Genomic DNA, 144,179 nt, shown 5'->3' on the forward strand with positions numbered 1-144,179 from the left:
TCCTATAGCCAGATTTTTACTCCTCAGTACCCTGAGGAATGAAATGGATACTTGTCATTTTTGCCCATTATGGAGAGAAAGTTCTCAAATTGCATTGCAAATAAATAATAATACTGAATGCTGATACAAAACTTCTCCAGGTGCTCTCCAAGCCTTAATGAATTAAACCTCACAAACATCCTGTCACCTTGGAAATGCACTGGTAATTACTGGAAAGTTGAGGGTCATTTGGATGAAAGATAAACCATGGCGTACAATTTCAAAATGGTCAGAGGAGGGGAAATATTCAGCTTTGGGATCTAAGAGATTGAATGGTAACCGTCTGGGAGAACTGGGTGCTTCTCTGAGGATACCATTCTCTCCAGAAAATGGATCTGTCCTTCTGTCTAGAACAACATTCTCTTGAAACCACGAGGTAGTTGTCCTCAAACTTCAGTGAACGAATAAACCTCCTGGAAAACGTTGTATACATCCAGATTCTGGAGCTCCACCTCTAGAGATGCTATTTGGAGAGTCGAGGTCTGAGCCCAGGATGTTGCACTTTTTTTTTTTTTTGAAACCGACACCCAGGTAAGTCTAATACAAATGACCCTGAGATGTTCCTGAAACTAAGCAAATGTGATTGTCACTTGGAAATTTTGAGTCGGTATCTCTGGTCTTCCGCCTTTGTGAAAAAGAGCCAGAGCCTTCATCCTCTGGTAGGTCTGAGGTTGATCAAAATGTTCCCTCCGTTCACCTAAGCAAGCGATCTGTTGGAAGAGCTTCCCAGTACTTTGGAAAAGGTCTGCCATCAGTAGCAATATCAGTGTAGATGGAACGAGATTAGGTGACTGTTTGTCTTCGGTTCACCAAGAGTGAAGTTTTAGACTGCAGACCTGATCAGAGGTCAGCTGGTCGGGTGGTGATTGCCATAGGCCTGGTGTGTTCTGAGATGTGTCCCCGATCCATTCTCGGAGCTGATAGTCTGGCTGATGACACAGAAGATGCACGTCTGAAAAAGACAAAAGGGGCATTTAAAAAAATGGAGATGCACGAGAGTGTATGTCCCATGAAATCTGGAGACATGGGTCTGAAGCACTCTTTCTGCCCCTTCCTTAGCAGAGACTCATGTAGGAAGCAAAGTAAAACAAAACAGCCAATCAAATCTGAGTCACTTTTCATGGCACTCCTGTGAATGCTTATTTATGGGCTAGACCCAGACTAAATGTGTCAAGTATATTTGGATATGAAAACACCCAAAGTGATGCTAAGTGCAATGTATCATTAAATGTGTGTGTATGTGTGTATCTGTGTGCATGTGTGTACATGTGTGTTTATGTGTATGTGTGTGTATTGTGTGTATATGTATGTGTGTATTGTATGTGTATATACATGCGTACGTGTGTATTGTATGTGTGTATGTGCGTATATGTCTGCATGTGTGCACTGTATGTGTGTATATGCGTTTGTGTGTATGTGCATGTGTATATGTCTATATGTGTATATATGTGTGTATGTGTGTGTATATGTGTGTATATGTCTGCATGTGTGTACTGTATGTGTGTATATGTATTTGTGTGTATGTGCATGTGTATATGTCTACATGTGTGTGTGTGTGTGTGTGTGTATTGTGTGTATGTGTGTATTGTATGTATGTGTGTGTCTGTGTATATGTGTGTATCTATGTGTGTCCTGGGAATGAGGCTTCAAGTGCTCTTTCTGTGTATGATACATAAATAAACTTTACTTGACTCATGTTTGATCTAAGGTTTTTTTCTGCAAATTGGAATTGGATTATGTAATCTGCTTGTTTTGCCAGTTTTGGTAGCATTATTAGTCTTAAAATGATACCAGTGAGCATAAAAATAGACTAGTGAATATGTGTATATATATATATATATATACATTCTCTCTCACAGAAATTATGAGATTTACATTGTTCTATTTATTCTTCTGTGTGCATTTATTGATATTCTTTACTTCAACATTCAAAAAGTATCTTCTGTGTGGCTTGTAGCAGGGTAATCATCCCCTAATTTAAAAAAAAAAATCCATGTTGGTTTGGTAAATTACAATAAACTCTCTTTTGCAGAATAAAATTATTAGGTCAACTATTTTGAAATTACAGGCTTTTTACTTTTAGTAATTTCTTGACATGTTCCCATGTATTCCGTCAATAAGCTGTAGAATCTTTTTAAACAGCAATCTCAAGTGTTATCTCTCAGGTCCTCCATATTTCTTTCGCAATCTGTATTAGTTTTTAAAAACTCCTCAAGAAAGTTAGGCTTGAATTACGTCACAGGTAAAGGAATCTCTAGCTCTTGTAGCAGAGAAACCTCCGTGGACAAGGAAGCACCCCCAGCACCACCACCTGGTGGGTCTTCCCGTCTCACACTTCCCCAGTCCTCCTCCTCCCACTCTGGACCCGTGTACCTGGCCTTGGCTGAACATGTCCTGACCGTTTCCCAAGCACGCCAGGCTGTGCCTTCGCCCATCTACGCCATGGTTCCCACCACTCCCTTCACCCACAATCGCTTTCTCCTTTCTCACTCCACGTGGCTGCTTGCCATTCAGATTAAGTGCAAGACTCCTGAGCTCGCCGAAGCATTTCTTGAAACTGTCCTGGTCTCTCTTCTTGTCATCCCCTCAGTGATAAACTCCTTCAAGGGAATGAATCCATCTCACTCATCTTTGTACCACCAGCACCAAGAACTGTCTGGTGTTTGATAGATGAGGGACATACACCTGACGGATGCAGGAACGAATGAGTCACAGGTGAGGTACAGGTGAGGAAGCCAAAGCCATGCGTATGGCTTTGGTCTCCTACAGACTGAAAGGTCTAGCACCATGAAACCCAAGCACCTCATGATATTTCTATGAAGAGTGGCTGTGTACTAAGTTACCAAGCTCTACCTTCAGATACACCGTGAACTGGATTAACTGAATTTTACAGTAGACCCATATTAACGGTGGGTGAATTAAGGTGAGAAGACGAGAATATCCAATTCCTACTCACCTTTGTCACACACAGTGACACATAGTGTTTCCTTGAGTTTTTCTAGATTTTGGATTTCTGTACTTTTGAGTCTTGCACATTGTAAATGGTTAATGGATATTTGTCATAGGACAAATGAATGAGTGGGTGGATGGATGGATGCATGATGAGGGCTCTGATGTTGTCATCATGCGTCCCTGGAGGAAATCAATTCTATTTTCCAAACATGGGCACTTGTATCATAGTAACAACATTGGAATTAAGTTTAGATTCCTCCATTATTTGTATCTTTCCTAGGACCCACTGACTGCATCTTCAGGCTTCTTAATAGACGGGTTGTTTATATAAGGCCTTCTTCTATTGGCTCACCCCGGATGTATCTTCATGTTTACAATCTGCATTCCCCCTGGGAATAAAGCAGTGGTGGAACCTACCTTTTTTTCTTTTTACTTTGAATGTTCTTAGAGGCAGAAAGCAGAGATGTGAGTTTAATAGCACATTATTTATTCCTGCCTCTCAGGGGGAGGAAGATGGTGACGTGCTTGTGAATGTAGTATAATGTGGATTAGGGTATGAGAAGCTTTTTATCATGGATAGTCTTGTTACAGATGTTGCCAGCACCTGTTGAGGATGAGCTGCCTTCAAGAAACGTCTCCCCAGCTCACCCGTTTGGGGTTTCTCTTTGCATTACTATTCTAAACTCTTGTCTCCCAAGAGCTTCTCCTTCAGAGCTAAGCTTTGCTCTTTGTTGAAACTTGGCAAACAAAACCTCAGCTTGGGAACACTTTCTTCCCTCTGTCTCCCCATCTCCTCCACCCCCTGTTTATTAATGTCTTCCCAGAACTGCCCAACTGCATTTAATTGGGTACACGTTTTGCAAAACAAAACAAAAAAAATACATAGCAATGAAATCTTGATCCCCCTCCTTTATTTTAAGCTTTTTCTAATTAAAGAAATGTTTTGATTACTCCCCCCCACCAACCCCTCAAAAGGAAAAGAAAGTTTAAAATTAGTGGTGACATCCAAATATTCTGGAATAAATTCTTATTTTTGAGTTCAGAGTTGAAAGATGGTCAGATCTTACCCTGGTATCATGCAAAAGCCTTCTGTAAGTCTTTTTTTTTTTTTTCTTTTTTTCCAGATTGAAGTTGTTAAGCAGCTTCCAAGAATGCTCAGGCCCTGCAACCACTGGATCCCTCCTTGGTCTTTTTTTTTTTTTTTTTTAAATTTTTATTCCAGTATAGTTGATTACAATGTTGTGTTAGTTTCTGCTGTACAGCAAAGTGAATCAGTTATACATATACATATATCCACTCTTTTTTAGATTATTTTCCCATATAGGTCATTACAGAGTATTGAGTAGAGTTCCCTGTGCTATAGCGTAGGTCCGTATAAGTTATCTATTTTATATATAGTAGTGTGTATATATCAGTCCCAGTCTCCCAATTTATCCCTCCCCCCGGCCTTCCCCACGGTAACCATAGGTTTTTCTACATCTGTGACTCTTTCTCTGTTTTGTAAATATGTTCATTTGTACGATTATTTTTAGATTCCACATATGAACGATATCATATGAAAGAAGAACAAACAAAACCCGAAGTCAGTAGAAGGAGGCAAGAATAAGTGCGGCCGCCTCCTTGGTCGTATGATGCTTGCCGTCTCTCATTCTCCTCCTCACCCTCTAGCGCTTTGGACCACAGATTGTGATGCTTAAGGAAATGGGCTCCTTTGGGAAAGTTCCCAAACTTCTATGCCTCAGTCTTCTCATCGATGAATGGGGGGTACAATACTTCCCTGCCTCCGAGTGTTGTTATAAAGATGAAGTGGGTGAAAACAAGCCAAGACCTCAGCACAGTGCCTGGGGGCACAGTAAACAAACCCTAAATGCTGCTTGGTGTGTCCTTATGACTGAGAACTCTCTTCTCCCCTTTTCAACCTGTCCCCTGATTCTTGGTGTTCCCCAGAGTCTTATCTGTAGCCACTTTTCTGTTCGCTATTTTATTTTATTTTATATCATTTTATATTTTTGGCCGGGCCGCCCAGCTTGCGGGATCTTAGTTCCCTGACCAGGGATTGAACCCAGGCCCTCAGCAGTGAAAGTGCAAAGTCTTAACCACTGGACCACCAGGGAATTCCCCTCTGTCCACTATTTTAAAATATCACTGGGATGATGTGAACTATTATGATACGTGTTAACATGCATTGTGCCCACCCTATGTAGATGGCGCTATACTTCGTGTCATCAAATTCATAGACCCTCCTGTAGGCTCTGTGTTGGGCAACTCACCTCCCTGAGCCACAATTTCCTTCTCTGTAACATGGGGATAATATTAGTACCTACCCGAGAAAGGATTTTTGCATGAATTTGATGACCTAATACCAAAAAGTCCTTATCTGATGGGTACTAGGATTATCCCCCAGTTGTATAAGAAGCAATGACGCACAGGAAGGTAAAGTCACTTCCCACGGTCACAGAATGGGACAACAAGGGCATGCGAATCCAGCCAGGCTGACTCCAGGCTCACGTTGGCAGCGAGGAATAACTTGGATAGCGTCTAGTTCCCAGAGGCAGGAAAAAACTCAAGAAGTGGTAAATAGATGAGCTTCTGAAACCAGCCCCATGATGTCCTCAAATGCTAATAAAAACATCTTCCTGGCCCTAATTGATGAGTGCCCAGGCAGCATCTAGAAATGTCTGCTTTGTCCACATGGGCAGGAAGTCAAACTGGGCAGCCCTTGACAGACAGCAAGACTGTTCCATCATTTTCTAACCCAGCAACATGAGAAGAAAAAGCAAATAGGCTAGATATTCTTCAGGCATGTATCTCTCCTTTGGGCATTGGGTTCACACTGACTTCAAAGGAAGCAACTGCTGAACCGGAGTGAAGGGAAACCGGACCCAGAAGAATTGGGCTAGAAGAGCATAAATAATGACAAGGAGCAGAGTCTGGGAAATTGGCTTGAATAATCTGTTGTGCGTTTCAGCAATATACGTGATTAAGTTTTCCCTATAAAGTGAGATTTTCTTTTATCTCACAAGTGTCTCCTTAAACAATGTTTTTAATTAGGACCCTTGTTTTCTTTTATTTATTAGGGAAGCTTCACACTTAGCCTGAAATTTGAATGTTCTTAGAAATAAACAGTTTCCATAAAAGTAAAATTTCTTCATAAGATCATTATTATTACGTTGTATGGGAAATAGAATAGCCCCTCTGGGAATTGCATGCTGTCAAGAGTCTATTTCAGTAACACGTGATGCTCTCCAGTCAGATCGGCCCTGTCTCCATTTGCTGCTACTTCCCAGGAAACCAGAGGAGACCATCAAATCCTGCTGATGATTAAAATCAAAGGCATTTTCTTGCATGCACAGATAAATTATCTTTTTAAAAATGGAGCCCTTTTTGAACATTAGAATCCCCTGGTGCTTGTTGGTTGAACCCGGTGGTGAAAATTGGCCATCATGGCAGAGGGAGAGAGATCACTGCCAAACAAAAACGCTCCCACTCTTTAAAATGGGATTTCAGCTTTTCTTTTTCTTTTTGCTTTCGTTTGAGGATTTGGAAGAATGAGGAGAGAATCTGTCAAGATGAGATTCCACCGCACAGAATTTCAAATCTCGGTGGTGCTGGGTAGAATTTCTTTGTTCACAGTCGTCCAAAAAAGTCCCTGACTCTCTGCAAAGGCCATCCTGGGCCTCGGGCTGACCCCCTCCCCACCTCCCTCAATGACTCATGTGTAATATAACATCCGAGTGTGAATGTAAGCATTTTCACATGAAAAGGATTGATTTTTGCCACTGACATGGGATTCTAATGATTGGAAACAATATATTGATCTTTTTTTTTTCTTAATTAAAGCCATCTTCCCACTCATAATGGAAGGTCTTGCCCTTTGTGAAATTTATATCCATAGTCCTTGGGTGATGTCTGCAATTACAAGTCCCAATGGCTAGCACCACATTTGGGAAGGAGGGAGGACTAATAGGAGGGAAATTATTTTCACTCCCTTCTCCATAACGGGCTTTTAGTGTTGGTCAAAGGTGGCTGATGGAAAGCTGGATGGATGTTGAGTGTCTCGGCCCCAAGGCACAGCCCTAGAGGGACAAATTCCCCAGGGCATCAGGGCTGTTCCTAATTCATGTGCTCAGAATTCCTTTTATCCTTGTCCTGCTCCTTGAGGCATCTGCAAGATGCCAATAAAGACACTCCATTTTGAGAAAATGGTTTAAATTTAGTCCCGTTTGGTCACAGCGCCCTTTCTCATCACAGATATCATTCAAGCGTTGTCACTGGGATCTGGTACCCAGGTCGTGAAGACCAGAGTCTAGCTCCGCCCAGAATGGCTCAAAACAAACCCTGAAATAAGGAACTGGAGTAGATTAACTTGGGGCCGTATTACCCTCCACTGCTCTCAGCTCCCGCCTCCCTCCCTCTCACCTCATACACGCATGGTGGTCACAGCTGTTGGAGACCTCCCAGGACATCAGAGGGGATCTGAGTTAAGTCCTCTGTTTTGTACCTGAGTACACCGGGGCCAGGGTGTTTAAGTCACGTGCCCAGGCTTGTTTCCACAGAGTCCGGCCAATGGGAGTTCTCTTATGCTTAGTCCAGGGCCCTCTTTCTGATATCACATTCCTTCAAGCCCCAAATACCACAGAAGCTTTTCCCCAAGTTCTCTTGGTGACTTACACTGTGGTCCACGGTGGTCTTTCATGTGGCTCCTCGTGTTGGCCACTGCTCCTTCCCTCATCCCTGGCTCAGCCCCCCTCCCCCTCCCTGCCCTCCCCCCAACTGCAGGTTCACCCTACCCCCACCACTTCCTCAACATCCTGGCTGGTCTTTCTCCCCTCCTCCATGGGCCCCCTCGCTCCTTTCTCTTTCCTTCTACATTTCTCTACACCTAGCTGTAGATAACGTAGATGGAAAGGGCATACGAGACCCGGGTGCTAACCCTGGCTGCCACATTCTAACTTTATTACCGTTTGAGTATGAGATTTCTCACCAGCAAGGGAGAAATCATATCCACTTGTCTCTTGGGTTGTTGTGAAGATCAGCTCAAATAATATTTATGAAAATATATGTAAACTAAGAAACTAAGAAATACCCCCAAACATAGCCTGGCCAACGAATGTGAGAACCTAAGGCAAGCATGATAGATAATAGTTGTGAGTGGATTAGGATTTATCCCTCTTGACTGACCTGTTTGCCCAGGCAGCATCTTCTGAAGGCAAAGTGACTGCTCAGTGGGTGACCCTAATGGGGTGATGGCAGGCACCAGTGCAGGACTTGAGGAGATCATTTTCCATGCAATAATTCCAAGGTCTAGAAAGTTCCATCTTGAGCACTTTTCTTCCACCATGCTTAAGACAGGCATTGCCCTAAGAGAAACAAAAAAGGAGAAAGCCATTACCTTGAAGATTCACATTCTAGTAGAGGGGAGTGCTTTCCTAAAGTAAAAATGTGACCACTGCAAAGGACAGACGTAGACCATAGTCAGCCATGAGACCCACCAGGTGTGGGACCAGATACCCTCTTCATCTCCAGGCTTAGCAATTACAGGTGACTGAAAATATCATCACTCTAACTGATGTGTTGCCTCGAATACAGATCCCTCACTAGCCTCGAATGTGGCCAGCATATGGAGAGGCTCTTACAATATCAGAAAATACGTCTGAGAGTTAAATCACTTGTCAGGTTTTTATTCTTTGGTGCAGCTGGGTTTGCTATTTTATTTCTTTACTTCGTTAGATAATGAGAAATGGGTTGAGAAAGCAATGAGTCTTTTGGCTCAGAAACCAAGATAAGGGTAAGGGATTAAAAGGTATAAACTACTATGTTTAAGATAAATAAGCTTCAAGGAGATACTGTACAATACAAGGAATATAGACATATTTTATAGTAACTATAAATAAAGTATAAGTTTAAAATATTGTGCATCATTGTGTTGTACACCTATAACATAAAATATTGTACATCAACCATACCTCAATAAAGAATTTTTTTAAAAAATTAAAACAAAAAAACAAGGATGGTTCATGTTGCTGAAGCCCTCTTGTGTAAAGCAAGCTCCAAGTCTCTGTATGAAGGAAGGGGGAGAGAAAGCAGTACGCCAGGTAGCAGGCTGCCTTTCTGGCAACCTCAGGCCAACTCTGGAGGCTTCCTGGAAATGAGCTTTGCTGTTCCTCCCTCAGGGGGCATCAGGCAGATAGTGGAGTCATTGGGGGTCTTTGAAGATTCGATTTATTTGTGGGAGTGGCAAGCACGCCCTCAAGGACCCCTGGAGAGGCAGAAGGTCAAGTTGCCTCCTGGCGCATAGGCTGTGAGTGCTGTGGGCCACCGTTCATACCCTCCCCTGTACCTTCACTCCATGTTCACTGTACAAATCCCCTACCAAACCCCATTCCAGTTCCTCTTTGCAACATGCCACAACTCCACAGTTTCTTCCTCTTTACTATTCCTGTGTCTTTGTGTGTCTTGCTGACTGAGACATGTATTTTTCTGCTGACAAAAATGTTTGCCTAATTTTACTTATTCGATAATTTCTTTTTCTACTAACAAAGCATAAGAAACGAAGGATTGCAGACAGCACCCTTTTCAAGGCCAAGTTTCTCTTCATGTTACTTAACCCAATAGGATTTCCCTACTTTGGGAAATTTTTCTTCAGATCCGTACTGAGACAGGCTGGGACCTGGGACCCTTTACTGCAGTGCTGCAATGCTTGCACCTGGACAAATGTCTCCTTGAGCAACAAAATACAAAGAAACTATAAGGGACTAAAAATAACTGCGTGCATGTGCAGTGGGGCAAATTCTGGACAGAAAGATACAAAAAGACCAAAAAACCCAACTGCCACTTCTGAAGAGCCCGGAGCAAAAACAGGGTGTCGGGAGCAAAAGCAGGGTACAGTACATGCCCCCTGCACTCAGCACCACCAAAGCGCTGGGCAAACCACCTAAGCCCTGGGCAAACCACCTAAGCCCCCCCCTCTGTCCTGACCCCTGGACGAACTCCTACCCTCATCCCATATAAGGAACCAGCTCGCCCCCCACTCGGGGAGTGAGCAAGGGAAATTGTTACTTGTTCTGGCTCCCCGCTGTTGCAGCAGGGGCCCCAATAAAGCCTTGCCTGAATTTCTTGTCTGGCCTCTAGTCAATTTCTATTGGTAGGGAAGGCCAAGAACCTTGGTCTGCATCAATATCACCCACCCCTTCTGCATTTACTGCACCGCACACGTCTTGACGCATTTCTTACCTCCTTCTGAGAAAGCTCCCTTCTCTGCTGTCACCGTGTTCCTTCCCCATCTCAGCAGTTGCCCCAGCATGTATGTCCAGTTCACGTTCTGACCCAGTGCTGTACTGTGTGTGGCTTAACTCGCATGATCTAGCTGCTCTCCTGAAATGCTAAGAGATCGTCTCTGGACCTTCAGACACAGTGCAGTTTGAGGAATCTGCTCACAATGGCCAACAGGTGAAATGTGTGTTTCCTATGTTCCCTAAGGGCTGCAGGTAATCTTGGGAGCAGGGGTTGCCCAGGTAAAATGGTGACCACTGCCAACTTGGCAGGGACTAAAAATGGGGGAGAAATTGTTATCCCTCCATCTTCCCTGACCATGTAGAAGATTCACCAAAGCCATTGTAAGTGAGACCCATGACCAAGAGACCAGCAATTGTTTTAAATGCAATTTTGTACCAAGAGTTACACTACTTTAAAATGTAGTGAATTTGGATTAGCTTTAAAAGGAGAATCTCCAGATTATTCTGGGTTTCAAACTGATAGGCAAATCCCCACAAGTGGAAACTTGAAGTTCCCTTGAACCATTGCCAGATGTGACACAAGCTAGAGAGTGGTGATGACCTCATGGAAAGCCGAGACAAACGTTTCTTACAAACGTTAGAAAGACAACTCACATTGCCACTCTCTTTCGACACACTGTGATGCCTTATGTAGCCCCGGGGTCCCACTGATCTAGACGTGGTTTTCCATATACCCAAATTTCGCTGCAATCATGATAGACAAAAGTGGGAAAACCGGACACTCACCCCAGAATTGAGAGTAACATTTTTACTTGATCACCATTATGAAAATTGTAGATAACGAGAAATTTGGATTTGGATCCTATATCCACACGAAAAAATGTGTCCATGCAAAGAAGGAATTGCATATAGTTTTTCTACGTGTTAAAACTGAAGTGTGATTTGAGGACCACAGGAGTCCAGGGGTGGGAGAAGTTTGTTAACCATGGGAGGGGAGACTGATTCTGTACCTTCTGATGCTGGTGACCTCCACAGAAAGTTAGTCACTTCTGGAGAGCAATAAAGGCCATCTGTTAGTGTCTACTGTATTCCTGTTAAAGGCTGGTGGGGACGAAGTGAACTTTTGATGTTTAATTCAAGCCCCTAGCAGCGCATAGTCTCTGCTTATCTGCAAATGGTATATGCTAGTGATTTAAAAGAGCTGCACAGGTGAGTGACTTCACACATAGGAGTGACAGATGTCCCAGGTTAAAGGAAAGCAGCTTGGAGCAAAGCACTTTGGAAGGAGTCCTTTTGATAAGGTTTTCAAATTACTGAGGTCACCTCTTGGTTAAATTCTGACTCTCTTCCTTATAGAAATCTGAGTTTTGAATTGAAGTAGTGCTCCCAGGAGTCAGGCTTTGATAACCTGTGATTGTGGGAAAAAAAACTTGTTTCTGTGTGAATGAGCTAGAAGAGGTGAACAAAAAGCCGTCGTTTATGGAGGGAGGTGGCTCTATTCTGGGGGAGTGTTTTCTGAGGCTTTCAGAACAAGTGGCAACACATCACGTAATTTCTGCCAGGGGACTTTTTCCTCAGGCAGAACCTAGTTTGAGGAGGAGATTTCAGAGAATAATACACTGACATCTCAAAGAACTGGATTCTAAACCTTGCATTAGATATTAGGATCTCAGTTTCCTAATCTGAAAAGGGACAAACTTGGACTAGATCATTCCAGTGAAAATGGGCATATTTTTCTCTCAGTGATGAGAGTGAAGGAGACATGATTTGGAACTTCCGAGATCTTTCTAAACTCACAAATCCGCAGCGCTGCCATCAAAAACATGCTAAGTAGCAAAGAGCCATTTGCTTCGAAATAATGAAGGAGGATAGCTGCTGTGCCATTTTTTTGGCTAAGAGACAAGTCTTGAAAGGGAATGATATTTATGAAAAGGAACAACATAATGGGATCTCAGGTTTTATTTCTGCATTGAATATGTTTGTATTATAGCCATTAAAATTAGGTTTCTCCCCAAAGGTGGTTTCCTACAGAAGGCATCTACTCTGAGTGGTGGATAGCATTGAATAACAATGAAGTGATGACATTTTGGCAGTGGTTTCTCTTCAGCTTCTGGTAGGCTAATCTTCAAGTGAGAGCCTCTCCCATCTGCTGTGCTGAGTAGCAGGAACACAGACAAGAAATTAGGAAAAACCTCCCGTTAAGCAAAACTATTCTGGGCTCACCTACTCTCTACATCACTAGAGAAAGTGCCGACAGGTTCTCAGAAAGAGGCAGAATGACTGCATCTTCCCATGCCTATGCCATCTCAATAGGTATCTCTTCTGCAAAAACATTCCGAGTATCTTAGAAAGCAATGGACTTGGAAATTCTATTTGCTCATTCTTCATTTCGGTGTAATCAGCGCATCCAGATAGGTAAAAATGACACATGTCTGGAGAACTGCATTGCTAACACAACCAGCGCAGCCCAGGCTACTTACTGGTGCTCACAGCTTAGAAGTAGGTGCATTCCTGCCCAGCAGAGCTGTAATCTAAACTGATAAGACAGAACACTGGAGATATGTAAGAAAATCGTCTTCAAGGTCCTTCTAGAAAGCTTCCACGTAAGCCGGGATTAATGAATTAAATGGGAAATGAATTAGCAATATGGTTCTTTGCTCTTGCCTTTGAGCTGGTACCACAGTCGTATTCCAGGCTCACCTCTACTAATTTTGCAATTCTTTTCTGCACTCAGAATTTCTGTTTTCCAAATTTTTGACCATTTATATGAGTGCCTAGTCTTTACTTCCAGGCTGGACTACAAATGTCTTGAGGAAAATTGCTCTCTTCCCCTCCTCTCAATCCTTCAAGCTCGGAGACGGTGCTCTCATGCACACTCAATACACAGTTAATGACTACTCGTCAGCAAAGCCTGCCGTATCCTATTATCTCTCTGTAGCTCAGTGACTCCGAGATGTCAGTCACCTGACTAGGGCCATTCTAATTGAGGTTTCCATTGATCTTCAGTGAAATGAGAAAAATGAAGGCAATGTAGATAGCTTTTCATAAAGCTAAATTTATTCTATTTAGAGGACTAGCATATTCTAAAATGATGCCTTGTTCCTACCTTGGTATTGATATGTCCTTTCTTTTATCAAAATAATTGGGATGGTAGACAGTAACTACCTGTTTGTTATTTCATATTCTTTGTCGACAAAATAAAAATCTCAACAACCCTATGCTTTACTCCCATGTCCCTTATCCCTTCTTAAATGTTATTAGTCCAAGAAACGCAAAAGCCTGGGAAGCCTGCTTTAGAGGGCAGGACTCCTGATTTTTGTTTCTTTGTTTAAAACCATGTATGTATCATATGTAGCTTGGGTTGATTTTTCCAGTAATGGTCCCTCTTGCTGCTGCCAAATTCGTTTTTTCTTAACATTGCCTGCGTTCAATGAGTAGAAATTCACTGATATCTACACCTCTGGGTAGACCCTTCTGACAATGGGTCGGGCTGGGCTATGTGATTTGCTTGCACCAGTGGGACAGCAGCAAAGCTGACACAGACATTGGAAAAGTGTTTGCACATTGGGCTTGACCTTTAGCTACCCTTGAAGCCCTGCCTCTGCCAGGCTAAGGTGCCCAGGCTAGCCTCATGGATGATGAGAGGCACGTGGCCCAGTGCCCCATATTATCCCAGTCAACACCCAGCCAACCGCCAGCCGTGTGAGTGAGGCCATAGGGACGAGCCAGCCTCACTGTCAAGTGAGTACAGTCACGTGACAGAGCCCAGCAGAGACCATCGGGGCAAGGCAAGAATGGCTCAGCAGAATAATGAGCTAATTAAGGGATCTTTGTTTAAGCCACTCTGTTTTGGGGCAGTTTGTTACACGGCAATAGATAACTGACACAGGGACTCAGTGCCAAGTCTTCAAAACATTGTGAAGAATATCTGAGATTATCTTGGATGTATAGGATATGACAAAATCCTTTGGCTAAAAGTGAATTTGGACTCAGAGATCTCTCTGCTCTTCAAGAAGTGCATGTCTCTCTCTCTCTCTCTCTCTCTCTAAGATCTTCTCCAGAGCAGGAGCCCAGTACAATGCCTGGTTTTTAGGATCAACATCTTTTGAACAAATCCAACGCCTAGGATCAGGGCCAGCCTAGTGGTAGGAATGACCCACAGCCTGTGATTTGGAGGTTGTAGGAAGGGCTGCCTCTCTGGTCACATCTCCTTGAAGAACACTTGAAATTTCAGCCTCAGCAATTTGTTCTCTGGGCTGAAACTGTGCTCCCCATGAGGCCTTTAAAAAATTGCAAACATTCCTGGCTTGGTTAGCATACTTCCCCTTCCCAGGAATGCAGTTATCAGATAACTCGGTCACCAAGGGGTCAAAGTCGGGGTGAGAGTAAACAGCAAAAGGGAGAAGCAATGCTGAAAGAGGTGACAAGGCCCCAGTGACCAACAGAGTGCTGAGTCGGCTCTGCTTCCTGGGGAGAGCCCCAGCCAAGAGTGGAATGGCTCCACCAAGGAGAGGAGCAATGGAATCTGCCTGGCTTTGGACTGTTGCCCTGGGAGTGAGTTGGTTGGATGTGAGGACAGATTCATCACCTCTCAGTATTAGCATTTCCCTCGGAAGGCCTTCTCTGCTTCTTTGTACTCTGAGGCAATATTTTTCAATACCTTTGTGGAGTGCACAGCAGCCCTACTCTTGGTTACACTTTCCATCATCACAGCCCGCATGTCTCTCTCTACTTTTCTTAGACTCTTTGGATATCAAATGGTTTTGCCAACATGCAGAGCTCCAGTGGCTAAGGGGGACAGGCCGGTGGGATGCATGGCTGGCTGCTGCCAGATTTCTTCTTTCTGAGCATTATCCGAGTTTAATGAGTTGAAACTCACAAGTATAATTAGCATGAGGCTTAAGATACTACTCTCTGTACATAATTGAATTTAATTTACAGCTTGAACAATTGCATTTACATGTTCAACCAAATGTTTGTCTTTGTTGGTAAAAGTCTCCATCCGTATTTACCTAGGAAACCTTAGCAAGGCCAAGGAGGATTTGTAAAGAGCTAGGGTATTAGGGCTTCTCTTTGCTTAAATTGGAAAGTGTGTTTGTAAAATGCAATCCTTGGAAATTACCTGAAAGACTTTAGGCTTTCTGATGTGAGACACTTATCAGCTTTCTAAATGTATAGCCTTAAGCCTTAAAAGAATGCTACTCTGTTGCTTAATACAGCAACTTGGAAGTCTCCTGGGGTGAAAAGTACTTAGCATAATTAAACTGCTGACTATTCTTGAAGAGGGAAGGTGGGTTTTGCTTTAAGATTACAAGTGGCATTTCCAAGCACTTTGAGTGGAGGCCATCTTGATAGTCTAGGGTATCTTGCAGTCTGCCATCCTTGAATTGCTGGCATAGCAAACTAAAAGTGCTTGTAAGAGTCAGTGTAATTCCATACACATGTTCCCCAGGGTACCCCCAGACATAGATGAAATCATCTCTCCCCTCCCTCCTCCCGTCCCTTCTTTAGTAACCGAAAGCAGAGCGTGAACAAGACAAGTGTTTGCAAAACTGAGTTCTTCTTTCCCAGGCATTTGGAGCGAAGACTCTAAAGACCTATGATCTCATCCTCAAGCCCCCCAGGCAAACATGGAGGATCTGCAAGGCTTGGCCCAGCGCAACTGCTGTCTTTGGACTTCAGCCGAGACTTCTGTACTGTTGGGCTTTCTTTGTGTCACTGTTTCTCACAGTAGAGGAATGTACAGATAGATCCTCTTTCCAGAAAAATAATCCGTAGATTCCAGTGTTGAATTATAATGTTATTTAAATAGTAAAGTACCTAGGCTTCGAAAAAACCTGCAAACAAAATAGAAGCAAACCTATAAAACCAGTGACATTCAGATGAACAACTTTAATTCAAAGAGATGCCTGATCTTGTTTTGCAGGAACTGCATCACCTTTATATCAGTAGGAAGCACAGCTGCCATGTTCTGCTCACACAGCCCTAAGCTCTCAGGAGAGCACATGATGACACAGTCCTTGCCTCACCTTACTGTGTCAAAATCAAAGTGAATTTTTTTTTTTTAAAGTAATACAATTTTTATTTATTTATTTATTTATTTATTTATGGCTGTGTTGGGTCTTCGTTTCTGTGCGAGGGCTTTTCCCTCTAGTTGCGGCAAGTGGGGGCCACTCTTCATCGCGGTGCGCGGGCCTTTCATTACTGCGGCCTCTCTTGTTGCGGAGCACAGGCTCCAGATGCGCAGGCTCAGTAATTGTGGCTCACGGGCCTAGTTGCTCAGCGGCATATGGGATCTTCCCAGACCAGGGCTCGAACCCGTGTCCCCTGCATTGGCAGGCAGATTCTCAACCACTGCGCCACCAGGGAAGCCCCAAAGTGAATTTTTAATTTGGTAGCACTCGGAGCCATTGGTCTTCCATGAACTGAATGTCCATTTATGTCTGAAGTCTGCCTCTGTTCTTTCTGCACTAACCCATGACAATGAATGTCATAATGCTTTAGCAGAGAATGAGAACAGGGGGAGGGAGAAGCTGTTGGTTGCCCAGGCCAGCAGACCACTCCCCAGGAAGGTAGCCCTGACTGAGTGAACACGCTGCGGGCTCCAGGGTCCGGGGGCTCCTTGGCATCTTCAGAAGGGTGAGGGGTTTGGAGGGAGTGATGCCGGACATACCCCCTCTTGGTCAGGGCAGCTGTCATAAGCACACATCTGAAAACAGCCTATTGTCTCGGCAGAGGCCCGTCTATTCCCCGTGACAGCAGAAGGCAGATGACACTATCAGGAATAGCTTCTCTTTGCTGCAGCTGAAAGCTGGTTTACCCCTGAAGACCCTTACAGTAAGTCCCCTACATATGAGTGAGTTCTGTTCCGTAAGTCCAATTTGTTCGTAAGTCCAACAAAGTTAGCCTAGGTACCCAACTAACACAATCGGCTATATCGTACTGTAGTGTAATAGGTTTATAATACTTTTCACACAAATAATACATAACAAACAAACACAAAACATAAAGAAAACTTTTTAATCATACAGTATAGTACCTTGAAAAGTACAGTAGTACAGTACAACAGCTGGCATACAGGGGCTGGCATCGAGTAAACAGGCAAGAAATAAAGATACTGTATACTGTACTCTGTACAGTACTATACAGTAAAGTACACAAAAGCACAACTACTTGTAGAGGATGCACACACGTGACAATGTACACCAGATACGTGAACTAACTTACGTGATTAGACATGCGAACGCACGTTCATACGTTTGAAAGTTCACAACTTGAAGGTTCGTATGTAGGGGACTTACTGTATTGCCTGTGCTCCCCATAAAAAGATGGTGCCCACTGACCCGTGGTCACTCCATGGACCACAGTCTTGGAAGATGGAGTCCTCATCTTTCTGGAAGCCCAATGCCACTTCCGACACTGCGCTGGTCCTCTCTCCTGCAGCTTGGAAGTACTGCCCCATCTATGCCAACACTCATTTGCTCTTTCTGTTGCTGACACTTACTCGCTCCCTGGGCTGACCTCTCAGTCACACACTTGGGAATCTGGTTCTTGGTCCCCATCAACACCTCTAATCCAGTCAGCATGTCTTATTGTTTCATTTGTACTGCTGGTTCGGCAACCAAACCTTGAAGCTCTCAGACTCCCTCAGCGTCAATGGCCTTTTATCACCCCCTCACTTTAGCCCCCTGCTCAGGTGTCTGCTGTGTGTGCTTTGCCATCACGCAGAACTCTTCTGCCTCTGAAAGCTTAATTTTCCATGTCTTCCTCTCTGGCCATAAACGTCTACCTTAACTCTCACTACTCCTGATCTTTGACCTCATGCATGCAACTCTGATTGCTTTAATTTATTCCATTCTACCACTTTATCATAACTTTCCAACCTTCCAGCCTAGACTACTTGGACCATTGCTTCAAGCACTTGTTTGCCAAAATTCTCAGTTTCTTTGGTCTATTATTCTTCTGTGACACATGCTCCATAAAACTCCAACTCCAAGTTAGCTTAACTGTTTGACTTCTATGTTTCCTTATATCAAAAACCTCTCAGGCTGGTGATGCTGATTTATAACCTCAGTTAGACTCAAAGCTGCCCAGTAATCTTTATATATCTTTCTTATTCCCCACAGTGCTTATTTCAAACCTCATCTCTTCTCAAATCTTCTACCTCTCTGCATGCCTTCTCATACTTTTAGCAGGGAGCTATATTCCTATTTCACTAAAGTAAATGGAATAATTTTCTAGAACCCCCCACTATTTTCTGCTACCCTACCTAAAACTTAGCTGCATGGGCATCCCATTCTTTACTTTTTGTTTCCTAATTTAATAGAAGAGAAGAATTCACCCAGCTCCTCTTCACTCCCACCATGCTAATCTTAGCCTAGGGCTGATTTCTCCACCACTGCTCTGGATCAGATCTCTTGTTGCCTCTCAAGAGATGTTGTTGTTCTTCAGTTACCCCTTTGTCTTCTACAGCTTCGGCCCCTTCCTTTCTTTCTTTCTTTTTTTTTTTTAACATCTTTATTGGAGTATAATTGCTTTACAATGTTGTGTTAGTTTCTGCTGTATAACAAAGTGAATCAGCTATATGTATACATATATCACCATATCCCCTCCCTCTTGCGTCTCCCTCCCGCCCTCCCTATCTCACCCCTCTAGGTGGTCACAAAACACCAAGCTGATCTCCCTGTGCTATGCAGCTGCTTCCCACTAGCTAGCTATTTTACATTTGGTAGTGTATATATGTCAATGCTACTCTCTCACTTCGTCCCAGCTCACCATTCCCCCTCCCCATGTCCTCAAGTCCATTCTCTACGTCTGCGTCTTTACTCCTGTCCTTCAGCTCCTTCCTTTCTATTGGCCTCCTTCCATTACCATTCAGATACATTCAAGTTTATCCTATATTCAAATAAAAAAATAAACTTCCACTCAATCTCATGTCCCTTTTTACGTATCACCCTATCTTTCTCCTCCTCTTCACAATTAGATCCATTGAAAGAGTTGCCCACTCACCTTGTCTTCACTTTATCTCCCTTTTACTTCTTACCTCATGTCCTTCTGGCTTCTACACCCATCCTTGTACCAAAACACTCCTTGCACCTGTCTTTCTGTCCCTAAATCCAATGCAGGCTTCATTCCTTATCTTACCATCCTCTTTGCAGCACTGGAGACCACTCTCACCTATTCAACACTCAACCTTAGCTTCTGTGGCTCTGCCCTCTCCTGCTTTTCTTCCTATCCTTCTGGCTGGTGTTTCTCAGTCTAATCTTCACATCTGTCTCTTTAGCTTTGGAGGTTCTTGAGATTCTCTCTTGGGCCCTCTTCTTTTCTTACTTTAATATGTTGTACTAGGCAGTCTCAGTAACAACCATGGTTTCAAGTTGCTGAAGAGCTTTGGAAGCAGCAAAGATGGTCTTGAATCCCAGCCAAGGGAATGCCATTCAGAGGTGAGTAATTTCAGCTCTGAGAATATTTTCAGACTCTGGGCCCAGACTGAGGGTTATACTTGGAGTGACCCACTCAGAGGCACTCTCTTAAAGGCAAGAGAAACTAGTGAGACTTTTGGTGATTGTGAAAGGCTGAAATGACATATTAGAAATGTAGGAGATCTAAAACTGTGGTCTGTTTTTCTCATAGGACATTTATTTAGTTCTGGGATAGCATGCAGTGTGGTGAGTTACAACTTCTTAGACATTTCTGCAATTGATAGTTGGGGATCTATGTCCCCTACCCTTGAATCTGGGCAAGCTAAGTGACTGCTTTGACAAATAAAATACTGCAAAAGTGATGCTGTAACAAATCCTAAGTCCAGTCTTTAAGAGATTTGCAGCTTCCATTCCCTGCCTCTTAGAACCCAGACTCTATGCTGTGAGACTATCCAAACAGCTCCATGGAGAGGCCCATGTGGAGAGGAATGTCAGCCAATAGCTCCAGCTAAGCTACCAGCTGACAGATATCACCAACTTACCAGATGTGAGTAAGCCATCATGGAACCAGAATGATTAAAGACACAAACCAGTAGATTCACAAAACTCAGAGGGCCATAAGTAGAATAAATACAGAGAAACCACCCCTAGGTACATCACAGTCAAATTTCTGTTAAACAAAAACAGAGGAAAAAATCTTTAGAGTGGCCTGAGGAAAAAACACATTACATTTAAATGAGGGACAATAAAATTGATGGTTGACATTTCAACAAGAATCATGGAAGCCAGAAGACAATAGAATAACATCTGTAAAATGCTAAAGTAAAAGAAAAAAAAAAGCTAAAGTTCTATGAGAAAATGGCAGCAAAATGGAGATCAAAATTGAACACAAAAACAAAGGCATTTTCAGACAAGCAAAAGTTGAGAAAAATTTTCTCCAGACAACTAGAACTGTCAGAAACATTGAAGAAACTTCTTCAAGCTGAAGGAAAATGATTCCAAAAGGAAGCACAAAACTGGAGGAAGAGTAAAGAACAATAATAATATCTGTGAGTTAACGACACATAGATGTAAATTATACTCCATAAATAATGGGTCAGTAAATGGAGATAAAATACCAAATGCTTGCATTGTTTGGGAAGTAATAAAAATGCTAATTTAAGGTAGGCTATTGTAAGTTAAGGCTGCAGATTATACAATGATGTACAACTAAATAATTAAGAAAGGAGAGAACATTAGAAATATATTTGATTAATCTGAAAAAAATGAAAGAAGGGAGCAATAAAGGAATGAAACACCAGAAGGAACAAATTGTGGAGAAGTAGAATTGAGTCACCCCCCAGAAAACTCACACTTAAATCAAGTCATTTAATGAAGCCAGTGAACACTTACAGAGCAATTGTGAAAACTGATAGTCATCTGAATTCACTGGGTGGGGAACAGTAAATGCAACTGGCACTCACTCCTGCTGCACTTTATTAAGTTGCATGCACAGCACCCTGCTATGTCCATTTGGATCTCCCAGACTGGAACTGGCTGCCTGAAATTAGACTTTCCCTAGCATCATATGAAAATCTCATTGTGGAGCTCTTGTCCTATAAATATTTGTCCCCCAGTCTGTGTGCTCTCTCTCTCTTCTCCTCAGTCTTCAAAGATCACTTTTGCTGTTGGGTCTGATCCCTTACCCAGGACTCCCCTTTGCTTTACATATGCCTGCTTGAGTACGAGACTTTTAAATTCCTGTGACTGCTATCTTGTGTATGGTAACTACTGACATTCAACACCTTAAAAAAGGGAGGGAGCGGAATGCCCAGCTGGCAGAGTGGCTTCATAACACAAATGAAAATAAGTAAATAAACAAATAAATCAACAGGATGATAAACTTAAATCCAATTATATCCATAATTACATAAAAGCCAAGCAAAGATTGTCAGACAGGATAGGAAAAGCAACTACAAACTCTTCATAATACTTAGGACATAAGATTGAAAAAAAAAAAAAGATGGAAAAAAGATACACCATACAGACACCAACCAAAAGAAAATTAATGTACCTATGTTAATATCATATAAAGAAGGCATAAGACAAGATATTTTGTTAGAGGTGATGATTAAAAAGTCAATTCAAGAGAAAAAGGTATAACAATTCAACTTGGCCCAGTAACAAAATTCAAAACATATAAAGTAACTATTGACAGGATTTTTTTAAAGAAATAGAGACATTCTCAATCTAGTTTAAAAAATAGCCAATGAGGAGACAACGCAGGGTTTTCACAGTTACACTTCTCACAGGGTTGTACGGTTTCTGCCTCCCTTGAGCTAGGCTTGCATTTCTGAGGGTGGGCAGTCCAGAATCTTCCCCCCATCCCAACCTAAAGGAGAAAATCATGCTGATTGCTTCCTCCTTGGCTGTCAAGGTGCCTCTGGGCAATTTTCCATTTTGTGCCCTGAGACTTGATTCATACACACAGGGATGACCCCCTTTGGGATTTCCTCACCAATTTAGCCATTACCATCCATTAATGCCTCCATTTAAATGAGTTTATCAAATTAGTTTTGTCTCCTAATGGGCTGGAATTCCAAGTTGGTCAGCTTTTGCAGAAGAACAGTAGGAACTTAAAAGGATGACACAAGATGATGTTTCTCAGACCAAGGGAGAGACCCATAGCACAGGTGTCCAATGGTTTTCCAGTGACTGTGTGTAAGACAACACTCAGCCGCCGAGTATGGAAGCTGGTCTCTTTAAGTCTCTTTCAATCCTTTTCATTAATCAAAGAGAATTTCTCTTTTTAGTTCTGGAGAGTCCTTGGCGTTTCTGTCACCCTCATGAATCTTCCACTGAGGCCAAGAAAGTTGTCTTAGGGTCTGGGCAGTATTATCAATATTCCTTCATTTTTTATACTCGTTAACTGTTGTCACCATGGATTAGTGGTCAGTGGTACTAGTTTTTCATTAATTCATTTAGCCAAAGTAGGATAGCCACTTTGTGCCAGGCATGTCATTCTAAGGAATTTGAATTTTCTCCTTGAAGGGGTTGAGGAACCACAGTGAGATTTTAAACAGAGGAATCGTTTGACCAGCTGTCCTCTTCGAAAAATGACACTAGCTGCTTCTCTCTGAACTTTTCATTTAAAAAGAAAAAACAACAAATCTATCAAAGTGCTCTGAAATTGGTGAGAACCAAAAAAAACCCAAAAACTCTCTTTTCTCACCCTTCTGCTACCATCCAGTAAAGCACAGCTGGCCATCCTCTACTTTCTGCTCTTAAAGAGTGCGCCAAGAAAGATGGTCCAGACAATGAAAAGTCATAGTTGCTTGCCTGCACCTTCAGGCACCTGATTACTCTCTATCTGCAGCCTTTGGGAAGCCGACTCAGCTTCTCCATCTCCTTGGAGGCTGACGTAATCCTCTGAGGTCTACCTCCTCTCGTTTTGTAAGTGAGGAAACAGACCGCCCCAAGGTGGTAGAGTCCAGGCTCAAGCAGATATATTCTCATTTTGGTTGCTCCTTCCAAAACACCACAGGGCCACTGAAGAGAAACGAACTATTGTCCACCTGGGACTGAGCGTTATGGCTTCTTTCCACAGTGTTGCATGACCAGGATCTCATCCCCTTTGGAGACGTCACCTACTGGCTTCCCTTAATGACTGCACTTTATCTTTCCACTCCTCATCCACGTTAAAGAATAACTTTCTTTTCACTTTTACCCTTCAAGTGAGTCTTGACAGTGATTTTTCCTACCCCTTTCCAGTAGGGTTCAGTGGTAATGTCAAAACCTGGCTGTAATAGACCTACTTTGGTTAGGCAGTGCTTTTCTCTCAGCATCTTTAGACTTCATGACAGACCTGGCATTGTAGGGTGGATGCTCTTTGCTAATATGTTTTCCCCTTTCATTTCCGCTCCTCTGAGAAACAGATTATCACTAAACTAAATGCCGTGAGCAAAACTTAATTCATTCCGCGAATTCACATCTTTAAAACAAGCAATGATGGGAGAGCTATTTAAAATGAAATAAGAGCTGAATCTTACACAGTGAAGAAGAAGAAGAAGAAGAGGAAGAGGAAGAGGAAGAGGAAGAAGAAGAGGAAGAGGAAGAGGAAGGAGAAGGAGGAGGAGAAGAAGAAGAAGAAGAGGAAGGAGAAATGGGCTGACATTCCTCTCTCAGTGTGAAGGGATGAAGATGGATTTGATTATCTCACCTGGCTGGTGTTATTTCATTTATTCTTGCTCCCTATCGTTTTCTTTTTTTTAAATAGCTAATATGATACCATAAGGTCTGATGTTATCATCTTGATTTCTCCCTTTAGGAAAGTTGAAGAGCCCCAGGTTAAAAAGTCAAAATCACAGTTCAAAATGTTCATATGAGGCTTTAGTCACTGTGCTCAGTCATGTACGAATGCCAGCAGTAACTGGAGACTCAGGACTGAACAGCTTACACTTTTTTTGAATAAAGTAAATGGGTTCCTAGTGTGATCTGGATGTGAAAAGAAGACGTGGTTATTGAACGTATTGGTGCAACATCGCGGAATGTAATCTCAGATCCATCCTCCTGTCCAGGCCAGCCGTGTTCACACAAAAGTGGGGTGTTTGGGCCCACGGCAGTTTCTTTTACTGATTAAAATATACACATGCACTGACACAAAGCAGTAGTTTCTGCTTCTTCCCCTTTATTCTAAGATGATGGCTAGCATCAGTTTAATATTTGCGGTTTTCTCCTCTCCTCTGACCTGGCTGGGAGCAGGGGAAGGAACTTTCCATAATTCTTTCTCTTAATTACCAAACACCTGAAAATTCTCCTGTGATAAAGACCCAGACAGCAGCCTTGAGCATGAACTATATTAAGGGAAAACTTGAAGGAGAAAGGAGTGAATAATATAATGCAAAGAGGAACCAATCCAGGGAACTAGAAATTATTATTCCAAACGCTGGGAGCAGAACAGTAAGGTGATGCAGGAAAATGAAGGCAGGTGGCATGTGCCTTGTGGCTGCCTGGCAGGCAAGGAGAGCGGGGAAAGAGAACGTGGTCAGTGTGGAGGAGCGCAGACCTCTGCGGGGAGGAGGCCCCGAGTGCTTGGTCCAGCTCTTGGTCACTTCCGCTGTGTAGGAGACTCTTGGCTGCTGCTTTTGTTCAGGAGCTATAAGCCAGAGAAAAACTAAGGAGCAGAAAGTGAAGATGTATCAGCCTCTGATGGGAGCAGGGAGGCAGTGATGGGCATCTCACCCTGATCCTGGCTCCAGAGATCTAAGAACAGCCACGAAACAGGATGGTGTTCTTGAGGGCTAAACCCCGTGCCGCCTGGCTGAGACACATGTCAAAAGGCTGGCCAATGACAACGTATGATTAGTAGTTGCAAACAGGATACCCACCCCCCACCCCCCCAATCCCAGCTGTCCCAGGGCTCTCCACACCATCAGGAAGATTCAGAGGGAGGCAGATGATCTCTCCTCTCTTTGGAAACATTGGAAGAAAATCTAAGAAATTACTTCCCATCTGATCCTTACCACTGAATGCCCCACTGATGAGGATAAGCGAGGGACAAATACATTAGCCCCCTTGTAAAATGGCTTTTGGAGAAGTCAGATCGGATCCACTGAGCCCGATGATCATTACAACCTGTAATCAGTGAAACCACACTTCACAGTTAATGGGACACTTGCTTATCCTCATCCAGCTCAGGGGAGCCGTGTGTGGACATGGTGTGGAAGGAAGAAAAACATTCTAGGCTGCAAAAATGCTCCGTCTCATTCCGTGCAGGCTCGAGGTCAGTTGGATTTTATTTCTCGGGCGTTGTTCATACTGGTGGTCCTACTAGCTGCGGTGAGCCAACTGAGCTGGTTTGTGGAGTGTGGGCTGCAGCTTTTGGCTTCCAGCTCAAGTCAGAGCCCTGGGATCTGGCCACTGCTGAGAGCAGGTCTCCCTGAGGCTTTGTTACCAAGGTGAACACAGGTAAGCACCATGAACCAATAAAATGCAGATGAGGGCAGTGGTCATGATCCGATTACCCTCCAGAGTCAATTTACAGCAAATTCAATGCTACTAAATCCCAATGCTGAACATCTAAGGAACCCCATGGGCTCTGTCCAGAAGGAAGATAGGATGATTTAGTAACCTGCTGGAGGCCAGAAAGGAATTTGTCTTTATGAGAATAGGCTACACAGTTTAAGGTCTCTCAACATGGGCTTCTTAAGGACATAGCATTATTTCTCTCTGAATCTTTTCTAAATTACAAAAATTTTCAACTAGAACAAAAGGAACTTTTCCTGTTTTTCAGTAGAATTCCCTTGCCTTTGATTTCTAAACGTTGGCATCTGGGATAAAAATCAGAGCATCCCCAGTACAACGGGCAGCAGAGCAGGCTTACCACCCTGTGGGCGAGCAGGAATGGATGCCCACTTCCTGCTCTGGCTGAGTCGCCTTGAGAAAGTGCACCTCAATAAACACTTTGGATAATAGCAGGTCCTACCTCTGAGGGTGCCTCTCAGGGAAAAGGCCCCCACCAGTGTCCGCAGTGGCCATCAGTGCCCTTTGACAGCTCTAATCATTAGGAAACTTTTTTTTTTGTTAAGCCCTCATCAGCTTTACTATGCCTCCCACCTCTTCACAAAGGAAACATGAATTTTAAAATGTCTTTGCCCTGGAGCAAAAAGCACTTGGATATAAATACCGTATTTGCCAAATTCAGATAAAAGGTTGATGTGTATTCTTGAGTGGCAGTAGGAGCCAGTGTGTCCCATATAGGCAAACTCAAATGAACACAGCTGGAGTCAACTTCAGCATTCTATTAAGGGGAACCACATGAAATTGCTAACTTTGTAGGTAGCAGATGAACAATTGGCATCTTTGTACGGTTCAGCCTATAACATGATGGCTAAGAATGCAGACTTTAGGGGCTTCCCTGGTGGCGCAGTGGTTAAGAATCCGCCTGCCAATGCAGGGGACACGGGTACGAGCCCTGGTCCGGGAAGATCCCACATGCCGTGGAGCAACTAAGCCTGTGAGCCACAACTACTGAGCCCAAGTGCCGCAACTACTGAAGCCCATGCGCCTAGAGCCCGTGCTCCGCAACAAGAGAAGCCACCGCAGTGAGAAGCCTGCGCACCGCAAGGAAGAGTAGTGCCCGCTCGCCGCAACAAGAGAAAGCCTGCAGTGCAACAACGAAGACCCAACACAGCCAGAAATAAATAAATTAATTTATTAAAAAAAAAAAAAAGGAATGCGGACTTTGGAGGGCGTCATTGTAAATTTTTGACATTATTTCCAAATAAAGGTAAACATGCAGTCACACAGACACACTGACAATATTTACAAACTACTATTAATTCATAGTAAGTTATTAATTCTTAACATTGTATTTATTATAATATTTAGAGCCTTGTTTTGGCATATCTTCATTTTTAATTTTTTTAATTTTTAAAAAATTAAAAAAAATTTTTTTTAATGTTTATTTTTTGGGTTTTTTTTTTTTGGGCCATGCCACACGGCTTTTGGGATTTTAGTTCCCTGACCAGGGATCGAACCCAGGCCCTTGGCAGTGAGAATGTGGAGTCCTAACCACAGGACCGCCAGGGAATTCCCTTCAGTTTTTAATATACTTGAACCTCATAAAAACATACAATTGGCTTGATTTCCTTAATCTCTGAGAGGCTGCAGAGAAGGTAACAGCTAAAAGCCATTAACCCCTGTATATTTCTCATGTGAAAATACAAAAGGAGAATATTGCTCAAAGGATAAAGCTAGCAGAGTCCTCCCTTGTTAGAGCCCTTGAGTTCTACCCACAGGTCCCCTGTATCTCCAGCTCAATGATATGCTCAAATGTTTGGGAGGGGGGTTGGTGGTGGCACCATGGAATAGTGTATATCACTGCCCATGCCAAGAAATGCAACCCTGAGCTCATTGCCAATGCTTGTTAAATGCCCTATTGAGAGAAATAACATTTAGGAAAAAAAAATAATTGAAGATTACAATACTCCACATCCTCAGATGCTCTGAAATCTCACCGTGGATTAATACAGTTCAGTAAAGAACTGCTTATTTACAGTATTTTAATGACTATATTCCCAAACTGCTTCACAGAATTGCCTGTATAATGGGTCAATATGATAGACAGTGCACTGTTGCAAAGTCACTGTTGAATCTATTATAATAATATTGTTCTGATTTCAAATGGTGTTCGCTTTATGTATAGAGGAATTCCTATTTGGTCTTGAAACCAAGACCAGTACATTTTGTAAATGACTAGATTACCATTTTCAGGATGGCAATTAGAAATCTTAGAACCAAATTCATGGTCCTTTAAGTAAGCGTCAGTTTTTCTTAATCTTATTCCAAGTGCACTTTATGTATCTGCCATTATTTTGTTTTCTCTTAATTTTAAAAATCAGCCTTATTGAGCTATGATTTAAATGCAATGAAATTCACCAATTTTAAGTGTAAAATTCAATGAATTTTGACAAACGTTGTAGAGTCCTGTAACTACCACCACCCTGGTGGTATATAGAGCAATCCCATCACCCAAATAAAGTTCCCCAGTGCTCATTTTCTATCAATCTCCGTTTCCCATCTCCAGGTTTTGGAAGCTACGGATCTGCCACTATAGTTCTGCCTTTGCTAGAATTTCATATAAATAGAATCATACAGTCTTTTATCTGGTCTTTTGCATTTAGCATAGTCCTTTTGAGATTTATCTGTGTTGTTGCGTTTATCAGCAGATCATTCCTTTCTATTGCTAAATAGTAATTTCATTGTGTGAATATACGGATACGCTAAGATACAGATTGATTCCAATTTGGAGCTATTATAAATAAAGCAGTGACGAACTTTAGAAGTATTTGTGTGAACATATATTTTTCATTATTTTGGGTAAGTATGTAGGAATGGAATTATTGGATCATATGTTAAGTCCATGTTTAACTGTATAAGAAACTGCCAAGGTGGTTCCCAAATTGGTTGTACCATTTTGCATTTCACCAGCAATATATGAGCATTCCAGTGTTTGCATATCCTTAGCAACACATGGCATTGTCAGTCTTTTTCATTTTATATATTCTAGTGCATATGTAGTGGTATATTATTGTGGTTTTACTTTGCATTTTCCAATGGTTATTGATGCTAAGCATATCTTTATGTTATTTGTCACTCATATATATATATATATCTTCTTTTGGGAAGTGTGTGGTCAAAACTTTTGTCCCTCCTACCTTTTTAAAATTGAGTTGTTTGTCTTATTATTGAGTTGTAAGAGCTCTTTATATGCTCTGCATATATTCTGGATACAGATCTTCCTTGACTTACCATGGGGTTATGTCCCAATAAACCCATTGTTAAGTTGAAAACATTGTAAGTCGAACCAATATAAGTTTGGGGCCATCTGTGTATTTGTGCAAATATTTTCCTCCAGTCTGTTTCTTGCTTTTCATTTTCTTAACAATGCTTTTCAAAAGCAAAAGTTTCGAATTTTGATAGTCTAATTTATAAAATTTTTATTTTACAGTTCTTGATTTTCATGCCCTAAGAAATCTTTGCCTAAACCAAGGTTAAAAATATTGTCTTATATTTTCTTCTGGAAGTTTTGGTTTTTGACTTTACTTTTACATCTATGATCTATTTCCAGTAAATTTTGGTAAGTGGTGTGAGGTAAGGGTCCAAGTTCACTTTTTGCACATCAACATTCAATTTTTCCAGCATCATTTATTGAAAGGAATAGCAGTTCTTCATTATCTATGCACCTTGAAAAAATCCCAGTAGACCATATGTGCATGTATTTATTTCTGGGCTCCGTGCTGTTTCATTGATTTAGATGTATATGTGATTGCTGCAGCTTTGTAGTAAGTCTTGAAATTAGGTGATATGTGTCTTCCAATTTTGTTATTTTTTTTCTCCAAATTATTTTAGGTATTCCTTTACATTTCCATGTACATTTCAGAACCAGCTCATGGGTTTGTGCAAAAAAAATAAAATACTGATGGGCTTTTGATTGAAATTACGTTGAATCCATATGGCAGACATGAAACTGTGCCTTATAGACCTTCTGCTACACGGAGGTTAATTGATCCAGGGCCCCAGGTGCTTCCCTTTGAAATCCACTGCTTCCTTTGGGGCAATGTCACACCTGCCATGGGCTGCTCCCCAGTCAAGGACTGAGTGCTATGGGGACACAAAAGTGACTCATTTCTGGGGACATAGAACTCCTCTTCTGGCCGATTTAAGCTCAAGGAATCCTTGCCATCTTTGTTGAGGCTGCCTTAGACTGCATGACACCCTACCCTCCCTCTTTCCCTCACTGGGGCTCACACTTGGCTCATACTCTGTCCGCTCTCCCAGCCTTTTCTGGCTCTCTCCCTGATCGTTTTCTCACAGGCATCTTCCTTCATAAAATTCTTGCATGTTTTTCCATAACCTTGCCTTTATGTCTGCTTCTCAGAGGGTCTGGATTAACACAAATAGTACCCAGCGTGGTTTGGGCGAGCGGGCAGCAAGATGGGGCAAAGAGTGAGTTTACCTATGTCTTGGCAGGCAGAGAGCCCATGTATGGTCCCTGGCACAAGATGCAGTCCAACTGCTAAATAGTTCACTGGCAGTGACCCTTGCAATTGTCCCTGTGGATGCAAAGCTGTGGTGGGTGTGACGGTACTGCATTTGGAAATACGAAGAGAGCAGTGTCTGCAATGCGGGCCGCCCCACATTTCACACCTAGGAAAACTGCTCCAGCCCATGAAATGGGTGACAAAGAAGGCTGCCAGCTTTGAAGAGCACCCAGAGCGGGTAAGAACACTGCATCAGGCCCAGGCCACAATGCCCTCCGCCCAGCCATTGGGCTCATCCACTCAAGCGGATCCCCTGCTTTACGAAGTGTCAGTGGGCAAAAGGTGTCGCAGTGTAGAGCTTCTGCTAAGCTCCAGTAGGAGGGTCACAACACAGGCCAGCGTGACTCTGGAGCCAAGCCAGGCCATCCTTAGCAGAGAAGGAAACAGAACCTAGTACGTCACTGGCCCTGTGAGAGCTAGAATGCTGAACTATGAAGCACCAAGTGACCATGGATCCAGAACGTCCCATTATGAGCTGGGTTCTCTCAGACCACCCAAGTCCTAAAGTCAACGGGCCCAGAAAGTCCACCACAAGACGGGAGTGGGGCATCCAAGACCAAGTCCAAACAGGACCAGAGAGCACATGTCAGTTGCATGAGCAGGTAACCCCAAACCCCTGTCACCCACTGGGGTTGTACCAGTGTACCTACTCCATACCTAAGGAGGAGGAAAGATTCAAGGTTTGTTTGCAGATACGTTGGCTCCGTATGCGGGTACAAGTCAACAATGGGCAGGGGCTGCATTACGGCCACTTTCATGGGTGACCAAAAAGCAGGAGAAAGGGAAAATTTCCCCAGTGGGCAGCGCATTGAACCTGACGTTGCCTGATGTGAGAATACAGACTACTGGGCAGTGGCCAGGAGGGAAAAGGACGGGAAGACTGGGGCAAGGATTTCTGGGATAGAGACATGTGGAGGAGGGACAATAAACCAAGTCAGCACAGAGTGTGCAGATGTTCGCATCACACTTTAATGCCCACCACAGAGCATCCACAGAAGGGGCCCCGAATAACTAAGCAGACAAAATGACTTGACCAGCTGACATTCGTCAGCTTCATCATCAGCCAGCCAGAGCTCACAGGATAGGCCCAGGAACAGAATGGCTATGGTGGCAGAGACAGGCTACAGACAAGTCCAGCAGCGTGAACTTCCTCTTCCCAAGGCCGATCTCACTACTGCTGGCTTTGAATGTCCAACTTGTCTGCAACAGACCCCAGAGCTGAGCCCCAGCGTGGCACTGAGGAACCAACAGGTCCTATAGTTTCCATATTGGGGGGCCCAGAGGTTCGTCATCGTAATAGATACCTGCTCTAGGGATGGATTTTCCCAGGAGCCTCAGCTGTTTAAGAAGCTCTTGAAGGTTCATGAATTTATTTACAAAACAAAAATAGACTCACAGACATAGAAAACAAACTTGTGGTTACTAAAGGGGAAAGTGGTGGGGGGAGGGATAAATTAGAGTTTGGGGTTAGCAGATACACACTACTATGTATAAAATAAGTAAAGAGCAAGGACCTACTATATAGCACAGCGAACTATATTATTATCTTGTAATAACCTATAATGGAAAAGAATCTGAAAAAGTTTTATATGTATATATATATAATACTATACATTTATATATATATATATATAAAAATAACTGAATCACTTTGCTGTACACCTGAAACTAACACAACATTGTAAATCAACTATACGTCAATAAATATATATATATATATAAACATAAATGATTAAAAAAAGAGTTGATAAGAAATGTTGGTTGTGTGGCAGTAAAGAGAGATGATAGGATTCAAGTTTAAATAAATACCTAAAAGGTCAACAGTATATTAAGATAAAGGCTAACTTTCTTTTAAGGATCCTCAGGCCCACCTTTCTACATTTTAATAGCCAATAGTTTTCCCTGATTATCCTCTGAGTCAGTGAATCCTTTGATAAAATTGCAAACAGTGTTTCAGGGTTCCACAGTCACAAAGAAAGCAGGGCAACTATCTAGTGGCAATGCGCCCAGAAAGGGTGTTCCTTTTGGCAGAAGGAACCGGAGCAATTTCCAAAGTAGTATTTATTCTTTTTAAAATTATGCACACAATCAAGGTCTGGGTGAACTGACTTCTCTCATCCATGAGCTAATGTGTAGGTAGGCTTATAATTTGGAGCCCTCACTCAGAAAATCCTGAAACGAAGTTTCTTTCAGAAGTGTTGACTCATCGCCTCGGCATTTTCTCAATATATCCATTTAAAACACCAATTACTAATTCTAAATTGCCTTCTAAATTCTGCAGGTGATTTTCAGATGAAATGTGGCTTGACTAAGTCTGGTGAGTGTCGTTTAGAATTTGGTTTTGCACTGAAAATAGCTTTGATTTTTGCTTTTGATAAAAAATAATTGAAAACTACTAGAAAAGGTCCAACCAACTGAATATTTCCTGGATCTACCACTGTGATTCCAGCACAATCTACACGAGTCCATGAGGTTTACATTCAAAGATGGCATTCATCCATGCACACTTTTCACATCTGTAGAAAGCAACTCCTTGGCACAGGATAGTTTATGGAAAAACCATTGCTTTTAACCATCTATGTGCAATTCCCAGGAAACATGCATGAGATGTCAAACATTAATATTACTCAGTGTCAAACATTAATTTGTACTACTCAGTGTCAAACATGAATTTCAATTTAAAACTAATGATTTCAAACCTTCAACAAAAGCAGATACCTCTCACGGAGAGCCATGAATATGATGGATTTTTAAGTGATTTTTTTATGTTGGCTGCATGCAGAAAGCATCCATTCTGAAGCAGAGTTTGTAAGTTGAGAAAAAGGAGAACAAAGGTAAAAGATAAGAATCTGGTTTCTCACCTCATCAGTTGTGTGTGACCACAGTTTGGAAACTGGGGATAAACACAGTGAAAGGGAGGGCAGGGCACAGGAAAGGATATTGGCAGAAGGAAGGCCTTCTTTTTTGTGAAGTTTGCTTCTAAAAGAGCATCAGTCTCCTTGGGTTGGCCAATGGGATGCTTATTCTTCAATAACTATAACATGAAGTTGCTTAAAAACAAAAGTATTTACAGCCCCTAAAGTACTGAACACAGCTATTCACTCTGCATGTACATTTGTTTACAGCCCTCAGTGTTGAAGCTATAAAAGAACATAGGACCTCAAATTGTTACTGAACATAAGTTGGTGGGCCCGACACACAGTGAGGCCAAAACATACTGAAACGTCCAAGTCTGGAACAGAGAAAGCTTTATTGCAAGGCCATGCAAGAAGAACGGCTGGTTCATAACCCTCAAAACCCCGAACTCCCCGAAAGTTTTCAGCAAAGCATTTTTAAAGGCCAGGTGAGGGAGGGGCGCTGTTGGTTGTTGCAGACTTCTTGGTGTCGGAATCCTTCGTTCTTGCAGCTGTATGCGTAGGTCAGGTCATGATGTTCCTGTAAACCTCCAACGAGACCAATGTTATTCTCTGTTCTGCAACATTTTATCTCTATATGAATGGAAAAGTATCATACCCTTAAAGGTCAGGGCCTTGAGAATGGGCTATCCTGTACATTTCAGGCTATAGGCAACATTCCTAGCTGGAAGCAAAAGCAATAGAGTACAAAGGTTAAAGTAAAAGAAACAGATCTAATATGGAGTTAGATTTGTTCTTCCCTATGACAAAATCTCATGGAAAAATCAATCTCATATAGTATTAGGGAAAGAAGGCAGTGGATGGAAATGACCAAGTTACAGACTCTCGAGGGATTCTTCCATTTGGAAGTTATGAAAGAGGAACTTAAGTTTCAACTTTGGGGTAAGGCTTATGAATTTTAATGTCTATTCCTAATCCTAGGTTCTATGAAGTCATAAAAATGCGACATATGGCCAAATTTTTGTCATACTCTTTGCTGCCACATCCCTTTATGCCACCCTCACATTTTCACGGGGGAAAAAAAGGTTTTATCAAAGACTTACGTGGCTTTATTTTCTTCATGAACATTTAGTACATGCAAATTATTTGACATTGACTAGTTTGGAGTTCTTCAGCCAGGACTGTATTTTCCAAACCTGAAGAATTGAATCGAGACACGTGTTTCACATGGTGGTATCAACAGGAGAGCATATTTGAAATGTCAACATACGGCTAAGAAAAGGCTCTACTCTCTTCCTCTGTCCTAAATCCCTCCTTTTATTGCTCTTCTTATCTTCTCCTCCTTCTATCCCTATTTCCATACTCCTCCTCCAGTTTCTTCTGATTCCCAATCAAACACACGCACACACACCCCACCCCACCCCACATTTTTATCTCTTTTCTTTCCTTTCGAATTTTGCTTATTTCTCTACTCTTCCTCCCTTTTATTTCTTCTCCTTCTGTTCATCTTTTTAAGACTGAGGTATTAAAACGGGGCTCTGAGGACTCATTAAGGATGGAAAGTATAGATCAGCTTTTGTTGTCCTCCAGATTGGAGGACATTTCTAATGCTCCCCTTGGGGAAGAAAGGAAACTGAAAAGTCAACAATGTTAGTGAATTCTTAGTTTCCAGGAATTAAATTAAAAACTAATTCTTGATATTTAAGACCTTAGAGACTAAGCCTCAGGACATAGCACCAATGGACACAGAATTTCAATAGATTTATGTATTAGTAAGCTTTATTCACAGTTGCCATTCTGGATAGAATAACAGGAAGAAAGTTAGTTAATTTTAAGTAAAAATTTTATTAAAATACACTATACATACAGAAAAGTGCATGAATCATAAATATACAGCAGATTTAATTTTCACAGTTAACCATCCTTATCACCAGATCAGGAAAAATAGGGCATCACCAGACCCCTAAAACTCCCTGAACTGGCCGCTTCCCAGTCATTAAGTCCCATCAAAACTATCTATTCTCCAAAATCCCTTCACCATGGATTAGTTTGGTCACTTTCTGAGTTTTACATAAGTAAAATTGCACAGTAAATATATATTTCTGACCATTTCTTTTGCCTAACATTATTTCATGGCGTTTGTTTCTATTGCTAAGGTATAGCCATGGTCTATCTCCTCACCACTTTATTGTAATTAATTGTATGCTCCTATTTATTCATTCTATTGTTGATAAATATTGATTGGTTTCCAGTTTTCTGGCTATTATAAATAAAGCTGCTCTGAATGTTCTCATATATGTCTTTTGGTGTACACATATATGCCTAACAAAATTGCTAGGCATTTACCTAGGAATGGAGGTGCTGGGTTATAGAATATGTGTAGTGTAGTTTTAATAAATACTGCCAGACAGGTTTTTAAGGTGGTTGGACAGATATATACTCTGGCCAGAAATATATGAGAATTCCAGTTGTTCCACATTCTTGCCAATAGTTGGGGTACTCTGTCTTTTTATCATTAACTATTCTGTCAGTTGTGTAGAAGTATTTCATCGTGGTTTTAATTTTTATTTCCCTCCTGACTAATGGGCATGTTTTCCTATGTTTATTGATGATTTCAGTATTTTCTTTTTTTTTTTTTTTTTTTAAATTTTATTTATTTATTTATTTATTTTTTGGCTGTGTTGGGTCTTCGTTTCTGTGCCAGGGCTCTCTCTAGTTGCGGCGAGCGGGGGCCACTCCTCATCGCGGTGCGCGGACCCCTCACTGCTGCGGCCTCTCTTGTTGCGGAGCACAGGCTCCAGACGCGCAGGCTCAGTAATTGTGGCTCACGGGCCCAGTCGCTCCGCGGCATGTGGGATCCTCCCAGACCAGGGCTCGAACCCGTGTCTCCTGCATTGGCAGGCAGATTCTCAACCACTGCGCCACCAGGGAAGCCCTCAGTATTTTCTTTTGTAAAGTGCTGTTCAATTCTTTGTCCATTTCTCTATTGTGCTGTTTGTCTCTCTTGTTGATTTGTAAGGTGTGGTAGGCAGCTCTAAAATGGCCTGCAATGGTTCTCACCTCCCATATTCATGTCCCTTGAGTGTGGACTGAGCCTAGTGACTACATAGCAAAAGTAATGAGGGAAGAAGTAAACAGGGAAGAACAAATCTGACTCCATATCCGATGTTTCCTTTTACTTTAACCTTCGTATTCTATTGCTTTTGCTACAAGTTAATCACTAAAGAGATGTTGCCTATAGCTTAAAGTATACATAATGTCCCATCTCTGGGAACCCTGACTCCTATGCCTGAGTGTTAAGCTAAAATACCTTTGTTTAAGCTCACAGGAAATATCCTGGCCAAGCCCACCTATGAAATGTCTGCAGGAAGAAATTAACACATCCCCTCCCTCAGGAGTCTGGCCAGAACCAGGATAAGTTCCAACAACTTATCGCCTTTTTTACTTTACCTCCTCACCTCCCCTTCTTTGTTCTATAAAAGAAACTAGCATCCAAACCTGGGCAAGATGATTATTTAGGACACTAGCCCACCATCTTTGTCTGCTGGCTTTCCAAATAAAGTTGCTACTCTTTGCCCCAACAACTCATCTCTCAGTGTATTGGCCAGTTGTGCAGCAAGCAGTAAGCGCTTGGACTCGGTAACAAGATATCACCTCTGACATTAGGTTATAAAATGATGGTGACTTATGTCTTGCTGGTTCTCTCTCTCTCTGTCTCTGTCTCCCTCTTTCTCTATCTCTTTCTCTATCTTTCTTTGTCTCTCAGAGTCTTTGCTTGGGGGAAGCCAGCTGCCATGTCGTGAGCTGCCCCATGTGATGCCTGCTACCTCCACGTGAGTGAATTTGCAAACAGATTGTCCCCTAGTCCTGCCTTGGGGTGGCCCAGCAGTAGCTGACAGCTCCACTGCAATCCCGTGAGAGACCCTGAGCCAGAGGCACTCAGCTAAACCACATTTGGACTCCTGACCCACAGAAACTGTGGGAATCATGCGTTTGTTGTTTTAAGCCACTAACCTTTGGGGTAATTTGTTTTGCAGCAATAGATAAATAATATAAGGTGTTCTTTGTATATTCTGGATGTGAGTCCTTTGCCATTTATATGTATTGCAAATACCTTCTCCCACTCTTGGCTTTCCTTTTCATTATTAATTCATTTGATAAGCATAAGTTCTTAATTTTTCATGTATTTCAGTTTATTCTACTTATCTTTTATGATGAGTGCTGATGTGTTTTATTTAAGAAATTTTAAGAAATCTTTACTTATCTAAAACTCAAGAATATCACCTTCAGTTGCTGCATTTTCAAAAGAAAAAATTATTCATCTGAACAGAACGTTTCCAAATAATCATATTATAATATATAATATTTATTGCACAATTACTAAGGGAAAAGCTCCATGCCAGTTGCTTTAGGTACATAATATAATTCAAACTCACAAGCTACTATGTAGCAGAGGTAGGATCTGAAACCAGAACTGTATGATCCTTTCAAAGACTTCACCATTTACTTACTTATTGCTTTCTTGACACAAGCTTGTCATTTTAGGGTTCTAGCTTGTCTAAAGTATTTTCTGTCTGAGTGAGGCAGGGTGCAGGGTGGGAAGAAAGGGTTAGTTTGAAACTAATCAATGAATTAAAACACATTGATCTTCCTTTTTGTTCCTTTTGGTTTCTGTGTAGTAATTTCAAAGTGTGTCAAAGTTACAGTTAATAGAAGGTACACCCAGCTTCAGATGTTCTGTCTTCTAGTCCAGAGGTGAAACTCTTGTAGTCTTGTGAGCTTGGGCAATTCAATTCATCTCTTTGAGCGTATTTTGGTGTTTCTGAAGCAGACACTCTTCCTCCCCTGAGTACCCAACATTTTGCCTTTTTCACAGTGTTCTGATTTTTTTCCTGGGGAGTTCCCTCTTTACCATGGGGCACAGCCTTGGTGGCACAGATCAGGAGCACTACCTTCCTGCCAGGAAGACGTATATGTCCCTGGAGACTCCTTCTCCCAACTTCTTCTTCTCCCATCACAACAGAGCCAAGGACCAGGCACATAACCTGGGCTCAGCTAACCACAAACTCATTCTGGTGATACAATGGGGTGATGATGCAAAACTGGAGATTAACTGGTTTCAGTTCATTCATTCCAGTGGAATTGACTGACATTCAAGTAGTTCCGGTCCTGTTTCCACTTCTACCACTAGGACCTGGTAAGGACTGAATTATGTTAAGTAGTTGCAGCAACTAGCATAGCACTTTCCCTTAGTAATTGTTCAATAAATGTTATGCATCATATGGTGATAATGAGGAAATGTATGTTCTATTCTGGTTAATGAGATTTTCTTTTGAAAACACAATAAAACAAATGGTGTAGTTCAATTTTTATCTTCATAATGTTTGTGTTTGGGTGTCTGACTTATGCTCTAAGTTCTTCATTAAGACTGAAGCCTTGTCTCTCTGAAAACCAAGTGGATACAATGTAGAAAAAACTTAGCATAACTAGAAACAGCTGTTAAGAAAGTGACTTTGAGGGCACTTGTGTGCACATAGGCTGTTTTGTCTCATAGATTATAGTATCTAGTGCCTGTTAACAATAAGATAGCTGTGTTTAATTATTTAATGTTCTTGTTCCGAATATCCTGTTAGGTCTTGGGGGTTAACCTCTTTGACTTAAACCTTTATGTTCTTTGAATGGAGCATTCCAGGGGCAGGATGATTACACAACCTGTTTATATGTGTGTTTCTATATAGATATATTGGGTTGGCCAAAAAATTCATTCAGGTTTTCCCGTAGCATCTTAACGGAAACCCCGAACGAACTTTTTGGCCAGCCCAATATTTTGTCCAAATTCTCTCAGAGCAATCGTCTATACCCTTACCTTTCTTTTCCAAAAGTATTCATTTGGGGTGGGGTGAGGAAGTTGGTGAAGAAGATCCAGGGCGCTAGAGAGAGGATGAAGGAGAGAAATGGGGTCAGGACAAGAAGAAAGCCCCTGATTCTTATAGCTCACAAGGGTCTGTGACAGCCCACAACCTGCTTCCTATAGCCTGACCCACTCAAGGACCTCACCTAAGGCCAGGGCTTACACAGTGCATCACATCCTCTGGACCTCTGGTCCACCAGGGCCGGCTGCCACCCTCTGGGGGAGAGGCGGGGACAACCTGCCGACAGGACAGAGGAAGGGTCAGAGGCCATCGGGGGGCTTCGGGGAAAGGCAGCTCTCAGGGATCCTTCAAAGCTCGTGCTATACAGAGACCACTTATGAATTAAAGTCTGTCTCTGGAAATTTAGGAAATAAAACACCAAAAAGAACAGAACAGAAAGCAACCCTTTGCTGAAGCAATGATGGTCACTTACTCTTTGGTAGAAGCATGATGATAAAATCACAAGCCGCACCTCATATCTCTACAGAAGACACCTCATTTGTGAACACTAATACCAAACATTTGGGGACTGCAGTCCTGGCTTTAGCCCAAGTTGAAGGAAATTCCAGGTTTTTCTTGCAATGAGGCAGCTCAGCTTTAGCAACACAGGGACTGTGTGAGAGCACCTCCGGGCAGCCAGAGGCTAGCTTAAACATTGCTTTTTTTTTTTTTTTTAATATTTTATTTATTTATTTATTTATTTATTTATGGCTGTGTTGGGTCTTCGTTTCTGTGCGAGGGCTTTCTCCAGTTGCAGCAAGTGGGGGCCATTCTTCATGGCGGTGCGCGGGCCTCTCACTATCGCGGCCTCTCTTGTTGAGGAGCACAGGCTCCAGACGCGCAGGCTCAGTAATTGTGGCTCACGGGCCCAGTCGCTCCGCGGCATGTGGGATCTTCCCAGACCAGGGCGCGAACCCGTGTCCCCTGCATTGGCAGGCAGATTCTCAACCACTACGCCACCAGGGAAGCCCCCAGAGGCTAGCTTAGAATTTTCCTGATTGTCTCACCACAGGCTCTTGCTACCTTCTTTGGGACTGTGGTCTCCCCAGACCTGACCCCTGGTACTCTCTCTATAGCTATTTCCATCTAGATTTGGACGTATTTCTTTCCCCATTAGAAGCAAAAGTTCATAAAATTCTTTAGAAGACAATAAAGGACAAAGCTGGGAGTTTCCCTTAGGAAACTGATGAAGACTCTAAAACAAAGCTTCCCCAAAGAGTAACTGCTAACATGTAGAAATCAGTGTTCTGTATCGCAGGTTAATTACAATCTGATGGCACACTGGCTATGCAGGAATATTCCCCATCCCCTCTCCAGCCCCCCTCCCACCCACTCCTTGGGCTTGAAAGCTGAACTCGGGTATCTAAAGCCCAAGCCTCAGGAGGACAAAATGGTCCTGGTGGACTTGCATTTCCTCTTGGAACCTTCCTCCAAATCTCCTCTGCAGATACACCTCTAGGTGATCCCCTCTGGGTCTTTACTGTGCAATATGTTTGTGTTGCCCTGGTCACGATGAGTTCAGCTCTGATTCTTGGCTCCCGAATCAGTTCCAGGAAATTTCTTTTCTTGGTTTTAAGTCATGTGCATGGATCTTCAAGCCATTCATGTATCACAGGTATCTAAGGACCTGAACACCTATAACCTTTACTCTTGGCTGACGTAATTCTTACTGCCCTGGTTAAGTAGTCTAAGTCAGAAGCCCTCTTGGAGGGTTTGTTTAAAAAAAAACACAGATTTCTGGACCCCACCTCCAGAGTTTTGGATTCAGTAGATCTTAATAAGCAGCCAAGAGTCTGCATTTCTAGTATGTTCCCAGAAGGTGCTGAAGCTGCTGGTCAGAGATCACTCTGTGCGATCTGCTTGTCTACAGCCTCGCTGCTCAAAATGCAGCTCCTGGACCAGCTGCATAGGAGGAACCTGGGAGTTTTTTAGATCTGCAGAATCTGGGATCCCATCCTGGACGTACAGAATCAGAATCTAAATCTTAACAAGTTTTCCAAGTGCTTTATACAGGTCAGTATGTCCTCCACTTGGTGCTTATTAAATTGAGGCACTTATACCCCATAGTATGCCAGGGACACACAAATGGCAATTTAAAACACTATTTTTATATTAAAACAAACACACGTATATCAGGGGGTAGAAAGCACAATTCACAGAGCTTTTTCTTATTTTTAAAGTGAAAACAAGAAATTATAAATAAATTTCTGCTTTACAGAAGGTATCAGACTCTACCCCCAAGGATCTTGGGCATGTACAATATGTACCATCCTCCCTTATGAATAATTACATTAGAAGGTTTGAGAAGCTGTAGTGTTTTACCGGTTTCTGAAAGCATATGAGCCTAATTCTATTCATCATGGTGTGGCTTTTTTTTTTTTTTTTTAATGATGTGGTTTTAATAGTGGCTATATCTTCCTTGAGGGACAGCACAGGAAATGTTCTTGTCATAACTAGCAGAAGACTTCTCTTTTAGTTGGAAGTTTAGCAATCTTGTTGGAATACTCCCTGTTCTCTATTTCTGGCCTGAGTTTCCAGTTACAGCATCTTCTGTGTAGAGAGAAAAATTGTTTTAGTAGAAACTATAATACACACTTGTAGATATTAGGTTCTAGTTCTGTTCACTGTTTTTGAGGTTTTGTTTTCTACCTGTAAACTGAACAAGATCCTGAATTCTTCCAGATTCCTCCAATATTTGGCTGCAACTCTCCAAACGAATGTTTCCAATTTTTCTCTCACTCTTTGACTTCGAATCATTGAGAACTAAAGCAGCCTTTTTCTCAAAGCCACGGGAGCTAAAGTTGGACAATTTGATATAAACTTTGGAGAGATCACCACAACAGCGCACGTGCGGACAATCTTCATGCCTGTTGCTGTATGACCACTCAGGAAGACCACCTGAGACCTTCAATCTACAGACCAGGAAAATCTGTCAGACTGCCACTGCCACCCTCACGCCATCTGAAGATACTTCTATTCCAGAGAAATCTTCTGGACTGGCTGCCTTCAAAACTCAGAAACTGGTGTTATAGTCTGCTCAGATCATTAACCATTGTTTTTCTTTTGTTTCCATAGAAATGTCACTTGTTAAATACCTGATGGAGCTACTCACACCGTGTAGGACTAACTTTGGAGGTCCACCTACAACACCACCTCCTAAAATGAGACACAACTGTTTATCTAAACCAACTTATTTTCAAGACTAAGAGACCGGTTCAATAGAGCAATCTATGTACTCAGTTTCAAAGGCAGAGCTGAAGGGGAGCAAAATAAGCCACCCCAAAAGTACAGCTGCAGCAAGGGCACTCTGACCCGCCTCTGTCCCCCTGAAAGCAGGAAACAAATCTCCCATGCGAAGGTACACTCCCTATACCAGGAGGATAAAAGGCATCCTTATCACCAGAAATAGGGAACTTAGTGCCAAGAAGGCTGCATAAACAAACCTTGTTACTTCTTCACTGATTTACTACCACAAGATCAAACCCCTCTGTTTTGTCAATTCCTCACAAATGTATTGTTTCCTTGTCCAAAAGGTATTAAAGTTGCCTGCTTTGGTCACATCGGGGAGTCATATTTAATAGGTGCCCTTACATACAAAATTAAATTTGTTTTTCCCCTGTTAATCTGTCTATGTCAATTTAATTATTAGACCAGCCGAAGAACCCAGAAGAAGGGGAAGGTTTTCCTCCCCAGCATCTGTAAGTTCTGATGAGATGTTTCCCTCTCCTCCCCGTCTCCACTCCGCTCCCACCAGAGAATTGATTTTCTTCAAAATCCTATTCTACTCAGAGTTACAATGTTAAGCATTTTTATGCATGCAGTAATGATAATAAACAACGCTATGAGAAAGGCTCTCCTCTGTTCTCACAATAACTCTGACACGTCTCATTAGAAAATTTGGTTGATTCTGCTCTGTTGAACATCCGAAGAGATATTGTAACTAGAAAAGAGACTTCAGAGATGAAGCTAGAAGACAGAGGCTTATCAATTCCTTAGAAGACAATAAAGGATGCAGAGAGAAAATTGTGGAGTTATATATTTGGAGAAAGAGGTAAACGCATGGGAAATGTGAGAAGGTGTATTTGAACTTTGATGGTGAAATCATACCCAGTAAAATCCCTTGCCAACAACCACCGTTGCTTTTGAACTTCTGGCTCTATAAGATGGGGGAGAGAAAAAAAGACTCCAATTGTTATTTCGGTATTCTGGCACACCAATAAGATAACAGCCTTATTATTACTTCTCTTATAGATTAAGAATGCTGTTTAGGACTGTATAGGAACTTCTTTCTGAATGTAGCTCATGTTAGTGATGAAGTAGGGTCATGATAAAATAATCACAACGGACTCTGGCTGAAAACACTATACTTGTTCATTTTATTTGGCCTCGATACAAAATAACTCAAGTGATAAAAGCTCTCCCCGGTCACCAAGGAATAGTAGTTGTAGATAAGTAGCTGCGAATTTGAGATGGAATGTTTTATAAAGAACAAAATTTCTTAGAACGCTCTGGATGATGGCCGTCTTAGGGCTCACTTAGTTACCCAGGCTCCAAGGAAGGCACTTACATGCCAATTTAAGTCACACTGCACAGAAAGGGCTAGAACACCAGAATTTCCTTCCTTGTTATCATACCTGCCCTCTCCCTGCCTAGAAACTTCCAGCCCTTTTATCCTGATGTATATGAATTAAATTGGAATTTTATGGTAGCTTACACAGTACTTTACATTTTAAAAATTGTTGAAGAAACAGATGGTGGTAGCTTATAAGGAATAGAGTGGAAATATACACTGATGGAATTTTCTTCTCTACTGTAGACCTTGCCCTAAAAACGATGATGGTCTTCCAAGTTCTGGATTTTTCTCCATGAGAGCAGCACTGGTCAGATTTTGGAACTCAAGGCATGCTCACCCAATGTGATGCTTGTTTTGCAGCAAATAGCAGGTTTGATACAGTTTTTCCCTTTGCATCTTGCAAAGCAATTTTGAAACTACTTTACTGGTGCCCCTCCTCAAAGTAGGGTGTGATTCCACAGAAAGAATCATGCCCAGGCCAATAATAGATGCATAAAATCTGATATCCTTGGGATTTTCACATGACTGTCAGAAGGCAAAATATAGAAGATGATGTAAGTTTTAGTAGTTATGAATTTTTAGTCTGATCTCAATGTCCTCATTAATACATCAACTGTGTAACTTCATTATATTCTGCGCTTATTATTTAGTAACAAAGAAGCAGAGAAAAGCTCTTAGAGGGAAAACTGTTCCTTTCGAGTAATGAGCTACAGCTCAAAGGAAGCAACTGTGTTTCTTCTCTGCTCCTACGTGCTCTTGAGGGAACCAAGACCCCTGCAGGAGGTGAAGCTGGGTTACCCTGGGCTCAGAAGGCACCTGGGGTCTTGGAGGCTCAGGGGGATGCAGGCAAAACCCTCCTCTCGTGGAGGGGGGGGGCAGTTATAAAGTGCCAGCAGAGGGCTTTGGGTACCACTTATTTATTAAAATAGGGGCATCAGGGTCCCCATGTTTCTTGTGGAAAGCCGAGAGGTGCCACCCAGGAGGTCCTCCCAAGGAAATTAGAGCAATATAAAAACTGGCTGCCCTCATGCCCTCTGCATGGGTGGTTTGTACCTTCTCTCCTCTCAGGAAGTCTTGGATCAAAACTGCTGAGCACAGACAAAAGGGCGGCCCAGTTTCCTGGCGGCTTTCAGGTCTTTGTCTTTCTTTACTTGAGTAAAAAGATGGGGACTTTCTACTGAGTAGTATGCTTAGGTGAAGGACCCTGGCAGACTCCTTTTCAAATGCCAGGAAAGAATCCATAAGTCTTATGAATAGTCACATTTATATAACATTTAAAAAAGGTAACCAAATAGTACTATATTAAATCCAACCAGGCTGAATGTATCCTAGAGACACTGACAACAATAGTATTTGAGTGAGAACATAGATTTAAAAAAAAAAAAAAAAGTGTTATGTGAAACCCAGACCACACTCAGTCCTTCTGATCCAATTCACAACCTTGCAGCCTGGCTCTGTTGGTTTGGCTTTTCCATGCTTTCTGGAGAGTGTTTCCACCAGGATGCTGGAGTTCTGGGAAGCCTGCGGCCAAGTCCGATGCACTGTGCAATAGGGAGCTGCCCAGCGGGCTTCCCGTAAGAAGCGGTGACTATTCTCTCTGCGCTGCTGCTACTCCGACACGCCTCACGCCACTCAGCGTCCTCCGGATAGATCTTAGTTAAAAGCCATTTCCCAGACACCGAAGTGCAGCTATCACTTATAAGACTGTTATGAGATGGTGCATGACCGTCGTGTAATTGACAGAGACCTTAGATTTCATTTGTGAATACTTTTTCATTAAAAATGAGTCTTAACAATGTGAAAAAGATACTGAAAAATACCGTAATCACGTCGTCCCAGCACAATTGCTACCATTTTTTTTCTTATTGTGCATGTTTTACATAGTGGCAATCATAGTATCATTTTTAACTCTGATTTTTAAAAAAAATTTTATTGGCGTAGAGTTAATTTACAATGTTGTGTTAGTTTCAGGTGTATAGCAAAGTGAACCAGTTATACATATGCATATATCCACTCTTTTTTTAGATTCTTTTCCCATATAGGCCATTACAGAGTATTGAGTAGAATTCCCTGTGCTATACAGTAGGTCCTTATTTTTTTAAAAAAATAACGCTTCATCCCACTTTTCACATTGCCCATATATTTTTCTTAGCTATTTCTCTTGGTGACTGCATGTTAATTCACTGTGTAATGTACCCACATGGTCCTATTGTTGGACATTCAGTGTGTCCTTTTTCCCCCTCATGTTGATAATGTTATAGAGAATACACTTCATAGAGCTTTTGCTTCTACTGAATTATTTTTTTAGGATAAAGTCTTAGGGATGAAATTACTAAGCCAAACTTTATGACCTTCTTTGGTGCTCTATTCTATGCCATATTGTTTTCCCCAAAAAAGTTTATACCAATTTACATGGCCAACAGTAAACATATTGCAGTAAATGTATAAGATCATTCTTTTCGTAAAGTTTGGGTCGGATATTTTTGCTAATTCAGATGAAAAACAATTCCCCAAGTTTGCTTTGGTATGCACTTCCTTGGTTATACTTCTGAAAATATGAATTATTTCCCTGTGTTTCTTATTTGTATTTCCTCTTGTACCAATTATCAGAATGTTATATTTGTAATTTTTCTTATGTGCTGGAACCATCAATCTTATAATGGGGGCTAGAAAACCTGCACAGCTGATGAAGTCTCAATAATCTACCTGTTTCTTCCAGTACCTTGAGGAATGGCTTCATAATGATGTTTTTGACTCACAGACATTAGTAAGCAACTATTCAGGCTTACACTTCGTTGGGCTTCATTCTTCACTCACTATCTCCTTGTAGTCCAGATTTCATCCTAGGGCAGAGCAAGTGGTCAGTATTAATAGCCTCAAACCAGTGATTCTAAGTGTAATAAAAACAATTTTACCAGGGAAGTAGAGCTGCAGAAGCACTGAGCTATTTAAGGTGCATATCTAAGCAGTAGAGACCATCTTTCCCAGCACAGGAGAGAGTCTTATTTAAAGACTTCTTTAGGGCTTCCCTGGTGGCGCAGTGGTTAAGAATCTGCCTGCCAATGCAGGGGACATGGGTTCGAGCTCTTGTCTGAGAAGATCCCACATGCCGCGGAGCAACTAAGCCCGTGCGCTACAACTACTGAGCCTGCGATCTAGAGCCTGAGAGCCACAACTACTGAAGCCTGCACACCTACAGCCCGTGCTCCACAACAAGAGAAGCCACCACAATGAGAAGCCCACACACAGCAATGAAGAGTAGCCCCCGCTCACTGCAACTAGAGAAAGGCCGCACACAGCAATGAAGACCCAATGCAGCCAAAAATAAATAAATTAAATTAAATTAAAAATAAATAAATAGGAGCTTCAAGATGGCAGAGGAGTAAGACGTGGAGATCACCTTCCTCCCCACAAATGCATCAGAAATACATCTACACGTGGAACAACTCCTACAGAACACCTACTGAATGTTGGCAGGAGAACTCACACCTCCCAAAAGGCAAGAAACTTCACATGTACCTGGGTAGGGCAAAAGAAAAAAGAAAAAACAGAGACAAAAGGATAGGGACAGGACCTGCACCTCAGGGAGGGAGCTGTGAAGGAGGAAAGGTTTCCACACACTAGGAAGCCCCTTCACTGGTGGAGATGGGGGGTGGGGTGGGGAAGCTTTAGAGCCACAGAGGAGAGCGCAGCAACAGGGGTGCGGAGGGCACAGTGGAGAGATTCCCGCACAAAGGATCGGTGCCGACCAGCACTCACCAGCCGGAGAGGCTTGTCTGCTGACCCACCGGGGCAGGTGGGGGCTGGGAGCTGAGGCTTGGGCTTCGGAGGTCGGATCTCAGGGAGAGGACTGGGGTTGGCGGCATGAACACAGCCTGAAGGGGGCTAGTGCGCCACAGCTGGCTGGGAGGGATTCCCGGAAAAGGTCTGGAGCTGCCGAAGAGACAAGAGACTTTTTCTTGCCTCTTTGTTTCGCGGTGCGCGAGGAGAGGGGATTCAGAGCACCACCTAAATGAGCTCCAGAGACGGGCGCGAGCTGCGGCTATCAGCGCCGACCCCAGAGACGGGCATGGGACGCTAAGGCTGCTGCTGCCGCCACCAAGAAGCCTGTGTGCAAGCACAGGTCACTGTCAACACCTCCCCTCCAGGGGGCCTGTGCAGCCCGCCACGGCCAGGGTCCCATGATCCAGGAACAACTTCCCCGGGAGAAGGCATGGCATGTCTCAGGCTGGTGCAACGTCACACCGGCCTCTGCCCCGCAGGTTCGCCCTGCATCCGTGCCACTCCCTCCCCCCAGCCTGAGGGAGCCACAGCCCCCGAATCAGCTGCTCCTTTAACCCTGTCCTGTCTGAGCAAAGAACAGGAGACCTACATGCAGAGAAGGGGCCAAATCCAAAGCTGAACCCCAGGAGCTGTGTGAACAAAGAAGAGAAAGGGAAATCTCTCCCAGCAGTCTCAGGAGCAGCGGATTAAATCCCTACAATCAACTTGATGTATCCTGCATCTGTGGAATACCTGAATAGACAACGAATCACCCCAAATTGAGGCAGTGGACTTTGGGAGCAATGATATATATAATTTTTTCTTTTTTCTCTTTTTGTGAGTGTGTATGTGTATGCTTCTGTGTGTGATTCTGTCTGTATAGCTTTGCTTTTACCATTTGTCCTAGGGTTCTGTCTGTCCATTTTTTTGTTTGTTTGTTTTGTATTTTGGGGTTTTTTTACTATAGTTTTTAGCGCTTGCTATCATTGGTGGATTTGTTTTTTGGTTTGGTTGCTCTCTTCTTTCTTTCTTTTTTCTATTACTTAAAAATTTTTTAATAATTATTTTTTATTTTTTATTTTAATAACTTTCTTTTCTTTTCTTTTCTTTTTTCTTTCTTTCTTTCTTTTTTTCCCCCTTTTATTCGAGCCGTGTGGATGACAGGGTCTTGGTGCTCTGGCCGGGTGTCAGGCCTGTGCCTCTGAGGTGGGAGAGCCGAGTTTGGGACATTGGTCCACCAGAGACCTCCCAGCTCCATGTAATATCAAACGGCAAAAATCTCCCAGAGATCTCCATCTCAACATCAAGAACCAGCTCCACTCAACGACCAGCAAGCTACACTGCTGGACACCCTATGCCAAACAACTAGCAAGACAGGAACACAATCCCACCCATTAGCAGAGAGCCTGCCTAAAATCATAAGGTAACAGACACCCCAAAACACACCACTGGACGTGGACCTGCTCACCAGAAAGACAAGATCCAGCCTCATTCACCAGAACACAGGCACTAGTCCCCTACACCAGGAAGCCTACACAACCCACTGAACCAACCTTAGCCACTGGGGGCAGAAACAAAAAACAACGGGAACTACGAACTTGCAGCCTGCGAAAAGGAGACCCCAAACACAGTAAGTTAAGCAAAATGAGAAGACACAGAAACACACAGCAGATGAAGGAGCAAGGTAAAAACCCACCAGACCAAACAAATGAAGAGGAAATAGGCAGTCTACCTGAAAAAGAATTCAGAATAATGATAGTAAAGATGATCCAAAATCTTGGAAATAGAATGGAGAAAATACAAGAAATGTTTAACAAGGACCTAGAAGAACTAAAGAGCGAACAAACAATGATGAACAACACAATAAATGAAATTAAAAATTCTCTAGAAGGAATCAATAGCAGAATAACTGAAACAGAAGAACGGATAAGTGACCTGGAAGATAAAATAGTGGAAATAACTACGGCAGAGCAGAATAAAGAAAAAATAATGAAAAGAATTGAGGACAGTCTCAGAGACCTCTGGGACAACGTTAAATGCACCAACATTTGAATTAGAAGAAGAGAGAAAGAAAGGAACTGAGAAAATATTTGAAGAGATTATAGTTGAAAACTTCCCTAATATGGGAAAGAAAATATTTAATCAAGTCCAGGAAGCACAGAGTCCCATACCAGATAAATCCAAGGAGAAACATGCCAAGACACATACTAATCAAACTATCAAAAATTAAAAACAAAGAAAAAATATTAAAAGCAGCAAGGAAAAAACAACAAATAACATACAAGGGAATCCCCATAAGGTTAACAGCTGATCCTTCAGCAGAACCTTTGCAAGCCAAAAGGGAGTGGTAGGACATATTTAAAGTGATGAAAGGGAAACACCTACAACTAAGATTACTCTACCCAGCAAGGATCTCATTCAGATTCGACGGAGAAATTAAAACCTTTACAGACAAGCAAAAGCTAAGAGAATTCAGCACCACCAAACCAGATTTACAGCAAATGCTAAAGGAACTTCTCTAGGCAGGAAACACAAAAGAAGGAAAAGACCTACAATAACAAACACAAAACAATTAAGAAAATGGTAATAGGAACATACATATCGATAATTACCTTAAATGTAAATGGATTAAATGCTCCAACCAAAAGACACAGCCTGGTTGAATGGATATAAAAACAAGACCCGTATATATGCCATCTACCAGAGACCCACTTCAGACCTAGGGGCACATACAGACTGAAAGTGAGGTAATGGAAAAAGATATTCCATGCAAATGGAAATCAAAAGAAAGCTGGAGTAGCAATTCTCATATCAGACAAAATAGACTTTACAACATAGACTGTTATGAGAAACAGAGAAGAACACTACATAATGATCAAGGGATCAATCCACGAAGAAGATATAACAATTGTAAATATTTATGCACCCAACATCAGAGCACCTCAATACATAAGGCAAATGCTAACAGCCGTAAAAGGGGAAATCGACAGTAACACAATCATAGTAGGGGACTTTCACCAATGGACAGATCATCCAAAATGAAAACAAATAAGGAAACACAAGCTTTAAATGATACATTACACAAGAAGGACTTAATGGATATTTATAGGACATTCCATCCAAAAACAGCAGAATACACTTTCTTCTCAAGTGCTCATGGAACATTCTCCAGGATAGATCATATCTTGGGTCACAAATCAAGCCTTGGTAAATTTAAGAAAATTGAAATCGTATCAAGTATCTTTTCTGACCACAATGCTATGAGACGAGATATCAATTACAGGAAAAAATCTGTAAAAAAATACAGAAACATGGAAGCTAAACAATACACTACTTAATAACCAAGAGATCAGTGAAGAAATCAAAGAGGAAATCAAAAAATACCTAGAAACAAATGACAATGAAAACACGACCACCCAAAACCTATGGGATGCAGCAAAAGCAGTTCTAAGAGGGAAGTTTATAGCAATACAATCCTACCTTAAGAAACAAGAAACATCTCAAATAAACAGCCTAACCTTATACCTACAACAATTAGAGAAAGAAGAACAAAAATACCCCAATGTTAGCAGAAGGAAAGAAATCATAAAGATCAGATCAGAAATAAATGAAAAAGAAATGAAGGAAACAATAGCAAAGATCAATAAAACTAAAAGCTGGTTCTTTGAGAAGATAAACAAAATTGATAAACCATTAGCCAGACTCATTAAGAAAAAAATGGAGAAGACTCAAATCAATAGAATTAGAAATGAAAAAGGAGAAGTAACAACTGACACTGCAGAAATACAATCATGAGAGATTACTACAAGCAACGATATGCTAATAAAATGGACAACCTGGAAGAAATGGACAAATTCTAAGAAAAGCACAACCTTCCAGGAAGAAATAGAAAATATAAACAGACCAATCACAAGCACTGAAATTGAAACTGTGATTAAAAATCTTCCAACAAACAAAAGCCCAGGACCAGATGGCTTCACAGGCGAATTCTACCAAACCTTTAGAGAAGAGCTAACACCAATCCTTCTCAAACTCTTCCAAAATATAGCAGAGGGAGGAACACTCCCAAACTCATTCTATGAGGCCACCATCACGCTGATACCAAAACCAGACAAAGATGTCACAAAGAAAGAAAACTACAGGCCAATATCACTGATGAACATAGATGCAAAAATCCTCAACAAAATACGAGCAAACAGAATCCAACAGCACATTAAAAGGATCATACACCATGATCAAGTGGGGTTTATCCCAGGAATGCAAGGATTCTTCAATATACGCAAATCAATGAATGTGATACACCATATTAACAAATTGAAGAATAAAAACCATATGATCATCTCAATAGATGCAGAAAAAGCTTTAGACAAAATTCAACACCCATTTATGATAAAAACCCTCCAGAAAGTAGGCACTGAGGGAACTTACCTCAACATAATAAAGGCCATATATGACAAACCCACAGCCAGCATCGTCCTCAATGGTGAAAAACTGAAACCATTTCCACTAAGATCAGGAACAAGACAAGGTTGCCCACTCTCACCACTATTATTCAACATTTTTTTGGGAAGTTTTAGCCACAGCAGTCAGAGAAGAAAAATAAATAAAAGGAATCCAAATTGGAAAAGAAGAAGTAAAGCTGTCACTGTTTGCAGATGAGATGATACTATACATAGAGAATCCTAAAAATGCTACCAGAAAACTACTAGAGTTAATCAATGAATTTGGTAAAGTAGCAGGATACAAAATTAATGCATAGGAGTCTCTTGCATTCCTATACACTAATGATGAAAAATCTGAAATAGAAATTAAGGAAACACTCCCATTTACCATTGCAACAAAAAGAATAAAATACCTAGGAATAAACCTACCTAAGGAGACAAAAGACCTGTATGCGGAAAACTATAAGACATCGATGAAAGAAATTAAAGATGATACAAACAGATGAAGAGATACACCAAGTTCTTGGATTGGAAGAATCAACATTGTGAAAATGACTTTACTACCCAAAGCAACCTACAAATTCAGTGCAATCCCTATCAAACTACCAATGGCATTTTTCACAGAACTAGAACAAAAAATCTTAAAATTTGTATGGAAACATAAAAGACCCTGAAGAGCCAAAGCAATATTGAGAAAGAAAAACAGAGCTGGAGGAATCAGGCTCCCTGACTTCAGACTATACTACAAAGCTACAGTAATCAAGACATTATGATACTGGCAAAACACCAGAAATATAGATCGATGGAACAGGATGGAAAGCCCAGAGACAAACCCATGCGCATATGGTCACCTTATTTTTGATAAAGGAGGCAAGAATATACAATGGAGAAAAGACAGCTTCTTCAGTAAGTGGTGCTGGGAAAACTGGACAGCTACACGTAAAAGAATGAAATTAGAACACTCCCTAACACAATACACAAAAATAAACTCAAAATGGATTAAAGACCTAAATGTAAGGCCAGACACTCTAAAACTCTTAGAGGAAAACATAGGCAGAACACTCTATGACATAAATCACAGCAAGATCCTTTTTGACCCACCTCCTAGAGAAATGGAAATAAAAACACAAATAAACAAATGGGACCTAATGAAACTTAAAAGCTTTTGCACAGCAAAGGAAACCATAAGCAAGACGAAAAGACAACCCTCAGAATGGGAGAAAATATTTGTAAATGAAGGAACGGACAAAGGATTAATCTCCAAAATTTACAAGCAGCTCATTCAGCTCAATATCAAAAAAAACAAACAACCCAATCCAAAAATGGGCAGAAGACCTAAACAGACATTTCTCTAAAGAAGATACACAGATTGCCAACAAACACATGAAAGAATGCTCAACATCATTAATCATAAGAGCAATGCAAATCAAAACTACAATGAGGTATCACCTCACACCAGTCAGAATGGCCATCATTAAAATATCTACAAACAATAAATGCTGGAGAGGGTGTGGAGAAAAGGGAACCCTCCTGCACTGTTTGTGGGAATGTAAATTGATACAGCCACTATGGAGAACAGTATGGAGGTTCCTTAAAAAACTAAAAATAGAACTACCATATGACCCAGCAATCCCACTACTGGGCATATACCCTGAGAAAACCATAATTCAAAAAGAGTCATGTACCACAATGTTTACTGCTGCTCTATTTACAATCGCCAGGACATGGAAGCAACCTAAGTGTCCATTGACAAGTGAATGGATAAAGAAGACGTGGCATATATATGCAATGGAATATTACTCAGCCATAAAAAGAAGCGAATTTGAGTTATTTGTAGTGAGGTGGATGGACCTAGAGTCTGTCATACAGAGTGAAGTAAGTCAGAAAGAGAAAAACAAATACCCTATGCTAACACATATATATGGAATCTAAAAAAAAAAAAAAAAAAAGGTCATGAAGAACCTAGGGGCAGGACGGGAATAAAGATGCAGACCTACTAGAGAATGGACTTGAGGACACGGGGAGGGGGAAGAGTAAGCTGGGACAAAGTGAGAGAGTGGCATGTACATATATACTCTACCAAATGTAAAACTGATAGCTAGTGAGAAGCAGCCGCATAGCACAGGGAGATCAGCTCGGTGCTTTGTGACCACCTAGAGCGGTGGGTAGGGAGGGTGGGAGGGAGGGAGATGCAAGAGGGAAGAGATATGGGGATATATGTATATGTATAGCTGATTCACTTTGTTATAAAGCAGAAACTAACACATCATTGTAAAGCAATTATACTCCAATAAAGATGTAAATAAATAAATAAATAAAGACCTCTTTATTCTGACGGTCAGTCTAGACAGCCAGTGTTTCTTTCCCCTGGACCAAAAAAAATCTGTCATCTCTCCCAAGTTCAGTCTCATCCTGAGTGTCCAGCACAATTCTCAGCATGTAGCAGGCGCTTAATAATTATTTGTTAAATAAATAAACGAAAAAATGAAATCGTATGATCACAAAATTACTCTCACTACAACTGGGACATATCAAGATATAGACCTTATCTTTCTTACGACCTGGGAGACTGCCTGCTAGGTGGTAGAGAGATAAACTTTAGTTCAAGTTTCAATCTTGGACAGAAACAGGAACTGACAGTCTCTTTTGAGCATTAACTCAATCTTTTTGGTAGAATTGCTCAGGCTTTCAGATTCTTCTCCTGTCTCCTGGCTCATCTCTGAGACGCTGTTCGGGGCACAGGGAGAGGCCAGCATGACTTGTGTCACTGGAGGAACAAAGCCCCCGGCCTAGTGGTGATTCTGCTCTGGCTGGTGGTGAGGAGCCATGTTTGAGCCAGAGTTCAGGGTCACTGTGGATGATGAACTTGTAGCCTATTCGGAGCCCTGGAAATTTGGCTTTTTCCCAGAAAGTGATGGTGCACAGATGCCACTGAGTGTCTGACGCATCTTCCATCTGTCCCCTGGCCCAACTGCATGTCTCCCAGGCCCCTCGGCAGCCACCAGCTCCCAACGCAGTAGGAAGCTGGGAGCCTTGGAGCACCACCCGGGCACCTCTCCTAACCAGGATGCTTCCTCTTCCTACCTGGGCCCAGGTTGCCTCATGTTGAAGGATTATACAGAAAAGCAAAGGAGAAAAGTAAAAATAGCGCCCTGCTCCATGAAAGAGTGACTGTTGGGAGGTCTTCACAAAGAAGTATATCACATGACCCTGGATGTGAGAAAACTTACAAATTAATTTGGGAGGGAACTTGGAGGAGTGTCCTGAATTCTTTTTTTTAAGTTGACGACCATTTTCATTCTTTTTTCTGCTTCTTTTTAAAATTTTTTTAAAATTTAAATATAGTTGATTTACAATATTGTGTTATTTTCAGGTGTACAGCAAAGTGATTCAGTTATACATACATATACATATATATATATACATATATATATATATATATATATTCTTTTTTAGATTCTTTTCCATTATAGGTTATTACAAGATATTGAGTATAGTTCCCTGTGCTCTACAGTAGGTCCTTGATGGTTAGCTATTTTATATATAGTAGTGCATATGTCTTAATCCCAAACTCCTAATTTATCCAGTGAATTGTTAATCCAGTGCCCTACGCAACCTATAAAACTGAGATTCAGACATTCTTGTCTTGTTCTTGGTCATTCACTGGTCCTCTCTATGGGAGGATGAGTGGAAAGATGGAGGCCAAGCATCTAGTGCAGATGAAGTGTGTCCACTGGGAAGGTGTGGAGATGACCAGGTGCAGATGCTGTCCTCACACGGGGCTGGACAAGGACGCCAGAGAGAGAGGAGCGTCTGTGCTTCCACAAGAGCTGGTCCCAAGCTATTTTGCTTCTTTCTTACTGATTTTCTCTCCTTACTTCAGTCCAACCTCCCACCCAAAGAATCAAGAAAGCTTGAAGAAAGCTACCCAATCCTTTTTTTTTTTTTTTGCTTCACCTCGACCCTGCTACAGCTGAGAACAAACCCATCTCCATCACCGAAATGGGGCGGTCTGCAGCAGCCTGGGCTCCCTGAAAAATAAGGATGGTATTTATCAATACTTTCATAAGACGTTTGACTTCAAAATGCCATCATATATATGTTTATTTGTATTGCTGTTCTCTTTAGCAAAACAAACGAAAAACAAAAACAAAGAGGACGACAACGAAAAATCCTTCTGTAATGATCTTTGTTGAACTCAGGCTGCTATTAAACGTGGTTGGCATCTGCTGAGCCTGTGCCAGTGGGGCAGAGGGGGACCACTGGAGTGAACCGGGCGTTGGGAGAAGGGGCTGCCCAGGATCTGTCATCCTCCGGGGCCAGTCCTCCCCGGTGAGTCCTCCTCAGCGAGTCAGGAGTGGCCTGTTTCGCTGGCAGCTGTTGAAGGCAAGCACGTTCTCTGTTTGACTCTCAGAGAGGCACGTGCCCTTTGGACCATAGAAACGGTCTCTGGCTTGACAGTGAAATCAGGGTTCAGGAAAATGCTTCTGAATAAACTTCCACCAAGTGAACTGTGAGCAATAAACCCAGATGGTTGCCAAAGAGGGCAAACATCAACCCCGGGTGGCCAGGTGCAGGCTAACTGGCCCGCTCACGGCAGGAAGGGGTGTTGTGCCCCGGGCAGGGCTAGGAAAACGGGGGACCTTCCCTGGAGTCCAAGAGGGTGGGGCCTGGTCCAGGGGCTGACACTTCACTTCGTTTGTGCAACCCCTCTCCTTATTACATAATTTCCCCGTGAGCCTGCACAGTAGGCAAAATATGTGCCCAAGAGGCTTTCCTTTGCCTACATATCGTTTTCTGCACACATGATTGGCGAAGTCCTGTCTTCACACCCCGAGTCTATGATTGGCCTTGATTACTCGACAACGGGAGGTCAGGGATGGGATACCCGGCTTCCTGCCTCCTCGTCTCCTTCCTTTCCCATCCGGGGATAATCACCATGCTTCTCAAATTCTAAATTCGCTAAGGGCTGATTCACCACACTTGCCACTTATCCAAACAATTTAGCAGCAAGGCACTCTTGAGGCCTAATTTCTGATTTGAATCGTGTTCATCCTCATCTTAGAACAAATGAAGACTCATCTGATGGGAATGCAGTGTTAGTTGTGTGGCCGGTTAAATCTCGGGTGAAGGATGGACATGGTGGTGGCACAGAGGGATGCTGGAGGATGGTGACCCTTCTTCACCTGCTTCCCTCTGGAGTGAGTGGCCGCCAGCCCTTGGAGGTAAACACTGAACCGGGGGGCAGTGCCACGACACGCAGTGGAAACACAGCTGCAGGAGGCCGGCCGGCTGCTCCTGCTTTGCAGACAACCGAGGAAGCTGGGGCCCGGGGAGCTGAGTGTCCTTTACAGACTCAGTGGGTCTCATTGCCCCACTGCTGTTCTCACACCAGAAGCCACGTGGTCTGAATTCTTCTGGGGCTTGTGTGAGAGGCACCAGGCTGCCCATTTTAGGAGCCATGACCTGGGGTCCATGTCAGGATTTCACAAACTTACCAACAGGTTTTGTCTTCAGCCCCTTGTCACCCGTCTTAGACCCTCTGTCCTTTCTCAGGTTCTCTACCTTGAGTACTTATTCCTATGTCATCCATCGACTACCCGAACTATTTATGAATGTTTCCTAAAAGCATCTTAGCCAACAAGAGAATCATTACTTTTTTTCCTGGCAAACTCTGTTCCTCCAATATTTACTTGTCTCAACTCAAAGTGGCCTATTGGGCATTGATCTATCTGACTGACCGTGACCAGGCGGTAGGTTTCTCTGCCTTGATTCTTTCCTGAATCTGCTTCGTACACTGAAATCTACCTCCCCTGTATCCCATCCCTTCAACCCACCTGTTCCCAGTCAACTGACTGTCTGGTTCAATGCAATGAAGTAAGATATTTAGAGACAAGAAACAACAGCATGGGTCTGTTTTAACTGGTGACATGACACCTTAATCCAAAGAAGGGACTCCAATGCCAGGAATTTCGGACTCTCAGGAAGACAGTGGGTGGATGGGGCTGAATACATCAGGTCAGTCTTTTCGGAGCCCCTCAGCTCCCACCTGCCAGCTCAGTGCCGCCTACTCTGACCAGGCTTAGCATAGCTTATTCACCCATCACGTGCACTCTTGTCCCAAATCTATATGTAGGGCAATTTTTCAGAGTGGTCGTATTTTCCAACCAGAAATTAAGATACATGACCTAAAAAAAAGGGACTTCTTGGTTGTGAATTTATTGATAGAACAAAGAGAAATCTACAAAAACACACTATTCAGGTGAAGAACAAAAAGAATTCTTATTAAAAAGTAAAAAATCATAGGAAATGGGAAGTTTTTCAGGATATCGAAGGTACATGGTTTTATGGTTGCCACATCAGGTCATAATGCTGCAGAGCTATAGCAGAATGAGAGCCTTGGGTCTGGAGACCTTTGTTTTTAATCACAGCAGTGCCAGTAATGTGCTGTGACATGGATCAAGTCCTTCAATACCTATAGACATCCTCCCTCATCCTTTAAAGAGGAGAAGAAATGTAGAGTAAGAGTGCACAGTGTGGTCTGTGGCATCAGACAGACCTCTGTGTTGATTCTGGCTCTGCCATGTTTCAAGCAGTGTGACCCTAAGCATGTAACTTACCCCATCTCTGAGCTGCGGTTTCCTCATCTGTAAAACAAAGATAATGATAGTACTCAGCTCACCGGGGCACACATATTATGTGTCCAGTGAATGGTAGCTATAATTATAAAATTAATACAATATTGTGATTAGATTCACTGAATACAAAATTCCTTTCTAGTCAATCTATCAGGAGAGAAAGTAGAGGAAATAAAGGGAGAAGTTTATCGGTTATGACCGTACTTTTGTTTTTCCCTCCATTTTTCTCTGGTGATCTAGAAGGAGCTTAATACAACTTCTAGATCTGGATGACTCAGCCAGTCCCCTTCCCACCCCCAGCCAAGAACATTTCCAGGGAAGAGGTAGACTGTACATTTTAAGTATAATCCCTCAGTTTCGTTTCCCCGGTGAGCTCTGTCAGGATCCAGAATCTCCCTCTCTAATAATAACCTTCCCCAGTGAAAATTAAAGACTCATTCATCTAGAGACAGCCAAATGTAAAATTGTGCTTGTAAAATAACACCAGCTAGGTCATCATCCTTTAACTTCGTGTCAAATAGGAAGCTTTTAACCTCAGAACAGTTAAGAATTTGAGTTTTAAGAAGCCATAACCCAGAGGTAATACATGAATCTTTTGCAGAGAAACTTCCTGCCATGCTCTTTTGCTGTAGTTTTCTTCCCAGCCACCTAAACCTCATGAAACTAAAAATAATGATCAATCACCCAAAGTAGTACTTGTCTAAAATAACTGAAATGCGATAGAAAATGAGTGCTAGGAATGCACAGCAGCAGACACTGGCTATCAAGCCAGGAGATTACTCATTAATATTTGGCCCAGGTTGATAGGGGGTCACTCCCAGAGCCTCTGCACTGTGTCTTGACAGCCTGGTGTCCACTTATGTTCTTCAACTGCCACATCAACTTGAGTAGACCAGTTGTCCATGTGAGCCGGGAGCTTTAGCTGGCAAAGACGGTGAGCTGGCTCTGTGCTCACGGACCCAAGGAAATCAGGGTAATGAGCCTTAGAAAAAGTTAGCTCGTTTTTTTATGATCATTTTAACCTTTTTCCTTAAACAAGAATTTTATAAAAAAATTCACATGTACCCTCCCAACCCGCTTTTAAAATAGTCTTTCAAGCTTGTTGAAGGATGACGCTTTTGTAGTCTAAAAGTAGGGTGAAGCAGGGATAACTCTGAGGGTGAGGGATTTATTTGAACCACTTTGATTCTGGCAAATATGGTAATCCAAATGGGCACCTATGAGTCACGCGTGACATGCGATCCAGGAATGTGTTGAGTTTGCTTTCCTCTCCTCTCTAGGTGGCTTTGATACATTTGTTAAACTTCCTGACTCATTCTAAAATTATTTTTCACCAGGTGCTAAGTGTCTGAAATAGAAAGATAAGAGAACACAGTCCTTGCCTTCAAGGAACTCACAGTCTCCTGGGGGAGGTAAAAGAGGACACAAGGAATCACACTCCCGCAGTAGGGTGACCCCGAGGAGTCATGGGGGCCCCGGGAAGAGCAACCAGCTTGGAGAAGGACACAGGCGCCTCGAAGAAGTGACATCCGCCAGCAAAGAGAATAGTGATCCAGAGTGGAGGGCCTAGTATTGACGTAGGAGTAGAAATCCAGATTGGAAATTTAATCTAAAACTCGAGCGATTGTTTGCGAAATCCATTTACTTTCAGAAATCTAATCTCTGAAGTTGAGTTCTTCAGAGGACTAAACTTCCATCCTAGTTCTTAGGACGGAAGAGATGATGTTTGTGGCGTCTGAGTGACGGTGCCAGGCCTCCCAGAAGAAGAGACTGCATCCCTGCTGGGTTTCTGGACTGACGCTGGAAGTGGGTCTCTACACCGTTGACCTTGGACACACCTGACAAGCAGACTCTCACTGTGGGAGGCAGTGGGCGGGACAGGGGGGCAGGAGTGAGGTCAAATGGGAGCGTGGGATGAAGCTGGACCGTTCACAGCCTCTCTAGGGGAGTCACGATCCAGAAAGGCCTTCCTTCACCAGCCCCAATCCTGCTCCTCGGTTCCCCCAGCTGCTTGAGAAGCCGAAATCCTGAGGCTGAGACCTACCCAGGCTGCTGACAGGGGACCCCAGCCCTCCTGCAGAAAGAACCAGGCACATGGACACGAGCTGTCATCACTGCTGACAGTTACACCGCCAATAAGCACAATGCCCGGCTTTCTGTAGCGTGGTGCTCTCAGCCCACAGTTATGTGTAGAATCTCATATCACCAACCTCACTGGGTCGTTGTGAGGATTAAGTGAAACCGCTTTCTCTATAAACTGCACAGCACCATATAAACACGGATTATTCCTGTTATTTTATTATCATCAGTCTGCACAGAAAATCCCGAGAGGCCGGGAGGCAGGCATTATTAACTCACATTTTTGTGTGGAAGGAACACAGAGAATTGGGAAGAAAATGCAGTACATGGACTTAGAAAAGCTGTGGATGGTTTTTGTTCTGGAAGAAAGGAAATAAAACAGTAGATTTTACAAACTCTTTTCTCATCCAACAATTTCAAGTTTAAATAATATGGTTTGATTTCATTTTACTTTTTCTATGTCTCGAAGGGCTCCTCTGGGAGAATAGTCAGAAAGAGGTGTTTTTCCCTTCATTCTTCACTTTATGAGCAGTAAATTTGGTATGGTTATGCCTGAGAACAAAGAAGAACTACATCAAACTGCTGGGTTTTTATTTTTCCAGTGAAGATCAACTTCAAAAAAAAAGTGGGACGGGTGTTCAGGTGGGGCAGGTGGGCAGGTGTGGCAACTTCCGAGAGCAAAATGTTGACTCGCGTTTCCCTGGAGGGCAGGGCAGTGCCTGAGCACGGAGAACCTTTGTTCTTGCCTGAGCGCAAGGGGCTCTGCTCTAACGCCATCCATCCCCTCTGTGAAGTGTCTTTGTCATTTGCAGCTTTAAGTGATGCAGCGGCTGCAGGCTGATGGAGTGCGGCTGGCGTGTTTGGGCGGCCAGAAGTGCTACTAGGGCTAGAATTCCCTGCTGGAGAGGCCTTATCTTGATGAAAGGAGCCAGTGGCCAGACACCACGAAGGGGCTTTGCCCTTTGCATCAGCTACAGGGCATTGCTTGCCGGAGTTGCTGGGCTTGCTTACGTGCGGTCCGGGGGAGAGGGATGAAGAGTGGATGGATCTACATCAGGCTCATCTGCGCCAAGAGAGGGGAGACCACACTAGAAGCAACCCTCATTTCCAAAGGGAGGCACTTCCAAAAGCTTCAGGCAAGACCCCTGCTGAGGAAGGAGGACGTGATTTTTGCGAGGACGACTTAGGTCTGGGACTGTCCCAGGTCCTGCCTTTGTCCTGGTGTGATTATGAATAGTGCTTCCTCTCACTCTCCCAAGTGTCACTCTCCTCTTAGGTATGTGCCTAAGGTGTGACCCAGGTGGCCCAAGGACCCAATGCAGGCTGACACTTACCCAGCACTTAATCACGTGCTAGGCATGATTCTAAATGCTCTGATCATACTTTGGACTTTCCATCAGCCCTACCATCCCGGTATCATTCTCCCTAGGACACCACTCAGGACACAGGCTTAGAGTGGTTGCATCACTGATCTAGAGCCGCCCAGCGGGAAGTGGGAATGTTAGAAACCCAACCCAGCTCCACCCCAAAGGGTCGGCTGGGACTGGGGCCTGTAATGGCTCTTCAAGGGTTCTTTAGTGCAAGACAGAATCGGGGGTCCACTGTCATTCTCACCTTGTTGGCTGACTTTCCCAGAAACAAGCTTCCCAGGGTGTTCATGCACATGACGAGCCATAAGGGCTGTCTTCCCACCTAGTTGGGAAGTGACCGGAAATGACTTGCCTTCAAGTGGGATGCTGGGCGGGATAACAAAATGCAAACCCCTTTAACTCTGAGTGGGAAAGCTATCGAGTGACGCCTGTATTTGTACACTCGTATTTCCCACCATGCCACAGAAGTGTGCCTTTGTAGAGGAGCTACCCAATGTGTGTGACGATGAGTGAGTTTTTAACAAGACCAGAGAATTTAAAAATAATACTAATAACTCCTTGGGGTGCCCATTTCTTGCAGATTCGAAGCAAGTGTGATGTAAGTAGGTCTTTAATCATGTCAGAGAACTGGACTGGGAGAAGACCTCAAGCCTTGATGTTGGGAATATTTTGCATTAGGTGCTGGCCATTGAATCTGACCTCAGTGAGGACATTTGTTGCTGTCAGGGATTGACACTGGGGTGCTTTCACTCGCATCAGAAAAACCCTCACTTAGAGGATTTCGTGTTAGGACCCCTTCGTCCTCTGTGAGGTGCTGGCTCTTTCAACCTGGGTTTGTAAACTAGAGCCTGCACTGGCCCCAAAGGGGTCCCTGCCACTTGCCCCAAAGGGATCCCTGCCACTTGGAGCTGTACGTTCCCCTCCTGGAATTTAGATGTGAGACCACTCAGAGGGGAGAGTGACTGAAACGGAAGACCCAGAGTGGCCTGGCTCTAACACACCTCTTTAGCCATTTGAAACCGTTCTGAAAGGCTTCACAGCCCAAGGGCAGGGAGATGGTTCTTCATTTCCGAGGTCTCCACAGGGGAGCCTGACCTTCCACAGAGCTTCCAGCAGATTCAGGACTGAGGTCATGAGTGGTCTCTCAGAGAAAACTACTGTGGCCTCCAAAATGGTGGCAAGAAGCCATTTGGTCTTGAGGGGCTGGGATTCTCATCTGGGTGGGACTGGGGCAGAAGAGCCCAGAAGGGGAATTCAGTGAAAACAAAAAGCCATACTTCTTTGGATTTTTGATGACTACTATTTAAGGAAAGAGGAATATTCATCTACCACAATATATAATAGTTGATGTTTTATACCAAGAAATTGTGTAAGGATACATTTACAGACATAATTAAAACACCACTTTAATGGTGGAAATGGTTAATGATTCTGTCTAAAAAAGAAGACAGCTTCCTTTTCCTGGTATCAAGATGGTGGATTAACTTACCTGTTGATGCTAAAAATCTCTCCTGACTCTTTTAAAGTCTATGTCAAGGGCCTGATCCTTCAACTCTTTATTCCGAACTCCCCAAAGGGTAGGCACTTTTCTTTAATACTTTATTTCACCCGCCATCAGCAATGTAGATGGTATTTAAAATCTCCTAAGATGTCCATATGAATTTTCCTTTGTATCTCTCAGGTCGAATTTTTTTGTTTCTTTTCCCCTTTGAGTCTCTGAAATCAGGACACGCGCTGGTGGGTCCCCCAGGCATCTCCTGTATTTCTGACTCAAGCGAGATCTATTTGATACCCTGATAGTGGGGCAAGTCAATTCCATAAAACAAGGAAAGAAAAGAAAGCATATTCATTCCCTCTCCTCTGGCCTATCAAGAAGGTCCTTGCACTGCGATTCTTTATCCAATCTCTGCTTCTTTATGTCAAGATTACAAAATTTAAAGGACTATCTTAAACAACAACAAAAACCTCTACCTACATTAGCAATTATCATTAACTCCCTTTTACAATCATTCCATTTTCCCTCCTGCTGTTCTAGGAAAATCTGAATTAGAAAGCCTGGTGCTGCTCAAGGGCAATTAAGAGCAATGAGATGACAAAAGATCTTAGAACAGCTGACAAAGTGGCCCTGGGAGGGAACCGGGCCCGGGCTCAAAGTCCCGGTGGGGAGCGTGTGCCCCGTGCAGCATGAGCTTTCATGCATGAAGAATGAAAAGATTTTCATCACCCAGGATAATGCAATTAAAAAGTACACCACCAGAACCCACCCCATGCCAACTTGTTCAAAACTGGGCCTCAGACCCAGGGGCCCGAATTGAAATTTGAAGCTGAAATATCTCCATCTGCAGGGAGGGAGGGGAAGGGCTTGGTCTGCTTCCTAGCGCAGACAGGTGCCTGTTAGAACGGGAGGGACGTATGTTCATCGCCTGTGGTAAGAAATGATTACAGGACCTAGGACGGGTGGACAGAGGGAGGCCCAACTAATGTCAGAGAAGAAGCTAATTAAAGCGGGATCACAGGTCTCTTCTTCTCCTTTCCACGCGGTGTTTCTGCCCTATGCCGTACGCACCCAATTTAACGTGCATGGAGAGAGGAAAGCAACCACCTCTAATTGCCCGAAAATGACATCGTGTTTGTTGTCCTGGAGGCCGCTTTGCCCAGGTGGGAATTGTTTTCCTGATTAGTGTGCTCGCACAGACTCTGCGAGGTCCACCTTGCGGCTGGGAATTTGTTTCTAATCTTACGGAGTTGAGCACAATTCAGCGTCCTCATCACTGACACACCAGAGTAATCGGTCTAGGCAATTGCTCTGACCCTGGATTGCCAGGAGCACAGAGGAGAGGGAAAGACTCCCTCCCTACCCGGGGCGCGTGAGATGAACCCGCGGAGGTAAGGAGGGCCGCCTTCTGTCACGTGGCTGTAAGGGCCCCAGCAGCAATCTTGACGCTGTGCGCTGCTGCACGATGCTCACTCCGCAATATTTACACTTCTCACTCCGACTCCTCATGTGTTTCCCGTCCCCAGGGTTACTGCTAACGGCACACAGATTCCATGAGCGAGTCAGGCCCTCGGAGCTGAGCTTAAATCGGCAGGCATCTGCGGCTGTTGGCGGTGACGGACTCCTATCGGCTTGTTCTGGTGAAGGCTTCAATGCAGAGGGGCAAGTTCACAGCACTCTTCTGTCCAATCAGAAAATTTCCCTGTGAAGTACATGGTGGGAAAAGAGCGAAGGGACATGAAGGAGCTGGGGAACATACACCCTCACGCACCACGAAGAAGGCAGACCAAGAGGTTTTGGCTACCTTAAGAATGACGGTTATACTTGACCGAGGGCTACCTCTGTAGCAGCGACTGCACGGTCTTCACACGCATGCTCTTTTTTAACGTTCACACTAAGCCTTATAGGCACGTCCTTTGATGGTGTCCATCTTACAGATGAGAAAGTTGAGGCTTAAAGAGGTTAAAGACACACAGAAGTGGCAGAATTCAAACTGGTCAGTCTGTCCTCGGACTTGGTCCAAACTCCTGACCAAGCTGAGGGCCCAATGTGTACCAAGAAAATCAAAGATTCTCAAGGATAGACCCATTTCCAGTTAACAAAACTAGATGAAAAATGGCAACTTCTACAATTTGTTATAAACGAGTTGTCTAGCCAGACTGAATAATGGGCACTCCTAACCAATCACCGTTTATATCTTCACCTCCCTTTGTGATGATCTTCTATGGAGCAACCACTATGGGGTCTCTGGGCTGACAATGGTTCACATTTGGGGTTTCTTGGGAAAGACACAGGGTTATAGCCTCCGGAAGCCTGGGGCACAGGGAGGTAATTGTTTCCAGGACGCACAACTCAAAGGGTGCTTAGGAAGGTGGAGAGGGCAGGGAGGGGATGCAATAGGAGGGTGGAGAAAAGTGTTATTTTAAAAGGTGCAGTTCCTTTGGGAAGAGTCTGTGTATCTGTGTGGGTGAATGGTAGTCAGGTGTAGAAAGCAGGGCCAGTCTGAAAGCTAAAGCCTCCCTCTCCTCGGAATGAATAGTCCTCTTGTCTGTGCTCTGTTGGCAATTAATGATACACCAGCATGTAACGTCTCCTTTACTACTGTCTTGGATTATTGTCTGCAACCTTTATTGTTTACTTCCTCATGTATTATTGGCCAGTCTTGCTACCTCAACGATAAGCTTTTGGAGAGGGGAAAATGAAGTTCTAAAATTACTTTTAACCCCTGTCGTACCTAACAGAAACCTAGTCCATATCGATCAGCTGCTAAAAGAAGATGCTTGTGCTCATTTTTTCCTCCTAGCTTGAAGTAACAAAAGGAATTTAATCTAAGACATATTGGAGGGGCTCAGAGGAGAATAGTAGTAACAGCTTTTTCACTACAACTCCAGATGCTTCATTCATGCATGCATCCGTCCATTCATCTGTTGAGCCATTTATTCAATGTTCCTAGAATCATGCCAGTGAGAGGGGTACAAAGAGGAATAAGCACTTGGTCATGTCCTTCAGGACCTCACAGCACCATAGGCAGGAAGAGAGGGCTATGGCTGCTAACATTTGGGTAAATGGGAATACCTGAGGGTCTCAGGTAGCTGGTAAGTAGTCCTCACATGCGTATCTATTAACTCAGTCATTCACCCAATAAATGTTTATTGAGTGTTTACTGGAAACTGGGATATATGTGTGAATAAGATAGATAAAGACCTTATCCTCATGAAGCTTGTAGTCTAGTGAGGGAGACAGACATCTACAAAATAATGCCAATGATTATTTAATTATAAGCACAATGAAAAAGAAGCACAAGTTTATGTGGAAGTATACAATGGGTGAGTGGGGAGGGGTCTAACCTAGATTTGGCCAAAAGTGGTGGCAGGAAAAGTATTTCCCGTGGAAGTTTCGATGAAACTGCAACTTAAAGGCTCAGGAGGGGTTCACTGAAGGAGAAGGTAGGAAACGGTGGAGAATCCCAGTTGAGTGGCTTGCAGGTGGAAAAGAGCTTGGCACAAAAGAGGAAATGAAATAACACTAGTCGGTAGAGCAAGGGGGTGGTGCCAGATGAGGCTAATGAGTGAAGCAGGGACAGATCATGCAGGAGGTTTGAGTTGTTTTCGTTTCAGTTTCACCATATAGCATCCACCCTTTCTTTCTGTTTGGGGGGCATCTCCCACTGTGCATGGCATCAGTCATATCCATAGCTATAGTCTCCTGTTATGCAGGATGAAGCAGAGAGATCCTCCTTCTCCCATCTCCTAGCATCCAAGGCATAGTCATGGGACCTATGATTGTCTGCTTACTCACCCTGGATCACCCTAGTCTCTGGATCTGGAGCAGGAAATGCAAAGTCACAGGAAGAGTGCAGAATTTATTCGTGGCAGTGGCACCCTATGGCATCCAGCAGTGGCAGCAGCGCTATCTGGTGCCCTGTTCTTCCATCTGGCCTCCAGAGCACCTCCCTCCATTCTTCTCATTTCCCAAGCCATCCAGGGGTTCTTTGAGCCTGCTACCATCTTCCAAAAAGCTCCCTCTGTCTAAGTTCACCAGAACTCATTTCAGTTGCTTACAACCCAGAACCTTGACCAATGAACAGTGATTAGGAGGTTGGTTTTGAACTTAAGGACAACAGAAGCTTTGAAGGGTCCCATTGAAGGTGTAAGTTGAATATGAACATCACTGAAAGTCCTTTAGTTTTCAAACTACTTCCACGTCACTCATTTGGTTTTTATAGAAACCAGAGAGGTAAGTACTATCATCTCTCCATTTTGCACCAAATAGAGAGTGCCGTGGAAGAATCCGATGCGAAACAGCTGGTTAATTAATGGCAGAACAAGTGTCAGAGACCACTTCTGAAATCTTCTGATTTCTTGTACATTTCTGACCACTACAAGAAATCTTCTGATTTCTTGTACATTTCATCTTCTGTTTCATGGCTTCTGTGTCAGAAGCAGTAGAGAATTGTTTAAGCTTTGGACTTAAACTCAGCAATAGAAATTCTTGTAAACTCCGTGCTCATACCCACCTCTATTTATATTAGATAGTAGATCCACATGAGAAAGAAGGTAGCATCCCTCAGAACAGAGTCTGTCTGGAAACCCTTCTAAAGCACAAAGGGGCAGTTACGAATTTACAGGTTCACAATTCTGTAGAGCTACAAAGACATGCATTCTCACTAGAGAAAAGTTTGAAGCTTGGAATCACAAGATGCCAAACAACAACAGAAAGTATATTAGTAAAAGGATGGAACAAGGTATTAGGTAGCCTGCTGGCAAGCAGCAAAGATTGAGAGTCCAATCATAAGCTTTGACATGAGACACAAAGACAATACCTATCTTGTAGGACTATTGTAAGCATTAAACAAAGTAACCCATGGAATGTTCTTAGCACAAACCCCAATACAGAGAAAATACTCCATTAGATCTTCATGACCTTCCTTTGTTTCCAGAGACATTAGAAAGCAAGTGGGGATTTGTCTCCTAGAGCCCTGGATTGATATGATGGGTCAGAGAGGATCTTTAGCATAGAGAGCCATGGTCAAAGCCAAAACTGTCAGGCAGGGGCTGTGGAGAGAGGCTGGAGGGACAGCTAGCAGAGTCTCTCCCCTCCTTCTCCAGGCCAACCATGTTGCTGGAATTTTCTTTCTTATAAGTTCTCTGGAATTTAGATGACCTATTCCACCTTCAAGGATGTTAGAAGAAATTGGTGTGTTGCTTGAAATAAAACACACAAACATTAATCCAATTCTTTTACATGTTTTTCTAAAAACCAATTGATAAGAAAAGTTTATTTTTTTTCTTTTTTGGGGAAAGAAACAAAAGAATCTTTTGATTAGAAAAAGAGTATTTTCTTTCCTATGAAAACCAAATATTTTTCAAAAAGCAAATTTTATTTTCTCAAATATTTGACAAGAGCAAGCTGTAAAATTCTGAAGGAGTTTAGTCAGCTGTGCAGATTGACTTTTGAAGTGTAAAATAAACCTTTACTTAACAGATGTCAGGACTGTGGCTTTGAGAGATAATGACAGTTTTTATAGTAGGTTGGTGACAGAATTTCTAAGGAAAATGAATAAAGTTTTGGTGCCAAGTCCGGAAAAAAAATGACAACATGATTATTAACAATTGACTGAGTTGAGGAAAGCAAAAATAAGTGTTCTAATTTGTTTGATTAGACAGCATAAATTGCTCCATAAATACCAGTAAAATACATTTAACAAAAGGACAGGCTGTACCTTCAGGTAAGGATAAGAATAACTCAAAGGCCCTACCTCCTTCCAAAATCACCATGAATGAAGTTGATGGAAAATCATTTCAAAGGCTTTAGACAAGGGATCAAACAGCCACTTGAAGACTTTTTAATGACTATATTCAGATTCTACCCCTAGAGCAGCAAATAGGAAGTCTGCAATGCTGACAAACACATTTCAACTGGATGATGTAGGGTCAACAGCCACTGCAATATTTAGTAGAGTTGAAATTTTAGGCAAAATCAAATACCCCTGGGCCCTATTCTGGTATCCTGCCATCTTCCCCTCACGTCCAACTTGCATGCCACCGGGCAACTTCTGGATGCAACTTAAGTCCTATTGCTCTGCAAAACCCTCTTGGACTCCTCTGTTCTCCAGGCAGCTCTCTCTTCCTGAATAAAGAGGCCCCTGGTATAATCTACACTGCAGGATTGTGCATTGTCCCGCAAGAGTCTGGTCAAGCCAGAATCTCCAAACCTTTAATTCCACTCTAGGTAACTGTTACTGCACTTGGCGGTGTTTCCTAGGAGATGATACACAGGGACACCAGCTTCACATGGGATCCTGTTCTTTCCTGGAAAAGTGAGTCTGGGGACTAAAATAGATAACTCCAGAATATTTTACCTGAAGGCTGAAGCAAGAATCTGGTCTGAATGTCCACCTCCTCCCTTCGCATTTAGTGATTTTTGAAATGGTTGGGTTAAATCAACCATCTTGATATCAGATTTCTATTTGTTCCATTTGTTCTTTATTTTTCTTCTTTTTCTGACTTCTCTAGGTTTAATTAAGCAATTATAATTCAATTTCATCTCCTCTATTGAATTATCTAACTTCTTTAAGATAATTGCTAGTGGTTGTCTTAGGATTTACAATATAATTTTTACATAATTTGTGTCCAATTTCAAATAAATTTTACTTCCTTGTGTTGGGTAAGCACCTTATAATGGTGTATTTCCAATTCCTCACTCCAATCTCTTGCAGCGTTGCCATAAGTAAAATTTACATATTCTGTAAACATTCAGTACATTGTTACTACTCTTTAAAGTTATTTTTAGAGCAATTAATAAGAAAAAAATTTTACCTCCATTTATTCCATCTCTAGTGCTCTTCCTTTCTTTGTGTAGATTCAAGTTTCTGGCCTCTATCATACTCCTTTTGCCTGGAGAAGCTCCTTTAACATATAACATCTCTTATGAAGAAGTTCTGCCACCAACGCATCCATTCCCTCAGTTTTTGCTTGTTTGAAAATGTCTTTTTTTCAAGTTATCTTTTTTGTCCATTCATCTGTAATTGTTTTCATATCTTAACTATTATGAATAATGCTGCAATGAATATAGGAGTGCAGATATCTCTTTGAGACAGTGATTTCATTTCCTTTGGATATATACCCAAATAGGATTGCTGGGTCGTATGGTAGTTCTATTTTTAATTTTTTGAGGAATGTCCATACTGTTTTCCATAGTGGCTGCACCAATTTACATGGTACATGACCATCGTATATTTGACAGAGACCTTAGATTTCATTTGTGAATACTTTCTCATTAAAAAGGAGTCATAACAATGTAAAAAAGAGATTGAAAAATACCATAATCATGTCATCCCAGCACAATTGCTACCATTTTTACTTACTGTGTGTGTTTTACATAGTGGCATTTTACATGTCCACCAACTGTGTACCAGGGTTCCCTTTTCTCCACATCTTCTCCAACACTTATCTCTTGTCTGTTTGATAATAACCATTCTAACAGGTGTAATGTGACGTATCATCACGGTTTTGTTTGCATTTCCCTGATGATTAGTGATGTTGAGAACCTTTTCATGTACCTGTTGGCCATTTATATGTCTTCTCTGGAAAAATGTCTATTCAGGTCCTCTGCCCATATTGAGTGGACTATTATTATTATTGCTATTGGGTTGTGTGAGTTCTTTGTATACTTTGGATATTAACCCTTTATCTTATGTGTGGTTTGCAAATATTTTCTCTCATTCTGTAGGTAGCCTTTTCATTCTGTTGATTGTTTTCTTTGCTGTGCAGGAGCGTTTTAGTTTGATGTAGTCTCACTTGCTTATTTTTGCTTTTGTTGCTTGTGGTCTTGGTGTCATAGAAAAACCCTGCCTTGAGAACCTTCTTACTGAGGGGTGGTAATAAGGCTGCTTTTATTGTCATTTTCATTCAAAGTAATTAGTTTAAATACTGACATCCATCGGCTTTCCTTCCTTCCTTCTTCTTTCTTTTCTCCTTCCCTCTCTTCTATTCCTTCTTCAACAAATATTTATAAACAACTTGCTAGGGACCAGCCGTCGAGGAAACACAGATGCTTACTAGGTGCTTGGAAGCCCCAGATACCAAATATCAATATCTTTGGGGGGTATCCCTAGCTTTTAAAATTCTCAGCTTTATCTTAACCACTATGGCAGGACTAAAATTTCCCTGGAATTCTACCATCTTTTAGGAGCAAAAATAATGACAGAAGTATAATTGGAAGTCTTCTGGTCTCTGGCCTAACTGATCGAAAGAAAGTATTTTGGTGTCTTACCGACAAATCTCAGTGAACGATCAGATAAATTGTTCATATCAATGAAGAATACTCTTGGGAGGTCTACCCAAGAGGAATGATAAGTTCAGAACTTTTCTGTTCAGTCAGGGATATCTTGTTTCGATATGCTCTGCAGTTCTATTTTACTTTTTTACAGCAGAGATTTCCAGATTTTATGTGTTTGGAAACACCTTAGGATGAATCTAATTGACTAAGAAATGATGTAAAATTCTTAAGACAATATTACTTGTAGGGTTGGGGGAACACATGTGATTGTGTTCTTTTTCGTTATTCTGCTTCTGTATTTTTTGGTACTGATTATTCGCTCAAAGTAAGGTATTAGGCCAGAGGTAAAGATGTGTAAACATCTTAGTACTTTCTCATGTAAGAGAGTATATTCTTCATTTTAATAATGCTTTTTACCATACGAATTATACTTGAATATAGCCTCCCTGTAAAAAAAAAATACACACTCCATAATCAGAGTAAAAAATTTCTCTTGATTTCCTCTCTCAATTCCAGTGGAATTCCTTTATTATATATATTTCATTTGAGTCCAGTTTAAATTTTTTAAATGTGTTGAAAACACCTCTAAGAATGTGAGAGACTTCTAAAAATTAAATAACAACACAGCTTATAACTCCCAAGAACCTGGAGATCCCTGTCCTGTACTCTCAGAGCTTGGTTCCTGTTGAATACTCCTTATAAGGTGTCATCATGACATTCAGAAAAATAACATACAAGAATAACATATAAAAGTCATATAAGCTACAGTGAAACTTTCCTTGTTCATAAAACATTTGAGCTACCTGGATCTTCTGATTCCAAATTCAGTGTTTTTACTTCAAACCAAGGCTACTCACCCCTATACTTTTTTCAAGATCTCTAAAATTCTTTTTGCTTTAAAATTCTATGATTATTGACTGATGGAATATAAAAGTTAGGTGCTATTTTTTAAAGACACAGACTTTATTATTTTCTGTCCATTTTTTGGATGTTTTCATTAGCGCAGTAAGCTGTACCAATTTTGAGACAACTTATAGTGCACACACTAGGACAGGGATGAATAATTTCTTTACCTCTTTACCCCACTGTGTGAACAAGAGATTGTGCTGAGTGGGTGCATGGGGCACACAGAGTAGTATTTCCAGCTGTCTCCCCTCATATGATGCATGAAAAGGAAAACAGACTCGCATTGGCATTTGGGAATTAATTCATGGCTACATAGGAATGCAAGGTAGAGGCAACCCCTACCCCTGCAGTCAATAAATTTGTGTGCAGATGAGAGAGAAGAAGGCCAGGCTCTAAGGCCAAACCCACAAAAGCTGTTTCTGATTGTTACCAGGCTAATTTCTTCACAGTTTCACGATCATGAAGCATTTTCTAACAGCCGTCTATCTTATTGCTCTCTTCTAAGGGAACTCACTATGTAAAGGGGGCATGGACTGCCTTGCAGGTACAAGGGCAGTGTCTTTCATGATTTGGTCTCCACTTGCTGCAGTACTAGGGCTTCTGAGACCATTTAAGCCACAGCAGATATTAAGTACAATGATGATAACTTTTTTAAAGTTCCATTCAACTAAAGATTCTATACCATGATCCTTTCAGTGGATTTAGAACCCAGGTGATGAGCAGAAATATTGGGTTTGTCACTGACGAAACGTTCCTCTAAAATGAAATATACAATTGGAGGTCAGGCTTATATGGTTGATTACTGATTTTACTCTCTTAATTGACAATATTGTCAGTAACTAATGACCTAATTTGCATTATTTTGTGTAAGTAAGCAGAGAATCAAAATGAAGGAAATAGAGAAATTGACTTTTTCAGTTCTGTATTTCATGAAAAATATAAAACTCCTGTTAGTGAAACATGTGACTCTTCTAGACCCTGGTTCTCCGTACACAAACCCATTCCAAATGCTCCAATTCAATCAGACCAGTTATTAGATGTCATGAAAATAATGAAAGGAAAAATATGAGCTGGTTTAAATCATAAGTAATGAAAGGAAGAATATCAGCTGACTTAAAATTCTTTTTCTTAACTAGTTTGTGTAATTAGAAACAGACATGGTCTCTCTCTCTCTACCAACTTTTTTGAAAGTCACAATGTTTTGCATCTTCTAGAGCTTCCCTTTTTTTTTTTTTTAATTTTGAGGAGTAAAAATATATATAATTTCAACTTTTTATTGGTCAAATAAAGACCAGAGAAGCCATTTAGTTTAAACTAAATATACCCATTGATTAAAATATAAAGTTAAAGATTAACTCTGATTTGAAAATTGTGGGTTCACTGCCCCTTCATCAGGACTTTTTTAAAAACCATCTTTATTGTGGAAATATACCATAAGATCCTGGGAAGAATGTATTTGGTATGTCAAATAGATGGTTATTCCTACAACTTCCTAAGATTTATTTTTCTACTTGGAGAAATATGAAAACTAGAATATAAGATGTGGGCTTATGTGGGAGAAAGGAGAACTAAAACAAAAGAAAAAAGAGATAAAAACGAAAGCAGGAATAAGAAAAAGTATTCACTACTATACATATAAAAAAGACATCAGGTTGATTACAGAAAAAACTACTCAGTTCTTTACACCAGAATTCTATTACACTCATGCCATTTTTATGATTAACAGCAACAACATAAAAGGCTTCTGGGATGCTAATTTTGTCAAGTGAGGGGTTAAATTCTACTCAGAAATAAACATAAAATGCTAGTATTTTCAAGAAGGTCCGTGCAATCTAGTCCCAGTGCTCTAGCCTTAGAAAGAAACGGTAAATTAGCCATGTTTGCTGTGGCTTCCAGCCTTGCAAACGGTTAAAAATGTTTCTGAAGGAAAACCACCCAGCAGAACAAATAGGGTCCCGAGCCCACGGCACTGTCTACCCCCTGGTACCGTGGCCCTTGCATTTCCCCAGCTCTCTCACCTCCGCAAATGAGCACCCCGTTCTCCGGCCCCCAGTACATCTGTTACAGAAGCTTCAGATCAGAGCGTGGAAGCAGGGACTAGTTCCACCCACTCCGAGGCACATGCTGCTCCTCCAAATGTCAGCAATCGAGCAACGTGCTTTGTCCTCTCCCAATCTCTCAGTTCATGCATTTCTGGAAGGTAGCTGACAGGTAAAGAGGATGATTTTCCTGCCAAAATCCACCCCCCCACACACAGTGCACGAAGCTATTTGCCATTCTTTAGAAATAAACAGGGAACATAAAGAAAAATATAAAATAGGAAAAATGTGTCATAGCACCAGAAGCCTGAGAATGAACCAGTGGCCGCCTCATCTGCTCAGACAGATACATAGAACATCAGGCATGCATTGATTCATTCAACAGATATTTACTGACTCGACTGTGCAGAGCTGATGTTTAAATAGATAAGTATCAATAGAAATAATGAATATTAAGATACAGTTGAATAAGCAACAATAAATGATGAGTTTTTTTACATTATTGTACTTAAGGGCCTAAATCACGTGTCTTGCTTTTGCAAATTTTATAGTCTCCTGCTGCTCCCGGTGGTGAGAGTTTCAGCATGAGTATGAAATAATGTTATATGTCACTACCTCATGACATAGGGGTGAAAGGAGAAGTGGAGCTAGGAAAGAAAGTTTTCGGGATGAAGCACTGCACTCTGTGGGCTGAGATAAGGAGAGATCATTGGTAGAAGGGAAGACACAGCTTGGAGAAAGTAGAGCTGCCCCTACCTGTATTCGGGGTCGGTAAAATAGCCTCTCTCAGGAAGAGATCAAGGTCCTAGGAAGTCCCTGGGGAAGCATTGGAGACTTCCCACCTCCTACGTGGGTAGTGACCATTCATAGTTCAGGACCTACGTGGCTATTGACACCCAGTTTGATGATCTGCACTGGATTTGAGTTTGGACTAACTTGCATATAGAGCAGCAGAAATGGAAGAGAACTTACGCCTTCCCCATATGCAATCTGTTTATTTTGTGTATGACACCCAGCGAAATGGAATGACTTGCCCGTGGTCACACAGCAGATGAGGCACAGCTGATATTTAGAATGTAGATTTCCCGATCCCAGCCTTTTTCCAAAGGGCTCCTTCACAGGGGTCTTCTGAAAAAGTGACCCAATACCCTCTGCCAATTTGGGATGAAGGTTGGAAATACATAAGCATTTAGGTGTGTCGTCTAAGAAATAAACGTCTTGGAGTTCCAATTACATGTAGGCCATCCTTTTCCTTATTCCTTAGCTTAGGTCACATCCAGAAGTGTGCTGGAGCTGTTTGTTCCCAACCGCTAGAGCCGATTGTTGAATTTTCAGCAGTTGTGCAAGTCAGATGACATCATATCAGTAGCTTGATATCCACCCACCCTGAGGGGAGGGTCTTCACCATGCTCTACACCATGAAATCCATGGTGAGAAGCCAGTTGTCAAGCCTTTGCCAGCACATCATGGATTACATCAGTTGCTGAATTTATAATTGGATGAAATATGCACTACATCATTTTCGAACCTTCACTCGATGGACCAACTCTCTCCAGCAACAGCATAATAGTCTGAACATAATTACCACACTTAATGAATATAAAATAATATGAGCTGTGGTATTCTTTTCTCCCTATGACTCACTTCGAACATCCTGTGACCTGCCCACTTGTGTAATAAAAAAACTGCAAGTTCAAGTTAGCATTATCTGGAGGGCTTGTCTTTGAAAGCTTACGTGACTGCTCAGTATCTACATGCTGCAAACTGCTAGAATTAGGACGTTTACGGTCATAAATGTTCATCTCAAAGCCAGTCCCTTGCCTTCCCACAAATCTGAACCTACAGACCATTCCAGGATTGAAAGAATTTCCTTAAGGGAAGCAAAGACCACAAACTGCTTCCCGCACGCACCTGCCCCAGTACAGGGAAATAAACCACTGAAGAGAGGCTCATGTCCTATTTACACAGAAGGTCTAGTCTTACCCGTTTTCTTAAAATTGCTGTGTGATGTAATTTTTGGTTCATGATTATATATGCTAAGTGATCTTGCATCACTATATCTGCTAAATCAGATGATCTGGTCATTTTTTTTTTTCATAGAAGGAACAATTTGAATTCACCATGAAATAGTAGCTTGAAGGCAAATAGTAGGTAGCGGTGGGTGGCTTTTTAAGTCTAAATGTTTTTTCCTATTTGATTTACGTAATTGAGCTAATGGGTTCTATGATCGGCTGGATAGTCTGGTAGCTAAAGTCATCATTAGCTATTTTCTTGGCTAACCCAATAATGACCCTTAAATTGTCTCCAGTATTTCCAATTACCTTTGAAAAACATGTGGAATGTCAGAAGCCCTAATAGGAAACATATATGATATGATGTTTGTAGGAAATGTACTAGGAAAACTAGTAGTTTTCACAAAGTCCTTTTAAGTGTCAAGAGGAAATGGGAAACAAATTACAAAACAAAAACAGAGAAGGATCTGAAGGGAGGATTTTGTCTTGAGAAATACTGGAATCAACGGGTACTGGAATGATTTAGAAATCCTTTAACCCAATCATTTCATTTTATGGTTGAGAAAACCAAGGCTGGGGATGATAATTACCTTATAAAGATAACATAGCTAACGAGTCGCAGGCAAAATTAGAGCCCATTTTTTTTTCCGTTGAAAAGTGTATGTCTTGTACTACTCTATTAAAAATATGCTTTACTTAAGAGGCATTTAAACTTCAAATTCCAAGTGGCTTAAGCCTCTCTTTCTTTTCTCTCTCTCTCTCTTTCTTCCTCTCTCACTCTGCTCTTTCACATAAACATAAATTGCAATTCATTTGCAGGATCATTTTCAAAGCACTGAACTAGCTGCTGAGGTTGGGGTGGGGCAATAGAATACAAGCGTGCCTGAAGCTCAGTTCCTAGCTTCAGTTGCAGCCTGCTGAGGATGGCATGTTGTATTACAGATGGTATAATGTAGTAAACAAGGAGAAATCAGAGTTGGAGTAAAATTGCTGAGTGTGGATTGAGGATAAATGTAACTTTGGGTTCTAAGGTGGATCATTAGTGTTGCGATACAGGCTGGAATCTCACAGGTGGGCAATTCCTCATTGGAATAATCGGTTTGGGCTCCCATCTTGGGGTTTTATAATATTTTTCTTAGTGTAGTAAAATTCGAGGAAATGGTTTTGGTCAAGCAAATTCACAAGAGAATGACTGACTGCACCTAACCTTATCTTGTTAAATCACAATGTGGAAAATCATTGCCACAGGGTCTGGAATACCTGTCAGCTGGCCATCACACTCTCTACCCTGCAGCAAAATCTATGAGCTGCTCGAAGCAGTGCATATGCATTATTTATCTTTGTATGCCCAGCACCGAGTGTGATATTTGTCACAGTGATGGTGTTCGAGAAATGTATAGTGAATGAATGAATAAATGAGTGAACTACCAGAAGGCCGCTTGCTGAGCATGAATCTGGCAAGGGGAGTTGGATGATTCTAAGAAAGGGTGTCAGCTCACAATTGTAAGGGTATATAGAGGCTATGAAGGATCTTCACTACACCCTCTGCATCCAGTCACCTCGGAAGCAATGACGAGATCAAATCTCTGACCTCAAAAGCGTGAGCATCCATACTCTGTACGATTATGTATGATACTCATTAAGATTACACCATCTTGTTGGAAACTTGGCAGCTGGTCCTCCTTGACAACGCCCCACCCTCATCACCTACCTCCATTTGAAACATCTCCAGTCTCTATACCTGAGGAAGCCCTCTCTTCTGCAGGAATCCATACCCCAAGCCAGCAGAATACCCACGATAGCAGAGCAAGATAGATTCCTCCTTCACAAGCTGTTAAGTTGATTGTTTCCAGCAGGAGACTGAATAGTGGTGGCAGTTATTGAATTCCAAAATGACTGAATTCCTGCTGATGGATGTGTTTTGCCAAGCTGCCTAAAGCAATATGACAATAAAAATGAATTGCACCTATATCATAATGCCAATCCTTAGTCGGTGGTTCTTTTAAATGTTCTCTTTCCATTTAGAAGCTAAATTTATTCTTAAGTAAATTATAGTTGATATTTAAATTTTAATTTAATTTTAAAATATGTACAACAAAATTGGCATTTTTGTGTATAGTTCTATGAATTTGAGCACATGTAAGAATCATGTATGCCCTAGTATGGAGGTTCCTTAAAAAACTAAAAATAGAGTTACCATATGATCCAGCAATCCCACTCTTGGGCATATATCTGGAAAAGATGAAAACTCTAATCGAGAAGATACATGCACCCCAATGTTCATTGCAGCACTATTTACAATAGCCAGGTCATGGAAGCAACCTAAGTGTCCATCAGTAGATGAATGGATAAAGAAGATACAATGAAATATTACTCAGCCCTAAAAAAGAATGAAATAATGCCATTTGCAGCAACATGGATGAACCTAGAGATTATCATACTAAGTGAAGTAAGTCAGACAGAGAAAGACAAATATCATTTGATATCACGAATATGTGGAATCTAAAAAAATAATACAAATGAATTTTTTACAAAACAGAAATAGACTCACAGACATAAAAAACAATCTTATGGTTACCAAAGGGGAAAGCAGCAGAGGGATAAATTAGGAGTTTGGGATTAACAGATACACACTACCATATACAAAATAGATAAACAACAAGGACCTACTATATAGTACAGGGAATACTCAATAGTTTGTAATAACCTCTAAGGAAAAAGAATCTGAAAAAGAATATATATATTTATTTGAATCACTTTGCTGTACACTGGAAACTAACACACCATTGTAAATCAACTATACTTCAATTAAAAAAGAAAAGAATCACATAAGCCCCACAACAATCAGGAAACAGAGTAGTTCCCCAACTCCCTCGTACAGTCATTTGTAGTCACACCCTACGCTGCTCCAACCTCTGTCAACGACTGATATAGTCTCTGTAACTAGTTTGTCTTTGCAAGAATATTATACCAAGGGAGTAATACTGTATGTAATCTTTAAGATGGGCTTCTTTCTCTCAGGGTAATGCCTTTAATATTCATCAAAGTGGTTGTATGTATCAATACTTCATTCCTGCTATGTTGAGTAATATTCCATTGTATGGATGTACTGTAGTTTATCCACTAACATGTTGAAGGAAATTTGAGTTGTTGCTGGCACATGGCAATTATGAACAGAAATGCTGTAAAATCTGTGTACAGGTCTTGTATGAACATGATTTCATTTCTCTTGGGTAAAATACTTAGAGGTGGATTGCTGGACTATATGGCAAGTATACGTTTATTTTATAGAAATCGCCAAAGTGTTTTCCAGAGCAGCTGGACCATCTTCCCACAAGCAGTGTATGAGAGTTCCAGTAGCTCAGTATCCTTGCCAGGACTTGGTATTATTTTAGACATTCTAATCGGTATAGAATGCTAGTTTATTGTGCTTTTAATTTGCATCTCCCTAATGATTATTGATGTGGAGCACGTTTTTATGTGCTTATTTGCCTTCCCTATATCTTCTTTGATGAAGTGCCTAAGTATTTTTCTCATTCTTAATATTGGGTTGTTTGTTTTCTTATAGTTGAATTCTGTGCACAGAGTAAATATATTTAATTTTGACAAAGTCCAGTTATCAAGTTTTTATTGGATGGACCCAGTTTTGTGGTCTTGTGCAAAAACTCTTTGCCTAGCTTCAGATCTTAAACGTTTTCTCCTATGTTTTCCTCTAAATATCTTCTGGTTTTACATTTTACTTTTAGGTCTATCATCCAGTTTGAACTAATTTCTTCCACTGCAGGGGGCATAGGTTCGATCCCTGGTCGGGGACCTAAGTTCCCTTAGTTCAGGAAGCTAAGATCCCGCATGCCATGTGGCATGGCCAAAAAAAAAATAACCATATCAACTGAGAGTAAAAATAGTTTTATTTCTTCCTTTGTAATCTGGCCTCCAAGGTTTTTGATGACTACAGTCATATGCATTGGTGTCCCCCTATGAGCAATTTATTACTTTTCTCTGCTAAATTTCCTGTTTTGTTTTGGTTTTTTTCTTTGTCTTTAGTTCTCAGCAGTTTGAATATAATGTACGTTGAGTGTAGAATTTTTTTGCTATATCTTGTTTGGGGCTCAGTGAGTTTCTTGGATCTATATGTTTATGTCTTTCACCAAATTTTGGAAGTTTTTAGCCATTATTTATTCAGATGCTTTTTCTGAATCTTGATTTTCTCCTTCTGGAATTCTGATGACATGCACATAAGACTTTTTGGAATTGTTTCATGGCCCCTGATCATTTTTCAATTTTGATCTTTTTCTCTCTGTTGTTCAGGTGGGATAATATCTATTCTTCCATCATTGAGTGCACTGAATTTTTACTCTGTCATGTCCATTCTGCAATTGAGCCATCTAGTGAATTTTTTATTTTGGTTATTGTATTTGACAGTTCTAACATTTCCATGTGGTCCTTTATACCTTCTCTTTCTTTGATGATACTTTCTATTTTAACTTTGTTTTAAGAATATTTGTGATTGCTTGCTCAAGCATTTTTATGGTAGCTACTTTGAAGTCTTTGCCAGAGAAACCAGAATCTGTGTCATCTCATTTTTGGGGCATCTGTTGATTATCTTTTGCCATGTGAGTTGATATTTTCCTGGTTCTTTCTATGTCACATAATTTTGAATTTTATCCTGAGCATTATGAATAAGATAGGGCTGTGAATCTTGATAAAATTCTATGGAGAATTTTGATGTTTTTGATTCAGCAGACAAAAAATTTGATCTGATTAGTTATGACTATTCTTATTTGAGTTTTCATTCCAATGTCAGTTTGGTTTTCCAAACCTCTGCAGGGCTACTCAGACTGTCACCCATGTGTACCACCTAGAGGCCAGTCTGGGGCAGGGGTGGTGGTCTATCCCACAGTTCAGATCTCAAGGTCTACCTGCCTCTGCTGTGTAGGTGTAGATCCAGACATGAGCTGCTCAAGTGGGAACCAAGGAGTTCACAGACAACTTTACAAGGCTGTTTTCCTAAGCTTCTTCCTCTCCATGACCACCTTGGGACTTTCCAGTTCCCTGGGGCTCTCCTTTTCAGTCTTCAAGCCAGAAAGTGGCAGCTCACTCTATCAGGAAGGCAGAGAGAAGAAAAATGCAATCAAGCTGGCCCACCCTCTTGGGATCGCAGTCTCCTGCCTCAGAGTTTTATATTCTTGCACAAACCCATCACCACCACCACCAGTGCAAACACAGAACAGCTCTGGGGCTAGGTTATGAGGAAACAGAGAAAAAACTAAAAACAAAGAAGATAAAAAGAATAACAGGATTTCCCTGCTTTCTCTGAGAGTTAAGAGCTCCCCTTCAGGTTCCTGGAGACAGAACTGGAGGTCTTCTTCTGGAGCTCTCTGTGTCTGGTCCTGAGGCCCACTTCCAGGTTTCAGGCTGCATGGAGTTCAGGTCAGAGAATATGCCAAAAGATGGACAAAATGGTAGACTCTCCACCAGTTCAGTGGTAATTCAATTTTAGACATATTCCCCAATGTGTCAGCTGCTTTTGACTTTTCAGAGTCCTCAAACAGCTGCTCTGTGCATTCTGCCACATGACAAGACAGGATGGAGAGTGCTTCCTCCATCTCAGAGGAACTGGAAACTTGCTGGTGGGTTTTTAAGTCTTATTCTTGAAGGAAAAGCTAATAATTATAGCCCTGACGCTGACAGATTCAATCCTGGGGACACTGTTTGGAAATTTTAACTTTTGCTATATTTTCAAGCTTCTACAAAACTTGCAAAAATATAGTACAAGATACTCCCTTATACTGTTGACCCAGACTTCCTAATTTTGTACACTTTGTCCCATCTGCTATCTTATTCTCTCTCTTCTCGCTCTCTAGATAGGTAGATTTTTTTCCCTGAATCATTGAAAATTAAGCTGAAGACATCATGCTTGCTCTGTAACTACTTCATTGTGTGTTCCCTAAGAATAGGGAACATTCTACATAATCATAGTACAATTATCAAAGTCAAGTAATTTAATATTGACATAATGCCACTGTCTGTTCCACAATCCATATTCCAATTTGCAATTCAAGATTATGCATTTCATTTAGGTTTTGTGTCTCTTTAGTATCTTTAATCGGTAACAGCTTCTAAGCCCTTTCTTTGTCTTCCTTGACCTTGACCTTTTGAAGAATGCAAGTCCATTATTTTGTAAAACATCCTCAATTTGGGTTTGCTGATATTTCCTTATGCTTGGATTCTGCTTATGAATTTGTGGCAGGAATACCACAAAAGTAATGTTGTGTCCTTCTCAAGGAATCATATCAGGAGTCTCTTGATGTCAATTTGTCCAAATACTGGTTTTTATAACTTGGTTAAGGTGGCATCCACCAGCCTTACCCATACAAAACTAATAGAGTTTCTGCCCAAGAACAAGTCTGGGGGAATCAGTAGCTGCTTGCTCTTGTGAAACTTCTTTCTCTTGCTTTGTTTAGGTTGGTGGTTGTTTTGACCTAACATCTAGGGAATGTGTTATTTGCATTCTGCCTGGAATCAAAACAAGTTCGAGTTATCCTTTTACTGCTTGCTTGCTATTCCCGGCTGAGAGCTGTGTTGATGCCTGGGTGGCAGTGGGCCTCTCCCAGCCACCGTCTGGGCAACCACCATTATTCTGCATGCCTGTGGTGCCCAAATGAATGGAGGTTGACCAGCTCTGTGGGTGGGAAGGAAAAGATTTGCAAGACAACAAGGCCCTAATTTTCATGGGAAAAAGTCTATCCTAAACCTTACTTCTGGTTCTCGAAATAATCCAGTGAGAAAATGCTTTTTGAAAATGAATTTCAGCCAAAGAGCCATTCAAGAGAGTTCAGTTCCTGAAAGCGCTGGCATCTTCCACCCCCTCAGTCTCTGCAGCTCTGCAGTGTGTGATCTCACACAAGTTGTGGATGAGTTGAGACAAGTCATCAATATTTCATTTCTATATTTATAACTCCACTGAAATGCAAGTCTGACAAAGCAAATGTCCATTAAGGAAAAAGTAAAAAAGAAAGAAATTTGCTCCAGGGTGTTTCCTGGATGTATTCACACTGATGAATTGAGGCCACATCCTCAAAGAGTTCATTATATCCAGGTGGGTCCTGGTGAATGCTTCCGTCTCACTGCAAACTCAGCCATTAGTACCCAACTTCCAAAGTTACTGGAGGGATCTGAGGAAACAAATACAGCCCTGAGCCCCTGTCAGGCGAAGAACTGTTGTCTGGAGTTTCATTTGCCCCAGTAGTTTAAGGCATTTAGAGGCTAAATTATGGATTCATCCTTCATCGTGATTTATTATTCTCAATATTTCCATGCACCCTTTTCAGAGACTTGAGTGCTCCGACTCAGCACCATGAGAGCGAGAACCTTGAGTAGCTTGCATTCCTGGATTTTTCTAGGTTTCCCTCTCCACAGAATTCAGACATTTAAAAAAAAAATTACAGATGTGACAAGTGGAGCGGAGAATGGCCCAGGGCTACAGAGGAAATTCTTCAGTTCTTGTTGCTCCAGTAGCCAGAAGTTTCTCAGGGCACATAGACAAAGTCTATGCAGACACACAACTCGTCTTCAACCCTGCCTGAGAAATGTGAGGATTGCCCTTGTCACAGGGAGCAGTCTGTCACTGCGTTAGTATCACCCTGATTACCTCTAGCTCTCACTTCCAGCTCTCTCCACTTTCACAGTGAACAAATTGGTCATTTTTGACACATTTATAGAAGTTTATAGGTGTATCCTTTTTTGTTGTTTTACACTTTGTCTGGGATTCCTGGGATGCTTTCTTTACTACACCCCTCTTTTCCTTATACGTTCAAGATTCACACGTCACTCTCCATTTCACACCTGTCTGTCCTCAATATGTCTCTCATTAGAATTGCTTATTCTATACAAATCAATTTTCACTGCAAAGTAAAGGAGCTGTTACAGTGGAGGATTACTGGACTGAATGTCAATATTATGACATAGTATGAGTGTGTTTCATGTTTGGTAATTGCAATCATTGTTGCTTTTGTTGTGGTCATCCATGTACAATGCTTGGTGTCAGTCTATTTATCTCTTGTAAAAATAAAATACAGTGTGTGTGTGTGAAAAAAAAAAAGTAATAAATGTTTGTTGTTTAAACCAAAAAAAAAAAAAGAATTGCTTATTCTTTCTAGTCGTCTTCTGGGGAGTGAAAGATGCTTGAAACAAGGCCCTGGTGACTTCTGGCCATGTCTGTTTGGAAGGCCGTTGAGTCCCACCAGTTCTGGGAGGCCGTGAGGTAGACGTTGGCAGTAGATCCAGGCAGGCAAGAAAAGGTCTTCCTCTTGAGGCGATCCTGAGATGTTTACCCACCTTGTTTCTGCATGAACCTTTATGGTTGATGGGGGCAGGCACCTCCCAGGTATCTCTCTCCGAGATACTTCTGACTGGCTTGGACTTCTCAGCCCCTACTTAGTTAGAGACAAGGACAAGGAAGGTGGCAAGGAAGAGAGTCTGAGTGAATTTATTGTGAGTCAGAATTCCTCAGCAACATTGTCTTCCAGACCTCCATGCAGCTCTCCATCTTCCCACTTTTCCCTGGAGTAATGTTTCTGCTTGCTTTTCCTTTCTCTATTTATTTATTTATTTATTTATTTTTAAGATTTTTTTTTTTTTTTTTTAATATGGACCATTTTTAAAGTCTTTATTGAATTTGTTATAATATTGCTTCTGTTTTACTTTTTTTTGGCCGCGAGACATAGGGGATCTTAGCTCCCCGACCAGGGATCGAACCCACACCCCCTGCATTGGAAGGCGAAGTCTTAACCACTGGACCACCAGGGAAGTCTCTCCTTCTCTATTTAGAATGATGCTTATAGTTCTTTGAAGCTAAAATGCTCCTTAGAGCTTTTCTAGTATAGTGCCCTATTTTGACAGATGATGAAACTGCACCTCTTTAGATATAGGAACATGGAAGAGAATAGTAGAAAAAGCTGGGGTTTGAAGTCAGAAGAACTGGGGTTCACTCCTGACTCCATTTACTTAAGGTTCAGTGCCTCTGAACCTTAGTGTCTCATCAGTAAAATGAGAGCAATGATTTTGGTCCTGTGAACTTTCTGAGAATTAAAAGAGATAACATATGTAGAGTGCCTAGCACAGTGGCTGGTATATAGTAGGTGCTTAATAAGTATTCATCTCCTTTCTCTTTTCTCAGTATCTTCTCCAATGTCATCTTGGAATGTTCCCTTATTCTCTCCCCAATACCTTTCTCTTAAGTGGCTCTCCCAAGAAACCACCTTGCTTGCTCTCTTGCTTTCCACTTGCTTCAGTCTCTCTCACTGTTTCTCTTCCTGGTGAGTCTGAAATCCTACTTACAGCTCCCTGCAGGCTTTCACTTTCATCCACCTACGAGGATCATTTCTTTCAAAGGCAATTTCTGGAAGCATATCTTGATTCCTACAGCCTTCAGGCTCTTTTCCCCTTTGAGCTCCCGTCTGTCTTCCCGTCTCCATCACTCCCATTGACTCGCCACACTTTGCCTATATTACTGGTTCTACTGGTGTGCATGTGTCCTACCTCCCGAGCTAGAATGGAAGATCCCTTTTATTTTTATTCAGGTAAAATTGACACACAACATTATATTAGTTCCAGATGTACAAAATAATGATTCAACATTTGTATACATTGAGAAATGATCACCACAATAAGTCTTGTAAACATTCATCACGATACATAGTTACAGGATATTTTTTTATGAGGAACTTTTAAGATTTACTTCCTTAACAACTTTCAAATATGCAGTGCAGTGTTATTAACTATAGTCTCCATGCTGGACGTTACATCTCCATGACTTATTTATTTTATAACTGGAAGTCTGTACTTCTCAACCCTCTTCACCCATTTCGCCCAGCCCTCACTCCTGTCTCTGGCAACCACCAATTTGAATCTCTGAATCTGTGAGCTTAGGTTTTTGTTCTTGTTTTGGCTTTTGTTTTTAGATTCTACATATATGAGAGGATCATATGGTATTTGTCTTTCTCTGTCTGACTTATTGCATTTAGCATAATGCCCTCAAGATCCATCCATGTTGTCACAAATGACAGGATTTAATTCTTTTATGCCTGAATAATATTCCATTGAATTTTTATGCCACATTTTCTTTATCCATTCATCCATCAATGGACATTTAGGTTGTTTCCATATCTTGGCTATTGTAAATAATGCTGCAATAACCACGGTGGTGTATATATCTTTTTGAGTTAGTGTTTTCAGTTTCTTATGGTAAATACCCAGGAGTGAATTGCTGCATCATACAGTTGTTCTTTTTCTAGTTTTTTGAGGAACCACCATACTGTTTTCCACAGTGGCTGCACCAGCTTACATTCCTACCAAAAGCACACAAGTGTTCCCTTTTCCCCACATCCTCACCAACACTTGTTATTTCTTGTCTTTTTGATAATAGCCATTCTGACAGGTGTGAGGTGATATCTTATTGTGGTTTTGATTTGCATTTTCCCAATGATTAGTGATGTTGAGCATCTTTTCATGTTTCAAATAGCCATTAGTACGTCTTCTTTGGAAAAACAGGTGGTATGTTAGATTCTCTGCCCATTTTTAATGGGATTGTTTGGGGTTTTTGGTATTGAGCTGTTTGAGTTCTTTATATATTTCGGATGTTAACTCCTTATCACGTATATGATTTGCAAATATTTTCTCCTTCTTTCAGTAGGTTGCCTTTTCATTTTGTTGATGGTTTCCTTTGTTGTGCAAAAGCTTTTTAGTTTGATGAGTCCCATGTGTTTATTTTTACTTTCATTGCTTTTGTTTTGTTGTCAAATCCAAAAAACCATCACCAAACCAATGTCAAGGCGTTTCCTGCTTGTATTTTCTTCTAGGAGTTTCATGGTTTCAGGTCTTACATTCGAGTCTTTAATCCATTTTGAGTGAGTTTTTGTGTATGGTGTAAGGCTGTGGTCCAGTTTCTTGCTTTTGCATGTGGTTGTCCTTTTTCCATTGTATATTCTTGGCTGCTTTGTCAAAATTAATCGACCACATATATATGGGTTAATTTCTGAGCTCTCCACCCTGTTCCATTAACGTATGTGTCTATTTTAATGCCAACACTATACTGCTTTGATTACTATGGCTTTGTAATATAATTTGGAATCTAGCAGCATGATGCTGCCAGCTTTGTTCTTTCTCAAGATTACTTTGGCTTTTTGGGGTCTTTTATGGTTCCAGACAAATTTTAGGATTGTTTGTTCTACTTCTGTGAAAAACTGGAAGATTCCTGAGAGCTGGACCTACTCTCTATATTTTTTAGTTATTATTTCTTACCAGGTCTCATAATAATCTCTCTCAAATGGTGGATACACAATAGATATTCATTGGTAGATTAATAGATTCCTATTGCCTTTTTCCCAAGATACCTTCTCCTTTATGAGAGGGGACAAATACACCATGCGTTGAATATTAGGTTGCCTTTTTACAGCTAATGGAATGTCCACGAGTAAAGGCACACTAAGTAAAAGGGTGCAGTCCTTACGTTCAGTGGCCTGCAAACACGCTGCCACAATGAGGGGTTATGAGCACACCACTGCGTCTGCACGTTGGTTTTTCTGTTTGCACTGGGAAAGCACAGAAGCTTGTATCAGTGGTGATGAACTCACCTTTTCCCTCTTGGAACACAAAACCATTTCCCATGTACCTGTGGGCCATCTCAGAGACCCATCCGTCAGGGCTGGAGAGGCCCTATTAAGCCATCCAGGCTGTTCTACGGAGAGGCAGCCTGCTCCCTGCTATGCATTTGCCAGCCCTTCATCCTTTTCACTTGAAGCCCTTCAGACTGAATTTACAAATGGGTTTTAAACTGGATCACCTAAGATGAATTTCTGTGCTCAGTCAGATGCTAGCAGAGTATTACTTGGGTTGTGTAAAATGGGAGTTTAGTGAGGTTAATTTCTCCCTCCTCCCCACCTTAGGCTAATTATTGAAGAAAGTGTTTGCAGACCTGGAACTTCTCATAATTCATCCTGCCTTCTGTTTCTTTAGAGTCGGGGCTCATAAATCTCTGTTTGTGATGACATAATCGGTTACAAGAGGAATGAGGTGGTATTGCCAGCTGAGAATTACAGCTACCGACAGGCTCCAAGCAAACCAAAAGAGACTCATCCGGAGAGATATACCACCCCACCCCCTTTTCTTCCCTGACTTGCAGGAGTCGATGTGTTGAAACACTCTCATGAAAAAGGGTAGCCACAACATATTAAACTAAGAGAATTTGATGCTTATTTGAAAACACAGACTCCCAAAACCTTATGAAGATAATAAACATACCCTAAGAGGAACCAGTCGCTTCAGAATTTATTGTCTATTAGCAAGTGCAATGTTAAAAAAATATATCAAATCAACATCTTTCTCTTTAGAGATCACTTACCTTTGAAATATAGTCAAATATAATGTGATCTTCCATTTAAAATTTCTGCTTCCCTCCTCTCTTTATAGTGTCTATGAATTTACATCTCTTTGACGTACGTATATATTATGCATTCGAAAAAAATTATATAAAGAAAGTGAGAATCGTGGTGCATTAGAGCTCTAAGAACATTTATAAGATTTAGTCCAACCCCTAATTTTAGAGATGCAGACGCTGAGATCCAAACGTATGTCTGAGAGCTGTTTGCTGAAAGCAGGGTTAGTGTCATAGATGAGGTGGGGTCCAGGCTTCTATCCCCAGCCCAACAGGCTGGGGGCCACACTGCCCATTAGCAAGATGTCAGACGGACAGACATTTCCATTCATCTTGGCACACTCCCATCAATGATTATGAGAATCCTATTATTAGAAAAAAGCTAATGTAAGTATTCTCATTTCACACTCAGGAAATGGAAATGAAATGGAAAAATATTGAAGTTCACCACATAGAACATTGAAGTGGTTCTACCATCACTGTCTTCATCTTTATTGTTTTGATTTTTTATTTTTTGGCCACACCACGCAGCTTGCAGGATCTTAGTTCCCTGACCAGGGATTGAACCCACACCCTCGGCAGTGAAAGTGTGGAGTCCTAACCACTGGACCTCCAGGGAAAACCCTGTCTTCATCTTTAAAATGACGGGGTTGAGTAGTTGATCCTTGAGTCTTCTCCAACTGAAATACTCAAGAATTCTAAATCTTGTTGAATATTCTCTGTGAGGTTTGCACTTTTCCTCTCCTGAAATATTGCTCCTTAACAATCCTAAACCTTCATTTTCCCCAAATACAAATAGAGCTCATTATATTTACCAGGGCAGTGGTGACAGTAAACAAGATGATACACATAAAGCACATTTAATTCCTTGAATGAAAAGCAATGAACAGTAAACCACTTAGAGCAGCTCAAAAATAGCAGTAACTGTAGAATATAATCATCTCTAAATCCATGTATGGATTACTCTTTGGTGGATTATTTCTAGGAAATGTTCCATTTCAGGTTGACTCCCCTGCCACTCAGGATGTATCAGGACAAGTCAGGATGAACTCAAGGAAACACTAACCACTTTTAATATTTAATAAAACCATCTATTATTAGAAAGGTAATTTGCTATTGCTTTGAAAATATAAATCCCAATACACTTCAGACCTAGGGTTTAATGGCCTTTTGCTTGCTGTTTGAGATTACGTATATACGTTCCCTCCCTTAGCAGAGCTATGTGAGGGCCGATTATAATGCCTTTTATAAAATTCAAAACATGTTTTCTGTGTATTATAATTATTTTCTCCTTTATCATCCCACTTGCAAGTATATCTGTCAAGATACTTAAAATTGGTTCATGCTCTCAAATGAACTTTCTGTGGCTTGATCTTGGCAACTATTACGTGGACAGGATAGCTGCCATCATGGATGTGGCTTAAGCAGAGTGATCTAAATCTGACTCAACACAGCCCCGTAGTCAGCTGATTATTTGTTTCAAAGGTATAAATCCTTCTGCGTATAGTTAATGGCAAAGAGTAAAGGTTTGCCTTAGGAAGGAACACAAAGCCACCAGGGTTACTTTGGTGTCAGGAATTCCTTTTAAGAAACAGAAGGGAGGGGCTTCCCTGGTGGCGCAGTGGTTGAGAGTCTGCCTGCCAATGCAGGGGACACGGGTTCGAGCCCTGGTCTGGGAAGATCCCACATGCCGCGGAGCGACTAAGCCCGTGAGCCACAATTGCTGAGCCTGCGCGTCTGGAGCCTGTGCTCCGCAACGGGAGGGGCCGCGATAGTGAGAGGCCCGCGCACCGCGATGAAGAGTGGCCCCCACTTGCCGCAACTGGAGAAAGCCCTCGCACAGAAATGAAGACCCAACACAGCCATAAATAAAAATAAAACAAAATAAAAAATTAAAAAAAAAAAAAAAAACAGAAGGGAATACACCTGAAACTAACACAACATTGTAAATCAACTATACTCCGATAAAATTTTTTTTAAGAAAAGGTTACACACAGCGTGATTCTATTTATATATTATTTTTGAAATAACAAAATTATAGAAATGGATAGCATATCAGTGGTTGTCAGGAGTTAAGGAGTGAACTGGGGCAAGAGAAAAGTGAGAGTGGCTATCAAAGGGCACAGTTCCTTTGGTGATGGAACTGTTCTTTACCTTGACTGTATCAATGTCAATAATCTGGTTGTGATGGTGTGCTATAGTTTTAAAAGGTGTTATCATTGGGGGGAAAATGGCACATGAATTGTTCCCTGCATTATTTCTTACAGGTTCATGTGAATCTCTTAAGTATCTCAAAATTTTAAAAAATGAATGCAAAAAAAAAAAAAAGAAAGAAAGAAAGAGAAGAAACAGAGGGGAAAGGTGGGCATGAATTTTTGTCTGTGTGGGTGAACCCAGCCTGTAGATAATAGTATCTCCACGTTATTTCTCTTGCCTATCAATCCTCACCCAACTTGAAGGAGTTAAGAAGATATTGTGTAAAGAGTGGAAGTTTCAAAGAAGACTTAATGAACAAATTAAAATATTATTGAAGTATTATGTGCAATTCGCCACTCGAATCATTAAAGGGAATATAAACAAACTGACACCTTTCTGAAGCAGGGCAACCAGACTTGACAGAATCCATGTAGTCTGAGGAACAGACACGGAAATGGAGATGTTGTCCCTGGAGATGACAGACCCAGTGGGGACATGTTAGGTGTCTTCCAATACCTGAAGTGTTGTCATGTGGAAAAATGACTTTAATTCTTCTACTTGGCTCCTAGGGATATGGAAGGGCAGATTTTAGCTTCTTATAAGGAAATGTTTTCTAAGGACTGGAAAGATGGAGAGACTCTGTAGACCATAAGCTCTCAGTAACAGAGGCTTGGGGCCCAGTGTGGCCACTGAACATAGTTTAGGGGAGGCCAATGCTGGCGGAAGTTTGGACTGGATGACCCTCAAGGGTGCTTCTGTCTCAGAGATGCTATAATTTTAACAGAGTGGCTTTGGCTAAATGACTGTTTAGCTCTCTGTCTTTTCACCTATAAAATGAAAGATTGTCACGATCACTAGCTCAGCGATTGTCACTCATTTTTTTCAGAATGGTAAATCTCTTATTTTCCCCTAAATGAAATCTTGTGTCGAACTCTAATGTAAAAAAGGAGAGGGAAGTTTTTGCGTTTGGAAAAGGGGATTGAAAATCTGGAGCTCTGGCCCTCGGCCTTCCCCTGCCCTCCACCCCTTCCTCCCCTTGGGCAGCTCTGAGTACCTCTGAGCAATCTGGAAACTAGTCTGAAAACCACAAGATTAAATGCTTTCTGATATTCCTAGCATAGCTACAATTTTATGATTGTCGTATAATTCTACAACTACTCTCTAACTAGATTACTAAACACTAAAATTTATTTTCAACCTGTTTCAGGCTTGAGGCTTCCAGAAGGGAAACTATGTAGCGGAGTGGTTAAACAGGTCAGCTCCAGGATCAGCAAAGCTTGGGTTCAAATCTCAGCTCTGTATCTTAGTTTCGTGACACTAGGTGAATTGCTTTGCCTCTCCAAGACTCAGGTGATGAATGTAGAGAAAAGACCCATCTTATGGAATTTTGGGGAGGATTAAAAAGATCATTTATGAAAAACTCATGTTATGTTTGAAATGTGAAATAAGTGCTCAACTAGGCGGCTACTTTATTAATAAAAAGACCAAATTAGACCGAGCAAAACATTTTCTTCCATATAGATTTAATTTCTTTTTAAAAAAATTTTATTGGGGTAGAGTTAATTTACAATGTTGTGTTAGTTTCAAGTGTACAGCAAAGTGAATCTGTTATGCATATACATATATGCACTCTTTTTTAGATTCTTTTCCCATATAGGCCATTACAGAGTATTGAGTAGAGTTCTCTTTGCTATACAGTGCATCCCTATTAGTTTAGATTTAATTTCTTATACCGGTAATAAGAATTAGAAGCCAACAACCTTATCATTACCTTCTGAAGCTTGGAATAAGATAGGTCCATCTAGAGGAGGAAATACGATGACATTGACATCAGCCTCCAGCGCCACCACTCACCCTTCTGTATGACCTTCATCAAAGTTCTCGGCCACCTTAGGACTCTTCCCCGTTAATAAATGAAGCTTACATTTTCAATGTAAAGAGATGCCTTTAAGAAGGATTGAGGTTCAGTTTATCCAAGAGAGCCTAACTTTCTTTTCCCATTTATTTCATTATTTATTTATTTGTTGAGAGATATAGTTGATGTGCAATGTTTATATTGTATACATACAATATTTATATTTATTTTCAGATGTACAACATAGGGATTCACAATTTTAAGTGTTGTATTCCATTTATAGCTATTATAAAATATCGGCTATATTCCCTATGTGTGTATCCTTGTAGCTTATTTACAAGACAGCCTAACTTTGGGGACAACTTTCCCAAAAGCCAAAAGCTTTCTTGGGAAAATCCCAGAGCTGCCTCTAAATAACCCTAAGACAGTCCCTAAGAATAACCCCAAACATTCTTGTTAGTCCTTTTTTTCTAAGGATTGCCTATTCTTTTTGCCTAAAGTGGAAGTATATTTGTGCAGCAAACATTGCCTGCACACTTACTCTGCATAGAGTTTTGAAGAAAACAGGAACCAGAATAAATCCTACCTTTATAGAACTGATGGTTTTATTCAGAGACTTGCAACCACACGGTAGAGGTTCTTCTAAGATGTTTTGCAGCAGCCCTTTATATCGCTGGGTTCCAAGCTCCAGCACTAACCCTCTTGTTTTCCTGAGAACTCCCATCCTTAAAGATTGGAGGAAACGGTGAGAATACGGTTAATATGCTTAATTCTCCTCCTTCTTACCTGTCATTTAAGGAGAGCTGATGTTTTCCATAACCTTAATAAATTTAAGATTCAATCTTTAGTTGATGGGATGCATAAGAGAGATACTTTTCTGCAGCTTTCTATTCTGAAATTTTGCCGATCCTTGCCGACCTTTGCTCTGAATTATGGAACCAAGTATCAGTACGTAGAGGAACGTTCCTGTAAACAAAAAAGAATACATAGTAAAAACTGCTTCAAAACAACATAACAAGCAACATACAGAAAAGCAAATCAAGGGCAAGGAACTCTTGCCCTTGGGGAAAGGACTCTCTGGGTAGGTATGCTTCATTTGGGTTTGGGAGGAGGTGGTAAGCATATGCATACTGGATCCCATTTTTTTCTGTTTTCTTGGAAGTTTTGAAAGAAGGCTGAGAGCACAGATATAGATTAGGACTGCCTGTCTAAAGATGATACCAAAGGTAAGTGTGCTTTGGGGTTGAACAGTTTAACATACGTGCTGGAAGCTCTTTACTGACTGGTTACTAGGAGACAGCATGATTCATTCCTTCCTTCTCCTCTGTGACCAACCTCCCGTCATTTATCACCCCGCACACTGGATCAAGACTGATAGAATTTTCAGAAAAAATTATGGAGTGCTCTATTCTCGTAAGGAGGCACTAAACTGTGGAAATAAAATGATCGCTGAAGATGAGGTCTACTCAGAAAGCGTCCCCACATATGTCCTGTATGCATTGACAGCCTAGGGCTTTATACCTGGTAGAGAAACACAAGATAAAATAGAAACAATATATTTTTCAAAAAGCCCCACACGTGGCAATATTGAAACCAATATGGACAGTAAATACTGTATCTTCCCTAGAGGTTTTCTCCCCAACTTTCTGAATAACTATATTTAATTATAGCCCAGTGTTCCTAATTTTCATAAAATGAGACACTTAAATATTCCTTTAATAATCTTTCTAAAGATTCGAATAACTGGAATAGTTTAATTGCGAATTCCAAAGAATCAGATCTTCCAAGATAATTATAAATTAAAATACAAATTATAAGACATTTAAGAAGTACTGTGGGTATGAATTGACATATAGAAAACGTTGGTCACCTATGCACCAACCACTACCTCTAGGACATCAGCTCTGATGTACAACTTGTTGGGAATTTTAATCAAGGAACATTTAATGTATTTTCATAACAGCATCTTTATTGTCAGAGACAAAGCCTAGATAATATAAGCCTCACCTGATAGGAGAAGAAAGTGGTATTAAAGATCAAAAGAATGGGAAACTATGCCCACATGGGAATGATTGTGTGCGTGTGAGAGCTAGGGCCAGCGGTGAGGCCAACGCACAAGTGTGAACGTAAGTGAGGGGAGATGCAGCAGGAGTGTATTTTGCGATATTTGCTGAAGTTTTCACTCTGTATTCTGCCCTTACCTTCTTCACCAGTTTGAGCAGATATCAAGAGCAGTGCCTGCTGGGGATTTGCAGCAGGGAAGAAAGCAAAAATTGTCAAAATTCTACAGCCATTGAGAAGTGCAGTGACTCAGGAGAGAGTGTCTATATGCATCTTCCAGGGAGATAAGGCGGGGGGGAAGGAGGGAAGGAGGGAGGTGATCTCCCTCTGAGCAACTCAGATCTCCCCAGTTCAGGCAGGTGAGGGCTTGCTCCCTGCTCTGGGCACCATCTTGAGGCTGACACGGGGCCTCAGGGGAGGTGGGCAGGTGATGCCCCCAAGACTCGCGGCCCCAAGCTTCGCATAGAAGCTGCAGAGCAGAGCTCATCCCGTGCCCTGGGACCATGTGCCACCAGGCAGACGGAGGAAACTTGGCCACCCGAGGTCTCATCATCAGATCCCCAAGACCCTGTTCAGACACGCTGAAGGTGGTGATGAGGAAGCCCCAGCAGTGGCTCAGCCTTTCTTTCCTCCAGCCCAGGGGGAAAATGACTTAGAGATGATGTGAAGGTGATTGATGGATGGGAAACCACCAGACTGTATAAACTAAGATTTATACCTGCTACAAAAGTATAGAGCTTTCTACCCTGTGTATCCCAACAAGCACGTGCTCTGAGACAGACTGCTGGGCTCTGGCCCCAGCTCCATCACTACCTAGCTGTGTGTGACCTTGGCAAGTGTCTTAACCTCCCTGACCTCAGTTTCTTCATCTGTAAACCTGGGATGAACAATAGCATCACTACCAATCTTACATGCCTGTTGCAAGAATGAAGCAAGGGCGTCTGAATCTTTGACACAGAGCCAAGCCTCAATAATTATCAGATATTATAATCATCATGAATGTTATTATTTATCAATAGTTTTCTTTTTTTTTTTAAATAGTTTTATTCTAGAACTGCCCCAGTTGTCACCTACATGTGAAGGAGAGATTTATACCTAAAAAAAAAATTTCAATTGATACCCCAGTTATTTGTGGGTTTTCTTTCATCATAGGCTTAAAAAAATAAACAAATACGCAAAAATCTCTTTTTTCCTTTCGGCCCCCCGGAGACTACTAAATTGTATGTGAAACAAACACCTTCAGGGGAAGTGTTCCTGGGGAGAAAGAGATTTTTCCTAGATCTTCAATAGTTTGTTGAGTCCTGACTAGGGGCAGTGCCTCCCAACAGCCAAGTCTGAGTGCCAGCTCTGAGGGTAGCAAGTCCAGCCAACTCTTTTTTTCCATCCAATGGGAATCAGAATTCTGATACCCAAAAATCCAACGGGCTCTTCAGGGTCTTGGAACGCGTGCCAAATAGAGGAGGGAGAAGGATAATTCTTTCTTATAACTGACACATACGGGAGTGCTCTGAGATGAGCCGGATTAATTCTGTGGGAATTCAGAGTGCAGGTGGCTGCCGGAGTCCGTGAACTGTCATCCCTGATTACACTGGGAGGACAGTTTATGAAATGAGCCTGTATTGAACTGTTGTGACAATACGTAACGGTTGTGAGTGAAATAAGCAAGTGATTTGTCTACGGAATTGCCTGGGCGGGACTGAGGGCCCTGCAGACAGTCCCCAGGACAGCACAGTCCTGCCTCGGCCCCTGACCTCTAAGTAAGTGGAAAGCTAACGGGCTCTGTACTTGGTGGCTGTGACTCTCCTGGGTAGATGTGACGCAGGTGGACAGACGTGGCCAAGTGTGCGCTACCCCCATCCATGCAACAGTGCATGTGTTCACTAATGTCTATTCGTTCATGGCCTTGCGGACCTCATTTCTCTAGGTGGCCTGTTCCAGTGGCACAAACTGTGGGCTCCCCAGCTCTGCACACACAGGTCAGAACCCTCTTAGTACAGCCCCACCTCCCCGCAATCCTTCACCTTCCCCATGGTCTTGACCCTTAGCATCTCCTGCTTGGCACCTTGAAAGTACTGGGGCCGATGTCTTACGTTTTGACCTGTAGAGCTGCCCGAGCTCTCCCTTCCTCATCATGTAAGATGGTCCAGACTCCAGGCCTGGGGGGACACACGGCCTGCCCACCTGCCTCTGCACGGTTCTCACGCTCTACAGTCAAGGAAAATGTACTCAGAGAAGTCCTGTCCCTCAGGGTGTGAAGCTGGTCCAGGCCCCTCGGAGGCTACAGAGGCTCTTTCTTCCTCCATGGGGTTATGCCCTCACAGGGAGATGGCTACAGAACCGGATATCTCTGGGGCAAATGGCACAGAAGGGTTAAAATAGATACAGGTTATTTGAAGGGGGAGGAGGCTCCTGGGTAGGAACCTCAAGGAAGACCCTCGGGTCTGGAAAGGGAAGGAGAACTGTGGCCGTGTGGGTTGGGGTAACAGGGTGAGGAGAGGCTTGGGCTTATAAAAGGAGTATTTGGGAGGCTTTGAACCTGGCTCTGAGGTTCCCTCAGAAAACTGTAGCAGGAAGACAGCAGCTGAGTGGGAATCAAGACATTTTAGTCTTTTGAGTTCTTTGAAAATAGAGTATTATCTAGAAATAACTCCATAATGTAACCTTGAAGAATAGGCATGGGACATGGGGGGGGGGGGGACAGGGGACTCAAAGACCAGAAGCCCCAAACCCACTGCGACTTGGATCCGTCTCCTGAGGCCGCTGTAACAAGTTACCACAAAATGGGAGGCATAAAACAACAGAAAAGTATTCTCTCACGGTCTTGAAGGCCACAAGTTCAAAGTCACTATCACTGGGTCGAAATCCAGCTCCTTCCTGAGGCTCTGGGGGTGAATTGCTTCCTTGTTCCTCCAGCTTTCAGAGGCGTCGGGCGCTCCTGGGCTGCTTGTGGGTGCATCACGGCAATCTCTGCCGTGTGGTAACATCCCCTCCTGTGTGTGTGTGTGTGTGTGTGTGTGTGTGTGTGTGTGTAGACCCTCCCTCTTATAAGGAAACGTGATTGCATGTAGGGCCCACCGGACAATCCAGAATAATCTCTCTATCTCAAGATCCCTAACTTAATCACAGCTGCAAAGACTCTTTTTTTGCCATGTAAGGTAACATTCGCAGGTTTCAGGAATTAAGGCGTAGATATTTGGGGGGGGGGGCTATTTTTCAGCCTACCACAGAGCTCATCGTTATACAGACTGTCTTGAATTTCTCAGCAGTTACTCCTTTGTGCTTTGCTGACCCAAAGGGGTTCTGTCCTCCCCAAGTGCCTCTGTCCCATTCAGACCTCTGGCCTAAGTCTAAAAACTAATGCAGACCCCACTTGGCAAAGTCCTCTTCTCAAACAAAACCTTTCCAGGTCTTACCAACTTCATTAAGAAATGTAGAGAGACAGGTCAGAAGCTCTTCGTAGACAGTCGGTCTCATTGTGCATGAGAAAGCGGTGAAGCTTTGTAAAGGGATGACCATTTGGAAATGCCTTTAGAAATCCAAATACAAAGACTTATGATGGTTTGACATTGATTTCATACCCCCAATCTACCAATTTCCACTTATGTCTTTGTTCCTTATTTTCATTATTTTAATGTATTCCGTCTCACAATTGTAAAGAGGAGCCCAACTGTGCATTTCAGGGTCATGATTGCACATCTTAGGAAGTTCAAGCCCCCGTCTTTGACTGTATGCTTTCTAATACCACCCAAGGTGTGTCAAAATTGCCCACAAATGCACAATCTGTCAGGTCTTATTGCTCAAATGAAACCCACTTCCACAGTAGCACAAGGAGGGAGGGGGTAGCTCTCCTGCTATTTGCATCAGCACTTGTCCTTGGGAAATGCTGAATCTTGGCACTGAAAGAAAGTGTAAAAATGATCAATTTGTCGCCTAATATGGACCACTGCACTCACAAGACTGCAACTCCTTATATTAATGGAGATTAGGATATAACTTTTTTTAATTTGGAGCCTCATTACACAGTATAAATAAAAATAGAGCCCCAACTATATCATCTTTAATTGCCTCTGGACAGAATGCTGACTGTCTACTGAGGTCTTGGCCGTGTGTTTCTGGGGAGCCAGCAGAGTTTGTGCCTTGGTTTGAAAGCAAAGGCAGAAAAGATGTGTGGGTATCATTAAGAGAGGGCCGAGGGCTTCTCTGGTGGCGCAGTGGTTGAGAACCTGCCTGCCAATGCAGGGGACACGGGTTCGAGCCCTGGTCTGGGAAGATCCCACGTGCCGCGGAGCAACTGGGCCCGTGAGCCACAGCTACTGAGCCTGCGCGTCTGGAGCCTGTGCTCCGCAGCAAGAGAGGCCGCGATAGTGAGAGGCCCGCGCACTGCGATGACGAGTGGCCCCCACTTGCCGCAACTAGAGAAAGCCCTCGCACAGAAACGAAGACCCAACACAGCCAGAAATAAATAAATTAAAAAAAAAACAAAACAAAAAAAACGCAGCTTAAAAAAGAGAGGGCAGAGCTGGATGCCTGTAGTCATTCCAACTAACATCACAGTTGAACAAAATGTGTGAACAAAAATATGACGGGATTGTCAAAGTGATGCCTTCCTTGTGTGGCGTTGGAGGGAGGATGTACATTCACTCATGTGAGTGTATGGAGCCATCCAGCCGCTTCTACTCAGTGTTCTTGTTACCAAGAGTTTGAAAATAGCCACAGTTTTCACTCTTAGTCTGGCAGAGACCCAGAGAGAGATGTTGGTACTCAAGCTGCGATTGCTGAGTCTTTTAGCATCCCTCTGGACAACTGATTAAAGCAATTGATCAATACTGAAGTTTGAGAAAAACTAGTGTGGGTATGTTACAGACGACGTCGCATGAATAAATAACTCAGATAATGGCATTTGTCTTACTATCAAGCTCATCCATAATTTAGCAAGAATATCACCCATTAAAAGAACACCTAGGATGATCTGTGCCGAAATAAAGAGTTAATTGGTTTCTATCTTCTGGGAAGGCTCTCAAACAAGATAGGGAAGGGAAAGTGGCTAGCTACTATAATAATAAATGTAAAGCAGCTCCTACGCCTTACCCTTATCTGCTGGAGACTTTCCTTCAATTGCACTTCAAGGAGCATCTTTGGGATCCACCTTCTACAACTCAATAGAAGCTTTTAGAAAGGTCTTTTTCTTTTCCAAGTAGGGATCAAATCTGTATCATAGAAAAATATAATTCACTGCTTTAAATAAATTAATTCACTGAGCAGTGGCTATAGAGAGTATAAGTAAATTCCTCCTGGGATTGAAATGTTTCTGTAGTATAAATGAAACATTACACGAGGCATTCCTCTCCATTCTGGCCGGTATGGGCTTCAGTTATAAATGGCTAATGGGGCCTCATTTGCGTGCTCCAAGACTTGGGGGTGGTCAAAAGGGCACGAGAAATCAGGACCCATTCTGGGATGAGAGTAGTTACAAGATGACACCCCAAAAGGCCAGCAGGTAGAAATGGTGTGATCAAGGGCCAAACTATCCATTGAAACAGATGGTTCTTGCTTCACCACCAAAGAAATTAGGTACAAGGAAATCAAAGCGATTCCATCAAGGTTCAAGTTGGGAGCCCAGTCAGCAAGTTTATACTGAGGTGACGGACTTGGTAGCTTCTAAATTTTAATGGGATGATGCTAGTAATAGACCGTGCATTCGAGGCTGGGGTCTTGGTTATTACAGGGTAAAAAAAAAAAAAAAATGACATCCTTGTCACAGAGTTGATGGGCATCAGCTTTTGCGTCACCAGTTGACCTGTCATTGGATTTCTCTGAGCCCTTTAGAGGCACACGGATAAGGTTGGAGTGTGTGAAAATCATTGTTGAACCCTATCATCTCCAAAGGGGTATTGGGGAAAAATCATGTCTTTCAAATAATGTCCATGCTTATACTGAATCAGTAATTGCTGCATAAAATAAACTTGAGTATGTTCTTAATGTCCTCTAGAGATGCTGTAAGTACCATTTGCTAGTATTTATGGTCTGCAATCAAACAGGAGTTGAGGCCATAAATCATTACCCTGAATATAATATTTTTGTTTCATGAAAGTCTGAGCTTTCAACCCCAGAGCAACAAATCAGTCCACTTCTTATTGAGCCTGTCACAGCCCCATCCTTGAGTGCGGCCACGTTTATTACCATTGTCAACTGCCTCGTGTGAAGGAACAGGAGAGGAGGGAAGAAGAATATCAATATAAATTGAAAAGCAGTGCTGGGAGGGTAGTGGCCTGGCTGAGGGGAGAGGTAACATGACGTGGAGGCTTCACCTCAGGGTCACATTTTTGATGGCCTGTGTGCTGATGTGGTGATCAAGTTTCCACGTCACCAAGAATCCGGCTGTTAACTGTCACCATCGCTGAGAAGCTTGACATGAGGGCAAAGTGCTCAGAGGAGTTGGAGGCTGAACTCTCAGCCTTTTGACTGACCCCTGAAGCACTCTGGGCTCCTCTGAGGACAAGCCTGCTTCTCAAGGAACTACATTCTCTTATCTCCAAGGGAAGTTGGAGGGATCAGAGATGGGTAGGTATTAGCTTGTTTGTGGAGGAAAGATTTTACCTCTAGGGATTTATCTTTGACAGATTTGATGAAACCTTAAAAATGCTTCTTCTAAGACAAGAAACTGCTGCTTTCACTCTCATGGGGAGATTACGGTGTGGGCACAGCCTTTAGGGAAGTAATGCCACCAAAAGAGGGGAAAAGCCAGATCTCCAAAGGCAGAAGGTAAATCTGTAACTGGAGTAACCACCCGGAAGATGCCGAACAATATTTGCTGGAGACACAGAAGAAATCTGGTCACAATGTGGAACTTTCCTCTGGTGTCTCAATAAAACCATCATCCTTTGGAGTGTTTTTTCATATGTACGATACTTGTAAAAGCAGGCTTCTGCTGATGTCTTAGGTGCGGATGCAGTGAGATACCTTTTATTTTCATTTTCCTCATTCAAAAACAAACTCTAACTTGAGCATAGGGTTTTACTAGGTAAATTATCTCATTAGAGGATGTTATATGCCAACACATACAAAACTGGAACATGAAAGATAGACACAAGATGTCATTAAGGAATTGCATTCAGATGCTTCCAGAATCCTTCACCTTACTCACATTTGTCCTTCTTTACTCCACCTAAATGGTCCCCAATATAACATGACTAAGGAATTAATTTTCTTTTATTCTGTTTTAAGTTGTTCTGATGATATTGGTTTAAAAGTCTTCAAGGAGGGACTTCCCTGGTGGTCCAGTGGTAAAGAATCTGCCTCACAATGCAGGGGTCATGGGTTCAATCCCTGGTCAGGGAACTAAGATCCCACATGCCGTGGGGCAACTTAGCCGGCGCTCCACAACTACTGAGCTTGCGTGCCTCAACTAGAGCCCACAAGCCACAACTACAGAGCCCACGTGCCCTGGAGCCCACGTGCCCTGGAGCCTGTGCACCACAACTAGAGAACAGAAAAAAAAAATCCACACGCCACAACTAGAGAGAAGCCTGCACACCACACCGGAAGATTCCACATGCCTCAAAGAAGGTCCCACGTGCCACAACTGATACCTGACGGAGCCAAAAAATAAATAAAATAAATAAATAATAAATAAATCTTAAAAAAATAAAGTCTCCAAGGAATCAGAAACCAGTCCTTGCCAAAAAACTTGAAATGAATAGTTTTGCTTGCAAAATACCACGTGTACTTTATTTCTACTTCAATGTGGTTCTAATCATGACACTTCCAGCACGCTGCCCCAGGCCAATCTACCCTTAGCGACGCAAAAATTCAAACACTATTGACGTATTTATAAAACAAAAAGCCAGCATCTTAGTCTAATGTTACAAAGAGCGTGGTGCTGTCATTTTGTCAAGAGAGCAAGTAGAGACAGAGCGTTGGTGTTCAATGAACATTAGGTCGGAGGAAGGCCAAATTGCTGCTGGGTCCACGTGATGTGAGGGCGAGGTGTTTCTTTTCTCTGTGTCTCAGCTCCTCCATTTGAAACAGAAGGGCAACTCTTTCCCGGGGGTGTACTGGGCGTTAGAGTGCTGATGCGCTGCACACAAGAAACCCACGCCCATCGCTCCCTTTAATTCAACTTCAGACAGGCCTGGGTTAGGGAGCTGTATTTCTCTTGGAACGGAACTAAAATGAATTATGGAGAATTTGGACATAATTCAGAAGGAGAGTGAAGATAATTTGATGCCTCCGAAATGAATTCCATGAGCAAACCAAAGAAACTGGGGTATTTGGGGGATAGAAAGATGATTGTGAAATCTAAGGCACACAGCCCTCACATGTAGTAAAATGTGATCCATAGAAATTCAGCACACACAAATGCTCATTTATAAAGCTTTCTTCAGAAATGGTCAACGTTCTGTACCTGATTACAGGTGAACAAACAACGGTTTGGAGAGACTGAACTAACTTTTCCATGTTCACGCTGCTAGTTCAATGCCACAGCTAAGATATGGATGCGAGTTCTGTCTGACCCCAAAATCCATGCTCTATGGAAAATCATAAGGTCGAATACATAAAGCACTTGCTCTGGGGTCTGGCACACAGTAAGTGAACTAAACCAGGTGTGTATTAACTTCTTGAGTTTGTGCCACTATTTTTGCTAGATATCCATCTACTTTGCCACCATTCCAGAGCTTCCATCAAACTAGTAGTTACAAAAGCCAACAAATTAGACACAGGAACTGAATGGCCCAAGACACTTCCTGTAGAATACTGGGGAGACAGTTTGCCACAAGACTTTTCACACTTGTATGTTCTGTTTGGCTGTTGTCACTCCCCCCCCGGCCCCCCATCCTGTTCCCATTATTTCTTTGAGTTATTGTGCCGAATACAGTAGGTTTCTGAGTATTTTAATAACGTGCTGTGAAGATGATTGTGTTATAAGACACTGTGCACTTTCTATTTATATAGATAATTTTTTAAAGGTTGTTGTGTGTGTATATATATGTGTATGCACGTATATATGTCTATTTGATATTTCCTGGAGTATTCCTCAGGAAGCATAGATTAGAGTACTCTAATTACAAATTACAAAAGCAAACAAACAAAATACCAGATCTTCAGAGGGCCAGGGCCCCTGTACGGGCGCCCTCCGTGTTCTGTCATTCCGAGCACGTTTAGCTGGATGAGATTTTAATGATTCAGCAGATGAAGTCAGACAGCGAGAGTAATTGTTCTCAACTTGAAGACTATTTAGTAAGTGAAGAGAAGACAGTTTCTTCTTTAACCAAGATCCACACAACTAAGAGTCTTCCAGATTCAAACTGCAATACCCAGTCAGTTTGAGTGCCAAAGAGAAGATGCTGAAAGATCATGAGACAGTCTGTTATTCCAAGACTGCCAGCGACAAAGAAGTCTAGAGGAACTTGTTGGGGAGGATTGAATGTGTTCCTCTTAAACTCAACACTTCCACAACTCCATTTTAAGTCCACTTTAGTGAATTACATTCCGTCGAGAACTGCCAAATATACCAGCAACAAATACGAAGAATTACAGAGAATAACACAACACCTAACTACTATATTTTTTAAATTTCAGTTTCATTAAAGTATAATTGATATGCAAAACTGTAAGATATTTATTTATTTTTCTCTGTCAGAATTGTGTTTCCTGTTTTTATCATGGATCATAAGCTTTTAGCTGGATATGAAGTGAAATTTGAATATTACTTTCACACGCTTTTGAAGATAGATATATATATGTATATATATATATATATAACCATAAAGATTATCCGAGAGTATGCTGATAAGATACTCACATCTCTATGCTGGAAATATTTCTAAAATGGGTAGCATGTGGTTCTAGAAGGTATTTCACCAATGCTTAGTGTTTGCTGAATTTCTTTATTGTTCATGGAGGTACTTTTGAACACTCAGCTGCTTTAGATTGTCTTCTGTTTCATGTCCCATCTTCCCATAGCTAAGGCCTCACTTCCAGATCTGCGCAGAGGCTAAGTCTACAAGGTGACCATACAACAAGTCAACTTGCCCAATCAATTTAGTCAATCAACTTGTAAGTTCAGTGGGAACTGACACATTGATTGAATTCACCTGGAAATTAAGTTAAAATGTTCAAGCATGTATATGCCTTCTGTTGAGGCTCTGACTCTTAATAGGCTAACGCCAAGGCTGGATTCCAATTTTAGTTCACTTGTAAATGAAAAGTTGGTGTTCTTTGAACATTAAGGGCTAATAATTATTGAGATTGCTGTAATTATGATTCGCACAGCTTAAAAGTTAGGAGTATCATTTTATTTGCTAAATGGTGTTGTTTTATTCTGCATGTTTACAGTTACCAAGCAAACAGAGCTTTGAGGGTATCTGCCTCTCTTGGGACCCCCATGGAAAATGAGGTGCTGTGTCGCATAAGCGTAAGACATTCTTGGCAAATGCCGTATGTAAACCAAAAAAAAAAAAAAAAAAGAAAGAAAATCCATATGGTGCACAACATCTCTCAAATGAAAATAAGGCTTCCCAAGGAAGGAGCCTTGGGGGATTCTGAAGTCAAATTGCAAGGAACAAATGTGCTATTTTAATTTTGGCCTTAAAACTTCCTCTCCTGGAATGGTCTCAATCTCACGATCTCTGTTCAACAGCACACTTTAAAGTAGAAACTCGTTTTCTGGTTTACTTTCTTCAGAAAAAAAAGTCATCAGGGCTCTGGATGAGATTTGCAACCCCTCCTATACCAATCTTAGAAGCTCAAGAAGATTCTATAACTTAATCCCTAAGCAAGCTGCAAAAAAGGGAATTCTCCAGGAGAAAAGACTTTTTTTTTCTTTCCTTCCTCCTCCTTTGTTTGAATTTCTGAGGCTTTTTCCTGGGCTTCCCGCTGTTCAGATGGGTTTTGCCCCTTCCTCTTCCCATTGTTGAGAGGCTGCCCCCCCCCGCCCCCACCCCACCCCATGGAGGGAGCCCTGGTGCAGCAGCTCGCACTGGACCTCTGTAGTTTCCCTGCACCTGGGAATGTGTATCTCCTTCCTGATGTTCCTCCGTGTGGCTAAGGCGGCCAGGGGAGATCCTGTAGGGCCACATGCAGCTATGACAATTTGTCCGTCTTCATTATCACAAGATGTGTGGCAGCACCGCTGAAGTGAGGGGTCAGTGTGGCTTCCAATTAAAACTCCCTGTTGAAGATGGATTTATGTTTGGTCTATTTCAAAACACATTGGGCTGCAACTTGTCATTTAAGTTGTCAAGCTGGAGCACTTTCCGTTTTTAGTGCAAAGGGTTTAAAAGCCATTAATTCATTTTGTTTAAGATGTAAAGACATAAACGAATGAGTGGGTTGTTCGTTTGTTTGTTTTTTTCTAAAGAGGAAAAAAAAAAAAAGCTTTGGTCCAGATGTTTTCTGGATACACTGAAACAGTTAGAATGTGAGTCAAATTTTCAGGTTTGTTGTCCTATTTACCGGGCATTTCTGCTTTTAATGTGTTTACTATGGGAATGTTCTGGTGAAAAAAAAAAAAAAAAAAGAACAGACTCTTTCAGATGATCCTCAAAATCATATGCTGGGAATTTCAAACAGAGTCCAACTCTTTTAGGGTTGAGGTCCATTTCTAAAGGAGAAACATGATTTCCTGTTTTTAAGGATAAGAAATATGCATTATTAATCATCCTGAGCACAAAGTCGAATTCATGTCGTGACATTTTGATGATGTCAGCACAAATAAATCACTTTCGGGAATGAAGATTCTATTACATATCTGTGATTTAAAAAAATTAAAGAGAAGGGAAAGAATGGAAAGGGACAAAATATTTTCGGGGCACATCCCGGCAAATCAGATTCAAATCAGGTCTGGGGATGATCTCTGTCTTTGAAAAATGAGAGCTGAAAGGGGAAGGAGACAATAGCAAGATGAGAGCGTGTCTCTTGCCAAGAAAGACCCAAACGTTTCAAACCCAATATGTCTCCGCTCATTTATCTTTGGTAAGAGCCATCTCTTGGCCTTCCTCTAATCTTGTTTCGTTGTTTTCTTAGAGGGTGTCCTCGCTGAGGTCTTCTTTAGTGAACGATGAAAATCTTTAGATTTCTCATCTCTTTCTTAAAAAAAGTTATTTCATTGAAGTACTGTTGATTTACAGTGTTGTGTTAATTTCTACTGTACAGCAAAGTGATTCAGTTATACATACATATTCTTTGTCATATTCTATTCCGTTATGGTTTATCACAGGATATTGAATAGAGTTCCCTGAGCTATACAGTAGGACCTTGCTGTGTATCCATTCTCTATAAAATAGGTTGCCTCATCTCATTTTTTTTTTAGATTTTTTAAAAAATTTTTTATTTATTTGGCTGCGTTGGCTCTTCGTTTCTGTGCGAGGGCTTTCTCTAGCTGCGGCAAGCGGGGGCCACTCCTCATGGCGGTGCGCAGGCCTCTCACTCCCGCGGCCTCTCTTATTGCAGAGCACAGGCTCCAGACGCAGACGCGCAGGCTCAGCAGTTGTGGCTCAAGGGCCTAGTAGCTCCGCGGCATGTGGGATCCTCCCAGACCAGGGCTCGAACCCGTGTCCCCTGCATTGGCAGGCAGACTCTCAACCACTGCGCCACCAGGGAAGCCCCCCCTCACTCTTTTTGATAACCTTAAGCTTACTCCTCTCTAGAACCCATTTGTGACCCTGCCCCACGCCCCATAACTTGGGCAAAATCAATTAAGCTCACTCACTCCATCTACTTAGCTAGATCCATTAACCGTGAAACCCAGAGTCCTGACATTCACAGTCCCCATCAGGCAACCTTGGGATGGAAGCAAGTTAATGTAGCTGATGATGTTGTCATCATCCGGCACTACTTTGCAGCCAGGGAGGAACCCTCAGCAGGGCAAAAAAAGCCCAGAAACACAAGAATCGGAGGGTGTGGAGAGGCTACACCTGCTCCTTCATCTCAGCTCAGACCCTCGACACTACCCAGGCTGATTCTGGGATCATAAGGTAATAAAGAACCGCAGTTTTTACCCTCTAACTACACTGGTGTCAGAGGGAGTCTGAAAAGGATCTCCTTTATGTTAGGAAAACTGGGAGACCTTCCTAAAACCTCAGAGAAGCAACCTTAAATGTCGTAAGGAGAATTATTGAGAAGTTTCCTTTTTAAAATCTGGTTGAATCCAGGAAATGCTACTGAGTTGTGTAGCATCCCGTCAAGATTAAAGACATATAATGATAATAAAATGATACTCCTAGCTCCCATTTATTGAGCCATACTTACCCCTTGCCACACACAGGATGCTAAGAGCCCGACAGACTTGATCTCACCTAATCCTCACAGCAGGGACGATTTTACAATTATTTTCAAAATGAAGTAACTAAGGTTTTGAGAGGTTAAGTAATTTGCCCCCTGGACATAAAATAGTGAAGCTGGGATTTGAACGTTGAGATCTGCCTCCTGAATCTTCAGGCTTAATTCTCCCCAAAGTGTGGCAGATAGAATGCCTGGTTATCCCAAATGTGTCCGTTGAGTTACAATTCAGCCACCCCAGCGGCAATCTCCGGTTGGATTTTCCTGTCCCCAAGGGTTGTCTTCCACTCTGACTCAAGTAAAAATGATGTATTGCCAGTTCTTAAAGGAAGAGAGAGCATTACGTGTGGGTGACTGGTGTGCAAGTTTACAGGGTGGAGTGTGCATTTAGAAAGGAGGAAAAGCCATTAAAAGAGGCACTTGGGATCAATTTCGTCACAATTAAGCCCAATATATGAATTCATAGCCAGAGAAGTGTTACTGGTTCAGAGTTCCCTGTGTGCCAGGGGTGACCACTGGGGCCTTCCAGTAACTGGGCAGTTGGGTGACTCAGAGGAAGAACATCTCCTAGCTGAAGTAAGGGATTGGGTAGGTCCAGTTTCTTTCTACAGAATTCTGCTCAGCTTTTCTATCTGTTTTGCCAAGTGTGTCAATGTTATCAAGCAAAGGCTGCTCATAAATATTGAATAAAATGGGTTTGACTCTGTTCTGCCATGGGTGGACCACCTCGGCCTCTCGCCTGGGTTCTGTTTGTGCCTATACAGTCATAGGGCAGAGGAAGGAGCAGGAGATCTTGGTGGAGGGTTGCATTTGTTTGTTTGTTTTTATTCTCAAATTATGTCAGCTCCTTTTTACATCTAAGGCATTGGATTAGCCAAAACACTGAAATGAAACTCAGACTGGACCCAGAGCTAATAGTGAAAGAATTTCATGTGAGAACAGGTTTGGAGGGGTTTGTCCCCCAAAATTCTCAGAATCTGAAGAATTGCCGGCTTCTTTGGCTGTGAAGGTCAAGGCTTTGTCCAAGGAGCCCTTGTTTCTCCTCTGGGTAGAGGAAATGAGTCAGACTAGCAGAGGTGCCAAAATGGGGTGGCTGTGTGTCCAAGTTACCCCGCAAGATACAAGGGCCCAGGAGAGCGATTGTGTTTCTGTCTTATCAGCCCCCAGATTGCCCATCAGCCCAGGCTTTCTTAGGAATCCAGTGGAGAAACTGCAGGATTTGAGTTGTCAGCCAGCTTCCCTCCCTCCCTCTGCCCTCCATCCAACCCCAGCTATGGGAGTCAGGAAAGCCAACCTTTCTGAAAATGCAGCAGCCTCAAGGGGCTGGAAAAAAGCTTTTCCTTCCGGGAGTGCACGTTTGGTGCACACTCGCTTCGTCCCGTGACTCAGAACCTGCCCGCGTTTGCTGTCACCTGAGAGAGTTGCTCAGAAGGTAAACAGTCGCTTTGCCAACTGCAGTGTGATTTTTAATGTCTTCAATCAACCCATGAGAACTGCTGGTGTTTCCCATCCAAGACACCAAATACAAGTCCCATCTGTGGTCTGTGTGTGTTTCACAAAAAAATGTTGTTTAGGCGGATGGGGTGTAACCTCTGACTAGGAGGCTCAGTCCGAATGGGAGAGGTTCATCAGTATCCAGACCGTTTGGCCAAGCTTCTCAGATCCAGAAATCAGGCTGGAAGTTTTGCAGAATTCTGTGGGAAAAGACGTTTGAAATACATTTTGAATTATTCCTTATTTTAATCAGGCTAAAAATACCCAAACATAGCCTTTCAGTCTTCTATCATTGGTCTCTGTCCCCTCTGTCAGCACAAACATATCAACAATAAGGAAGAATTCATCTCCCTCTAAATATCTGGCCTCTTACATATATATCACGGCTTGGACTTGGGTTGGCTCCAGTTTGGTGGAAAGATCCAGATTAATGATTTAGTTACTTTGATCCAAACCAGATTTCTCTAGCTGGAATTCGATTTTCTAAGATTTATCTTTGCCAGGGAGAATCTAGAGGCATTTCTTTTTTATTCCAAGTTGGAGCAACACAGTTCAGGAGATTACACTGCAGGAAAAGTACAACGAAAGACTGTTATCAAAAGTTAAAGATGTGATCGCAACATAGTGTTGAATGTTAGGGGGTTAATAAATATTCTGCCTGCATATTGACTATTGTATAGGTTTCTAACCTACACAGAAGCCCTTATCCTATCAACTCTGAAATACAACAAATCTTCACAGTAATAAAATAAGCAGAGTGCAGGTGAATGCCAACTTATATTTGAAATCAGTGGGTAATTATTCTAAGGGTTTTTTGTTTTTTGGGTTTTTTTTTTTAAGATAGGGCAGTTATTCCCAAGCCTAGATGCACGTCGGAACTAGTCGAGGATTTTTTTTAGGTGCCAATAGATAGATCCCTTCCCAGTAAACTCTGATATCATTGGTCTGGTATGAGGTGCTGATGCCACGTAACGAAAATGGGATTAAGAGTTAGACAGAGCTGGATTCAAATCCCAGATATACTCCTTACTAGCATAAGACTTTGACCAAGGTACTAAAACTCTTTAAGTACCAGTTTCCTAGTCTGTAAAATGACAGTGTAATAGTGCCAGCCTTGCAAGACTGCCATGGAAATATATGTGCAAAGATCTTAGAAGAGTGTCAAGAACATCAAGTGCTCCAGAACTCTTTCTGAATGAATAAACAGAAGACCTCAAAAACGCCTCACTGCTCTTTGTGTTTAGTTACTAAATCAGATACCTCTTCAGTAACACTTCAGAGCTCGTCCTCATCTGTCTCTTTTTCCAGCCATCAAATAGAGGATCATCCTTTTCTGCACAGTTTTGGACTGTTTTGCACAACCTTGATGTCACCTTCCCTCATTCCCATGCCATGTGCCTCTCACCTTCCATCCAAGGGAAACCCTGCCCAGAGTCCACATAAGAACAACCTGAAGAGTGGAAGGGTTTATGCACCCTGGGCAGAGCATTGAGTGGTGAGAGATGGAGATGGAGGATAAATATTCTCATTTTCTCCCCAAGACCTACTGACCAGATACAGTCTATGCAGCTTCTTGAAGGATGGACCTAGCAATCAGTCACAGTCGGTAGAGACAATTGTAGGCTCACCCTCTTCCCTTTTCCCTTTTCTCTCCCTCTGCAACTTGGTATTGCAGTTCCTAATGAAGAAATCAGGCTCTGATCTCTGACAAGCTTAGTCTAAACAGTTATCCTCTTGACAACAGGGCTGCGCATTGTAATACATTTATTATCTTGCTTTCCCTAATGTCCATTTTTTAACCTGCTTGAAATTGGAGTTAATTATGAAATAGTAGAGCTTATAGTTACTGTTATGGACTGAATGTTTGTGCACTCCCCCAAATTTGTAATTTGAAACTCTACCCACAGTGTGATGATGTTGGGGCCTTTGGGAGGTAATTAGGATTAGATGAGGTCAGGAAGGTGGAGCCCTCTTGAATGGTATTAGTGCCCTTATAAGTGTCATGAGAGAGCTTGCTTCCTCTCTCTCTCTGCCCTGTGAAGAAGCAATGAGAAGGAGACAGCTTCCACCCTGGATAGGGTTCTCATCAGAGCTCGTCCACGCTGGTACCCTGATCTTGGGCTTCCAGCCTCCGGGACTGTGAGAAAGAACTTTTTGTTGTTTTTAAGCCACTCAGTCTGTGGTACTTTGTTACAGCAGTCCAAGCTGTCTCCTCAGGCTCTCATCCTCCATCAGCCTGGATGGAGGTGCCCAGGAATCTCTCTGTGGTGCTCTTATTTTCACTGAAAACACCCAATGTATGTTTGCATAGGTACATGCATGTTTTATTGTCTCTTTTAATTTTTCTCTGTTTTCATATTGTTAAAACTCTATCTCCAACACCAGCCACTTCTTGTTTTTGAGCTCTGTCTCACCCTCTTCCTCTCTAGATTCTCTCTTCTAGATAGGAATGGTTATTACGATCCTGGTCATTACCAGGTAAAGCTCTAGAGAAGAAATAGCCTTTTTTAAGATAATGATACTGTAAACCCATCTAACATTGTTCACAATACAGTAGTGCCTGTCAAGGGCCACTATTAAGTCTCTTTCAGACACCCAAGAACTGGAAAGTTCCCGAAGACTGCAAGTCTATTCTCCGAAAAACCACATCTGTAGAGACACAGCCAGCCCGGGTACTGCTGTGGACCAGAATAGACATAAACCCACCCCCTTTTCCAGCACCTTGCCCTTTGAAGCCCAGTAAAAGACTTAAACCCCCACCCCCTTTGGTGCCGATGCCACTCTGTGCATCTGGCCCTTTTCCTCCCTCGGAAAGTGAATAAAAACTTTCCTTTCTTCCCTTGTTAATTTTTCTGTGAATTGTTTCACAACCAGCGTCGGCTCACCTAACAGATACAGTATTGGAAATATCCTGTACCTTGAAGCTCAGAAGGAGCTGAAGAAACCCAACAGCAGAACTTAACGTGTTGATATGGATGATGTGCTTTAAGATTAGATATGACTTATAGCCAAAGTTTCCAGATGGCTTTAAAGATCACTGAAAGTTGGAAATCCTGCAGTAATGTATTCTGAGCCTTCATAATTATATATATATATATATATATATATATATATATATATATATATATATATATATATATATATATATATATATACACACACACACACACACATATACACATAATCATGACATTGTACAACCTAAATATACACCATTTTGTCAACTATACCTCAATAAAGCCAGAGGATAAATGAACAAATAACAAGAAGAGGGTCTATATTAGGTAATGGATATCATCACAAATATACTTGCCCAGTAGAGCCATATAAATATTCCCTTGTACCCCCATCATCAGCAGCCCTTATTTTCAGCCCTTGTCCTTGGCAGGTTATACAACCAGAATGACTCCTGCCCCAGGAAAAACCATACAAAGGCTCTGCACCAGAGGCAGAGCTGCAAACCTTGTCGCCCGTGCATCATGAATGGAGTTTCTAGATGTCGACAGGTTTCTGATCTTAAAACCTGGGACTCTGGAAATCTTTCCTAGCTGCTGAGCCTCTGTCTTATTGTAACTGCTACCCTTCATTCTGACTCCTGACTTCTCACCTGTGAGGATCCCACTGCTTTCTAAAGGCCTGGATTCTGCAGATTTCAGGTTCTAACTTCCTCCCTGGCCTGTGAAGCATCAAAGGTTCATGACAAAAATGGCAAAGAGAACTACACCTCACTGCCTGGGAGCTAGAGAATCTACTCTTGCTCTAGACTTTGTTGGGAGGGAATAAATGAAAGTGATTCAACTGTCTTTTCTATTATTTTTGGTATTTTTTTACTTTCCCCAAGAGGATGAGCTTCATGTTGTTCTCAGCTGAGATTTAGTAAATGTTTTCTTTTACCCACTTCCTAAGTTAGCCAGACTCTGAGAAAATGGGGATCATAAAACAAGATACAGTGTTTCCAGAAAGTATAAAAAGATTTCTTAATTGATTACCCAGATCTGCCACCAATGGATTGAAACTTGGGAGATTCTTGAAGCCTTAAGAGAATGATTATATACCTGGTGCAGGAATCCCAAGGAGATTAGTCAAAATGAATAGGGATTGGATAAGTCTTAGGAAAAAAAGGTAAGTATAGTTAAGGCTATTTAAACTGGAGAACAGAGGTAGAAAATTGTTTTGTAAGGAAATGGGTGGGCTTCCCTCTTACGCTGCCCCGTGCTCCTGGAAGCTCCATTATCCCAGCAGAAAGTCATAGAGGAACAGCCTGCCCATATACATCTCTACACTGAACCTTGAAAATGCCCAGCATCATTGGTAGAAACCATTGCATGAGCAGATAAATGTGTGAGAAACAAAGTATCGGTATTCACAAGGCTGCATTGACTGAGTCAAGAAAAACATCTTTGAAGTAACAATAAATTAATAAGTCAATGAGGATTGCCATGATGACCCTGGGTCATGGCATCTGTTTTTTTCTTCTAGTAACAATACGCATGGCATTAATACCTTGACTGTTGTACTTCAGTAATAATTTTTGTGACCACCCTGAGCTCTATGGCTCTCCTCTGGTCTTAGACGAATGACCTATCTTTTTCAAAGAAAAATATGATACTGAATGTGTCCTGAGCAGAAACTGGAGAGCAGCAATGCGAATAAATACATAAAAACAAGCTGATCCTTAAAACGGGAGCAATGGCTTAGAAGCCAGCATTTTGGTTAATGCTTTGGCCTCGGTCCTTACACCAGACCCCAATGAGTCCTTTCTAAAGCACTCTGACGCTTGTGTATTTGAACTCAGATTCTCTAGATCACATTCTAAAATGCATGTTTTAAGGTACAAGGCTAGAATGGTCTATGTTGTATGTGGCTAGACCTGCCAAGTGTCCAGGATACAGTTACTGCTCGTCCCAAAGAGTGCTGTACGACTGTATCCAGGAGGCTACTTTAGGGAGCAGAGTCATGCATAGGTTTTTGTTTTTTGTGTTTTTTGTCTGTTTGTTTGACCCCCTCAACTGGAACGTCAGCAGCTAATGCATGGACCGGCCCTATGCTTGTGTAGCTACAATGCTCTTTGAGAAGGGCTCTGTGTCAGTTACCCTGATGGTTCATGCACTAGTTGCATACTCTTTCCTTAATGAAAATATATGGACCACTGTTTTCCTGAGCCCGTGTGCTTCCCTGGGGGTCCAAGTGACACAGCTGCCCCTGACACAAGCCAAAGGACATTGCCACCTCTCTTTCTCCTATCTGCCATGTTGGCTTCAGTCTAACATAGCTTGGGAAGGTGGAAAATGAAGAGTGTGCCTCCACTGGATATCATTCCCGCCCCCCTCCAAAATCTTGCAGCCACTAGACTTCAATAAACATATCTAGCAAACCATTTCACAATGCAGGGTTTTGAGCTCTCATGCAGCAGCACTTAATTCTCATTCAGATTAAACAAAGAGAATATGTCTGTTGTTGGCTTTGTTAGAAGTCTAATCACTCAGGCATGACATGAAGCTTGGGTCCAAAATGAGCTTTCTCCAATGGAGTGGCTGGCGTTAGCGCTGTAAACAATGACCACCCGCTATTCTCTCGAATGCATCCAGAAGATAAGCAGCACTTTATTATTTTAACTAGCAAGCAGCCTCTGGAGGCTATCCTATAGACATCAATCACCAAATTTATGACCTGTAGTGATATCTAGGAGGGAACGAGACTGCAATGTCTTTAAGAATCCCTTTCATAAAATAGGAAGTCAAATTGAACTTTAATCTTGAGAGCAAAGAAAGTACATCTTTTTCCATGGGGAATTAAAAAAAAAAAATGTGAGCAAATTGTAAGTGACTTTTAAAGCATACAATAAGACTGCCAGCCCTATTCAAGGGCAAAAGATAATTGGCACTTTATGTCAGTATTTTCCATGAATTATTTGAAAAACAGATAAAATGTGTCATTTATATGAAACCATGTCCCACTGTTCCTCAAAGCTCCTCTCTCCTGAATAAGTAATCACCTTTCATTGGTGATTGGCACATGTGTATAATGCCAGCTTGGGCAAAATATGTCAGAAAAGCCATGGGTTGGTTTTATATGTAACGCATCCAGAGTCAGTGGCGGAAAGAAAGGAATTGGAAAAACAAAAGAAGATGCTCAACTCTGTCACCCTGGGGTGACAAGCTCAGATGTCTATTCTTCCTCTGGGCACTGAATCCTGGGGACTGGGAGAGAGTTCTATGCAGATAAATCAATGCTCGCTGGAGTTACAAACCACATTTTTTGTCTCCGTTTGAAATTTCAGCTCTTAGTGAAACATTTCCCTGACACTTACCCTTAAATTAAGTGAAAAATCATCTCAAGACAAGCTAATTTGTGGGAGAACAGTGTGTGTTCCTGGTGTTTCTCATCTTTGTGACAAAAGCTGAAAACCTAAGCAAAAAGATTTCCATCGTCTATAGGAGAGAGTGACGCGTAAAGCTTGCCAGCGCAACGTGTTGTAGATTGTGCATGGAAGGGTGGTTAGCTATCTCAGAGACAAATATTTTGTTATTTCTTGGCAAGAGCATTGGGAGTGGGCGTTTGAAGTTAAAACCCTGAGTCCTGCTTCTAAACGTTTCCATGTCCTTCTTCTAGCAGCCACGTGACATTGAAATCTCCAGCAAATTAAGCAAATGAGTAAAACATGTAGCACGTTGAGATGTAGGCAAGCTTAACGTATTAGTCCTTCCGTGTACGAAAAATACCATGAGGTAATATATATAAGAGCAACTCTGGAAGTTATTTCATGAAATCTCTCTTTAAAAATCTTTATAAACACCCTAAGCCTACAACTATTCAAAGTGTTAGGTTAGAAGGTATATACCGGTTGTGTTCTTTCATTTTCAGAGGACACACATTTTCAACACATCTCTCTTTATTTTGGCTCAGACATAATATGTGACCGGAGCTGTTACCCTTTTCTCCTCTCAGGAATCACTCACCCTATCAGGAAGGGTTAAGAGAGAGACCACCACTGAGCAGGGGGCACGGGGATGGCACGTCCCCACAAATGCCATTCAGAGCAAGTGGAAGTCCTGAGGACCCTTCTTGTTCTGTCCCAGTAGAGGTCACGTCCTCAGCCCCGCTGTTTCCTGCAGGTTCCCCTGGGCCCCTACTCAGAAAGCCACCTGAACTGCTCAGCCGGGTCTCGAGGCCCAGGTCAGCAGCCCATGGGACTAACTATCCCAGGGACAGTCCCTTCCCCTAACCTCGAGCTCTAGACTAAGAGCTAGGCTTCTGTCTTGTCCAATCCATGTGTATTTCAAGGCCACTTCCTGGTTCCCACTTCTTCCGAGGTAGGGCCCTTCCTTATGCTTGTGCCACAGGACCTGGAGCTCAGCCAGAAGTGGGGACCCAGGAACTTGCTCCCAAAGCTCCCCGTGCTGTCTGCCTGCTTCCTCATGGTGCCTGGGTTCCCACTGCCACGCAGGTCTGGGGTCTTAGACACCATCTAGTCCTGTGGACTCAGGTGGTGAACAGCAGTGCCTTTGCTGCCTGGACCCCTGGCAGTCCTGGATCGCATGTGTGTGCTCAGATGCCCGGCCTGGTTACCTGTATTTCCTGTAGCTAAGTTGGTCTCCAAGCTCCAGTCCCATTCCAGTTTGCGTGTGTCTCCACCTCCAGTGTATTATTTCAGTGGTTTTCTAACTGCTGGGTGACCTGACCAGCTCTTCTTCTCTGGGTCCTGACCCCTGACCCACAGCAGCCAGGTGTCTACTCCATGACCCTGTGACCCCCTTCCTCCCTGCATACCTCCCCCCACCCCATCGCAGGTGGTGGCCCTACCCAGACTGGATCCATCCTGATCTTTGCACATGGGATTCAGAAGTGTGTATGTGTGTTTAAAGGGAGAGACAGAGACAGAGAGAGACAGAGAGATCTGATGACCTGCCGTCCCAGTCCTAGGTCCTCCCTCCAACCCAGCTGCGTGAGTGGATCCTCTGGGTCTAGGAGGTAATTGTTATAATCATCATTATGACTTTACTTGATCTCATCCTTACTCAGGTTGAGTTCTTTCCTTCGCAACTAGAAGACTCCTAACTCATGCAGCTCTCCAGAGATCTAAGGGCCTGATAACTTCCCACAGGAAAACTTCGTGGGACTATGGTGCAGAGCCTGGTGGGGGGATGGCTATCCTCCACCCCCTCTGCCTTCAACCCAGCCCCTCTATCTTACATGTTTCATATTTTGGGACGTCACATATTATTTTACTTCAAACGTGGTCTGTTGACTTTCTGTTGCTAAAAAATGAAAACCACTCCCTGAGGACCTGGGGGACTCCCCACTCTCCTACCCTTTTGTACACTGGGGCAATGGGGTTCCTCAGCTTCAGGCCTCGCCTCCTCTCTGGCTGGGAGAATGGTCTGTTCTAGATCATTCCTGAGGTCACTGCAAACATTGAGATGCTGTGATTGACTGAGCCCAAATCCACATTTTCTCATTTTTAGTCTCTCTTTTCTGCCTCAGATCTGCATAGACCTCTGACAATTCAAGGGTCTGGAACCAAGCATTAGATCTAGGAAGGACCACCTCGTCTTACAATCGCTCAGACTCCCTACAGAAAAGATTATGTGACTACTATCACCATTTATCTCACAATTCTGTAGTTTGACAAGCCCAGTGATAAAAGGCAATACATATGATAAATCCTCTTATAATAACATATAAGGTCTTGTTAGAATGATTTTTGTAAGGATATTTTGTTCTAACACTTGAGATTTTAAAAAGGAACAATCTATTGTCTGTTTTAGAAAGTAATTTTTATGTGTATGAAGATTTCCATAATGGAAATTGTTGCTAAAAAAATTAATGGGCAAGTAAGAAATAGCCTCCAGTGTTCTGGAAGATGAGAAAGATCCCTGATTTTGTTAACTTGCTCTTATCCTTGCAAAAGTCTAGGACTAAACTGACATTCACAGAGAGCTGCTCGAATCCTACAATCTCATTTAAGGCATTTGGAGCTTTCCCATTAGCCTTGGAATTTGGAAAAGTTCATTATAATTGGGGTTGGAGGGTTACTTCATGTACTTTATTAACTCCTGTGCCAAAAAATCTCTTCACATTAATGATATCTCCACCCAAGTTATTACATTTTTCTCTGAAAATTATTGGGCAATAAATGTTTGAACATAACTCATGTGATATAATAATGGAATTAATGTAAGTAGAGATATAATGGCTTCTTTGATTAATGGATTCTTGGACAACACAGCCAACTGAGACTATAATATCTTTTAATTAGAAGTGAAAACAATTTTCTCTTTAGAATATTGGTACTGCTTACATGGTTTTTACCTAACCATGGGTGAGATTATTTACAATCTAAATGAAAGTACTTACCTGGCAAACTGAAAGCTGGGTTGTGATCCATTCCCCATGGCATAATTTGCTTGCTTTTTCTTGTCTATTTAAAGAAAAGCTCCTGCACCCACTCCCTACGCCCCAAGTCCTTGGCTCTCTGTACTCGACACAGCGAACTCCACCTCTGACTTTTTAGATGCCCCACTCCACCTCTTTTAATCTTGTTTTCACATTTTTGTCAGCACTAGAACCACAGCTCTTATCCTGATAAAGTTTTTACAGACAGTCCTCATGGAATTTGGCTAATTTTAAAGTCACTCATTTCCTTTTCTCAACTTCACAAGAGATATTTGTAAATGATTTCAGATTTTTGTCTTTCTTATTTTCCAGACCATGTCATTGAAGAAAATTGGCATTTTGATCTGTTTTATAGAAGTGGAACCAGAGGAACATGGAAGTAATAATCTCATCCAAGGAACATAGGGCTCAATTGCAAAGAATTAATTAAAACTATCATGTCGTTTCTTTTGTCATTCAGCTGCGAATGTGTTTAAAGACCGGGTGTCTGCCGTTGGCCACAGTCCTGGAAACACGTTCAGAGAACAGGAATATTCTCAGTGTCAGGCTATGAAACGAGGTGTTTGGGGAGACCAGGAGGCAGTGCTGGGTGGCAGTGGACGGGGAGTGGCCAGGGTTGGAAACTGTTAAGGTTTTCCTGCATGAGTGTTGTTTCCGGGCAAGAAGTGTTGGTAAAGTTTAATTAATTGAACCCTGCAGCAAAAGTGGACAAAACCTCTGGTTGGGAACTCAATAGCCAACGCACACACATGGATGGCAGAGGACCACTTGTGCTCATTTCTCCAAGTCTAACACTGACTTGGTATGATCACCGCCATTTGCTCCACAGACCTTCTCCTCTGCCCTGGGACTGAAGGACTGGGAATAGCCTAGTCTACTGTACCCAAGAGAATCCAGCAAGCTCCCACAAGGGCATTCCAAAGTCTAATGGCCTTTTTCACTGATCACCCTGGAATTAAAATTCCATAGCTCTTAGTAACAGTAGCGATAACAGTCATTGCAGATTCTCTGTTGCTATAACCTTGGATAATTTAACTGGTGATGGTGGCAGTGCAGCATCTCAGGGAAGGTGGCCCATTGGCATTGAAGCCATTCCAAGGACAGTGCCCTTGGACTATTCTCTATCCTGCCTTTTAGGTAAGTTGGAGAAATTCAGTACTCAAATCAAAGCCAGCTGAAAAATTTAAAAAGTCATTTTTAAATGCCACCTGAGGTCTTTTCATGGGCATGTGAAAAAATTAGGAAAGCAGGGACAGGAAGATAATAAGTATCCAACTTACGTAAACAGGAATATTAGAGCTCAGTTTCATTCTGCTCTTCATTTTTCTCTGAACCAGGTCACCTCTTCCTAATTATGACTGAAAACTCCTCAAGCATAGAATTATCACGGCATTTAAAGACTGCTGTGTTTAGGGGCTGCCATTGTCCTATAAAAATCTGCATGTAGAATTGAGCTCTAATCCAAGGATATTTGACCTCTGCTGTACCAAGGGCTCCATTTGCAACCTCCCAGAAGCCCAGTGGCTGTGCCTGATTTGCATGGATATTTACATAAATCTACATATGCTTGGTTTGCAGGTTTGGACCATGAGTTGATTACGTCTTGTTTGCTCTAAAGTTCAGAACTGAAAGCAAAGGTGAAGGGTGTAACTATCCAAGAGAAAAACATTTGTTGCCCAGGAAATTTCTTTTAGGAATCTCTTCCTGAATATCTGAATATGTCTTTTACAAATGAGGACGTAACTAAAACTCAGGTTCTTTGGGAACTGAAAAGCCCTTTGAAAGTAATTATGGTCAGTCCTCTGACTTTCATTTCCATGGGGCCATAATGAAACTTCTCATCTATCAATTAAATGTTAAGCATTCTTAAATAATATTATAAGAGACAGTTCTCACCTTGAAAGTGATACATGCCACATGTTAAATGATTAGAGAAAAATATAAGGGGAACCTTTGTTTTACAGGCCACCTCTGTTACTGGGAAATCCAAGGCTGCACCATTCTAACTGAGGTCACCCCTCCGGATTCTTATGTCTTAACCCCATCAGTCTCCCATCCCACCCCACCTCACTGCAGCCGTCAGGTGGCCAGTTTTAGGACTCCTTTTATGAGGCAGATTTACATGGGCTTTGTTCTTTGATACAAGAACATTCCTCTGCTTTGTACCATCGTGTAGAAGACGTAGAACATAGGGATTAAGAATAGGAGCTATGAAATCACGTTAAGTGTAAGTTTGAATTCTGACCCTGCCACTTATGCCCTATGTGATTCTTGGTAAATTGCTTTAATTCTCTATGCCTCAGTTTCCTGCTCTGTAAGGTGACTTAATGCTACTACCTCAAACAGTAGTTGTAAGGATTAGATGAGATAATGTACATAGTGTTGACCCATAAAGAGAACTCACTCAATCAAGGATGAGTATTATCATTATTACCTTTAATTATTGTTACTCTGTCTTTTAGCCAATTCAGTACTAATGCAGAATTGGTCAGTTTTCTCCCAGTTCTGAGATTTCCATCTCCCACTACTCATCATATCTCTTACCAACAATTGTAACAGCTTGCTTGACCTCTGAACAATGCTCTTACTTTTTAATACATTAGAGATAATTTTTGAAGGATTTAGGCTAAACGTTCATAGAGCTGGACCATGGAAATTCCTATGGCATGATCCCACTTTTCCTGCACTAACGCCACTTCTTCCCTGCCATTTCTCCATGACTTAAAGTAGAACCCATTCCTACTGGCTGTCTCTGGGATCAGAGCTGGGACCCTTCTTCATACTGTAGTACGAGGGCAAGTTCAATGTCGTTTTCACAGAATCATTGGATGGTGCTAGGTTCAGTATGGCCATTGCATACTGAACCTAAATTCTCCAAAACACTTTTTTTCCCGGATGTTTTGTATAACTTACCAGGAACTGTGAAAAGGAAGTTTAAACTCATTTCTCACCAGCTGAAATGATTTTATATGTAAATCAAAGAACAAGAGGCATGCCATCATATTGCAGAATTCCTAGGGGAGGTGTACTCAGATTAGACCCTTTCTGGACCCCTAGTTATATTCTATGATGCAGACTTTAGGTACAGTAGATCATACCTAAATCTGGGATTTGCCAGAGACAAAAGCTAAAGATTCCAAATTTCATGTTCAAGAGTTACTGCATGACAAAGATAGGTAGAGAACTACAGGATTTCATTAAGTTGAAGATGCCCAATGGTAGACTAGATTCCCACATTGGTCAGTGATTTCTTACTGTACACCATGATTCTAATGCCCAATGAAAGTAATAAGAATTGGAATCCTTTGCAATAGTTGAAAGTACAAATGGTATATCTATAAATTCCAAAAGTCTGCTTTGTTGCAGAGGTTTATAGAAGGTGAAAATCACCATTGTGGTATTTGAACTATGCCTTGAAATAAGTTATGGCTTGAAAACAGAAGAAAAAGAAAAGAGTGCATGGGATGATATATTCAATTATAGAAAGAAGGAAGTGACTGGGAGAGAGAATAGGCTGGAATGGACCTCAGAGGAAATAGAGTTTATTTTTAAAGCCCTCACTTGGTGTAATTCATGCTAGTATTCAACAGTTGCTTTATTTCCCAGAAGTTTGAGTTATAACTAACCAGAAATTCTCATAATGAAGTTTCAAGCCATTCTTGTTGTGTTCATTGTGAAGCTAGGTCACCATCCTTGCACCAAAGATGAGGAGACGTTCAATTATGTGACACTGGTAGCAATTGGTCACCAACCTCTGCATAAGTTGTTTTGTTTGTAAATTGCTATGGAATTATCTTTCAGCCTCTGTCCTTCAGAATTAAGCTTTTCGATCCATTTTGATCTTTTTCCCCTGGGTTTCACTTTCAACTTCTTAACTTATTTGATTCTTTACTGAACTACACGAACAGCAGATCTTCTCATGGCTAGAAGTAGAAAAAGTATGATAAAAATATATTGCTTCTAAAGGATGAATGATTTGTGTGTGTGTGCGTGTGCGTGTGCGTGTGCGTGTGTGTGTGTGTGTGTGTGTGACATACATGCTGTTTTACAGCTTCTTTTTCTTTTGGCAAATAAGCATTTTTTCCTTTTGTTCCACTTTCCCTGCCAGGCAAACTCATTCCTCTACTAAGTGAAACAACATGAAAGAAAAGAAAGGATGCAGTGACTTACAGACCCTTGTTAAGTGACCAGACTAGAGTAGCCAGAGTAGTGGATGAGGAGATGGATGTGGAGTTTCTAGGTTGAATCTGATCTTCATGGAATTGAAAGCAATTCTTCTCACCTCTCTGTGTTCCATTCTCCTGCTTAGAGAATGGAGACGAAATTCCCTTTTCTCACTTCTTTATATCCGGTGGACGGAAATCTACTTTTAAAGAAGAGCACTCTATAGATCATATGTCTGTCTATCCCCAACTTTCTTCAATGGTCTCAAATTAAACAATAAGGCTCCTTTGTCTACATAAAGCCATGAACATTTCCTGGCAATTCTAACATTTGAATATTCAAGATACATTTCCTACATTGCCAAAGATGCACAGAAATGCTACAAAAATCCTTTTCTCTGGCCATACTCTTTAGATTTTTGGTGTTGAAAATGTAATAAATCAGTATCCAGTTGAATGGAACATTTTATTTTGTATGTGTTTCTTGTGCTCAGCCATCTACATCTTTATAGGGAGTGTTGAGGATTGGTTGGTGTGTCGAAATCCCAACATCACCGCCTTTCCTCCTAGCCCAAGATTATCTTTCTTCGCTTGAACAACAATCCCCCTTGTTATCATGTGTCTCCATTTGTCTCACATAATTTGCCTCATTTTCTTCATTTTGGGAGCTTCCATAAATATCCTTGCAGTCTAACTAGGCTTAGCAAGAAGGGAAAATGTGTTTGACACCCAACTGTAGGAGACATGGTTGCAGAATGCTTTTGTTCAGGACTCTTATTTCTGAGATTAAGAGGGCGTGACGCTGAGACAGTGATTATGAAAGAATACCCATGCCAAACAAACCCAGAGGAAGATTTCTAATGACGTTACTCCTTGGCACTTTGATATTTGCACCATCATTTCTCGCTTGCCTGGGCTGCTGAAAAAACCTCCTACCAGCTCCCACCTTCCTCTTTTTCCCCATGAAATAGCCAAAGTGATCTTTTAAGGTAAAAATCAGATTTCATCACTCGCCATCCATCCAAGTCTTCAATTCCTCACCATTACACTGAGGATGAAGCTCTAACTTCAACTTGGCTTAAAGACCCACTTCACTGGGGCCCTGTCCTTCTCGGCTCCCAGCTCCACACCCACCTCCTTCCTTGCTTTTCAGCACCTTCTGATCTCACGCCCCCACTGGGCTTTTACGTCTGACGTTTCTCTTGATGTCATTCAGGTCTACATGTGGATGTTACCTCTCAGACAAATGCACATCTGTCCCCTCTGCTTTGCCCTGCTTTTCTTTTCTTTGTAGAATCACCTGAAATTATGTTAAACTATTAGTTTGTTTTTTAAATGTCTCTCTTTTGAGAACAGGGACTTTTTGGAATTATTCACTATTGTCTTCCCAGAAACTAGAACCACACCAGGCACATATTCAGTGCTTAATAAACATTTGTCAGGTAAATGAATAAATTCTTATATACACATTATACAAGCTTCTTATAGCCAGTGTTATTCTTCTTCAGAGGGGAAGATAAACGTTAGTCTCATTTTTTATGATTGAACTGTTTTTGGAAGATAAAATCATTTTGTTATCGATTTATATGAAACCTGTTCATTCACTTCACAGGAAGTTTCTACATTATTTTCTCCCCAATAAAGCTGAGGATCCTCAAGCCTGAAAATGAAAGAGTTCATCATCTACCTGGCAATTCTTCACTAACTTTTGACACAACAAAGAGGAACTACGATAGAGATGATGACTGCTTGGGTACATAGGAACAAGAGGGGGAAAGAGCAAAGGCAGTGGTAGCATATAAATAGATCACCTTTGTCCCTCTTCTGTCTGGCCCTAGAAGAAATATCAAGATGCTGGCAGAACTCCTAGTAATTGGACCCAAGACTGCCAAAGCTGTGACTGGACATAGTTGAGGGGAAAGAGAGGTAGCTTTCCTTTGATTCCATGTTTACTTATTGCAAAGTTGATGGGGGCTACAGTAATATTTATCACTCCAGAAGACCTAATTGAAAGACACTGAGAGAAAAGTCTAAACTTAAACTTTCTTAGAAATGACGCTGGGAGAGTGGGGTGTTCTTTCATTATAATAAATTATTCTAGGAAGAATCAAAGGAAAAAAAAAATGCTGTTCTCATTTTCGGTGAACCTAACAGAGAACATTTTTCTCCAGACATCGTTTTGCTGGCATTTGATGAGAATTTACCATACCAAGAATTCACAGATTCAAGTCTGCCAGGACCAATCTGAATTGGTAAAGAGAATGTTCTTGATTTTCGATGGAATTTATAATTATCCAGTAGAATTATGCTAGGGAGCCAGTCTCTGAATGGAATCAACCAATCCAAACTTACAGCATCTTACAAAGGATCATAATGCACCACAAAGATATTTGCAAGCTCCATATACTCACATGTTGTTAGGACCCTAAATTCTTGATTCTCCCATTACTTCATTAATTTAGTAACTTTATTCAATAAACGTTTAGTAAGCACCTACTGGCACCAGGGACCACACCAGGTCAGGGGATGCCAACGTATATTCTTTTTCTCGTATAGTTTAGAATCTAGTTTATTTTGAACTTTCCTATCATGTGGCAGAAAATTTGTCTGGGAAAAAAATAGGAATTTTCCTCATGGAGAGAAAACAATACATTTAGAACTCTTGGTGGAAATCAAATGGAAAATGACAGCTAAGACACAGAATGAGATTTCTTAGATTTAATTTTGGTCTCAGTGTAGTACGGATTGAACAAGACTAAACTATGGACCCAAGATTTAAGTTCATCAGTTAGTTTTCTTTTCTTCCAAAGCTACGTACTTCACCTCTGAATTCAAGCCAGCAGTTTCCCAAATGTTTGTGTACTCAGGACATAGGTGACATGCAAAGAGGAAAAGTTTTACCCAAATATTGCATTATTATTAAAAATGACACACAACAAGGGCACCGGAAGCCCTTCTCTTTAATTTGGTAAATTGTTAACTCCATAATATTGTAAATGTTGGATACATTTGTTAGACTTCTTGACCTTCCCCAAGTTGGGAAGCTATATTTGCTTCTTCCTATTGCAAAGTAAGAGGGCACAGAGTCCTATGGTCAGGAGTGGACAGGATGTGGGATTGCAGGCATCAGAGGTATAGAATTTCTGACTTGCAAACTCCTGAGGATAATTGCTGACTCTCTCAGAGGTGACCAGAGTGTATGGACTTTTGTCCCTTTATTGGACAGAGTTGAGAAACTGTTGCCAAGCACACTGCTTGAAGTTTTTATGCAGTCATATAATTTATTAATGTGATTCCCATGAATGAGTCTATTTTTGCATACACACTCTACACACTGAGTGTCCAGAGGAAATACTGTCTTTGGCTTACAGAGATCTGTGTGCATTGCCTTCTGAAATACACACACCCAAAGCTGAGTTTTCCCTCAATGCAGGTGTTTCATTTTGCCCACTTAAATCTAGAATATTTGAACTGGAAGGATCTTTAAAAGAGACAATTTAACCCAACTCCTCTAAATGCCCCAAGGCCACTCAGTGAATTAGCAGAGGGGCTAAGGCTAGAACTCAGAGCGTTTGGGTCCCAAACCATTGCTTACCTTAGGATGAGGCCTGGTGAAGATGCTCTTGGAGCCCCTCTAAACACCTCTTGAACAGCCCAACGTCATGGACATAAAAAATTCACATACGGTCTTTATTTTCTGCAGCTCATCTGAGACCCTGGAGAAAGGTTTTCATTACTTTGAGTCATGGTGGAATCTAATACTTTAATTTGTTTAAGGCCCATGAAGTTCAAAGGTTACAAACGGAAGAGGGGTGAAAGGTTATAGGGGGTTCTTTTCTCAATCCTTTGAAGCAGGTAAAGTTTACGTAGGGAAGACACACAGTGATGGTCAACGGTAACAAGCCGCCAGTCACCAGCTCTGACACTGGGTTAGGAATCTGTGTGCCCAGGACAAGCCAAAAAGCAGTGCTGGGAGCCAAGAATGAAGACGCCCTTTCAAGCTGAGGTAAATCTTTACATTTGGAGTACATTGACATACAAGGTGCTCTTTCTCCAGGCTTCCAACACCAGTTGAGGTTCTCTAAGAGCAAATGGTGGTTTTTTTGCATTTGAAAGGTTCCCTGACAATAAGATGGGGGAACTGTGTCTCCATACCCAGGAAGCCAGGGAGAATCTTTTTCAGTTATTTGGGATTCTGGAATATATCTTATGCCTGCTTTTTCAGTTTAAAAAATAAAATGGTTGGGGGGCATGGCTGGGGTCTCAGTTTCTGAGATGGATACTGATACTTGATCTGATAAGGAAGACTTGATACTTCATTGTGAGGCCTTGTGTCCATCTGGGCCCAGGCTCACACTGGCAGGTCAAGTTCAAACATGTAGGCCTGGGTGAGAGTGAATATTAGGAATCCTCCCCAGGTCTTCATGTGAGGAAAGAATGAGTCTAGAAGGCTTTTTTCTCCTGACACTTCTGATCTGTCTCCTCTTTCATCCATATCTTTTTCATTCCTGTCTCCGAGAAAGAGATATCCAATTTTTACTTATTTACTTATTTTTTTGCCAAGGTCAACTCACTCACTCTCCTGGCAAACTTGATTTGATCCTACCTAGTTATATCAATTAATTCTCACTGTTTCCCTATCTCATTAATCCCTTCTTTTCTGCCTACATTCTCGTTTAAGCCTGATTTGAAAGGTCGTGTGAGACTAGAGTCATGTAAACCCGAGGCTGAATCCTCTGTCATTTGACAGCTGTGTGCCCTTGAACAAATCATTCCCCTCTTAGTTTCCTCATTGTAAAATGAGAATAATAATAGAATCTATGTTTTCAGGGTTTTTTAACAAGATAAATGATAATGTATATGTAGTACCTGCCATGTAATATAGACAATAAACAGTAGTAATTGGTTTTTCTGCTGTTATTATTATATAAGTAATACAATAGTATATTATTATCACTAATATATTATTATATCTCATCTGCTGCTAGACAAAAATCTCCTTTAATATATGGGAGCATTTCTTCTTCATTACTTGAGAATATCTGTCATGATGTTGTGATATATCTTCACTAAGTGTTTATTGAGTAAATGCGGCCAACAATTTGCTACAATGATTTGAGAAGTGTGAAAGTTTGGTTTGGATGTCCAAGGCTTTAGCCATTTGTCCTTTTTGAGCTTTTTGACGTTTGTTTCATAATTGAGTAAGGCTTAAGCTATTTGTGGTCATTTGCTAGTGGCTCAGAAGTCTCAGTGGCATAAAAAGTTGTGGTCCAGGGCATGCGTAAAATGTACCACTTTTGGTGTTCATGGACACTAAAAAAGTGGGACTAGTAAGATATCATTAGGAAGAATAACAGGATTTCAATGCACACACAGATTCCAATTTTTGTTCTTGAAAGAAGAGTGAGACTCAGCTTTGCATGGTCTCGCCTTGAATTACATAAGACAGCACCATGTGGGATCTGGAGCACACCCTGCAGATCATAGGCCAGAGTTTCTCAAAGTGCTTCCAAGTCTGCTAATTGTTATGCAAAGAAAACAAAGGAAGAAGTCTGTGGCCAAATCACTTTGGGGAATTTTGGCAAAAACAAAGATAAGCAAGTTCCTTTACTACAGGATTGTGAATATCCTACTGGGGATACAATGTATAGTGATTTCCAAATTCATTTGCCCAAGGAACATTGTTTTTCAGAGTATATCTCAGGATTATTGTCAGGAGTGATCTGCTTCTAGCCTCATTATTTAATAGATGTGGAAATCAGGTTCCAGAAAATTAATTTGCCAAAGATTGCTCAGCAGTAGAGCACAAAGAATCTAGACGTCTTTATCCTTATCTGAAATTAGTCTTAATGTTTATTTTTGCTTTCTTGGAGAAATAATAAAATTCACATATGAATGTCTTACGAGCTTACACTAAAAATATCACAACTAACTTTTGAGAATTAAACACATTAATAATAATGAAATTATTTTCCTGTGAAATTGGGAATAAATTACTTCCAAAGTTCTATTAGGAAAATTGGTAACTGTTTTTTTTTTTTAACTAGAATTCCCCAAACAAATTTCTTTGAGATTTTACTCATTATTTTTATAATTAGGCATAAAATGATTCATGCTTTATCCATAATTTAACAGATCCTTTTGGTTATTTCCAAATAAGATTAGTCTTCCTGCATATTATAGATAAGCAGTCAGTCATTTGTGACATAACGCTCTTCTTAAAAATAATTAGGTTTGCAATGTGATATTTAGAATTTCTCAAACTGTCTGATAAAAATAATCAAAAATTCATAAGAAATGTAAAAATCTGCTGTCAATGTGATGAAACTAAAAGAGCGTGAAAGTCAAGTTATAGCATTTCACTCACTGCAAGACTGTTTCTCTAGCTGCATGGTTTTCAGACTTGACCAAGAGCAACTAATGTCCACTAGTTTCTCACTGGATTAAAAAAAAAAAAGACAGTTTAGGACCTGAGTCTAAGGTAATCTTTAAAGAAAATCATTGTGTGTTGTTATTGGTGATGTTCTAAGTACACTGGCCACAGGCCACTGGAGCAGGTGATAAGTATCTTTACACGTACTGGCTTCTCCACACGTAAAAGCCAATGACTAGAAAACCATCAATTGAACCAGCAAGGTTCAATTGATAAAGGTTACTTGGGCCTTTGTTACTGCAACCGGAAGTAGACTTTCAGTACCTTCTCCTCTTTTGATTATGGGAGACGATCTTCATCCATATAGTTGGAAGCGCATAGGTCACCTTTCCAAGCAATGATGCTAAAGACCACAGCACGGAGGGGCCAGGGCTGCCCTCAGACACGGTGCAGGGAATACGGACACGCAGTTACCCCGGGAAGCTTTTGTTTTTCCCTGGAAAGTTGAACCATTACTTGTAAATGAGGGATGCCCAGCTACCTAAGCTAAAGAATATCTCTTAAATTTTAAAACAAGTATTTTGTAAGAGTAAGAGGGATGTTGTTATATCTGTGCTGTTGGCTGGGAAAAATTACTTAGACGTTCTTGGGTCTCTGAGAGTGTTTAGAATTGGTATTTGTTTAGAGACTTCTTGAAATGAATGTGCCAGAAAATGTGTGTCTAAGAACAGAACTTGAGATCTGAGGTATGAGAAGGTTATGAGCCCTGTGAGTTAACACACTGGCCACTGACCAACGCATTACTTCATCTATATTTATGTCATCCTCTGAAAGTGCAGCCGAGTGTGCCAGGTGGATGTTTTCTATGTAGTAGCCCTGGGTGGGCAGTTCCTGAATCTCCAAATGAACTAGAGGCAGCATCCAGTGCAGGTCCTGCACTTCTCAGCAGCTCTAGTTGCTATGGTATCAGGTGTCTTGTACATTCTCAGTAAATACTTGTTAATTGGTTGATTGATTAGCTTCTGACTTCACCCTTTAGCCTCAGTAGCTAAGTTTCTCTCTCAAGTCTCAGGACTCTCTCTAAACTCTATATTTTCCTCGTATTTAGCATTCATCTGGTGTCCCCTCAAGCCATTCTGTTATTTCAGATATTGCCTTAGCAGAATTTCTAAATGCTGAAGACTCTTTTTTTTTTTTATTAACAACATAGAAGGGAGATTGAGAATCATAAGTATGCTGCCAGCCCTGGAATGTTTGCCTAGTGACCTAATTTCATGGGAATTTGCCAGGCCAGCTCCGTGGAAGAAATCCAGTCCTATTCCTCCAGTTTCCTTGGGTTATTCAGCTGACACGCTCCACAGCCATCTTCTTCACATTGTTGTGACCTTCAAGATACTCTCCCCTGAATACTGCTCTATTTTAATTTCGCTATATAAAAAAAACCAATAAGAAATAAAGGTGTACTAATTTATGTGGCTTAGGCAAATTTACACAATATAAGGAGCTTAACTCAAATGGTATTTCTTATACTGAATTATGACAGACACTTGTTTCTTATTACTCTAGACTTCTGTCACATGTATTTTGGATAATTTCAGAAGTGTATCCGTGTAATTTATCCGGCACTTCATCTAGACCTGTTCCGTAAGATGTAAGTTACTTTTTCTCCATCACAGACTTTCATGTACCTTCTCGTCTCTTTTTTGCCCACTAGTTCCTTCTAAAGCCAGATCTACGGTTATTTTAGACACCACAGTTCATTTGACATGGTAGTATATTGATCTGACATTCTCTTCAGAAAACCAATACCAAAGTACTGTGTGTTAGTACACTAAGAATTGTACGCTAATTCTGTTCTGTCTACAAGCGTATAACCTTTTCTGAAGAACACTCTACCTGTTTTATCCCTCCATCTGGAAGCACTGCAATGGCCTTTGGCCAAAAGCAATGATGTTGTGACTTTCTTACTTCTCTATAGCCTGCCCAGGGACATTAATGAAAGAAAAGTAAACCTACTCTATTATCCCAAATGGCTCTTCAAATAATTAGGAGATTTTAATAATAGTGTCCCGCTGATGCTCTCAGGTTTCCCACAGGCACTGCAGCATTTCCAAAGTGAGTAAGATTGCACCGATGCTTCAGGAGAAAAGACCTCGCTCTCACTACCCATGACCTTCAATTCATACAAATGCTGAAAACAGCACCGGGCATCCCATTACTGAAATGGATTGTCTGGCATCAACGCTTGCAGTTTTGGAGTCTAACACCATTTTGTGGTGATATCTTTGAGAAAAGAAGTGATTCAAATTTTTAAAGAGGCAGAGACTTTTGAGAAGGTTGGATTTTTGACATTTTGTTTTTTTCCAAGCTGGTCCCCAAGATCATTGAGTCACCTCCAACTTCTCTATATAGAAGGTGATGAAAATAGATGGCAAGACCTTAGGTATTTCAGAGGAGTAAAGGGATTATGTTAAAGTGACCTCGAAATGAATCCACAGCCTTGAAAAGTACAAACTCATAACTAGCAACTCCACTACTAAAAGTTCATCCTCAGTAAGTAGAATCAATAATACATACACGGGACTTCCCTGGTGGCGCAGTGGTTAAGAATCCGCCTGCCAATGCAGGCGACACAGGTTCGAGCCCTGGACCGGGAAGATCCCACATGCCGCGGAGCAACTAAGCCCGTGCACCACAACTACTGAGCCTGCGCTCTAGAGCCCACGAGCCACAACTACTGAGCCCGCATGCCACAACTACTGAAGCTTGCCTGCTCTAGGGCCCACGTGCAGCAACTACTGAGCCCACGTGCCGCAACTACTGAAGCCCGCGCGCCTAGAGCCTGTGCTCCTCAACAAGAGAAGCCACCACAATGAGAAGCCTGCGCACCACAACAAAGAGTAGCCCCTGAGTAGCCCCTGCTCGCCACAACTAGAGAAAGCCCACGTGCAGTGACAAAGACCCAATGCAGCCAAAAATAATAAAGTAAAAAGAATAAAAAATTAAAAAACCTAAAAAAAGAATAATGCATACACACATTTAAATACAAGGATAATCATCACAGTGTTCTTTACAATATTGACATTTTGGAAGCAAATATCCAGCAATAGGAAAATGGTTAAACAATGGAACACACTATAGCTATAAAACATTTTGTTGTAAAATATGTTTATTGACCTTCACAATACTTTACTTGAAATAAAAAAGCAGATTATAAAATAGTTCCTATCATGAATTTTTTTAAGAAACAGTGACATATTAGCACGGTTGATGTATTAAAGATGGTATTTTTTAAAATTTTGTCTGCATTATCTGATTATTCTATAGGAAATATGTAGTATTTATCAAAAAAAAGGAAAGGAGAAAATAGGATGTATTACAATTCATATTAAAATATGTTCTCCTCTTTCTTTTAAAGAAGACTTTAAAGGGGAGTGGAGTGCAGTTGTCACAAAGGCGGATAAGAATGCCCTGATCAGCCTCTGGCACCCTAACATGAGGGGAGAGGGGAAGAGAGGTTGCTTTGAGGAGGAAAAATGGGGCAAGTAAGCAATTTCTTAGTTTGAACAGAGAGGTGCAGTACTTCTGTGCATCTGTTCATACCCAACTCCACAGGGTGTGATGTCCCTAGATGTCAGGGGATGGGAAAGAGACAACAGTTTCCAAACACCATCAGTGGAGAACATTTTCAAGGTGTTGGCTTCTAAGAAAGTTTCCAGAAGGATTATCATGCCTTTTCAAGAACACATGTACACACACACACACACACACACACACACACACACACACACACACACAGACAGAGGCACACAAAGAGGTGACAGCATTTCAATGTCTACTTCCTAGAGTAAGTAGATACCATTAGTTGGGAATTTTATCCACTTACTTCTTCACCTGTTCTTTTGTCCTTTTCTCTTGTACAGAAGAATGAGTTTCCTTTTGAAGAATAGTCCCTTCCCCTCTGCCCTTTACCCTGACACCTCCCACCTCCTCAAGAACCTTGTTCTTTAGACCATTTCGGCCCTTAAGCAATAGACATAAACTGCCTGGGACTCGTGAACGATTCTAGTACCTACAGACATGTTTGTGTCCAGAAAAAAAGTTTGAATTCAAAATATAAATAATGAAAATCAAATGTAATAAATAACAGAATGTATATAAAATGTAACATGATGTCAGCATTGTGAACTTAATATTCATGAACATTTCACTCCATTTGAAAACAATTTGTGAGTTGGAGGTCCTCCATTTTCCAAAATCCCGACTATGCACATTAAGTGTTGATCAAGAGACTGAATTATAAATTGAGTTATCTAGAGCCAACTCATTTTGAAAGCAAAATTATAAACATCCTTTTACTTTTTTTCTTTGTGAAAAATGTACTTAACGTGAGCGACTGGTGCATTTTAATGTGTTTAATCTGAGGTCGGGAAGGACCTCAGTTAAGAGTGCCGGGGCTACTAGCCTTGCGGCTCCATAAGCTATGTGTTCGCCATCCTGTACCTTTCTTCTCACTTTGTCCTAGCTCCTTTCTCTAAGCAGTTACATATGCTCTCACATTGCAACATTACCATCTATGTGCCGTCCTCACCTTTCAGCAGTTGCCCTATTCCTCTACTCCTCTTCCCAATTTCTCAAATGCGGTCTACAGAGATGGTCTATATTTTCTCGCTTCATATTCACTCTTTAGCTCACAGAAATATTATTTCTATCATAGCCATTCCACCGAAATGGGATGTCCTCACCAAAGACACCAACAACCTCGTTCCTCAATCCAATTCATAGATTTCAGTTCCTTATTTACTCACTTTATCTTCCTTTTTCTTGAAACACAGTTGCCTTGGCTTCTGTGATATTTTTCTCTCTTGGTGTTCTTCTTACTTCTCTGGTTGCTTCTTGATCTTCCTTCAAGATTCCTCTTTATCCCTTGGATGATGGTGTTCGGGGATTTTACCCAAGGCTTCCTCTCTTCTCCCTCTACATACTCTCCCTGGGCAAGTCCCCTGATACATCTACCATGTGGCAATGATTCTCAAACCTGTAGCCCCAGTCTATCTCTCTCTCTCCTAGAGTTCAGACCGATATGATAACCAGCTGTCTACCGGTCATCTCCAATAGAGTTTAGACCATGGTACTAAACGAAATTTCTATCCCTCATCCTCATGCCCCACTCCCATCTCTTCTTCCTTGTGCTCATGGTATCAACAAATGGTACCAACAGCAAACGTAGCCAGAAACTGGGAGCCAGCTTTGACTCCTCAGCCTCCCCTACCTGCCATATTCAATGACCTAGAAGTCTTAAATCTTGTACCTTCTATAAATCCATCCCCTCTTCTCCATCCCCAATGCTGCTTTCCTAATCTAGGCCACCATCATTCTGTGTCTGAATTACTACAGCAGCCTCTGCCATCAATCATTTTCCCACTCTGCTCCACAAGTGATATTTTTTAAAATATGAAACCAATTATGATATGTCATGGCTTAAATCCTTCAACATTTTCCCCAGTACTCTCAAGAAAAAAGTCCAAAGTCCTTAACATGGTTTACAAAACTAGCAAAACCTGGTTCCAATATGTCCACAGCCACATCTGCTTCCCCTCTTCCTACCCTATCCTGTGAGAGTGAAAATCTTGTCCTCCCCAGTCACTCCACATCCTTGCTTGCTTCCAGGCTTTCGTGCACACCATTGCCATGGCTGGTAACACTCTTACCTATGTTCCCCCATCTAACTGACCCATACCTGCTTTTCAGATTTCAGTGTAGAAGTCAGTTACTGCCCTATGCTTTCCCTGATGCACCAAACAAGAAATAGATAACTCTCTTAAGTGTCACCAAAGTGTTCTTTTTTCTAATGGGGCTTTTGCATTGTTCATAATTGCTTGTCTACTTAGCTATCTCATATCCTCACTAGGCTGTATACTCTGGGAGGCCAGGGTTTATGTCTATACTGTCTAATAGTATAACAAATTCTTGATAAATATTTGTCAAACATGTAAATGAACAAGCACCGCCACACATCTGATTGGCTGCTAATTGTTCTGACTTCAGTAGGAGACTTCCTGAGTTAGATTTCCCATCTAACAACTTTGTTCTTAACCATTGTTATAATGCTTTCGAAAACCATTGAGAAAGTGCACTAATATTTACCAAGCACTTTGAAATAGTGAGATAAATGCTTCTAGTGAAGGTGGCCTATTTTAAGACAGACCTGGGTCTGACTACGCAGCACAAAATGGGCTGCCTTTACTGCAACGATGCCATTCAAGGTTATTTGTCGCAAGCACCAAAATTTACTGCTGGTGGGGAAGGAAGCCACCGAGTACATCCAGAGCCAGATTCAGACAAATGCTTGCTGCTGTTCGCAGCAATCGGTGAAAGCCTCTGTTCCACATGCTTTATTCTCAATAACGTGGGGCACAGTTGTTGCCACATTTAGGAAAGTAAGCAGAGAGGTTGTCTGATTTCCTTCCCAGTTATAACTTACAGTCATGACTGAACCAGTTGGCAAATATACTTTGTTGATAATTAAGCAGTATTATTTGTGAAATTTTGCACGGGCGCTGCAGCAATATTAGCTTTTCACCTGTGATGGCCAGGTTAAATTCGTAAAGGAAGCAGCAAAAGTGAAAGACATTCCAGATTATTAGGGTGAGTTAATTTGAAGGCAGGGGAATATGAAATTTAGGCTTAACAAATAAAGGGGCTTTTGGCAGAGTTTGATCAGGCATCCAGAGAGCCTCCTTTTCTTACTGTGAAAATGGTCTGGGTCCAAAGGGACAAGAAACGCCTGCAGCTAGACATTTGGAGACACCATTATTTTTATGTGCTTCCTGTACTGACATAATTATGGCTATGCGTTTGTACTTTTGCTTTGGCATAAGCACCAGGAGAAGCGTCTTTAAAATATGAAGTTAATACTACCTATGTGTGACTCAAGATCTGTAGGTTAATTCTTTAGGTAGAGGGACTATCAGTGCATAAAAAGAAATCCTAGCCCTTTAAAGTAACAACATTTATAATACACATCCTTGCAAAAGAAAAGAACTAGAATTCGTGCTTTTGCTGAAGGCCTCTGGTGGAGGTAAGTCCCCAAACCCACATAACTGGAACAGGTTCTAGGTTTAACTCCCATACTTTTGCTTCAAGCTAACGAACTATAAACTTCAAGTTTTTTCCTTCTTTACATCTCATTTAAAACACGGTGCGGTGGTATTTTCTTGAGGACCGGAGAGCTAGTTAGTTAACGTTTGCCAAGCACTTTGAAGATGAAAGGGACTACATTAAATCCAGAATTACAACTATTATCATCACAAAGCTCAGATTAGCTCAGAAATTTAGGAATGATGATTCAGGAACCCACATTCCAGATTCCAGTGAGATTGTGTCTGAAAATAGTCAAACCAATTCCTGCAATGATTCAGATGCTAAGGGTTTATGGGGTTCAGCGTGACAGTATCCCAAACCATGCATGACAATAAAAATTAGACTGCATTCCGACTGATAATTTAGGAAACAAGTTATTGAAGGAATCCCAAGGAGTCTTGTGTCTGTGTTCTCTCCAAGGCCAGATCCGTGCACAGTTAGACTGAAGAGACAGCAATCAGCCAGCCAAGTGAAGGGTGGTGCAGCCTGAAGGCAGAAATTGCCAAATGCACCAGATAAAGTATTTCATAAGTCACAATGCTAGAAACTAAAAAATTTAGTAGGGACAAATCCACATCAGGCAACTATCCTTAGCCCTTCTTTCTTGAAGACCCTTTCCTGGGCACCATTGCTCACAGTAATCTCTCATTAATTTTTAAAATATTTTTGGAAGAAAATGTTAACTACAGGTAAAATGCCCTTAATTGGGTTGAGGAAGTCCCCTTTTAATTTGCTCCTAGTTTGCTGAGAGTTTTTTATTTTTTTAATATTTTCTAATCAAGGATGGACGCTGGATTTTTGTCAAGTGCTTTTTCTGTGTCCATTGAGATGATTATTTGTTTTGTCTTTCTTAGATTAATATGATGAATCATACTGATTTTTTTAAATGTTAAATCAGCATTCCTGAGATAAACCCCATTTGGTCATAATATATCATGACTTTTATATATTTTGGAGTTTGATTTGGTTAAATTCTACTTAGAATTTTGCATGTATGTTTTTAAGGATATTGTGCTATCCTGACCTTCTTTTTTTTTGTAACGTCTTTGTTTGCTTTTGATGTTAGTGTAATGCTGGCCTCATACAACAGGTTAGGAAGTATCCTCTCCTTTCCTGAAAGACTTTGTGTAGGCTTGGTATTATTTCTTCCTTAAATATTTGGTAGAATTCACAAATGAAACCATCTGAGCCTAGCGTTTTCTTTATGGGAAGGTTTTTAACAACAGATCCAATTTAATAGCTATATTTAGTTTCCAATTATCTATTTTCCAAGCATCTTTCTGTTACTGTTTTCTAATTTCTTTAAATGGTGGTCAGAGAGCATACGTTATATTACTTGGATCCTTTTAAATTGCGTACTGAGACTTTCTAATGACAGAATATGGTATATCTTGGTAAAATACCATGGGTACTTGAAAAGATGGTTTATTCTAAGTCGTTGGCTGAAGTTTCCTATAGATGTCAGTTAGATCAGTTGGTTGTAGTGTTGTTCAGATCTTCTATATCCTAACTGATTTCCTGTCTGCTTGTTCTACCAATTATTAACAGAAGAGTATAAAAATCTCTGATTATAGATGTAGATTTATCTATTTCTCCCTGTATCTGTCAGTTTTTGCTTCATGAATTATAAAGCTCTTTCATTACATGCATAAATGTTTAAAATTATTATGTCCTCTTGATTAACTGACCACTTTATCATTATGACCTTTTTCTATCCCTATTAATATTCTTTGCCTTGAGATCTACTTTGTCTAATATTAGTATAGCCACTCTAACTTTTAAAAAATTAGTTTTTGCATAGTATATTTTTGCGATTCTTTTACTTTTAAACTATCTGTGCCTTTATATTTAAAATGTGTTTCTTGTAGATAACATTTAGTTGGGTCTTGCTTTTTTGTAATTTAAGGGCCTCTGCCTTTTAAGCAGGATATTTAAACCATTTCTATTTAATATAGTTATATATGTGGATAAATATAAATCTACTATTTTTCCATTTGTTTTCTATTTGTCCTACCTACTCTTTGTTCCTTCTTTCCCTCTTTTTAGGTTATGTTTTTAATCAACTGCATATTTTTTTATAATTCCATTGCATATCTTCTAATCACTTCAAATACTTTTTCTCCCTGGCTTCAGGTAGTCTCCTCACATGCACAATCTGGTCCATACTCAGGTAAAAACCAGAGGAGACCCTCTGCACACCCTCAGAGTTCGCTCTCCTCTCTCTCTCTCTCTCTCTCTCTCTCTGTCTCTGTCTGTCTGCAGATATCTCCTAACAGTATGGTATCCTGTGAATTCTACCTGCGTTGGTTCCCTTAACTCTCAGCTCCTTCTCCACAAGTGAGTAAGACCACCAGACTCTACCTGGGTTCCCCTTCCCTACACAGTGGCTTGTAAGTAGCTGAGGCAATAGCTGGGGCAATTGTAGAGCTTACCTCATTATTCTACCATCCCTCAGGGATCATGGTCCTTTGTTGTCTAATGTCCAACTTCTTGAAAACTGTTGCTTCACATGTTTTGTTTATTTTGGGGTTTTGTTTTTGTTTTTTTTGGTTGTTTCAGGCAAAAGGGTAAATCTAGTTCCGTTTACTCTGTCTTAGCCTGAAGTGATTCTGGATGGAAGGTGATACTGTTGACAATCACGAGTTATTCTGATGCAAATTGGACATGTTTTGAAACATGAGTCTGAAGATTTTCTGAAACTATTCGTTGAATGTCCTAGAATATTTAAGAAAACTGGTTGGAATTTTTTATTATGTTAATTACTCCAAAATGTATAGTGTCATTAAAATATTAAAGCAAAGTAACCCAGAAACAAATAGCTAATTCTTGCTCCAGTGTAACAATCTCTGAAAACACTAATGTAACGGCTCTCTCAAGGGCTTAGTTAAAAGGAATGCCTGTTAGATTTATTTCGTTTTCAGAAAAGAGAGAGGTCATTATGGTTTAACAATTACACAGTTCCCTCCTAGATTTAATCTTAATCTGTAAACACAGGCCTATGTTTTGAAGACTATTATGCTGAATGAAACAAACTTATTATTGACATTGGTGGCTAAATGTTTACCCCAGTGCCTGGAAGATACATACACAAAGCTAATTTACCATGTGTGATTATCTGAAAAATATATGTCTTCCATGTAGTGTAGTCTAAAAATATTTCCTTAGGGCTCTGAAAAAAAATGGTTTTTAAGAAAAAAATGAATAAAACCATGTAAATACTTGTGCATTTTCCATATGTCAATTTTTTTTAAAGGGCAGCTTTTTTTTCTTGGTTGTATTTCTCTCTGATTCTATGATATCTTTATGACGTATCAGCTATTTTCCCTTATTCTTTCTCAGACCCTTCAGTTTTCAAGAGCACCTGATATGAACAATGCCAGTGCCCTAGCTTTCTGTGTTAATGGCAATGCCTGAACTTTCTCTGGATCAGATTGCTTGACCATCTATCTTGTTTTTTTCTGGACAGTCCTCACTTTTGAATCATCTCATTTTCTTTTATGAATTCCCCAAATTCTTCAAGTCTAATATATATATCTATATTTATGTAGATATAGATATAGTATATTTATATATTATATATTGCACATATATATATTCGATTTTAAGAGTATATGTTCACATATATATGTATTGTATGTATAGTTTCATTTTTACCTAGAGTTAATTTCCTTGATTTTAAGAAGAGGAAAAATAGTAATATCCTTAAGTTTGGAGGAACAAAGAACTGTCCTGGGAGGAAGGGAAACACACAGCTTTGTCAGCTTGAATTCTTTCTGCCTTCCATCCCTGTGAAGCCAAAGCAGGTAATGAGGATGAGAGCCGTCCTGAGGCACTGACCCTCTCCATCCTCTTCTTTCTGCAGACCTGAATAGAATATAGTCCTCCAGTTTAGTCCTGTAAGTTTCAATTCACAAAACCCTAACTGACCTCAGGACTCTTACAATACCTCTCTGATTCTGGAACATTCTCAGGGTTAGCCGCCCCAGTCTCTCAACTGGCTTCCACAGCGCTTCGCATCCTTCATGTCCCTCCCCTGTGACTGGCTGTGATCAATCTGTCCACTTCAGCTTCTGAGGACTTGTTTTTACTCTGACCTTCCTGTGTGTGTTGATGCTGGGAGGGGCAAATCACTGTCACGACAGTTTGTCACTCAGTTTCCCGAATTCCTTCGCCTAATTTATTTTCAAGTTGCCATTTCCTGTTGGTACTGTGAGGCGCTGGCACACCGTGTGTGCTTTTTTGTCCTCTGTGCATCACCACCCCTCCTGGGAGACACACTGCTGAATGAACGTAAGCAAATGGCCGAGGTGGTGGGGAGGCTTAGAGATGAGAAAACCTGAAGCTCGTCCAGGTAGAAGCTGCCCCCTCACCTGTTTGGCCTCTACTGTGACTTTCTGCCTTTAAATGAGATGAGAGAGGGCTGTGAGGAGAGGGAAGTGGGTGTGGAATTTGGATTGGAGTAGGAATTAGGAGAAGCAAAAAAATAGATTCTGAACATTTAGCAGAGAAATGGTAGAATATTGAAAGTTGAGTCAATTGAAGGGGAGGAGATTGGGGTGTTGGTGGGGAAGGAAAGAAGCAACATCATACAAGGAGCTGGATGTGACAGGATTTTTTTCACAGAAAGAATCATGTTTTGCTGGGACCAGATTTTGTCCATGTTAGGGATATTTCCACACTTAGTTCTGTGAAACGCCTGGAGGTGCTTTTTCTTTTTTCTTACAAATGTTTCTGTAGATGTGTAGGTTTGCTATAAACTGCTTTCACCATGCAAGGGATTTTTCCTATAAAACCTTCCAAGGTACCACACTGCAAAACTCTACGTATGAGAAGATGGTACACATGAGGACATTGTTATAAGATATTTTAACTGAGCAGAGAGAAGAAGCTGAGACAGGTGCCGGAAGTTAGGCGTAGATGTTGCCCACATTTGATGTCAGGCAGAGTCTAAATGTAACATCTTTCACAGTGTCGCATGCCAGCAAAAGGCAGATTCTTACACTGATGATCGTAAGAAATCACACATATCAAGCTTGATCTTACAGTGCATACGTATGCAAAACACCGATCAAAATGATGGGAGTTTGCTTGTGTAGACTTGGCAATATCGTACACAACTGATGTTTATTTACCTCTGTAGCTGCTTCATAAATACGACACGTTATAAAGTCAGTTATGGCTTCCTAAAACATTCTCTCGGACTTCCTACGTTTAAATCTTCTACTGTCTCCTCTACTTTGCCAACCCATTTATGAGAAAATGGGTGAGCTCTGCTTATGTCACTTCAGAGAACCCTGCCTTTATTTAGGAACCAGTCAGCTAAACTGCCAAGATTTTAAGAGTTCATACCATCTATCTATATTAATTTCAAGTTCCTTTGTAAGGAAAGATGCATTTTTGATTTCTCTATCTCTACCAGGACAGTAATAGAGCTACTTACCAATTTTTTTTTTTTTCTCAGAAACAATGAACTAGGTCTCTTCTGCCAGGAGGAAGAGGGTCAATGAGAAATGGGAGAGTTTACTGGCCATTAACAAGATCACAAGTCAGGTAGTTAAATCCTAAAGAAAATTTCATAGGCCTGGGACTGCCTATTTCTATGTTGTAGATACAATAGGGAAAAAGGTAAATATAGTCAGTGATAATTCCCTCTTTTCTTGTCATCCACCGTCATTGATTCAGCTGACCTCAAATGTGTAAGAGACAACAAGTTTTGGAGACAGGAGGGCTGGGTGGGAGGGGAATCAGGTAAAACAGCTAAGTCTTTCTGGTTTTAAAAGTCCAGGTCTGAGGACAAGGGAGTGTACACACTGTTAGCTGTACTAAGTGATCACAGTTTTTGAGCATATTTTAAATAAGGGTCTCTCAAACACTCTCTCCTCTGTACATATGCCTTTCACAAGTATTTAAAGCAGAGATGAAGACTTTCCGTACCTTTCATAGCATGTCCAAAGCTCTTTAAGAAAACTAGTTGAAATTTTTTCTAAAGTCGGTCCAATTAAATAGGGTAGGTTATTAGACCCTTAGTTCCCAATTTCATAGTGTGATTAAAATTTCATAGATAGCCTTTTGGTGGTACGTATGCACTCATGCACAGACATACACATTTTCCATTGGCAGAATAGTGAATTAAAATAACATTTTAGTAAGTGTTGGGAAGCATGAACACAGGCCTGACTTTGACATCAGCATGTAGCCTTGTGCCATCACTGAATTTCTCTGGGCCTTGGTCTCCTAGGCTGTACAATGGTGATAGAGAGAAGCCCAGCCCAGGAGGGGCAGTTAGTAATGTTGGACCAAATGAGACCCTTCCCTTCAAGGTCCCTTATGGGAAACTTGCTTATAAATTCTTCCAAATTCCTCTCACTCCCTACCATTCCATGAGAAGAGGGGGCCACCTCTAGGAGAATTATTTAATTTTATTTGTACTTATCTTCCCATGAAATGTTTGTCCAGGTCCCAAACATAACTTGTCTCCAATCAGACTTAAAATAATGCATATCTACCTACAGTATATATCTGCTGAACAATGAGACCCTGCAGAAAAAAAATTAATTTCTGAATTTCATAAAATTTTGTTTTCCAAGACATTTATCTTTCACATGGTAGATAAATATTTTTTCAGTATTTGACCATTGACATAAAGAATTCAAGTATATTTTGTTTTTTTCGTCTTGATCTTGCTGTCTCTGTCTGGAGTCTAAATGCAAATTAATTTGCACACCAATTTACAGTACTAAAACTGGCCACACATTTAAAAAAACTATATCTGGAGAACACTGACTCTTACCTGGAATTGTGTTGTTGACATAGTGTCTCTCATTTTTCACTTTCTATAGTGTAGTGTCTTTAGTGGAGTTTGTATTTATCTCTGTATGAAGCTGTATTTCACTTTACTTTCTCTTTATGGTCTTATCACATCGTTTACAAACACTTTATCTCTGTTACACAAAATAAATAGAATTCCAGGCTTTCGATGAAATGTCATGCTGAAATGGATGGTCCAAAAATCTATATTTAGATGATTGACTCCTGTTTGAGGAAGACATGATAAATGTTTCATGCACATACACTGAAGGATGATGGATTTAATGACCATCCCCTAACCGGGGAATGCTATTTTGGAATAATTAAATGTTCCATCATTTGCAAGTCTAAATAGTCCATTGTTAGTTCCTGCTTTTGTCTGTCAA

Source organism: Eschrichtius robustus, chromosome 1 (assembly GCF_028021215.1).
Source record: "Eschrichtius robustus isolate mEscRob2 chromosome 1, mEscRob2.pri, whole genome shotgun sequence".
Lineage (NCBI taxonomy): Eukaryota > Metazoa > Chordata > Mammalia > Artiodactyla > Eschrichtiidae > Eschrichtius > Eschrichtius robustus.